Source organism: Fringilla coelebs (assembly GCF_963513975.1).
Source record: "Fringilla coelebs genome assembly, chromosome: 5".
Lineage (NCBI taxonomy): Eukaryota > Metazoa > Chordata > Aves > Passeriformes > Fringillidae > Fringilla > Fringilla coelebs.
The window spans coordinates 65,330,171-65,452,066 of NC_140033.1; the positions used below are offsets into that span (position 1 = coordinate 65,330,171).

At 43.7% G+C, this 121,896-nt stretch overlaps 4 protein-coding genes across 10 annotated transcripts in view; 2 read left to right on the plus strand and 2 right to left on the minus strand.

The window, feature by feature from the left end:
• ETV6 (ETS variant transcription factor 6) overlaps window positions 1-35,077 on the minus strand; it is a 122,927-nt gene extending 87,850 nt beyond the window's left edge. The window contains exon 1 of one of the 3 annotated variants that reach the window (XM_084206361.1): window positions 34,773-35,077. In XM_084206361.1, the coding sequence (XP_084062487.1) occupies window positions 34,773-34,805 (33 nt within the window). In that variant the 5' untranslated portion in view covers window positions 34,806-35,077. Of the gene's footprint in view, window positions 1-34,336; window positions 34,363-34,772 lie in introns of those variants that run through there. The other 2 variants (XM_084206360.1, XM_084206362.1) reach the window with 2 other exon arrangements.
• A 33,277-nt stretch (window positions 35,078-68,354) lies between these two features.
• On the plus strand, window positions 68,355-94,033 carry LOC311154180 (protein mono-ADP-ribosyltransferase PARP12-like). Of its 3 annotated transcripts, none has more exons than XM_084206433.1 (18): window positions 68,355-68,819; window positions 70,817-70,949; window positions 73,546-73,798; window positions 73,909-74,019; window positions 74,398-74,466; window positions 75,025-75,087; window positions 75,634-75,702; window positions 76,270-76,332; window positions 76,904-76,972; window positions 78,677-78,778; window positions 80,357-80,480; window positions 81,693-81,858; window positions 83,721-83,841; window positions 84,341-84,437; window positions 84,840-84,921; window positions 89,580-89,710; window positions 91,571-91,722; window positions 92,298-94,033. In XM_084206433.1, the coding sequence occupies exons 1-18, from the start codon at window positions 68,539-68,541 to the stop codon at window positions 92,648-92,650; spliced, it is 2,439 nt and encodes an 812-aa protein (XP_084062559.1). In that variant the 5' UTR covers window positions 68,355-68,538; the 3' UTR covers window positions 92,651-94,033. The 3 variants fall into 3 exon arrangements, with proteins under 3 accessions (XP_084062559.1, XP_084062557.1, XP_084062558.1); XM_084206431.1 differs by having other exon boundaries at window positions 68,421-68,819; window positions 84,843-84,921; XM_084206432.1 differs by lacking the exon at window positions 75,025-75,087 and having other exon boundaries at window positions 68,421-68,819.
• Window positions 85,228-113,274, minus strand: TTC38 (tetratricopeptide repeat domain 38). Of its 3 annotated transcripts, none has more exons than XR_014616180.1 (17): window positions 112,989-113,274; window positions 109,477-109,554; window positions 108,931-109,012; window positions 108,409-108,580; window positions 107,254-107,427; window positions 106,331-106,406; window positions 105,111-105,230; window positions 102,862-102,921; window positions 101,777-101,815; window positions 100,939-101,020; window positions 99,910-100,075; window positions 97,774-97,933; window positions 97,414-97,487; window positions 96,766-96,951; window positions 94,829-94,952; window positions 88,734-88,792; window positions 85,228-85,329 (listed from the first exon to the last, which is right to left on the minus strand). XR_014616180.1 is itself a non-coding variant. In XM_084206439.1 (14 exons), exons 1-14 carry the CDS (start codon window positions 113,010-113,012, stop codon window positions 96,858-96,860), a joined length of 1,401 nt encoding a protein of 466 aa, XP_084062565.1. In that variant the 5' UTR covers window positions 113,013-113,273; the 3' UTR covers window positions 95,056-96,857. The 3 variants fall into 3 exon arrangements, 1 of the variants encoding a protein (XP_084062565.1); XR_014616181.1 differs by having other exon boundaries at window positions 96,592-96,951; window positions 112,989-113,273; XM_084206439.1 differs by lacking the exons at window positions 85,228-85,329; window positions 88,734-88,792; window positions 94,829-94,952 and having other exon boundaries at window positions 95,056-96,951; window positions 112,989-113,273.
• Window positions 113,275-113,343: 69 nt separating this feature from the next.
• On the plus strand, window positions 113,344-119,649 carry PKDREJ (polycystin family receptor for egg jelly; the record flags this gene model as incomplete). The annotated part of the gene is made up of 1 exon (XM_084205471.1): window positions 113,344-119,649. The coding sequence occupies one exon, from the start codon at window positions 113,344-113,346 to the stop codon at window positions 119,647-119,649; it is 6,306 nt and encodes a 2,101-aa protein (XP_084061597.1).
• Window positions 119,650-121,896: the final 2,247 nt, after the last annotated feature.

Genomic DNA, 121,896 nt, shown 5'->3' on the forward strand with positions numbered 1-121,896 from the left:
AACACCTCTAAGCAGGTAAAAACAATTTTCCAGAGAGAATCTAGGCCAGTCTGGGAATAGGACAGCTATAATAAGGGCTGCTGGTGAAAAAAAATGGGCAGATCTACTTGACTAAAACTAAAGAGAATCTTCAACAAGAGAAGCCAGCCAAATAAAATACCCATTCTCAAAGACTGTCTTAGTAAGCTAGTCCAGAAACAAGGGATCATGGATGATTACCACTATGAAATATCACAAAGATTCAGATTATTTAACTCCCAACACATTAAATGCAGAGGGAGTTCCTAGAAAGGGCCATACTTGCACTGACCTTGACTACTGTACAGAAACTGGATATGAAACAAACATCAAATTACAATCTTCCTCTCCCCCTATTCTTTCACCTACTCCAACTACTTACTTCAATGTGAGCAACATTAAGATCAGTGTGACTAGAAAAGGAAGCTCTAGCTGACAAAGGAGAGTATATAAAAAACAGCTGGTAGGATTTCACTTAGAATATTGCATCCTGCACTTTTGCAGGCTCTTCATTCTGCATCATACACACACACACACACTCCTATGTATGCAAGACAGGCAAGTTCTACAAGAGTCAAACAATCCAGCTTGTATGGAAGGAATAAAGGAACTACTGAGATGGACAGAAGAAAGGACAGATATAACCCAATATCCAAAAGGAAATACAAACAGAGAGAAGAGAAGGTAATCTGGAAGACATATTGCAGAAGGACAAGCTAGTAAGAAGCTGTGATCACAACAAAGATGCATTGGGAGACCACTGAAAGAAGCCAAGTTACATAAAAAAGAAACAAAATCTGCAGCAGGTCAGCCTGTAAAAATAATAGATTTTTTTTTTTTAAACAAGCTATTTAGCAGCTTTTGTAAGGTCTCTCCAGTCAGCAGTCTAATAGTATGAGAATGCAAAGTAGAAGAAACTGAACTTTTTGCTGATCATCAGACACCAAAATACTACTTAGAAAAAGAAAACAAACCACCTGGGGGATAGCATGAGACACAGTAAAATCTTTTATTTCCTATAAGACACGGTCCTTCCAGCACAGGACCATCAGGATTGGCAGAACTTTAAGGGGAGTTTTTAAACATATTTGTACAGAAACAGCTGGTCATGGTACTGCATGTCTGATCCAAAAGAATAGATGTGCTTTCATATGGGTTCGAAGAGAAGCTGAAACTCCTGAACAAGACATACTTTCAAGAAGTGGTAGATGACAGGAAAAGAGCAGAGCCTGAATTCAACAATATGGTCTATATTCCATGGACAATGACAGGGTGAAGTGCTAGCTCTTTATTAAATGCTTTCTCCTCCATTAATGCTGCACACTCTAATGATTTGACCATTGCTATTAACAAATCTGCCATCCCTGCCTGGAGCTAATAAGTAATTAACTAAGCAGGTGAATATTCTGTTGCGTAAGGAGAGCTATTAGCAATCCTTTCCCAACTGCTCTGAAAACAAGAGATGCCTTCCAGGTATGACCTGTCCATGTGACAGGGTACACCCCACACAGACCTTATTCCTTCACTCTGGAAATTCCAGGGGCACTCCCAGCACTCAGAAGAGGAACAAGAAGTGGATCACCTCCTGCATAGGGGTGCTGCACAGGGCTGGGTGGCACATACCAGACAGCAAAGAACAGGATAAAAAAGCTCCATAGAAGAGGTTTGAAGAGAAAAGGTGAGGACACAAGTTTGCCTGTTTCCAGACTTGCTGTGACTCTCCAAAACAACTTGTGGCACTAGCACAACCCTCACTGCTTTGGTTGTGCCAACAGGACAATGGGATAAATGCTGAGGCCCACAGGTGTGTCAAGTCCTGTGACAAATCTCAGTTTAGCTGCTTTCCTTCTGCCATAGCTTTTCCTGTTCATTAAGTTCCCCAATTGTTTTAATTGCTCCTTTCAACCTCTGCATCACTTTTGTTCTCCCTCAAATTATTATTTTGTTTTAGCTCATAAACCTGAAACATTGGTTATGATGTTGTTCCTGGCAGAAGAGAAGCGCTGAAGTTTCACTCTGGTTATCTTTGGCTTGTTTTCACAACTAAGCTTTGCTGGTTCACCTCTGAATGGACACTGTAGTGAGAGCCACTCCACCCTTACCATAAGACTGCCTCTGACCTGCAAATATTGCCTCACTACAGAAGTGAGAAGCTTGGGAACTAAGCCAGCTGAAATAGAGTAAACTTCAGACTTATTTAAAAAAGAGAGTAAAGTATTAGTCTTAAGCCTGTTTTAACTTAATCTGAAGGCTTCTTCATGGTCCTTATTACTACACTATTTAAATATGTCCTGTAATACCTTTAGCACTTTCTTGCAGTGAAGGGAAGTGTTATTAACTCACCTTTACAAGTGGAGGGAACAAAACATAAGCAGATTAGGTATCCATTCAGGGTACAGAGGCTGAGGAAAAACCTACTTTGACACCTTAGAAAACAGTATGTTCTCCCAAGAACTCAATTTGGCTGTGAACTCCACTGTTAGGACTTGACATTTATACAGTGACAGCACTCAGAAGCAAACAAACACTGCACCATTGCCCAAAGTGTTCCAGAAATAGTGAGCAGAGGACAGCCCTGATGAGCTCAAAGCCAAAATACTCAAGATAGTGAAGCACCACAGGAAGGGCCTGTTTGAATCCTAGTTTACAGTCAGGAACAGAGGTGCAGGAAGAAGCAGCAAGTTACCTAAATCCCATTTCAACACTCTACCCACACGACCATGTTTCTGGGGTTATCCTGCTGCTCTAAAACAGAAAGATGAACTACAAGAGAAGTAAAATGACATGGACAACCTGCAAAAGCTCTCAGAATGCATTTCAGCATTGATTTTAAACATGCTCCTCATGGGAGAGAACTTCTGATTTCTAACGCTCCTCCTTGTCAACGCATTGACTGAAATCTCCCAGCTCACAAGCAGCAGCAGAGATGGCCTAAATCAGAAGGGAGCTTCAAAGCTGTTCCAGAAACACATCCCTCCTTTGCCACAAGAATCAGGACAGAGGCACTCCAACCCTTCCCACGGTTATGCAACGGCACAGATCCATTTGGGAAGGCAGGTTTCCTCACCCATCCCAACTCACAGCTACACAACCTCAAATACCAGCACAGTTTTCTCCTCTACAAGCAAAGCAAAACAGGGGGACATCAATCACCCCCAGTTAATCAAGCACGGTGTGTTTAACACCAGAGCTGAGCTGTGAGACTGTCAGAGGAAATGGGGGAAGGAAAAAAAACAAAACAAATCTGCTTACAATAACCATGATAAAATGCTTCTTCTGTTCCTACAGCCAAAAAGGTGACTGAGACAATATACCCAGCATCTGAGGGAATGTTCATTCCAGCAAGCACTCCAAGCCCCTTCCACCACGTGTCCATCCCCACAGTCCACCTCAGTCACAGCAACAGCTGAAGTTTTCATTAGGAGAAAATTAACCCCTTTTTTTTTTAAGCTGGCAACAAAGACACAAGACTTTTCCTGGCATTTCTCCTGTTTATACAGGACCTGCCAAACCGGTTGTGTGATTTTTATACTGCTTTCTTTTCCACAAAGTCCTTCGAAAGGCAGAATAACAGAAAGCAACTAAGGAAAAAGTTTGGTTATATCAGTCCAAAGATCAACCCTTGGTAACACAGCTGAAAAATCAAAAATTAACCAGAATCCTCCTAAATTTATTTTGACTATCTGAAGACCATAGTTGTTTACATTTATTATTAAGACTGTATTGACATAGAACAGCTGTTTTGAATAGTGGAAGGCAGTCCCATTTAAAATTGTTTAACAGCTTAAGAGATAAGTTACATGTCAGATAAAATGGGAAATTGAGGCACAGAGTAGTCAAATGAACTACTCAAGGTAAGCTGAAGCAGAGGTCAGGTCTTCTGAGCAACCAGCTGGTTTCCTGAATATTCAGTCTGTCAATTCTACATTGCACATGTCTAATTCCCAACCAGTGCTGGGATATGGATGCCTGAACTCCAACAGCAAACAGTTCTGAACCCCAGAAACTGATGCCACTTTATCCTCCTATAAGGCAGTAAACAAAAAATTATTCATCATTTCCTGGCTCTAAGTATGCTGCCAGGGGTCTGAAGACCAGAAGTGGTAACAAATGTTAGTAAACATTTCCCTCAATACATGCAATCTGGCTAAAATCAAAGTGTTACACCAAAAGTAGCCTTTTCGATTACTACATACGGTTTTTTTTAAATGTTGAGGATTGTTGTTTTGGTTTGGTTTTTTTCAGAATAACAATCTTGAGCGCAGCAGCACACCGCGCTGCTACACTTTCCACTTGGCCTTTGATTCAGAAGAACTATCTGTTTTGATATATATTTTGCTGTCCACTTGCACAATCCTGAAGCAAAATTAAAAGTAAAATGCAAGTTTAGCTTTCTGTTTGGAATGCCCTTGCCTTCTACTAATGTCAAAATCTACCCCCAGAACAATAACAAAAAAGCTATAGACATTAAAAAAAAGAAAGAAGAAAAAAATCAGTGGAGTGTACCAAAGCAGTCAGCCTAGCCCAGAGTGCCCAGTGTTTGCTCAGGTGTCCCTATCTCCTGAGATGGCACATGAAGCACAGCCTGCCCCAAGAGCAGCGAGGGCTCCGCTGGCTGAGCCGCGCGCACGGAGCTGCCGCTCCACGGCCCCGCCGGAACTGCCACGGCAAACACTCATTTTCACTGGGCTGCACAATAAAGGAGGAGATAAAACCTTGAGCAAATAAACGGGCAAAGTTCGAGCCTACAGCTGCTCCTCACGGGTAGCTCTGAGCTGACACACCTGCTGCTCTGGCAGGCAGTTTAGCTCCCTAAGGCTTGGGCTTTGCAGGGCTGGGTGATGTGCTTACACAGGATCTGCCTGTCAGCCAGAAAGATCCCCAAGTGATTTACGAAGAATTTATGAGGGATATACAATCTCACTGCACAGCAAGTGACTGGGCACCACTCCTTACACACCTGCAACCAAAAAAAAAAATTTAAAAAAAAATCAGAAAGCTGTTGAGAGTCCTTAAAATCACTTTAAATGAGAATAACCTCCTAACACTGGCAAGCCCCACAGAAACACCACCCGCAATGTCTGCAAACTGCCTGAGTCTAAAGCTCCCTCAGTGGCCACCACGGAGGAATTCAATGGTAATATCTGCATTCATGGTGCAAGAAAGGATCCCTCAAAACAGACTGGATGCTTATAAATCATGTGCATCAGACTCCATAGGCATAGTGAGGCCATACCACAGACTCCTCCTCTACAGCCTGCATCCTCGAGCTGCTCTCAGGCTGAGACAGATGGACATCCCACTGATGGCAAGTGTGATTCTTCACACCAGGAGAATCCAATCAGAATTAGACACTGGGCACATGATGGGATGATATCCATGCAGCAAACTGCAGTTGTCATGCAGTCAACTACAGACCACTCTATTTGCCTCCTGCCTTCAATCCAGTGCTAAAATTACATAACTTTGTGAGCCACAACAACAACAACAAAAAAAACCACCCAATTTTTAAATTTATTTAGCTTCTCCTCTTCCTATTCCCATCCAAACTGGAATCATAGGACAATGATCCAAGGTCCCAGAGTGGAAATATTAAAGCTACTAATATATTTAAAATCAGAGTAAGCCTGGTTTGGATGGAAACCTAAAACTTTTTACTGTGTTAACTGATGTAAACACTGGACAGTCTCTCAAGCAATGCTTTTCTATCTTTCAACAGGTGTATGCACATACAGTTATGCTATAGATGCATATTACTATATATCTCTATTACAACTTTAATCCTAATGCCAAAAATTATAGTATTAATCAGAAACCTGTGCTGAAACTCACCTCAACCTGCATGTATGCAAAAATAAAAGCAAGATCTTAATATTTGACATTGCATGAACTAAGCTGAAAAAAACCTCTGAGCAAGCATGTACATTCCTACAGACAAGAACTAGAGGTTTTGCTGAACACTGGAAATTGTAAACATGGAAAATAGAGATATAAGAAGTTTTAGGGAGCAGAACTACCTGCTCCTATTACTTACAATACCTGGCTGGTGACATAGTCCATGATACCTTGCAGCATGGTAATATCCCTGGCCATAGCTAAGCTTCTAATTACAGAACAGATGGGAGGGGGGGAACCCAACCAAAAAAACCACCCCAAAAAAAAAGGCAACCCACCACCAAAAAACCCCAAAACATCAATCCTGTCAGGGGATGCACACACCACCCTTGGCACATCAGAAATTATTATCAGATGTACCCAGAGCTCCTAGTTTGGAGACAGAATGAGGAATCCTGTTACTAAGGGACAGGTGGAAGTTTAGGGGCACAAATTCTCCAGTGCATGGGAGAAAAGAAAAATGGGAAACAATGCTATCCCACAGATATAGCAGAGAACAAGAAAAAGAATCAGATTTCACTGTTGAGGAAAGGAAACACACGACACCCATGAAAACAAATGAGAGGAAACACCACAAGCCCCCTTGACTATAGAAGCAGCAAAGACTCTTGCCTTCAAGAGATGTGAATGTCAGAAGAAGCATAAACATCTTGTTTTTGTTGAAGGTGGTGGGGCTTCTTCCACACTCCCTCAGCCCTTCCCCATGGGAATACAAATTCTAAGGGTACTAGCTATGCAGACTTCAGAAAAAACTGCAAATACAAATACCTCAGCAAGCCCTAAAGAACAGTCCTAGAGATGACAGGGAGAGATGGAGTTTTCACTATTCAGAATATAGGTGCTATTAATACAATTAAGGCAGGTTTTTTCTTTTTCCTAAAAGAAAATAATTTTATTCCACCCTCATACCCCAGCAACTTTAATCCTTTGGTTAAACCAAAATTGCAAGATTTCTTTTGGTCAGCCAACACCAGCTGCATCAGAAAAATTACTTAGATAAAGCCACCTCCATTCCTTACAGAGATGCAACTCAACACTAACCTTGTTATAAAACTCATTGCTATGCAAGGGGTCATGTAGAAGCTCCTTTGTCCTGTATTAATTTCAACCAATTTATCTCAATACTCATGAGAACAGACATTGCACCAAACATACAGCATGGCATTGATCTCAGAAGTGGTGTATCAGCCCAGGACAACCAGCCAAAAAGGTCATCCTGAAGCCAGTGTTGGCTAGTAAACATTACACCTGTGTTAGTAAATGGGAGTCAGTTGTAATGGCATCCTTTGAATTCACACTGGACCACAAATTCCCATCTAGCCAAAGCCCTGGGTTTAATGAACAACTGCAGGGATTTAACTCCTGTTTCCTTACTGCCCTGTCACCAGGAGCTACAATCCAAAAGCATTTTAGGCAAAAGGGAATGCATGAGTGCTCTTTACCTGCCCCAGAGCAAAGTCCAGGAGCCACCTGAAGCCATTGGGGCTCAAACCTAGGCAAAAGTGACCCTCAGGTTAAGCAAAGGCATTTGATTAGCTACACACAGCTGCTGAGTTAATGGAAATGGGATGGCTTACACTCTACTGTTTTCCTAACTGGAAACTTTGGCAACAAGGAGTTTCAACCACTTCAGCTCAAGAAGAAAGCAGCACTCTAGTGGAGGTAAGAATGGGTATGCAAACAGGAAAGGGAGTAGTGGGGAAACTGGAGTTATCAGGTATGTTTACAGAGTAGTGAGGACAGAGCAGTGGTCAGTCTCTCAAGGTGTTTGGTTTTTTTCTCACTTCCTACTAAATGATATTTTTAAGGTATGCAATCTAGACCACTGTTCAAAAACAACCAAAAAACCCCACACCACACTTCCCTACTCCAAAAAATCTAGCACAGGTGATACAATCTGTGTTTTCATATATTATGTGCACATTTGACATATCTGTGCTCCCCATACCCACCCATTATTCAACTTCTGCCAGCCAATTTGTACAGCAATGAGGGTAATCCCAAGTGCAAGTTCCCTGACACAGATTTACAGGGCAATTGTATCATTAAATAACATTGTTGTCCACACGACTTTTTCTTTACCTACAAATTTCAGACATTTATTTCAGAGAACAAGGGAAGAACAAACAAAAAAAGCTTTGCTCACTTACACAAACACTAAATCTAGGCCAAGAGTAAACCTCTGCATCCAGAAAGACAGGATTAATTTCTAAACATAAGACACTACTTGCCCATGCTAACTATCACTGAGCCATCCCAGTATAGATAGCAAAAGCCTAAACAAGCTTTGATGGCTGAGAAGCAGGACCTGACTGAACCTTCAGAGCAGACTGGGAAAGGCCACATGGATCCTCTCTGCACTAGAGGTTATGTTTCTCTGGTGCATCTATATAATCTTTGGTCAAAATGCCAACTCTGTCTTCAGAAAACTTCAGGTCTATATATAAAAAAATCCATACCTGACTACTTCATGTGATATATGAGCACATTAAGGCTGATTGTACAAACTGTAGATATCACATGCTGTTTTCACTGCTTTTGTTCAGCTAGACTGCAGCAATATAATTCTTTATTCAAAGACCTTTGAAGCCAAGAGGGCAAATCTTACAGGAAAAAAACCCAACCAAACAAACCAGAAGTTATTTCTTCAGTTAAATTTTAATTGCACTGAGGCAAGATTTCCTTCACTCCTGTAAATCCCCGAAGTCTACCTGAACCTTGTCCTCATTTTCTTCAAGTTTCATGCAAAAAACAGGCTTTCAGACAACTTGGACTCTTCTTAATATCCTTACCATGGGAATGGCTGTTCACACTTCTCTTCATGGCTGCTGAAGTGTGTCTCATGTCAAAATTTCAGGTGGGGAATTAGCAGCAAGGACAGACAGATTCTCAAGAAGCAAAAGATGCTGCTCTCATCATGACATTATAATGAAAAGTCACAGGAGAAATTTCCTGCCTCTCTCAACTATGTCAAAACAGAATTTTACCAAGTACAAATCCTGTCCAAAGTTTCTCCTCCATGGCTCTCTGGAGGTAATATTACAACATATTTCCTTTTAAACCAGTGTCAGCTGCTTCTGTCAAACCGCAAACATTTGATCATGGAGTCCTTAATAAATGTTCAGCATCAGGCAATTTGGGAGGCAGCTAAACCATGGCACAAGAGAATGATTCCAGCACTGAAGGAAAAGCCTGTTGTTACATGACAGGTCACAGCTACCTGCCTTTGGACAGAGTTGAGAGAGAACCAGCCTGTCTCTCCCTAGGGTCATTCCACTAACGCCCGTGCTCCTTGCTCAATCCTGCCTCACGTCCTGCACCACATCCTTCCTAGGAAAACATGAAATCAGCAGGAAACAGAGATGGTTTAGGGACTACACAGTGCTGCTGCCGAGCACAAGCCTGCTCACGGCCACAACAGCTAAATTTAGTACAAAAGAGAAGGCCTGGAAGAAGGGCTGCTCTGCACCAGCCCATTTGCTCTTTTCCTCCCTCCCTTCCCCTGCCCTTTCAGGAAGCAGTGTCACTGCCACGCCAGGCAGAGAGGGGTTGAACACGGAGCTGAGCAGATGTTGCAAGCACCTGACAGAGGGAAATGAACATGAACACACAGGGAAGGTGCTGGAGCAGCACAGGGGCCATGGTTCGAAGGGAGCCACCCGGTGACTCTGCCCAACTGAGCTGGGATCACAAAATGCACCATGGCAATGAAATCACAGATGATTCAAACTGCTGGGGGCTAATTTCAATTACCTAAAGCTGGAACCCAGTCTGTAGGCAGATGGGAATGGCCCCTCAGCCCTACAGCACCCAGCCCAAGCCCCATGCCCGGGGTGTGTAAATCACAGCACAATTTAGGCTATGAAGGAGATGAGTCTCTTTGTCCTCACCTACTTACAGAACAAAGGACCCTCCAAAACAAGCCCTCTTCCACCAACAAATAAAGTAAGTCCCACTGTTGAAAATTCCCACCATCTGCTTTCCATTTTTTTCCTAGAATGGAAAAATACATTCTCTGCTATTTTTAAACAGAATTTGTTTGCAGTCCTAACATCTTTGCTTTCTAATAAAGATTTTTACCTCAACAGATAGATGCCACTAAGAAAGTAAGCTTCAGAGACAGGGAAAATCTGGCTCAGGAAACCACAACAGACCCCAAGTTCACTGAGAGCTAAATCTCACTGAGATGGGAATCTCGGCTTCCCAGCTTCACCATTTAATGAAAATGACAGTGTTCTAACTTCAAATATATCTGCTATCCAGAATACATTAAGGGAAAAAAAAAACCCAAACTGATAATTTTGATTGAACTGGATTAGGAAGCAACTACAGAGGCAAAGCTGAGCAAATAAGCCTTTTGTAGGCAGGTGGAGTGGAGGTGGAAGGGACAAATAATATGGTGATACATACTTGAGGCAGCACCTCTTCAGTTTGGATTAACTGCAGGCAGAACATCATGTCTGACCAGGTCTTCAACCAGATTTCTCCAAGTTCAATAATGATAAACTTCTATATCTGCTTTAACTGATATGAGCTTTTAGGACAGAATGACAGCAGAGATCTAAAGACAGGAAGTAATACAGAGAAGCGGCAGATTTTCTGTTTGTGGGTAACAGAATATGTCCTTATATTTATGGGAAAAAAAATTGTTTCTCCTGAAATCAGATATAAAACCAGCTTTTTTTCCATCATGAAGGAAAGATCTATTAAAAAAAATCCCCTTTTTTTCATGGGAAATGCCATGTTCTATTTCTATGTAACAAACATGCTACAGAGAGGTAACAGCACATGTGGTTATAAAAAATGGCACGGAAACACACTAACTCATCCTGCTATTTCCGTATCTGTACATGAATTTATGTATTGCAAAGAAAGAGACTGAGTAAATCCCATTTTAACATTTAATTTTTTTTTTTTTATTTTTTTTTTTTTTGCTTAACTCCTTCTTTATTTCTGAAGTACATCCTTTAAAGTTAACACATCATCATGTGGCTGAATGTCTAAAAACTGTCTTGTGAAATGTCTGGAATTAATATCGTATCTGTGCAGTGAATTTGCCAGTACTCACATTAAGAGAAAAGTTAGGATGTTAAAGGAACAGCTAAAAAGACAAGAGGAATATGGCAGTTTGGAAAATGAGCTCAAAATGCTTAGACCTACAGGTCTTGTTAGACGCATTAAAAAAATAGAAACTGTAAAATCTCAGCCTTAAAGTCTGCTCCAAGTCCACTCATAGGATCTATACACAATATAAAAAGAGTTCATTTATTGAGTGCTTTGAAAAAGGCAATGACACACAGCTTTTCCTCCAGATTACTCCAGCATCTCTATGTGAGGCTCCCATTAAAATGTGAGAGTGGATAGGTTTGATCCCTAAACAAAAGGCAACACTTGTGCTCCCTTACTCCTGTGGGGCCACAATCAGATCTGTACATACAGAATGTCCCACTGGAGTCACAGGCACAGAACTCACCTGCACAGACATGAATGTGGGCTCAGGAGTGTAGCCAGGGCACACCTGGGTCTGGGGAGGATGGACATTTTAGTTCCATTTTATGAATCACAACAACTACAATTCAGGGAAGATTTTTATTCCAGAGTTGCTCCCCACATGGAGACAATTCTGGAACTGAAGTATTTTTGATCCAGAATAATTATGTTGCTAGTAATGTGGGCAATCTATTCCATGGTAACTGAAGTACAGCAGGACAGCCCTTCCAGAAGAACTGAGATGGTTACACACCCCCACAGACACTCACAGTAGCCTAGGCCGTGAGGAACACGAGATAGATCTGAATGCCAGCTAAAAACAGTGGGAGTCTTCCCAGTGACTTCAGTGGGCTTTGGCAGAGGCACCATGTAAAGGAAATTGCTTAATTCCTGTGTATTTTTAAAGAGGATTCTAAAAAAAGCCCCCCAATCATATAAAACTGAGCTGCAAGCCTGCAGGCGTTCCGACACCAGCGCGTTTGTACAACTGCTCCCGGTGTGTGAGCACCACATCTCTGCACCAAGAGCTGACACAACAAACCATTAACCCTTGGCTTTCCCACTGACAGCCAGTCCAAAACTCCCAAAGCTTGTTTAACCATGAGCTACGCCTTGCTTTAAGCTACCATCCTCTTTTATAACTTGAATAAAACATGAATAAATATGAATATTCATAATCAATATGAATTAACAGTGTGAACTGAGAACATCAAGGTGAGAACCACAGCAATCAATTCCTTAAAACAAAAAAAAACGAAAAAAACCCCTCCATACCAAGTTTTGTATTTCCTGAGCAATGTATTTTGCAATTGTTTAAGTTTCAGCATCAGTGATGTATTTTTTTTTTAAGGATAAAATCTTTCCATCCAAAAATTCTAACCAGATGTGAATTTCAAACTTCCAAATTTGGGAATGTTCAGATCAAGAGCTGTCGTTCTAGTCTTTTAGCTATAATCATCACTGTAAACGCTGAAGTTTTCTATTATTTCACTCTCAAGTTATGAAGACGCTTAACTTATATTTGGCCAAAATAAAGTTCAGGTCCAGAAAATCTCAGCAGACATTTACAGGACCCACAGCACTTTAGATCACAGAAGTTTTATACAATTCTGGTAATCTGTTTATGAAAGTTTAACAAAATTTTTGATGCAAATCTCATGTATGGCAATTACCTGGGTGAGCTAAGAGTAAGTTTCGAAATTGGTACATGTGCCTCCCTTTGATTTGCATCAGAAATTGTAGGTTTCTAAGGGGGAGAGGTATCTTCCTTTCTTTCTTTAGCTGGGCTCTATTACTCTGCCTTCTGAGATGTTGCAGAGATGAGCACCACCAGTTCTGAACCACCAGTTCTGTTTGCCCTGTGCATCTCCCAAAACAAAAGAGAAAAAATGAGAAAATATTCCTTGTGTTGTGACTCTAGCTTTCTACTAACCATTTAATAAATTTAATTCAACCTTTTATTAAATCATTTAGCCATTTAAAAAATCATTATGCAGATGTTATTTACGTAAATCTTAACCCTTCTGGCTAAGGGATTAGATGTTAACTCAATGCCTACTAATTTGGTAGCACCTTTATGGCAGCGACCAGTTTTTGTTCTCATTCCATACAGTTGCTCTTTTTACACATCTTTAGACATCAATTCACTCCCTTCAATCCTTTACAGAATTTGCTTCTCTGTGAAAACAAAGTTATCTGCATGTTCCAAACATTAAAGACAGCATCAGTCTGTTGTTGCTACTGGCTTGTGCCTAAGATCTGTGGTGTAAGATGTCTGAGGATTGCTGAATGCTGTACAAGACAAGAGAGAAGTATTTTTTTACATTATATTTTTTTCTTAAATGCAGGGATTACTGAGGCACAGACAAGGAGCATGCAGAGAGCTAAAGGAGTCACCCATAAAAAAATCTAGCTGGACAAAAAAAAAGAAAATCTACTTCAGACTAACTCTTCAGACAGCCTACAGTAGTCTCTAATTTTAGAAAGTAACATTACTTGAAAGTAAATGTAGCAAGCAACAACACACATTTCACATAAAATTATTATATATATATATATATATAATCTATATTGCACTTAATGCAGCATATTACAATAGCATAATACATTTTGATCCCTAATTTATGAGCTGGAATTTACGTCAGTGGCAATTAGTAATGGAAACTCCCATTGGTTCTAATCAGAGTGGATTAAGTCCTGATGGTAAGATTGCAACACTCACAAAAATCCTGGATCTATAGATGGAAAGAAACAAAAGTATATAAAATCCTGGGATATGATCCTGAAATTTTTTCTCTCATAAACAATCTCACTGAGAAAATCCAACCCAGATGAAAGTTCTGAATCATATCCTTCCAAAATCAGTGCTAAAGGCCCCAGAATGATCAACATGCCCAGAGGGATACAGTGAACTGAGGCTGAAAAGGAGAAAAATGAATGGTGTCTCATGTGATACAGGAGGAGAACGCAGCAGCAAATGGAGTTGTAATGCTTTCTAGGCACTGTAATCCCACAGCCTTGCAAACAACTCCTCAGTTGAGATCCTGAAAAAGGTAATTTTCTTGAGATCAACAAATTGCTTAAAAGAGGGAAGTTGGCTGTCAGACCTTGGGGTTCACTAAAGCAGCTTCCAGGGCTGACACAAGTCTGCCTGTTAGCACAATCATGAAGCATTTTATGCCAGGATAATTGCAAAGACTGAAAATCTCTTTGAAGACAGACAAGCAGATGCATTGGAACAGTCATTGCTCGCTTGGTTTGGGGTTTGGTGCTGGTTTAGGCTGGTGTTTGTTTTTAAACAGAGGTGCTACACTGCTTAAACACTCAATGCATGATTAACATGGGTCATTACACTGCTGCATTAAAGTGTTTGCTTGGTGACCCTGTGCTGTCTCTGTGTGATTGTTTTGAGCTCACCTGGAGGTTCAGGAGTTTCTTTTCAAGTCAACTGCATCCAAGAGCCACCTGTCAAACAAGCTTGTTTCCATCTCCTGCAACCCAACTACTACCACTTCCTCACTGCTCAGATGACTCTTCTTTGCTCCACCTTCTGCATCCTTAATGATAAGACAGGTTCTACAGGCCAGATGTTGACACCAGCTGTGTCCTGGCTGACAGCTTGGGTGATTCCAACGGGTTGGCATGAATGGGCACAGCCCTGCAGTCCGGCTTCAGAGAGAAGCACTGTTTATGATGCTCTGAAAAGAGGAAATGGTAAGGAAGCTATTGCCATGCATATCATTAAGCATATGCCTAAATGTTTTGTTGAACAGGAGCCCAAAGCATCAGGCTAAAGCAAAACAGGTTGCTATTCCCATATTAGGATTGTAGGTGCAACATAAGCTGCTCTCTTCTCATCCCTGCTCCTCTCTGCCTCAGTTTCCCCATTAGAAAACCAGGAAATTACACTGATCTACTTTGTAAAGCCTTAGGAAACAGCAGCTAAAATACAAAACAAAATGTTTCATTGCTCCACCAAAGACCCAAGGCCTGGTTACCACTCACTACAATCTTTCAGGTAAAGAGTTGAATTGTTTTCAGGAAGGATATTCTACAAGCTGCACCAGTAATGAACCACACGTTACAGACCTGCAACAGAACACCCAGCCATCTCCTCCCAGGGGCAGAGCATGTCACAAGGCATGATCTGAGCTGTTCCTCACATCACCTCCATAATTTTTCTAAGGGTTGCACGTACACCACCGACACATGCAGACTTACCAGGTCTGACTGACATTAACACAGCTGTGTGAGCAGAATGTGCTGTGACTCAACCATACCAGTAAAACTGCACTCACACTGGAAGAATTTGTTTCATGAGTGGACAGCAGTGATTTTTACAGCAGTAACACTTTGCTACACAGCAACACTTATCCTCAGACCACTCTGTCAATACTCTCTGCCTGCTATTCTTGTCCATGTAAAGCACTGATACAGCTTCAAAAAGATTTCTCTTCCTTTCTCTGGCCTGCACTCCCACACTTTCAGGAAGCTCTTTGAGCCTACCAACCTCTCATTTTCTAATCTGCTATTCCTACACACACAGAGTCCTCAGCAACTCTGCTTCAAACCACACGAGGCAAAAAATCCACAACCACTGCAGGACCACAGGAGTCAGGAGTACACAAAAACACACAGCACCACAACTAGAGATGTAAGTGGTGAGCAAGACACAGTTCCAAGAAATGCAGAGCAAGGTGCATTTGTTCTCACCGCTAAGTGGATATAAAGTACAAGCAAAATTCCTCCAGGGTCCCCCAGGGAAAGAAAACTCTTCCAGGAACTGATCCCCTTGCCCTTTCTCAAAGCATTTAAGAACCTGCAGCTCTTCACAGGGATACCCCAAAGGCAGGCAAGATGCTCAAAGGGAGCTTGTGCTCTCTCTCAGCACTTCAACAACCTTTTTGTAAAGCTTCTAAGTGAAGCTCAAATTGGCACCTAACTTCCAAAGGAAACCTTGTATCACCAGTAAAACATGCAGGAACACTCTTTGGGAGTAATGGGAGAGGAAAGAAGTGACCAGTGAAGAGTTGGAGATCATTATTATTATTATTGTTATTACCAAAAACCTCCCACACACATAAACACACACACCTTTCTTGTCTGCTGCACTGGTCCTGAGCAAAAATTGCACAACATTGCTTGAGCTGATCTAATTCAAGGATGGATACAACAAAAACAACTCTCAGAAACTCTAAGCCCAGCAAAGGCAGCTCCAAAATCTTCTGTGCATCAGCTCAAATAACCTAAGAGGAATATAGGAACAGCTGCTGCAGTTTGGAAAACTGCCTGATCTCAGACAAGGTGGCAAACATGGATTGTTTCAGCCTAGGAGATGAAATGGAAAGGAATAATGCCTGGGAGCTGCCTATCAGGTCAGAGCTGCTGTCCCTTGACAGAGCTGAGAGCCCACACTAGCAGTGACACTAGCAGAGTGGCAGGACTCAGAGAAGCAGGGAGGGCAATGCACAGACATTCAGCAGGGCTGGGGAAGATACATTCCTAAATCAAGGATTTCTGATCTTACATCATTTGTTTTCACCACTTCTCCTGCCTTTCTCCCCACAAAAAATTAAAATCTCACTTTTGTATATTTAGGTCTATGTACAAATTACAGTGTCCCAGGAACTAATGGCTATCTATTACAGGGAAGGGTGAAGCTATGGGTTCTTTCCTCTACAAAATTAAACTCAACAAAAACATTCAGCATCCAACCTTTTCATTGTCTGATATCCACTGAGTCCATGCTGAACAAGCCTACAGCACTACTTGTCTGCATTCCTACACCTCAGTACCTCTTTGTACTGTGTCAAGTGTTCAGCAAGGAGTAGTAGAATAAAGAAGAAATCACACCTCTGAGATGGGACAAGACACAAAACCAAGAGAGTCAACCACTCTAAACAAACCTGAAAGGGATTTAAAAACTGGAGATTTCTTCCAGTTGTTACAGTATCCACAAGGAGATGATAATGAAATAATAGCCAGACGAACAGAAGACAGATGCCTTCTACAGCAATCAACTGATGAGCTAGATCCTACACCAATTTCTTATTTGTCAGAGACCTGAATGTATTTTACTATGAGGGATGGATACAAACCTTCCCTTAGTACATGACATTATTTAAGTTTTCCAACTTTGCAGGCAGTGCAGAGGCTCAGGAGAAAAAAAAAAAGAAAAATTAAAAAGTACCACCAGTTCCTATTTCTGCTGCTGCTCTCATCATCTGCTATTCAGAAATTATCATTATTAGACAACATACTGTCTGTCTATATTTGGAGGGAAAGGTGTTCTTTCAGTCAGCTTCTTCAAGCTGAGTCAGGAAAAAACAAATTATCTGTGTTCTGAAATGCTGAATCATTCTGCTTTCTATGAGAATACCTCAAAATAAAAGCAATAGTAATTAAACAGACAAGTGGACTTTGCTGTTAATAAATCCCTAGGAATCTACACAACTTCCAAGGGTTTGTTTTCTTGAAACCAAAGGCATTCTTTTTTCCTCGTATTCGAGCTTTCAGAAAATGAATTAGAACTACTGATGTTACTGGTGTGACAACATCTGTCTCTTGTCCTAGCTTTCTTTACTACCAGTGCCACTGACTAATAAGGAGTTTCTCTTTATCAGTCATCCCTTGCTCAGCTATCACTACAGGCTTCAGCCAAATCCTCTTGAATTCAGTGAAGACTTAGAGATCAGGTCCAGTAAAACACGATTGTCTTACAATCTCTGTGTCACAAAGAATGACATCATTTCTCCTTTAGCTGCAGAATCTTCTTTAGCTTTTCAAGTAACTTTGGAGGGAGGAGAACTTCTCAAGTCTTCACCACAACATCATCTAAACTGCTATCAGCTGGAAGAAACTATTTCATTAAAATTTATACAAATCAAAAACCTTGGTGTAATACCAAATTGATAACTTAGTCAGTCCCACACTGAGCAGATTTCAATACTGATTTTCATTAAATTTTTAGTTCATTATCCTAGTCATGATTCAGGCCTTCTTTTGTGCATTAACCAACAGAGCAGCACAGTGGTATCTACAGAGCTTTTCAGGTAAGAGTTCACAACAAAAGTTTTATTATGGGGGACAAAAAAAAAAGGGGGGGAACTATCCAAAATCATACCCCAGTGCTATTAAACCCTGAGTCCTACTACCAATAACTCTGCAGCATTAATCTTTTAGCAGGAGATTAAGGCAAGATCTTATTAATTATCTGTATAACAGAAGCATAAGCAGTTTCTACCACTCACCTGACTTCATTTTGCTAGGTGTTAACACTTTATGAAGTGGCAATCACATTAAATGACTTCAAGGTCACATACAATTCAGTGACAGAGCAGGGGCTGGACTAAAACTTCCTGTACCTCCATAGAGTGACCTCAACCTGAGCCTACCCTCCCTGTCCAGGATAAGGAGTATACACCAGGCTGGTACATTTTATAACCATGTTGCAAGGCCAGCATAGAAGATACAAGAAATGTAAAACAAGATCTGTGAGCTGGCCTAGTTTTCTATCCAAATGCTGTCACAGATACCTTGCACGCCAAACTGGGCACATACACCAAGTTCCCAGGAAAGCTGTGGTAAGCACAGCTCAAGGACTGAACATATCAGTGCCATGTTTGCATGCTTTGAGGACATCATTTCAAGAGGTAATTGAAACTCTCAAATGCCCTCCAGATTAGGCACCTGGGACAAGCTTCCTTCCCTGACCCAGAGAGGCTTCACGCTTTGCTGCATGGTTAAACAGGTCCAGACTGTCAGCACCAGTGGTACAGAACAGACAAATCTGCAATGAATACAGGGAGGTTTGGCTTTCAGTGTTCTCAGTCTATCTCAGAAAGCTCAATATGTGCCAGTGCCTCTTTTTATTAAAGCAATTAAACTGAAACAGCTCAGCCATGGTGTGCTCAAACGCAGAGCAAGCCCCAATATGTTTGGGAGGCTGCAGGTGACAGTGGCAGAGCCTCACACTGATACCACGAGGCTCATTCAGACCTCCAGGAAAGAGCTGTACCCTTCACTCTCCAACAGCAAACCATGCTGCTTCAGATGCCCGGTGTATTTTTTTTTAAAGCAGAGATGGTATCTCAGCAAATGAACCATCAAGTTTTCCTGAGCCCCTGACCACTTTTCCTATATTTAATCTACTTAGCCTGAAGGGACAGCTTTTGTAAAGAAAGTAGGTGTGAATCCTTAAAAGCTTCAGTTCTGATGTCATGTAACAGATCCAGCCAAAGTTTTATTCAGAGTTTCATCAATGCTTTAATCACAGATCTGTTGGCACCACCACCAAAAAAAGCCAAGCCCTGCCCTCCCCATGTTCCCAGCTGCTTTTCCCACCAGCTTGTGCCTTGCACTAGCACAAGCTGTCCATTTTCACCCAGACCTGCTGCCCTGTCATCCACACATCCACCACAACATTTGTGCCAACCCACGGGAGAAGAAAGGGGAAGGGTGGAATGAGATCCTCCAGGGTGCTACCACCTTACCTTAAGAGTTTCATCAAACTTTCACCTCAGTGAAGTAACAGTGGTGCACTTTTGTAGTGCCTTTAAAGAATGGTTAAAAACTTGTGGAGAAGTGATCATCTCAAAGCTGGACATGGGCAAATACTCCTTCAGAGACACTGTCAGGGCAGGTGAGGATGGTGTGACAGTGCTGCACAGCCACGCTGTATAATTCAGGAACTGGCAGAGTCAACCTAGAACAAAGACCCAGAACTCCTGCTGAAGTTACAATTTTCACATACCTCACCATATTTTGAGCAGGACTCTTTTCATCATCGTCAAAGATCCTCACCTCTTATGAGTAAAAGGAAAAACAAGAGAAGGCCAGTCACCAGCTAAACAAACATACCAGCACAAATGACTTGTGCCTGGAAAAATGCTTGGGTTTCAGGGTTTCTTAACAAGACCAGAGCCAGAATAATTAACAATGAACACCAGTGAGACCTGAGACTGAGAAATGGAGGGAAGGCAGGCAACGGACCGGCCATGTGAGCCTGCTACGTTTGCACACTGGTATCTGCACACTGCCTTTTCATTTTAGACAGACGCTGTGCAACCCAGCAGCAATGGGAAATCAGACAGTCTAAGATTATCCTTTCATCTGACACACAGTTAAAAAGTCAAAGTTAAAGTACTTTCCATTAGCAGTCTAAATCAGTCCAAGTTTAGGACCTTATTGCCATACAAATTATCAAATCCTCACCTTTTTTTTCCCCACTGGAAGGACAAGATCAGATAGATTCTTCTGCTTTCTTAAACAAGGCTTATCACTTAGCTCCCATTTAAGTGACTGGAAGAACAAACACTTCAGTCTCCTAGGGTGGTGCTTTCCCAGTATCCTCACCACTACCACTTTTAAGGACTGTGGCTTCAAAAGTATGAAGGGTGAGGTAAAACTTGAGGTACAAACCTGAAGAAAAATTCAGCATGACTGTGCAGGGCTATCCATTTGTAATGGTGAGAAAGGGGTAGGCTGAGCACTAGAAAAGGCAGGTATGGTAAAATTTAACTCTGCTTCACCAACCTAAAGTGAGTTCTGCATTAAAGAGTGCACCACTAACTGCTCATCTGTCCACCACTCCAGCCCCATTCCTGCAGCACCATGAACCACAACAATGCCCAAAGCCTGAGTGGGAAATTCAGGAGCTAAGTAGTTGGACACCAGTGAGCTAGAAATGAAAGATTTATCTATGAAACCTGGCAAATAATACAGCCTTTGGTCACGTTACTGTTGTGCTTGCACAGTGGATTAGGAAAATGCATGTCCAGACTTTGCATGGCATACACAGACATACTTCCATTTGCTTTTGCATGGAATGATAAAATTAACTTCCTTGTGTTTAACACTAGAAAAACAGAATTTCTTCAGCTATCAGCATCTTTTGGGACTTTCTGCTTCTGTTTTAATTTGTTGGTAGAAGGTGCAATGTCTTTAGACATCGAGGAGGCTCTGTAGCCAACACCTAGAGCAGCAAAGGAAGGTCCCCAGAGGTGACTCCAGGCTGCTGCAGTGCGACAGGACCTCAGGAGATGATTAGAGGTGAGCAAGTTGTGCTTCACAGGCATCCCAACTCAGTCCTACCTGGAGCCAGGCAATGATGCACCATGTGAGAGCAGGCAGTTATAGTGAGTATGTCTGCCTGCTGTAGGACATCATTCCAGATGGGGGTCTTTGTAAAGGACACACAAGCATCTGCAGGTTGAGCTTTTTCCTTTTTAGCCAGCTCCCTTCTCTAGTTCTAACTGCCCACTAACTGCACTAGCACAGGACCAGCACCACTTGAGAAACAGCTCAACCTGCACTGAAGGACAACATTTGGTGTACACACAGTCCCACAAGAAGGTCCTGTCTGCTGGTTTGCTCATTTTTTAACAGTTATGCGTAAAAAAAATGAAGTCCAGGCACTTAGCAAACAACACTTCCTTCTCAATTTTCCCAGCTTTTAGGAATTTGAAAAGAAGAGTTCAGGGATTGAAAGGTAAAAAGATTGAACTATCAAATCAAGATAGTCACTCCATGCAGGTTTCAGGCATGCCAATTGAATAAATTAATGGAAGTGCTGGAATTGTCCCTGTATTGTATAACACCTGTTCATCAGCCACAGTCATGTGGTTACATGTTTGTGCCATGTAAAGCAAGTTCCTTGTAAGGAACTGTGCTCACTTATCAGACATGAGAAGAGGTGTGCCTGACACAGCACACAGCATTTGAATTATCTAACAATCTAATTATTTTTTCCACCCTCTGTCAGCCAAATCTTGAGAAAAACCTTGAGAAATAAAATAGGTCAAGACACTTTATGCCAATAAATAGCATTACAGCCCAAGAGGAGTGTCAAGGATAGGAAAATCCCTAGGAATTTTCCCAAACAAAATTCATTTCATAGTCTGAAGAACATTCCTCTCATGAATTTAGATGGTCAGGTTACCTCTGCTAAGGAAATAGCACAACAAGATCAAGAAACAGAGCAGAAGGTCTGATTCACATGAGAGGTTTTCCTGTTATTTTTCCACTTGTCAGAGGCATCTGTACAGAGTCAAGCACCAAATATGAAAGTCCTAAATTAAAATGGAAAAACACAGTAGTCCTGGTCAGCTCAAAGGTCTGTCTAAGCTAATACCACATTTCCAGCAACACCCAACAGGAAATGCTCAGGGTAAGAGCACAAGGAATAAACTATCTGTTGCACACACCCACAGAAATCCACAGGTTAGGGGCTTTCTGAGCCAAGGACCACAGCTGTTCTCTTTGCAGTGAATGCTCCTGGATAAATCTGTGTGGTAGGAACTGTCTTCTGAAAACAATTGCCTGCTTGGCCCTACATTACACCTGCTGGCAGCAAGTTTTGGAACCTCACTGCATGTTGTATGAAAACAGACTTCCCACTCTCCTAAATTGCCAGGTGCTTCCATCTGATCCTCCCATACAATGAGAAATAACCCTTTCCAATTCAGCTTCTCCCTGCCTCTGCCTCTCATGACTAAAGCAAATGATTTTTATGATTTTTTTATGATTTCCATAGGAGTCTGCAATGGATCATCATAGCAAACTCTTCATCCTCACTTCAAACTTCTTCAGTTTCAAGCCCACCCCACTTCTTTGGCTCTTGTTTTCCTTCCTACAACTACCTCCACTCCCACAGTTTAGAGGAGGTGTACAGGAATACAGATCTTTGTTTGGTTCAAACAGCTCCCTCTCTACACATGTGTGCAGGGCCTCCCCATGTTTCACCTTGCAGCAGGGCTATAGAATACCTTTACATTTCTGTGTGTCTGGCTGTGAGGGTGGGTGGGCTGAGAGCAGCACAGCCTGGGAACTTCACTGGAAATCAAGACAGAAGCTCCAGCCCTGAAGTGCAGGACAGCCCACCTGGGCTCTTACCATCAGTATGTGGCTACAAAAACGTGCAGGTGAGCAGTGTGTCGGAACTTTGAAGACAGTGGTAAGTTTTCTCAGAAAATCCACAGGGACAAATTCTGAACAAAAATGTCTATTTTTTAAGTATATGTATTTATTTCCAGAATAAGATAGACACCATAGATACTAACTAAACCACATTTTTTTTCTTTTGAGCAAGTTATTTGATAAAAAGTATTTTGAGGACCAGTCAGTGAAAAGTGGCTCTGTTTCTCAGGTGTTATATAAAGAACAACCCAAAAATAGTACTTTCTCCATCCCCAAAAGCTATTACTCTAACCAACTCTACTAATTAAATCCCTTAATTTATTTTGGGGTTTCCTGGCTTTTTCCTCTTTAGAAGATGAAGATTTAAATATGTATAGAAACTCACTGTAATGTTTAAATGTAAATATGCTCTAAACCTCACTCCAGGCCAGCATTCAGTGCCCTTTCTAGGCAAATCATGGAAGGGGCTACCTCCATGTCTGAAATCCAAGGCTTTTACACCTTCCTCACTGCTGTGCCAACCATCTGCCAACAACCTGGATCTACCTATGCTCATCTTTTAATTGAGGCTAAGAAAATTACAATCTCAGCTGTTGTTTCTCTTCTTCTTCAACAAAAAGGAGGCTGAGGCCTATAGAGCTGAACAAGTATTTTTCATATGACAGGGTGCTCTATGGACCAGGGATGGGATCAGGGAATTATGAAACCCCAGTCTAGACTGAAGGAAAACAGATCTCTCTTTCATCAGTATTTAGGTTCACCTTATAACTCGACTTGTTGAAGCGATGGTGACATCAGCCTTCACCTCCTGGGGACATGCAGCAGGGCCAAGAGGTTCTCACCCCAAGCAGGAAGAGCCAGCAGGAGTGATGGAGGAGCACAGCATCACCTGCCCAGCCAGCAGCAAGGGGGGACCTGGCAGGCTGCAGGCAAAGGGCCTGAGGACACCCCTTTGGTGAAGCACAGGGCCATTGTGCTGCAGCCCAGGGGCACCAAGGGACTCCAGGAAACCACACTGCTCCCCATCTGTGCAGCAGGGCAGTCCTGGCTCCCTCCCTCATGGGGAGTGACAACACAAACGTGGAGCTAACAGAGACTTTTGGGATCTTAGAAAGCACACACACCTCTATTACAAGACACGAGCCAAAACCAGTTTCTTCTGAGCCTTTTCTTTCCAAGAACACTACTGCCATAAGGGGTTTGGGTAATTTGGAACCAACAGCCTGTTCTGCAGCTACCATGGCTCCCCTTCTTGCTTGCAAAGCCAAACCTTGATGCCAAACTGGAGGAATCTCTCTCATAGCAGCTGATTTCCATTGCTGCAGCACTCTGTGGCTGAAGAAGATGGAGCTCACCACTGAAGCACTAAATGAAAACACAGTATAGAGGGTAACATGCAGAGGAGAGAAAAAGATTCTGACAAGCACTGCATTAAAGGCATTATATCCCAACACGTACAATTTTTCCAGGCCCCTTCTTTCAAAAACTGAAACTTTAAGGGGTTTGGGGTTTTTTTTTCACATTTAATACAAATTAAGAAACATGAAACTAGAGTGTATTGATATCCAGGTATAACAACAACAGCAGAAAATAATTTTCAAGATAAATCCCAAGCACAATACTTAGTGCCAAAGCACATTCAAACGAGTGGGACCCACTATTCTACCTCTAGAGCCTGAGCCTGTCAAAGAGCAAAGCCAGCTTCTGGTAACCGGTATGGAGAGAAGATTTTCTTCTTTCAGTTCAGCCAATTAGTTCATTACAATGACTAGATAACCCAAAGCTGGGAAATGCTTTAGGGCTGCAAAACTAGAAAGCTTGTTTCCTTCCTCCAGTCAACAAAAATTCAAGATGAGGGTACAAAATCTACTAATACTAAATCAACATGGCAGAAAACAATCCGTACAATTAAAAAAATGAAAATTCATGTGCTTAAGAAAAAAGCTCGTTATTTATTGCATAATATCACCTGAAAATGTACCAGATACTTCCATTTCATGTACAATTTTAAACCTTTCTTTCTTCTTAAGAACTACTTTTAATGCTCAAGTTTTGATGCTGGACACTGCACTTGCAATTACATTTCAATGCTAAGCCAATCATAACAACATGCAAAATTATTAGGAAAAAAAATCAATCATTCAGCAAATAAAGTAATTTGTTATTTGCCAAAATAAAAACCTAACTAAATCTTTATGAGACTATCCAATTACTTAAATAGATATTTGTGGACATTGTATAGATTAGCAGAGAGGAAAACTAAATTTAGGTTAAAAGCCATTTTTAGCTGCACATCAATACATTTTAATGGCCATCCAACACTGTGAATCACTCTCTCTTTAGGAAAATACCTAAAAACTACACATGCAAAATAATACCAGAATTGATTTTGTACAGCCATTCTTCTGTTTGCCATTTAAAAACAAAACAAAACAAAAAAACACGAAAAAGAAACACAGTCAAAGCATGATGCAAAGTCTGTAGAAATGACAGCATTCCTTAGCAAGTGACACAGCTGAGTGAATGCTTGCAACATTTGGCCAGGCAGTGACAGCAGCAACTCTGATGCCCATTGCTACAAGCTCCAGTTGGGACCCCATTTGTCACACGTGTGAAAAGGAGTTAATGCTTCAGCATTGCACATGGGTGATAATGGTAATTAGGAGACCTCTGGAAAAGCATGGGTAACCCACATTTGGCTCTTAGAAGCAATCAATTGTCTCTTCCCCAAAACCAGAAAACTTTTTCAAACCTGACCTGTAATTCCAATTTTGTGTATTCCCCCAAAGTTTTCCCTTCTGTCATCTGAATCTGGGTAAATAAAGAAGCAAAGCCAATCTCTTGCTAGTCCGAGCAACCTTGGCTTCACAAGTCTCTGAGTCACAGACACCAACTCTTCCTTTGCTCTCTTCTCATTAACAATTAACTAGTCTTCTTGAAATCAAGACTGCTGGGGCTGAGACTTAGAAAAGAGTCTGTGGGAGAAGTGTACTTAAGACCATCCTTCCAGGGTACAAAATTTTATATGAAAGCATCTGAATGCCTACACAGCATCAGAGGAAACCTACGACCTTATCCCCAAAAGAAGTCTCTGTTTTGGGAAAGGCTTAGCACACAGAAAAAACTGATTTTCCCCAGGGTAAATAGAAAGAAGTTCCCCCCCACACACAGGCTGTTAACCTTAGTATCTTCCTCATGTTCATCTACCCTCTTTTTTAAACCTATTTGCACTTTTAGCCTCCACACCACTCTGCAGCAGTGAGCTCCAAAGCTCCACAGATGGAAGAAGTACTTGTTTTAATCTTCTTGGCTAGTAAGGTCATTGCCTGCTCTTAACTATGAACTATCAGGAGTTGCTCTCCTTACTATACTGCTGTGCAATTTTACATTTTTCTATTATATCTCCCTCAGCAGTCTCCTTTCCAAGCCAAAAAGTCATAGGCACTGCAGCCTGTCTTCCTAGAGAAGTTTCCCCAGGCAACTCCACTGTACATTTCTGTATATTCTTCAGTAGTCAGAAAGGCACCTTGTAATCAGAACTGATAAACACAGCAGATTCCAACTGCAATATACAGATAATTTCTATTTTACTCCCTGTTGCTTTCCCACTATAGTTTTATTTGCCTATTTCACCACCCCAAAACGAAAACTGAGCTCAGCTTTCTCTTTCATTCACTAACCAAACTATTTCCTAAAATATGATCCCAGGTGCCAGACCAGTTCTGGGAGGTCCATCAGCAAAAAGAACATCTCAAAGAGACCTTGCTGTTTCTATTAAGCAGAAAAGTTTTGAAAGTTTCCCACTCAAAACTACCAAGAAAAAAAACCCTAGCCCTGCACTTTCTGCCCACTTCTCCAAGCCTGCAGCCACTGCCTGTCAACGTGGTTCACTTGGCTGTGCTAATTGGCTCTGCATACACTATTAATTCACTCTCTTCTTACTTTGAGGTTGTAATTTGTCCCCTTTGGGAGGTAATAGAAGCCAGCACATGGTCAGTCATGGATGGCTCTGATGACTCAGCTGCTGTGAGGCAATTTGCTAGGACACAATCTCCAGTGTATTTGAGCCCAGTGTTTACTGTGCAATGGGTGATACGTATCTCAAGCCACAAGCCATGAAACATTTTACATCCCATTCCCTCTCCTGGAAGCTGCTCCCACAGTCTTCCCCAGGTCCTCTTCCAGAGGGCACATTTGTTTAAGTCATAAGACAGTGATACAACCACTCAGTCTGCCAACTGAGAAGGGAATTCATACCCATCAACAATCCTGTTCCTGCAACTTGGTGCCCTTCCTGGAATCCCTGGCAGCACTGAGTGCATCCTCATCCCTCTGTGAAAGCAACCCAGCCCTTCATGTCCTTGCCTCCAAGGAGATGGTGGGTCTGCACTCAGCTGTGCATCCAGCATGGCATGGGCATCCATGCCAGTGGGACATCCAGCACCTACACACGTCTCCACCAGGCTGCCCAACCCAGCAGTGGTGCTCTGAACTGCAGGGAGCTGTTCCCATGGAGCTGGAGTGATACTCTGGGACCAGAGCCACTACAGAAGGGCAGTGGCACAGGTGACAATGGCCTATCAGCACAACCTCCTTTGCTCTGCAGGCTTTAAGTTGCAGCCAGTCTTTTACAGTGGTGCCCATTAGAAATATCCAAGCAGCTTCTCACAGATGGGGCAGGGAAGATCCCTCTACTGAGGAATGTTTTTCTCAGTAGCCTCCAGTGACAAGTGGATCCAAAAGCCTCAGCCCAGAGTCTGAAGTTCCTCACGCTCTACCAAAGCTCAGCTTTGGCCAGGTCAGAAAATGCTTGGCTTTGCCTCTGTTTTAAAGCACAAGGCAAGTAGGAACATGAGAACAAGCCATTCAAGAGGGAATGTGGTAAAACAACTATCTCCAGTCCTAACCCACCAGGAGAAAAAAAGGATTAGTTCTGTCATAGAGAGGGGAAATCACAATATAGACCTTTGAGAAGGCCAGGAAAGGGCTCCCCAGTATTGCTGTCAATGCTGGGATCACTGCATTGGACCTCCAAGAGTATCAGCAAAGCTTCATGGAGCTCCACCAATGACGGAAACTACCTTGATATGAAATCCTTTGTAAGAAAAAAGGAGGAACATAAATGGGAAATGTGCTTTGTAGCTACAGAATGCCTTGTTATGGCCCTACTATCTGGATAAATCCATCTCTGAATTTTAGTACTGCTACCTCTGGCACTGTTATTAGAAATTTTATTTACCTAGTAGAGCTCCAAGTTCATAGATTTCCACAGAATCCCAGACCAGGTAGAAAACATTCCTAGTTTCTGTTAAGAGATATTTTGGAGGATCCCACTGAAGACATAATGAAAAAAACTCACTTCAGCTACATCCAGTTGAAATTCAAACCACATAAAGAACCTCACTCTCTGCTTCATTTCATCAATTTTAAGGATAGTCCTTAGTGGTTGCCAGTTGGTTTTCTCCAGAATAAACTCCTAAAACAAGTAATTTACAATTTTTTGATCGGACCCTACTTGAGCTGGCTAGAAAAAGCCCAAAACAAAACCTGCAACAAAAGCAAACACAACAAACAAAAAAAACCCAAGAAATCATTCATTGTCCCTATTCATAATCATATTTAATTTTAGTTTAAAATTAAACATCCGAACTCTGGATTTAATATTGGGCAGCTGTTAATAGTTAAATATGTGAAATCCAGCTGCCACATCCAAAGTACTTTTTTGGAGTTGTATTAACACATCTCTTGCAGTTACACCCAATGCTACTCTTGGCAATATACACATTTTTAAAATTATTTACAATGCTATATATTTCTATGTACACACATTCCATAGAACACCAACATACACTGCAGTGACAACTTCCTTCATACCCTTTTTCTCTCCAGACTGTCTTAATCAAGACAGTCTTTGCAAACTACACAAGAACAACACGGAAGTGAAGACACTGTATGTGGTTTAACAAGGAATAACCTTTGGAAATTCATTTAGATGAAGAATCATTTATAGCCTTCCTCAACTGCTGTACCCAGTTCACTTTAGAGCTTCATAGCATTACAGCAGATGATACCATCTATCAGTGAAAAGCTTAACCCTTTCCAAAATCCTTTATTTACCAGTGCTCCAGGACATTCCAAAACCAAGTTTAACTTTGGCTGGAGTTTTCTGAATTTATTTATTTATTTTCCTGACAGCAGTGGCATTTATGAAAAAAAAAAAAAAAACGAAAAAAGAAAAAAAAAAGAAGAAAACAAAAGCAGTCACTATAATCAAGGTTTGAGTCCCACATGTTACTAAAGAAGTAGATGAAGAGTGTAGTTCTCCTCTATGCTTCAACAAAACACTGCCTGAAGACAACTCAGCAACATCAAAACCAGTATGGTCTAAATTTGGCACGGGTTGTAGACCTAAAAAATAACCACACTAGCAGGAATCAATAGCCACAACTCCACTGCTAAAAGCACAGAAGCTTTGGTGTCTGGTCTCATTGCTCAGGCTGAACATATCTAGGTTTGGTTTGGCTGCTTCACAACTGCCTAGAGGAACATCCCACCCATGGGCTGCTCCAGGCAGCCTCCTTCCTTTGGGAGGCACAGGGACATACTGCAACTTAAAAATTAATTGTTGTGGCAATGCTAGCAGTTCATCATCATCCACTGTCCTCACAGGGAGTCCTCCCTTGCCAGGGAAAGAGTTAATGCCTGGAAGAACTGCGTATGCAGCCTGCTCTTCGTGCAGCTCCAGGGAGCCCTGGGAAGGGTGGTGGTCAGGGGCAGGTGGTGGGGATTGCTCTGGCAGCCACATCTGGCTGCCATCCCTCCAGGTGCTCCTGCCCTGCGCCAGGAACAGGATTGAGGCAGCAACACCTCTTCCAAAGCCGCGTTCCATGTAGGTTGTGGGCACAGAAACACCACCCTGCCCACGTGTGGCTGATCCAGACCTCAGGACACACTGAAGCTCCAAGATCTTGCTCTGACTGCTCAGCAGAGGTAGGGAGCCCACACCAAAAAGGCAACAGCCAAACAACCACCACCACACCCCTGCCCCCAAAGCACTGTGTGAACTAAAAAGCCAGGTACAAATCAAATCATTGTCCCTGATTTCTGTAATAAACATAGTTTGTTTCCATGCTGCAGGACAAGTACTTAGCCCTGCTATTGCCCTGCATAGGTACATTTATTATTATTTTATGCTTGTTTCACAGATAGGGGAAGCAAAAGACAAGGTGATCACATTCAGAAGCACTGGCTTTTGAGCTGTTGGTTCTCTGGGGATGCCCAGCTGAAGGCAATTAACTACAAAATACTCCAAAATAAACATATGCAAAAAGAACCCAAAAACAAGTTAGCCAATTTTTGGACCATAGGTCAAAACAATATTACTGGCCAAAAACACCAGTTACCTTAGCTCTCTCCCTTTCCTGCAATAAGCAGGTTATTAGGAGAACTTTTGTCAGCAGAACTCAGAACACCAGCACTCAAGGACTCAGATAACTTTTCTAAAAGGCAGAAAGATTGCTTCTGTGTCACTGTACAAGACTTCACGTCCCTCTTATCATTTCTATCGGCACAGCACCGTTCAGACACCTCCCTCCAAAAGGCATTTTGGGATGCACGCTGCAATATACATATAAATTATCATTAAAGTATACTCTGTTTCACTGGGGCATTTCAGATTCAAGATGCTCTTTTAATGGGTTGCCTCCCAGGAAACTGACTTCACCTGTAATGACACAGTGAATGCTAATGACCACTGTTTAATTGGGGCAGTGCTAGTAAAATTTTGCTTCAGAGGGATTCAATTTACTTGGTGCCAAGGAGTTAAGTGATTAATCAGGTGTTAAATAGTATGTACTTCCAAACACTGGTCTTCTACCATTCAATCCTCCACCACTGAATTTAATGACAGCTTTGTCACCGACACTAACAGGAGGATCCTCCTCCTAATACACAAGTAAACACTAAGGAACATGCTCTGCACTGACAGATACTCAGCCTTGGCTGAGGGCAACAGGATTCTGGCTATGTGGAGGCTGAGCAGTCTCTCAGCATGGGAAGACTTCAGTGAGAGAGCTCGCATAATCAGCATCAACGAGGTATCAGGAGACATAACCCACCATCCAAAAAGTAAGTCAGTCAGGGGAAGCAAATTAAGATTGAAAACTACAACACTACACTGATTCCTTGCCCTTTAGCTTTTTCTTTCCTATTCCTTTTTTTCAACTATTACAAAGCACATCCTCCAATCCAAAATGAGCACTCTGTGAAGCCCTTCAGCTACAGGATCCCGTGCTGAAGGACTCCTGCAGCCACCCCACTGAGCTCAGCACAAGAGAGAGCACCTATATCTACCAAGCTTGCACCTACATAAAACCTGTAGTGAAAGAGTTGTGAAACCTGACTGCAGTGAGGCTCTGTGCCTCCAGTGCTGCCCACAGAGAGCACTCTCAGCTCAACCATCAGCCAGGAGCACAAAGGGACCCTGGGCTCAGAGAGGTCCTGGTCTGCAAGACCTGAAGCAGCTGATCTGTCCCCATACCCCCAGTTGTAGTTCCCACACAACTCCACACTTGTGCCAGCACAATTGTATGGTCGCATGGTAAGACTAAGCAACTGAAAAATAAAAAATAAAATAAACGGATTAAACTGTGCCCTTTGGGAGCCTTCCATTTGCCTGCTGTATTTTGAATCTATGTATGAGACCACAGTGATATTCTCAATGTATATTCATTTCAGGCAAAAAATTAAAGAGATCCTGGCAATCAGAAAGATCCAGGTAAGGTTTTAAACAGAACTTATCACCACATAGACCTTAATTAATCACAAAAATCATCATCTGTGCTTAAACTGCTAGTCCTGTCTCCATTTGAGCTTTTGCTCCCATATATGTCTTTGCCAAGATGTTTACACTCCCCTGGTGCCTCAATTCTCCCATCTGTGGGAGGAGAGGTGAGGCCTTAAGGATCACTTGCCAATACTGTAATGAGTGCCAACGTCGTGGCACTATTTACAACAATATAATCAGCTAACTACTGTGGCTCAGGATCAGAGGAACAGGTTTACTACCAACACAGATATTCCATCTATGAAGAAAGAGTCTGACTATCACAACCACACCAGATGCCCCTTCCCAGCTGGCCTCAGAGTCAAAAGCCTTCAAGCCCTCTCAGATTGGAGCTCACCACAACCCCAAAGCCTCCCAGTCAACGCAGAGTATGCTGACACCCTAAGCTGCAGCAAAACTGAGGGCCCAACACCCAACATTCATGCTCATCTTTCACCCCTGAGATTTCACCTTCTAAACCCCAGGATGAGTCCTCTCCACAGCTTTAGACCCTACACACACGCTTAACCTCCCTGCCACAAGTGCACAGTGTGTCTGCTTGCCATGAACCAGGCAAGCACACACCCAAGTGCTGGCAAGGTCTGGCTATCAGCAGGGTATTTTTCATCTCCCAGAGGAGTCAGCCAGCACACACTTGCTGCAAAGCAAGCACATATCAATACACAATCACACACATACACTGATAACTACTTAACACAATCCAAGATATTACTGCAAGCTTATACTGATTACCAGTAATAAAATATAAACCAAAACTTCACCTCCTCAAAGTTTTCCCAAATCTGATTAGAGCACTTCTCTGACACGATGAGATAGGAAGACTGAGCAGCTCGGACACAAAAAAAGCACCAGCCTTCACCTTCTCTGCTAAAGCTTTCCGTGCTCATCGCCCCAGGTGCTGTGGCATTTACTGCCTGCACCCTTGTCCCACATTGGAGGAGGAAGGGGAAGAAAGAACACCAACAACAAACCAAGGAAAGAACAAGAAAACACACCCACAGCACCCCTGCTTCCCGTTCACAGGTTCCTAGTGAAACTTTGTGACTCCCATGTAGCACAACACTCGCCTACGGTTCGGAACAAGGCAGTGAAGTTGGGGTACTCTGTGTAGCTTTTTCCTCTGCCTCAGTATCACATTCCGTGCCACGAGCCAGACTGGAATACTGAAAAAATTATCAGTTGCCCTCACATAAATGATTTAAACAGCTCCTCTTAAATCCAGCTGCTGAACGCAATCCCCTTTATCACCTGGTTTTAAAAAGTGTTCAAAAAGCAATGATAGAAAAGCCGAAGGGAAAGCTACCCAGAACAGTAAGACTGGTGAAGAAATGCTTTCATTTGAAGTTCACATTTCTGTCTGCAAAGTTGCAATTTTAAAATTTGAACCAACTAATATAGCCAGTAACAGCAGTTTCTACATGTAGACAAAAGATACATTAAAAAATAAGTTCAGATCACGATGTTTAGAATCGGTCACTTCTGGAAAAAAAAATCAGTTTTCCATTTACTGTTGAAATGTAATGGAAATGTGGCATTTAATAATTTCAAGACTGAAGCAGAAGTTTGTATCTCTCCAGTTAGGAAACTGATTACTTACAGTACGAGTCTATGACATACCTTAGTGACACTGGGTAAGGACCAGTTTTACAGTTCCCGAAATCAACAGGATGGTTGTTGATTTCAGTAAGAGCAGAAGTAAGCCTCCTATTTTCAAAATGACACGATGAAAACAAGGAAATACAGCTCATAAGACACTACTTCTTCATGACGTTTGTGCTCTTTGGTCCAGAGAACATACCCTACCTTTCCATGGGGTTTACCAGAAAAAAACAGCAGCTGTATCTCATTTTATATATCTTTAGGGACCCAATGAGTTAATAGAACACGTTTTGCCTGCATTAGCATTTCACCATACAGCAACACGCATACAATACCCCGTTATCCAGTTTGCCTGCCTGTGTTACGGAAAGTCAAACTAGACTCTAAGCCACGAGACTTCACGGGACACAGGCCTGATTGCATTTAACTCAGCAAGAGAAAATACACCCAGAAGTTTTCAAATTGTGTTCCCACCATACAGAATGCAAGACTCCCCCGTACGCACACGGGACAAGCAAACAAAAGAGCATCATGCTGAATAAGTGTTTATTCCAGGCTCTTCCCCTTAGAGAGAGTCTGGAAGTCACCTCTTTCTTCCGGGCAGGGAGAGACAACCACTAAAGATCTCTTTCTTACTCGGGTACAGTTAGTCAGGAGCAGAAGGGAGATTCCTGGCTTGCAACAAGACAAAGCGACTCCTAAATAAAACGCAAAACCGGGGAGTGAGGGAAGGCGAGAGGAAAGCAGCGGGCTGCTAGATAGGAAGGGTCTGGACAAAAAAGGAAACTCAATTTTGTTTCCATTGTCTCAGCTTCATGCAGCCTCCAATTAAAACGATAAACTTCCCGGGATAAGCCCTTCTTCAGCAGGCCAAGGCACGGGGAAACACATCCCCCAGCCCCTGCCGGAGCGGGGCCGGGCTGGCAGCCCTGGCTCTCCTACCTGCCACCGGCAAGCGATGCCAGGAATCGCAACCACTAAAATAAACAGCAGTAATACGGATAATAAGGGGAAAAATATTAAAATTCAATAACGAAAGACAAAGAAAGACAAAAAGAAAGACCCACGACCCACTGTAGGCGGAAGCAGGAGCGGCTGCATCTCCCCGACGGCAGGAAACTTTCTACGAAGTTGCTGGCGGGGACGGCGGGCAGCCAACCCTGCGGGAGGCCGGGCCGGGTTCCGGGGCCCCCTTAAAGCTCCGTACCGTGGAGAGCCACGCCAGCAGAGCCGGGCCCGCCGCCGTGTCCCCGGGCAGCGCAGGGCGCTGACAGCCCGCGGCACCGCGTCCCCGCCCGCGGCCGGAGCGGCGCGGGGAGCACCCGCCAACGGGGGCACCGACCCCCGCGGCCGCCCTTCGCCCGCCCGGGTGAAAAACAGAAGAGGGAAAACCAGTTATTTCCACCAAAATAACCCTGGGCAAATCCACGCCGAAGCCCACCGCCCCGAGGCGCCGGCGGGCACGACCCGCGCTGACAGGGGCCGGGCGGGCGGAGGGACGGGGCTTTACCTTGATGCAACACTGAGCAGGAGTCTCGGACATCTCTCTGGAGGGACTCGGCGGAGCCCGACGGGGCAGGCGCGGGCGGGCAGACGGGAAGTTCTCGGGCTTTCCCCACTTTCCGCTCCTCTCCCGGCGCGGCGGCGCGGCCCGACCCGGCCCGTCCCCTCAAGGGGAAGTGGCGGCCGGGGGCGGGCGCGGCGCGGCCGTGGTGGCGCGGGGGGGTCCGGCCGCGGGGACGCGGGGCCGGGGCCGCTTCTCGCTGCTGCCGCCGCTCCCCGCGGGCGCGCGCGGCCGCCTGCGCCCCCCCACCCCGCGCGTGTGCCTTGCGCGTGCTCGCGGCTCCGCGTGAGAAGCGATGCGCGCGCGCGCGCGGGAAGAGGGAAGAGGGCGCGGGAAGGGAAGTGGGGGGTGGGGGGCGCGGCCCCGGTCCCCGCCGGTGTTTTCCTTCCTGGAAAAGAGAGAAACCGAAAGGCGGCAGCGGGGGCCGGGCCGGGCCGGGCGCTGCGCCCCGCCCCGCGCCGCCGCTCATTGATCCGGAGTTTCGGGGCCGAAACTGACGTGGGTTCCCGGCACCCGCCCCGCCCCTTAAAGGGGCCGCGCCGGCAGCGACGGCCAGCGCCGGCAGCGACGGCCACCGCCGGCCCAGCGCCTCCGGCCGGCGGGCGGAGCGGGCGTGCGGCTGGTCCCGGCCGGCGCCCTGGGTACCGCTGCGGGCCGGCCAGGGCTGGGGGGAGGCTGGAAGGGCGCGGCCGGGCCGCGTCGCCGTAGCCAAGCCGGTGCCGTTTGACACCGCGCGGGCCCTTTAAGCGCCGAGCGGCGGTCCCGGGGCGGGCAGCGGGACGGGCGGGCCCCGGCAGCATAGCGAGCTTTGTTCCGCCGCCGCTCGGGCAGCCCCGGCCGGGGAGGGCAGTGCGGCCGCTGCGGGCACGGGGCGTGCGCGGAGGCGCCCCCGGCACGGCCGGGTCCGGTCCGGTCCGGTCCAGTCCAGTCCAGTCCTGTTCCCGTTCCCGTTGAGAGCCCGGCCTGGCCCGGCCCGGTCCGGCCCCTGTGTTCAGAGCCCTGCCTGGCCCTCCGTTCGGAGCCCGTTCGGTTTCAGGGCTGTGTTTGTATCACCCGCAGCGGGTGGACACAAACCCCCGCCGAGTGTGCGATTTCCATCCGCGATGGTGTCAGCGCCCGTTTCTGTCTGCCTCCCGACGGTACAGCCCCAGCCCTCATGATGGGAGGGAAGAGAGCAAGGGGAAAGTGAGAAACACCTCGGCCATCCCTTCGTCTAAATCTCTTTGTGATTTTACGGGCAGTTTCTGGGGTCCTGACTGGTTTTTAGATGCACCCACTTTATTGTAAGGCCTGAAGTTGCCTGGGAGCGGAGCACTGCTCTGTACCCGCAGGACTGCAAGGCAGAGCTGCCTCTGGAGTCTGCTGGAAGGATGCTGTGCATGCAGGGGAGGCTCCTGTAAGCGATTTGGTGCTACCAAAAATGGCAAATGAGAGGGAATCCAACCGCGGTGCTTTCAGAGCAAGGCTTAGCTCATGTTTCCTTGTGCCTGCCTTAAGCATGGTGTGCTGGCATCGAGTGCAGAGCTGGTTCACTTGCCTGGCCAATAGGCCAGACTGCTGTAGGCACCCCTTGGTCCATTTTGCAAACCAGGACCCACTCTTTGCAGCCTCTTACAGCTTCATTTTGGCCTTAAACTAAATGAGGGACAGTACTATCCCCTCCCAGCCTAGCAACCAATGAGCCTTTTTAAATATGGGACCAACTCAACAGTGAAGGATTCATATTTACTGTCTTCCTTCAGTGCAGCTGAATTGCTGAAGTAGAGCTGTTGCTCTTCAGTGTCATGGTATCCTCAAGGCTGGAAGAGTCTTTCGAGAGCATCCAGTCCAACTGTCAACCCAGCAGTGCTGTATCCCCTAAATCACTAAACTGTATCACTTGCTGTCAGATCCAGATGCCTTTTAAGCACATCCAGGGATGGGGACTCCACCACCTCCCTGGGCAGCCCCTTCCCCAATGCCTGACGCCCCCATACAGTGACATTTGTTTTTTCTCATATTCAATTTAAAAATCCTGTGTCTCAGCTTAAGGCCGTTTCCTGTCGTTTTCTCACTGAGGGCATGGCGGAAGAGACTGGCTCCCTCCAGCCTCCTGTCAGGGAGTTGTAGAGAGCAATGAGGTCTCCCCAGAGCCTCCTCAAGACTAAAACCCAGCTCCCTCAGGCATTCCCCATAAGACATGTTTTCTAGACCCTTCACAAGCCTTGTTGCCCTTCTCTGGACATGCCACAACACCTCAATGTCCTTTTTAAAGTGAGGAGTCCAAAATTGAATGCCAAATACAGGGCATTGCCTCTCTCTCCCCTCTCATCCTCTCCATTTCATCACCATGACATTTTGCCTTTTTACCTACATGAGATTACCACTGGCTTTCCCCAAGAGCTGGGCTATTATTCTCTGTCTCATGGCAAGTTGGAGGTTTTTGAGATTCTTTATATCAAATATAGAAATTTGAGGTGGAAAACATTTGTTAGGTCATCTACTCTGCTCCCTTGATGGTAGAGGATTTACAGCACTTGTATGATTTTTCTTTTAAATGCCTCAGGAACTGGGGCTTGCACCTCTTTATTTTCAAGTCTGTTTCACAGTCCCATGGTCAGAAAGATATTTGGTCTATATTTTCATTTGTTCAGTTTCATCCAATTACTTCTAGTTACACCCACATTGTGTACTCCCCTAAACAGTTTTTCTCCTCAATGGCTGTTTGTGTTTTACACACAGGTATCACATATTTTCCAAGTTATTACCATCCTTTCTTTTTATCTCCTTTCATTAATCAGTTCATGCAGTCACTTTATCACTTATGTCATTGGTCTTCTTTGATACCCATTCAGTTGGTCATTTTCTCAGCCCATGGATACCCACATGGTGTCCCATCACAGTTCCATTTGTCTCCAAGCTGCCTCAAAGGCTTGTACAGAATCTGTCCCCTGACATGGCTCTGATGTGTTCCATCTTGCAGTGCCACTGCAATCTGGTTTTCCCCACAGACATTCTGGTGAAGATGTGCGTCCCAAGTTTCAGTTTTCTGCCTGGAGTTTCAACATCTCTTCCTTCTGGGATCACTGATAGCTGCTTTTCCTCACACTTTGATTAATGGCCCTTACAAATACAGGCCGTGATCCATCCCCTCAAACCTCTCAACCTGTGTGGATGGTTGCAAGTGTCTGTCCAAGACCACAACCTGATTCAGAGCTTGTAGGATGTGGGGTTATAATTATTAAAGTTTCTATGGCTTATGCTCATGAGAAGGTCCCATGGGAAAGGCAGAGCTGCAGGCAGGATGGTGGAGAGGTGAGAAGCCATTATGAGTGAGGAGAGAGTCAGCTGGAAGTGAGATTGTGATGGCTGAAGGATTGTGTGGACAGGGGGCTGACTGGATGGGAGAACATGTGGAGAGCAGCATGGCAGCTGAGCCAGCCAATGGGTGCCTTCTTCCTGTTGAGTTCTGCTAAGTCTTGCTTTGGTTTCAGTTATCTCAAGTTAAAATTAAAGGTATAAAAAGGGGCCAATTTTTACAATAGAGAGATCTCCTTCAGATGCATCAGGGAGTCCGTGTCGCTTTGTTCCCCACTGCTACAAGAGCTCTCTCAGCTCATTCTGTTTGTTTTTTTCCAATACTCCAATAAATGTGAGTTCAATGGATGGAAACTAGCAAAGGTAAGGATAGAAATGGTGAACATGTAGAGAAGGCCACAGCCATGATTGGAGCATCTCTTCAGCTCCAATCCCACTGAAGTTGCTGTAAGAAAGCTGGGGAGGAAATGTGGCTGCACAAAACACACCCCACGCTGTGGTGTGTCCTTCCCCACAGAGGCAGGTTTGCCTCAGCCATGTTGGCTAGGTGCTACACACCATGACTGGAGAACACCTTTGAACCCTTTGAACAAGGATGGCCAAACCCTGTGTCATGTGTTAGCTTTTTTGCTTGATTCTGCCCTTGTTTCTCTGCCCTGATTTCTTGCAGTTCCTCTCATTAGTTATGTCTCTTGAAACCTCAGACTTTAAGGTCCTGCCTGCTCTGGGCAGGAGAAGAAAACTGCTACCAAATCTGGTGTGCAGGGTGGTCCATGGTTGCAGGACAGTTGTTCTGGTTTAAAAGTAAGAGGAAGCTGCTCCAGCTGTCAGCTCCTCTTTAGATCTGTGCTGCATGGAGATTGCACAGAGCAGAAAGAAAGTCCATTAGCTCGTATTTAACCTTGAACAGGCTCCCAGTGAGTTTCTTTCCCTCTCACCTAGAGGCCACTGCTTAGCTTATCTCCAGGGAGGACCCATTAGTTTGGATTTATGATCTGGCAGAGCCACCTGTCATCAACACTCCAGCCAGAATTCCCCTAACTTTTTGTTTGGATGGATGTCAGCAACACTAATACAGGCAAAAGGTACCAGGGCCTGTGAGGTGAGGCCAAGCTCCCACCTTGCTGAGGGCTCTCCCAGAAAGGGAAGGTGGGTGGTGTGTTGGGGGACAGCAGCAGGATGAGAAAATCAACAGACTGAAGTATTTCTCATAGTGGTCTGAAAAATCTGGCTTTAGATTGTATTGGTATTGTATTTTCTGGCCTAAAGATTGTCCCTGAAAACAGATCAAACCCTGAAGTAAAGAGACAAACCACCCTTTCATTGGGACTTATAATTTTCTCTCCACAGCAGTGCATCTGCCCAGCAGCTTCCACTGATTCTCTGCCCCCTCTTTCACAGCCATAGGACTCCCAGGGTCTTCCTACTTGCACTTGCTCAGCAGCTAAACCAGGGGCTTTTTCATATGTCCCAGAAGGATGTTGAAGCCTTTTTCCCAAAGGAGTTAGACACTTGACTACCTACATTGAGCTGAAAGCCAAGATTTTCATTCCTTCTTTTGTGTGTACTGTTTTTCTGGTTTCAGCAGTGTACAGCAACGCCTCAGATGTTTGCAATAATCATTGACTTTTATTAAGGAGACTTTGTTCATAGTAGTATTTTTCCTTTCCTCTTTTTATTTTCAAACCAGTCATTACTTCCCAGTGCCCAGTTATCATTAACTCATTCTACTGCTTCTCCTCTGTTATCTTTTCCTTCTCTTTATCTTTCCCCAGCACAACCTAACTGACTCATTTAGTGCTCACTTGTTTACCTCACTTGTATTACTAGTTTTATTTTTGTCTTCCAGTGTTTGAGCAGATTTAAATGTGACTTGATGGGTCTGCTGACATTACTGGGCCTCAACAGAGATGACTCTTCCAAACTGAGGGACAGAATAACAACAAAGCACAGGAGGAGACAGTAAATTCAGAGAATATGCAAGGACATGTTCATGTTAGAATGCAACTGATTTTTTAGTCTTGAGGGCTAAAGGGAAATCCATGAGGGCTGGTACACAGAGGTGCTGTGGAAGTGATTCCCATTGCACATTTAGCACTGTGATTCCTTTTCCTCTTACCAAATCGGTTTCTGAAAGTAAATTGTGTTTTATGACCTTAATATGCATCAGTCATGCTGCTTCTCATCATTGACAGTAAGAATAGCCTACACTTCATGTTATCAGGCAAGTGCTTTTTCCAAGATTCAGACAGGTTTCTTGAGGTATAAGTCCCAAATCCTTGACTTTTTAGGAATAGTTATGAAATCCAGTCCGTACTGTTACTGTATCCATTTAATTTGTGTTCTTGCAAATTGGTTCATCTAAGATGCTAGAGATTCCATAGTCTGGCTCTGTGAATAGGATTTGCACCAATATAATGATTTTGGGAATAATTTTTTTTTAAATTTGATTTGGTTTTAAGTCAAAATAGCTATATTTGTGCATTCCCCAAAGCTGCAAGCACTTTGATATAAAGATACTTGAGTTTTGTTAGGCACTCCCATACCTTTCCCATTACAGAAACTCACAACAGCCAAACTAGAAATGCAAAAATACTGGTATGGCACCTATTCATCCAGCAGCAAATATATGTAAAAGAAAATAATGCTGAACATCATTCTTGATGGCCTAAGCCACATCATCCTCACACATTGTCACATATTATATTATTTTGAATCATCTAGTGTGTTGCTTCTGTAAACAGGAGAAAAACTTTTCTATTGCTGCAAGTGTGACTCTTTTGCTCAAGAAAGGGAAATTGAGAATTGTACTGCTGTTCAAAGCAGTGCAGCATTTTCTGAGAGACAAGTTGGTAGTTGTGTTTGAGAAGTGGACTCCCTTGCAAAAGTCCCTGCTCAGACACGTGCTGACAATGCTACTCCTGGGACACATGCTCAAGTTGTAGCACATAAAAACGAGGCAGTGAGTGGCCCTGACAGAGCTCCTGGGAGCACTGACTGCAGTGACACCAACCTGGCAAAAGCTAAACCTGACTATCAGGTTAGTCCAAACTGCTTGGGACCATGGGCCCCTCTCATGCTGCTGTCCCATGGCACCATGTGGCAGTTACAGCCAAGTCCTTTTCTACCCCTCCCAGTATTTGGTTGCTGTGTGGTGCCACAAAGAAAAACTTCCAGGGCTAAGAGTGTAAAAAATATGTCATCGATATTTCTTTTATATAAAAATAAAATATATATTAAAAAGATAGATATAACTATAGCTATATAGATATAGATATAGATATATAAGATATAGAAAAGATGTAAAGGTACCCCATCCCACATTGCTGTGCTGTGCAGGTCATGGCACATCCTCCTTTGACTGCCAGCACTGTGAAAAGGCACAGGAACACATCATCTGTATGTTTGTGCATGTGGGTCCCTGTGTTTAAAGCCAGCTCAGTTCTCCTGACTGTGGTCTCCCTCAGAAGGAGACTGACAGGGATACCTTAAACTGGAATCTTTTGGTTCCTCAAGGGCACAGATGCAGCTTGTGTTCTCAGCTCATGCTGGCAGTGTCTCTTCCTCACCTCCAAAGAGTCAAAAGGCTTGGCCAGGTGCTGCTCCTTGCCCTGCCACTACAGAATCTTGTCCCAGCAAAAAGTGTGGAAGGGCCAGCAGGCATGCAAGGGTAAAAGCAAGGTACCCCTGCCTTTGGCTGGAGATGGGCAAGGCTGGGCAGGCTGTATCAAAGGAGGGAGAGCAGCCCCTGGGTGGAGCAGGGAGGGGAAGGTCAGCAGGAGGGAGCTATAGAGAAGCTGGGGTAAGAGGCTGGGCTGCACCAGGCAAAATCTCCCCACTCAACCTACTTTAGCAGGGCTGGTTGTTTAAATGGAATTTAAATCTCTGCAGATATGTGAGGAACTTCCTGGCATCACAGAAAGACGTGCAGTGACAGGGGCAGGGCTGTGCTGGCCAGGGTCAGGCATGGGCACAGTCAGAGCAGGGACCACAGAGAAATTGCTGTGGGCATGGGCTCATCATTTCTGAAAAGCACTGGTAAGTAAGGGAAAGCAGAAAAGGTTATCAAAAATAGGATTTTTGGAGGACAATTCTGCAAAGCACTAGATGCCCAGCTCCCAGTTTCAGGCATAAGAAGCTATTACTTTTGTGTTTGGTTTATTCACAGTCCAAACAGTGAAGTGTGTGTCAGTATTTACAGCCTCTTGTATTCAAAATAAGTCAGTTGCATCTCACCTCAAAAATCACAAAATTTTGAGGAGAAAAATTACTTTGGAAAATTCCTTAAATTGCATGTGTGTGTATTTCGTTACCTGCCTCTAGAGTTTGTCTTGTAAAGTACATGTTTTCAAACTTCCCCCACAAATTCTGAATACTAAAAAATTTCTTTCTTCTCTTTTATTTCTTCTTCTTTCTTCTCTGTTATTTTTCTCTACTCCTTTTTGCCTTTCCACCTGACTTTTGATTTCATATGTAATTAAATTATATGGACCAGGAAAATTAAGAAGCATTAAGTTATATGATGTAACTCAAGGTAAAACTAGCTATATTTTGTTACTGTAAAACATTTTCAACAAAAATAAATAAAAATAAAATAGAAACTGAAGGGACAGGATACAAATTCTGTGTCAGGTAAGTCCAAATTGATTTACGTTTTGCAGGTACTATGGTTGATTTTTACTTCTCCAGTTCAGTCACCTCAGCTGCAGAGGTGAAGCAAACTTTTCTAAAAACCCAATCCTCTCTATTAGTAATATTTTCCCAGTCTCACCACTCCCTCCCTCCTTTTTCAGCACCATTTTCTCCACAGGGTGACAGGATTACAGCTGTCATGCCATTTCCAAGTTGTGGTGTGCACTCTGTCATCGATGTCATTGTAACTCTGTATCTTGCTGGCAGTAGAAGAGTGACACAAATTGTTTTCCTGCTGGATAAAAATTGTCTAGTAGATTTAATGCTTATAACCTAATGTGAGGAATAATACTGTATGAGCAACAGCAGTCAATCTGCTCATAATGGTATTGTCTCCCCCAGTACTGAGGGGAAAAACTGAGCCTGTGGAAGCTCAGCACCTTTCTGAGCAGTTCTGCAGACTCTGGAGCCAGGGCTTACAGCAGTGTGACCACACCGCTGCAAAGCCAGTGGGCTGATGTGAAAACTCAAGCTTGGAAATAGAGAAGGAAATGGAAACTCAGGGCTGAGAGTTGTGTATGCTCAGCAAATGGTACAGTGAGACCCTGGTAGATGAAAAAAATAGCAACACAAGTACAGCTTGTTGCACAGGACTGTGATTTATCTGCTTTTATTTTCAATAGTTCAGTGGCATCATGATGTAGGATTTTATAGCCTATTAAATCATGCCTGACATTTATGGATGTAGTTTAGAGTGCATGCATTATGGAGAGTTAGTAGCCTCTCCCTGGCTGAGAAGCAGTTTCCACTTACAGGTCTTACTCCATCCTCACGTCCTAGTGTACCTTGAGCTCAGATACAGACAAAAAAACTCCAAAGAAAAATATTTTGGTGAAGAATACAAAAGATAAACAACTTTTCTGTTTCTATTGGGTTTGGACTGTCCTTATCTGAGGTGGCCTTTATTTCTGTTGTGGTGTCCCATTCCCAAAGGCACGTCTTGCACCCAGAAGGGTTGACTGCAGCTTCTGCAGGCACTGCACATTCTGCCACCTCCATCACAGCAAACAATTGCCCTCTCCCAGGAAAGAGGTAGCAATCAGCCCAGGTTGCTGATGGTTTTCTTTGGGAGTGGCGTAATTAGGACTGGAAATTTGAGCTGACCCCAATATCAGCTTGGCAGGAGGTGCTGAGGTGGGTGGATCTGCATGCCTGACCTGGGTGGTTACTTAGACAGTGGTGGGATAACCAGCATGTGGTTCACTGCCCCTTCCCACCAGAGCTGTCCCTGCAGCCACTGCCTGGGAAGGCAAAGGCTCTGTCCTGGTTTGTACCCATCAAGGTAGGCTGAGAGGGCACCCAGGAAGGAGGAGCAGGGAGGGCAGCTTGAACTCCAGTCCTGTCAGCTGTAGAAAAGGGAAGAGCAAAGCAACTGGTCAGGTTGGAAAAGGCAGTTGTGATGAGGACCAGGATTTTTGTTGAGAAGAGCAATTTCAGGGGGGCAGAGAGAGGGAGAGAGTGATCAGATAGTGGCTGGATAGGCTGGACCTTGACTGGATGGAAATTTAGCCTCCTTGCCAGTTATCCTCACAGCCAGGGAGACTCCTCTGTGTCAGAGGATTATGGCACAGAGACCTTTGTGACCAGGAGAAAGGAAGGCTTTAGCTGCCTGTGGAAGATACTTCCAGATGCCAGAGGCTGAGCTAAGTGCAGATTGCAGTGGTCACAACTACCACAGCAAGAGATAAAGTCACGTTTCACTCTTAGATACCATCTTACAAGTGGTAATTAAGTTTTTACAACATCCATGTGAGGTAAGCACACAAGTGCTGCTCCTATTTTAAAGCTAGGAGAGGAGAGAGGGTGAGTGCCATGCCCAAGGCCGGGTGCTGGCTCAGTGGCACTGCCACCATCACCAGCCAGGAGCTCCTGGTTCCCAGCCTGGCCCACGCACCACGGCAGCCTCCCTGCCAAGAGAAGGAAGTGAGCTGATTTTTCAAGCACTTTGATGAGAGAAGGAAGGTTAGAAATAGCCTGAGGCTGTTTCTAGAGAAAGTGGCAGGGCTGAAGGAGAATTGTGTAGGAGGGGAGCAGGAAAGGGGATGGTGGTGAAGGAACTGTTAATACAAATGGTTCTGAAGGGAAAGGCAGTGACAAATCAGAACCCAACAATAGGAGGAAAATGGGTCCATAGGTGAAGTAGATTTTCTTGAGAGAGGCCTTTGTGACAGAGGAGAGGTAGCAGCAAGAGCAGAAAGAGCAGCAGTGGGGAGGGAGAAAAAAACACAGCAAGAGTGTGCATGGCAGCATTTGGAAGTGTCAGGAGACAAAAAAAAATGCCACCAAACATGGGGTCTTACAGTGCCTGGGCAATTATAATCACACTATTGTCTCTTCCATAGCAGCTGGAGATCTCAGAGCCCTCCACAGAGAATCATTACCTTTGTTTCACCTATGGGAGAACTGAGGCTCAGAGCAGTGAAGCCACCTGCCTATGGTTACACAGCAAGGCCAGCACATTATTCTGGTTTAAACTATTGCAGTAAATGCAACTGGAAATGGGAGTAAGCAGACAGGGGCACACAGTTCTCACTGGCATAGGAGAGAAAAAGAAGAGATGACTGATGTCAGCAGCCCAAGTTTATTTTGATAGCTCTAAAATACATAGTGTCACACAAAATTACATTTGGAAACTGTCAGCTTTGGACCCTCTATGCTTTAAACTACAGGCTAAGCAGTACTAAGAGTCAGACACACCACTATATGCACAAACACATGTGCACACAACAGTTCTGATGCTAGCCTTAGTGTGATTTGTGCCCTTTAACAATTAATTTTCTCAGTTTTCCAACTTTCAGAAAAATTAAGGTAAACTACAACTACAAAAATGGAGAGATGTGTATACCAGAAGACTTCCATGGCACCAAATATTGTTACATTCCCAAAGTCCTTATAGATAGAAGAGAATAGAATGGAATTGAATAAAATATCTCAGCTGGAAAGGACCTGCAATTGCCTGGAAGCTGCATATGACCACTCTCGTGGTGGGGTCATTGTTTATGACAGTTGTGTTCCATGGCAGAGAAACTATATATCTGACAGCCTGTGGCTGTCATATCAAAAGGAGCATTCTCTGAAAAAGTAGAAGCTCAGAAAATTGCCACCAGCCCCAGTTTGAGCTAGCATCATGTTTTTAGGGCCTAGGAAAGTGACATGTTTTTGTAAAAGCTCCTCTTCATTTAAAAATCTCCACCTTTCCTCACCTCTTCTTTCTTTTCCTCACAAGAAATGAAGAAATGCAGCTATGTTTTACCGTAGTTTGAGGAGGATAGAGTAGTAGGAGCTGTGCAGTGCTACCACCCTCTGGCCATTGCCAACAGCACCATCCTCCATCTGCAGGACTGCTCCGAGCTCCATCACCTGCCTCGCACACCTAGGGGAGATAAACGCTGCTTTTCAGTGCACCCAGTAAAGAGAAACAGTGATTTACACCTTCTGATGCAGCTCTACTCAATGCCTGTTTGGGCTGCTTGCTTTTGTAAGGAGATCTCATCTGGGTGAAGGATGCAAAGGTCAAACACTCCCAGATGTGTTGGTGCTCTCAGCTCATGTGGCCAGTGGGTTCATCTCCTACCTGGTCATATGCAGAGTACAGGCAACTGCAGGTCCCTTCCAACTGCAGTATTCTATTCTATTCTATTCTATTCTATTCTATTCTATTCTATTCTATTCTATTCTATTCTATTCTATTCTATTCTATTCATTTCTAAGAACTTTGGGAACAGAAGTTTCCAAAGCTACCCTTTGGAAAGGAAGTCCAGTAGCATTTCTAAAACTTCTCAAAAACAAGCTGGCCGTTCTTTTCCTCTCATCAACCCTCCTGTCCATAACTAAGTGCTCATTTATTTGAAGAACAAAAAGCTAACAGGAAAAAACACATCTACTATGCCCACCACTTTGCTACTAAAAATATGCTTCCCAAAATTAAAACCAGCAGCTCTTGACACATAAAAACTCATTTTTCTTACTTCCATCTACAAAAGAGATCCTGGCTATCTGCCCAGATGAAGAGGAAGCCACAGCAAACTGTGGCATCTTGCATCACACTCCGCAATGGCCAAAACTGGCATGTCACAGTGTTTGAAAGGGAACGAATTTCAACGTCAAAGGAACTTTCTACCAAGGCTGTAGTGTACCTGTGGTTCCTCCCTGGCCGGTAAATGTGTGTCTTCAGGTGACAATATTTGTGCAAGTAAATCTACTGCCTCTCAATGCCAAGGTTGGACTTTGGGGGTACTGCTGTTTAAGCCATTTTCTGATGCTGATGACATGATGCATTCAATAATAATAATTAATAATAACAAACAAAACACCCCCAAATCAAACACAATAAAAACCCACCCACAGTTTCCCCCCAACCTGATCATCCAATATTGAAAAAGAAGTTCATCAGTAAAAGATTTCCCATGCTCAGCTAATTTGGTCAGATGATGTGTGTTCCTTTTGGGAGATGAATGCATCACATTCTCTGAACCTGAGAGAAGCAGTGAGAGAAGCAGAGAAAAGAATGATCAAAACAATTCTTATCTCATTTGCTGCTCCTGTGTTGTGCCAAAGTAGAATGCAATATGGAGATTGTTTAACCAAAGTGATGGTGCTTTGTTTCCTTGGCCTACCAGGGCCAAGTGCATGTCCAGACTGTCAGTCAGCAGACAGTCACGAGATTTTGTTCAGTTGAGTGCTTTGCTTTAGTTTAGATGTAGGGTAACATAGTATAGAATAATAAAGTATAATAAAGTCATTAATTAGCCTTCTGATACCATGGAATCCTCCTCATCATTCCTCCCACCAATTGGGCGAAATTTCACTGATACCATTTCATTTATTATATTTGATGAAAACTCTACCACCTCTTTGTAACCAAGATAAGGGATGGGATTCTCTCACTTTGTGATTCCAAATCTCTCACTAGCAGAATGGGTAAAAACATGCACAAGGCTGAATCTTTGTGCTTCACAGGTAGAAGTGTCCACCATCAAAACCTGCAGGGAAAGCAGAGATGAAGAGAGCATGTTCTAGATGTCCCTTCTTGGTCACCTTCCCACAGAGAGTCCTTTCTGAACATTCTTAAAAGTTGGAAAACCTCAAAATATCTTTGCAACATAAATAGCACACTTGTGGGGTTTTTTCCCCCCCTGTCTAGTCCCTACAATACTTCTGTATCCAGAGATCCCATTTGAATAGTCTAGCCTTTATATTGTTTATTAAGCCCCAAACCCTTCTAGCTGACCACCAGACAGCAAGTCCAACCAACACAAGACACAGGAAAGCATGGAGGAAAAAAATCAAAAAGTGTTATGGTTGAAAGATACCAAATCTGTAATGAGGGAAAGTGAGGAAAATCACAAGTTCAGGCTTTCTCCCTGAAAACACTTGCCACCAGCTGTCTCTGTTTAGAATGCCTTGCTTGATGCCAAATGCCACATTATTTTACAAAGAAAAAAGATAAGCTGATTGAAAAGTTGCTTCCTAGTTTGTGTAAGAGAACTCAAATCACTTGAAACTCTAGAGGTCAGTGCCATGAATGCTTGATGAGTGACAGGACTTTCTTCAGTTTGCTTAAGAAAATGTATTTTTCTGGATATGTATGAGTGCTGTGCAAGAAAGAAAAGCTTCACTCCAAATAAAAATCAGAAACTGTTTTTTATGAGATTTTTCACCTCTTTTCCCAATCAGAATCAATCACAGAAGTTGCTGATGTGGCATGATGAAGACAGACAGATCACGTGTCTGACAATTGTATAAAAATACCACTATTCCTTGGGTGCAGTGAGCCACTGTGGGTGAAGTGCCCAGCTGGGCAATTGTCCTTCAAATGGCAATGGGCAGCTGATAAAAGAGACAGGAACAGCTCCTCAGTCCTTTTAAACAGGCTCATGATTTTAAATCAAAGCTGCCACTTTGCTGATCATAAATTTGCCCAGTGTGCCTGGAGGTGTTGGCCAACCCCAGAGTGCCAGACCTACAGCTGTCCCAGCGGCATCAGCAGTGATACAACAGAGCCATCCCCACCTCCAGAGACCAGAGAACACAAAAACCTGGGGTTTAGTGCCTTCATGGGGGGATTTGCACCTGAGTTCCCCTCTCTGTTACAGCTTTCTCACCAAACAAAATTAGAGTAGTAGTAAAGCAGCTGAGCATGGGCAGATGAAAAGTACAGCATGGAAGTAAATATTATCATAAAGAGGGAGAAAAGGTTTCTTTTTTCACTCAATTTAGCACCCTCAGAGACAAAAATTCGGAATGCACATTAGCCATAATAAAACCAGGTCACATGATTCAGAAGGTGAACGTTTTTAAATGGATCTGACAGGTGTTAATGGTGATTTTCAACTGAAAAAGGAATCCTGGAAGACAAATTGCTTGTTAAACCAGTCTAACAGCATTAATGTTTTCTAACAGCATTGCTTTCTGGAGCCAAGTGTTGCAATATATAAAGTGTCATGCTACCCCTATTTAGGAGAAGATCCTTATGAATGTGATAATCTTTTAAGGTCCAATTTTATCCTTTAATGTGCTTCAGCCCATGTTGCCTATGTATGGGTCATAATGAGATTAGTACAGTATAAATCTTCGTGCAACTTAAATAAATAGTCTCTTAAGTGTCTCCCATTAGAAATGTTCTGTATTTGCCTACAGGCACTGATGTTGCATCCCATAATTGTTAAGTATTTATCTGTGTCATATTACAAGGCATTTGATTTAATTTTAAATGGGAGAAATTAATCTTTTGTTTTGACCATGATATAATTTGGTTAATTACCATTTGTTGGATTCTTTTTCCATTTGCCATAAAGCCTTTCAGTTACTATTTCAAAAGTAGCCCATACAGAGTTGCCTTTGGCATAGTACATGGAGCAGTCACTGACTCAGTACAGAGACCATTGTTGTAATGTCAAATTTATACTGTTACTCTTGTCTTTCCAAAGTTCAATTTATATAATTTTCCACTCACACAATCTGAATTATTAACTTCCAGATTAATATTTTTACTTTTTGTTCTGATACCTGGATACTTCCTAAGTTTTCTAACTTTATCTATTCATGCTGTAGTGGACCATACTTAATATGGCCAAGGAGAATTCCAGGTAAAAAAATACAATACCAAATTCAGATACCCCTTCCTTCCTCAAACAGGGTTTAATTCTGCTCTCACTTTTGCTGATGGACACCAAGAAAAAAACATTTATTGTAATCAATAGAGGTGGGGGTCCAAATCAGTTGTTCCCCTGTCACTCTGAAACATGGAGAGGAGCCCCAGCTGAGAGGGGCCCTCAGCCCTGGGTGTCCCTGTGTGCAGGGAGGGTCAGAGCAGGGCCCGGGCTCTGCTCTGGGGGCCCAGCAATGGCACCAGAGCCACGGGCAGGGACTGATGCCAGGAGGTTCCACCTGGACATGAGGCAGAACTTCTTCCTGGGCAGTGCCCAGGCACTGAACTGATTGTCCAGAGAGGGTGTGGAGTGTCTTCACTGGAGATATTCCAGACCCCTCTGGACACAATCCTGTGCCCTGTGCTCTGGGATGGCCCTGCTGGAGCAGGGAGGGGGCACCAGATGACCACTGTGGTGCTTCCAGCCTGACCCATCCTGGGATTCTGTGAAGACCTTAGGGTTTTTTTTTAAACCAATTACAAGTTCTCTGAAGCAACACTTCTTGAGCACAGCCAGTTCATTTTGCCCTAGAGAGAAAAGGCAAGGCCAGCTGGGGACACCACAGTGCCAGAATGGGACAGTTTACGTGGTGAACTTTGAGGGATCTGTGCCCAAATAAGATCACATAGGCAGGGCTGAGGAGCTCCTCTGCATGTGACTCCTCCTCAGCTGGAAAAGGCAGATGCTAAAGAGACTTTGCTAATTTCCCCTGCCTGGAAACCTGTAATGAACTCAGACAGAACATCTGTTAGCTTCTCCTAACTGGAAAGGGCTGAAAGCCAAGAGACATGTCTCGGGGCCAATTTGCTGGCCTGTCTACAGTGTAGGGGAAAGTCTAAGCCCTGGAGAAAGGCTGGTGCACTATCTGTGAGCAGACAAAGCTGGCAAGTGTCACTGGGAGCCCAGAGGTGACACAGCTTATGGGACAGGAGAAAAGTTTCCTTCATTCGTGCAAATGTTTGTGAAGAATTCCAGTTAATCATGTCACACACGCATTCCATACTGCAAAAGTCTACATTTGCCCATGGATGAGATGCTAAAAAATATGCTACCTTGGCATGTGGCACAAGACTGCTGGATGCAAAGCCTTCCTGCCACTGACAGGCAGAAACAACCTGCATCTGGCCAGTGCCTGTCATGATGGGACATTTAGATATGCCCAGGGCACTGCAGGTAATGGAGATGCTGCAGCCTTGTTGCTGTAGTAATTTAACTGGGATTAAATCTTCCCTTTCCCAGCAAGGTTAATCATCCAGTGCTGCAGAGCCCCAGAAGGTAAGGGGCTAATGGGTGTATCTCAAAGACTGACAACCAGATGGCTGTGGAGCCAACCAAGGACTGTTGAAAATAGCAAACAATAACATGCTGTGGGAAAGAACAAAGTGTGGCTGGCAAAGGGGGCCATGTGGAGGTAGGGCAGCACTTCTCTGGGACAAGCATCCTTGTTCTAGTTCCTGGAGATAAGCACAAAACAGCACAGAGCAAGCACAGGGATGAGGCTGAGAAGAGGGCATGGAGTGTAGGGAGGAATCAACACCACCCAAGACCCCCTTAGCCCTCCTACCCATTTCAAGAAAGCTCTGAAAGAAGGGACTGTGCCTAAGAAGTAATTTGCACAGAAAATAAAACCCTGTCTTCAGGGAAGGGAAAACTAATCTATAAAAAGGTATTCCCACCAATCCCAGGCAGCATGCCCCAGGACCCTGCACATCCTGTGGGCAGGATCAACACCAGAACTGGTGTTCTCTTTTTCTCTCTTTCCTCTTTTTCCTCTTACCCCTTTATCCAACCCCCACTGACATGTGCTAATATAGCAGCTCAGGGATTAACCTACCAATTTCCATGCCAAGGGTGTAATTTATTAATGTGAGTTTTTGTCTTTTGACCACAAGCATCTACAAATCTTGGGTGCTCTCTTCCCCTGAAGGGTGGGATGCCACAGGTTCATGCCAACTGTGTCTCTTACTCCCAAGTAAAATCAGGTGAGTGTGGTGTCCCCAAGACACTGCTGGCATGGGATAGCCAACAACATCATTGTTAAGGTCACCCCTCCAAGCCAGTCTGATGGCACCCAAACCTCATTTGAGCTTTAATGCCCCACACCAACTCCCCAACCATGCTCAGACTCTCTTCAGGTCCATGCTGGTTGGCACAAGGGAAAGGTGCTGCCAAGGACCTCTCCAGTCAGTGGCTGAATGGGCAGGTAGCAGTGCTCCTGTAGCTGGGGGTGTTCCCTGACACTGTTTAAATTGCCAGCCATGGTGGCTGGCTCTTGGACTACCAAGAGGTGTTGGACTGACTTTACTGCACTACAAAGGACAAACAACAGGCCAGGACATCTTTCCACTTAGTCATGGGATGTTCACAGCTGCAGGAAAGTGCCTAAAAAATCTACAAGTTCTTGAGATATTTAGCTATATAAACATACCCATAAAAACCTTTCCAAGTGATGATAAAATCTAAAGGAAAATTGTTGGAAAAGTAAAAACTTCAGATGTTGATTCCAATTTTGTGCTGCAGGTTTAACCTGGCCTACATTACACTGGCTTGGTGATTGTGTATGTGCCTGAAAAACATCACTGCCTAGTCCAGACTTAAATGCTGGCAGCATGTTCACTATCACTTCAGCTTTCCAAGAAGAGAACGCTGGTAACACTTTTCAAGTAAAATGCTGATTACTGCTACATCATCCTCAGATTGAATTTCTGCATCTTGGAACAGTCAAGATGTTTCCAGGAAAGGCTTGCAAACAATTATCACACTCTTGTTCTCAATCAGTCACCACAGAATAGCAAAACTTGTGGACCACCTTTTATTGTGATTTCCAGTTCAGACCAAAGCTTCCAGTTTTACCTTTGTTAGTCAACTATACTTCATATTTCATATTTGCCCTTTCCTGGAGGCTGAATTATTCCAAAATAGATGGAATAGGATCAAACTAAATGTAAAACCTTTATCACTTCTGAATGTTGCACATCAGTAACTTGCACCATCCAATAAACAAATGCCTGCATATCACAGAAGATTATCAAGCCCAAAGTCTAGGAAAACTGTCTCCAGCCAAGACCATGGGGATTTTATAATAAAGCATAAATTGTGAATGCATGTTAGTAGTATCAATCTGGAAGACACTATTTCTGCATGGCCAGTGCAAACAGCTTTATGAAAGTGAAAAAGCAGCTGAATGGGCATTTATTATTTACTCTTAGGAGGATCAGCAATGAGCTGCTAAGTGTTACTGTTTTAAAGTTTTGCTATTTTATATCATGTTAATAAAATTTATCATTACAAACACAGTTTCTTATATGCCAAGAGTGTTACAACTCTGCTAATCCCCTTTTACAAATCAGTTGTTTCTTCATTTCATTTATGTCCTTATTTCCAAGAATATTGCAAAGTGTCTGAGGCAAACTGCTTCTTTCCTAGAGCAGGAGGATGGATTTGTTCAGTCCTTAGCATTTGTGAAACAGAAGAAATGCACTGACCCAAGCCAGGAAATTCAGAATTCATGTGCAAGGCAAGACTCCAATTGAAAAACTCCTCATCTACCTATTCTCAACCCAAGTACCTCATTTGACAGACCTTCTTTTATTGAGAAAAGGTTTGTATCTTGCTGAGTAACACCACACAGACAGGAAGAAATGCCAGAAGTGGGATCTGCAATGTTCTTAGCTTGGGTCAGTGAATCAGGAGGAGCTTTCCATACGGGCAGTGCTCAATCTCTTTCTTTTTCTGTACCTTTTTTGTGTGACCCCCCACCTGGGATTTCTCTGGACTTTACTCTCCCAGTTAAACCCCTCCAAAGGAAAATTCACTGGCTTCAGGTTAGGTTCTGTAAACTGCTTTTGTTAAACCTCCAAGCTGAATTGGGAAGCCTAAAAGCCTAAACATTGTACAAACCTTTAAATTACAGGTTTGGATTGTTCTGTTATCAGTTCATGTATTTCAAATAATCTACCAATTTATTGATACATTAGATTAGGAACTAACTTCCCTACCACTTTCCTTGCATGTTTTGGACAATCAGCAAAATGTACTTGTAAGAAATCTGTCTTTCTTGTCTCTTTCTCTGAAGGACTGTATATCAGAATATATCATTAATCTCCTAATACCAGAGCAGGTTTTCCTGCTCCATTTTCAATATTCTGAGGACTTTCACTAGTTTCTTGGTGTTTATACATACAAATTGATAAAGAAGAGTCTTTATCTCAGAATAGTTACCCTCATTACTGCTTCTTTAATTTTATTTGAATGGCAAAATAACTATTGAGAAATATTTCAGAGCCTCCCAAGTGTCTTGAGAAATCAAATATCTCTGCATTTCTCTGAAGTATATTGCTATTAATATTACTATGACTATTAATATAGTCACAGTATCACCTCAATGCAGGTAAGAAAAAATAATCTCTATTGACTTGGAAGGTGGCTAATGCATTTGGAACAATATATTCAATTAACACACAACCTACTTATCTGATAACAGCTAATGATACTGTGTTTGGTGAGAAAACACAATACTTAATCATTTAGCATCATTTAGAATATGAACTATTTTTTAAATTTGTTTGGTAATAGCAAGAATTCTACTCTCCTTCCAGCTGGTAGTCCTTTAAAACAATTAATTGCAATTTTTCAGTCTCTTCTGTTTCAGATCTGAACTAGTCTTTCTCCACATTACTCAGTGCCCATCTAAAATCCCAGCTGGATTGAATCCCACACAAGCTGTGGGCAGTGATGTTTCAGCTGAGTCCTTGAGCAGCACAATCTGAGAGAAGCAAGCCACCCTTCCAGGGGCTGGCCAGTGGGGAAGCAAGTGCATGAAAACAAAGCCTTGTGATCAGGACTTGGAAGATCTGGTTCAACTGTAGGCTAGACTTTGAATCTGACATTAAGAAAGACACTTCCCCTACCTGAGGCATAACCTCAGCTGGTATAAATTGCTGTAAACTCACAGCATCCATTGTGCTATGCCAGCTTTACACCAGCTGCTGAGCTACTCTTTTACCTCTGAATTCCCTCATGTCAAGTGGTGGCTTTTTTTGCATTTACTAGGGCACTGCTTGCTTTCTTTGTCCCCAGGTACATTTTTTCTTGTGAAGACTGTAACCTGCTTAAGGGAAGGAATTCCTTTTCCTCTGTTTGTATAAGACACAGCACAACACAAAGCTGATCTTGCCTGGGGCCTCAAGGCTTTATAATACTGGTTATTCTTTAATTATAATTAAATATGTTTAGCCTTTAAGAAATGAATGGTAGCTGCCTTTAGTTTGTTTTATTTAATGGGCTGTAAGAAAACAAGTCTGGAGTCTCAGAAAGTGGAGGACAGCAGAATGTAGGATTGGTGTTGTAGATGATTGCATTTTTGTTTGCCACTGTATACTGGCAAGATGTACCCCACCAAGGAGTATTAAAAAGCTTCAAGAATAACATACTGGATGCTCAAGCACACTCACTTCAGCAAAGGGGGAACCAAGCCATAGCCATGTTAAATGACTTACCCAAAATCATGTGCTGGTGGTCTGTCTAAGGAATGATGTATCCCAGTGCTCTCCATCAACTCACCAGAGGCTTTTGTGCCACTCTGTAGGTGACAATAATTACCTTGGTTTGGACATAAAATATTCAGTATCCTTCTCACTAGAATGAATGAATGAATGATTCACCGATATTTTAGGAGCTCTTGCTGTATTTCCATAAAAGGCCTTTGCTACTGAGGACAGGTGTTGACATTCAGCTACCAGACCCACAGCCTTCCCTAAAACCAGGATGAACTCCCTGCAGATGATCAGTGAATTAATGCAAAGTGTTTGAGTTCCATCTAGTGGTTACAAACTCACCAGCAGATTGTTCAGCCTGGAGGAGACTAAGGGGAGACCTCATCATGGTCTTCAACATCCTCCTGAGGAGCAGCAGGGGCACGGGTACTGATCTCCTTACTCCCATGACAAGACTCAAGGGAATGGCTGGAGCTGCATCAGGGAGGGTCAGACTGGATATCAGGAAAAGTTTCTTCCTCCAGAGCATGAATGGGCACTGGAAAAGGCTCCCCAGGGAATGGGCACAGCCTCAAGGGTGCCAGAGCTCCAGGAGTGTTTGGACAATGCTCTCAGGCACAGGGTGGGATTGTTGGGGTGTCAGTGCAGGGCCAGGAGTTAGAATCCATGATCCTGACAAGTCCCTTCCAACTCAGCATATTCTGTGTCTCTCAAATGGGTTGTTCCTATCCCATGCCCCTCTCCCAGGGCCCCAGAAGCAGCTGGGCTGCCAGGACATAACATTTTTTTTTTACTATGTCATCATCACCTATTTGGTCCTTTGATTTCTGACCAGTCTTTCGCCTTTGCCTTTCTGAGGCATTGACACCCACTGGTCTTCTGCCTACCAGCTCTCTTTAGTTTTGCTCCTACTCTAGGGACTCCTGGGCCCAGAAGCATCACAAGAGGAGAAGAGCTCCAGCCTGGTACCACAGCTATGTGAGACACCTGGCCCTGAGAGTGGGAAAGGAGAATGGGAAGATCCAACTGCTTTGCAATGACAGCATGAAATGTGGTGGATCTGATTTTAAGCAGAGAACAAGCCAGCCTTCCCTATTGCTCCTGACAGTTTATTTCTTCATTCAGCTTCCATCCCTTATGACTGGAAATTTTGTGGATATTTTGTTTTAATAATCTAAACATTTACTTTGTGTTGGAGTTTTGCTTCATTTTCATTACCTTAATTTCATTACCTTCTTTACACTCTTATAATTTTCCTCTATTATTAGCTTTCTCCACAGGCTCTAAGTCACAGTAATCTTTACCAAAGAGCTGCAAGCAACTCCTGCTGACTTTCAGCATCCCACTACATCACAGCAAGGAGGATTACTGGAAAGACCAAGGGGCTCAAGACACTCACCATGCTTTCTTCACTGTACTATCAATTCTTGTGAATTCAGGCTTGTGCTAACAACTGCTGCATTTTAGGTAATGCTTGTAAAGACTACCTGGGAGGATGAGCCACTGGTAAAAATGGCTGCTGCACCTCCATCCTCAGTGGGAAGAGTTTTTACCCCATATTCCACTGGAAGATCTTTTGTTTGTGTCTGTTGCCTCTTGTCCTTTCCTTGAGCAGACTCTTGAGAGTCTGGATCCTTCTTCTGGGTAAGCTTTTCTTCCTCCATGCTTTTCATAGTAGAACACACAGTAAGGTCTCACCTTCACCTTGTCTGTTCCAAGCTGGTCACACTGAGCTCTTCTGGCCTTTCCTCACATGCCAGAGCTTCAAACAGCTTGGTGGTCTCCCATCACTCTTGTGCCAGTCAGTATGTTGTTACCCTTCTTATGCTGGGGAGCCCAAAACTGGGCACAGAACTCCAAAGGTGGCCTCACCTGTGCCAAGCAGAGAGGAAGGATCACTTCCCTGGGTCTGCTAGCTACATCTCACCAAAACATCCCAGGAAGCCAATGGGCTTTTTGCCACAAGGCCACACCACTGGCTCATGGGCAACTGGTTGTTCACTAGGAACCTGAGGTAATCATATCCTCTGAACAGAGAGAGTCACAGCTGTCCAGGGATTTTCCTGGGAAGCTGTGAGAAGCTGTGGGAAACTTAGGGAAAAGATTTAAAACAATTATTTTCTGTCTTTCTGTAACTCTTGTTTATAGATATGGTTCTCCAGAGTGTGCTATTCATAGTTCACCAACAGTGTGAGAAGTTTTTACTCTGACACCAACCAAGTCTCACCTTAGCAAGTCACATTATAAAAGACACACTACCTTCATTAAATTGCCTTCTGATCCACCTTCTGAAGACTGGAGTCTCTCATTCCATCCCTGACTCAACAGCATCAGGAACCCCCTGGGTTTTTCTGCAGATCTGCTGCCTAGACAGTCAGCCCCAGCCTGGATGTTTGCAAGGGATTACTCCCTTCCAGGTGCAGGACTTACATTCACTCATTCAAACTTCACAGGGTTACTGTCAGCCCATTTACCCACCCTGTCAAGATCCCTGTCAGTGGCAAGCCTAATCCTCCGTAGCACCTGCTCCTCCCAGCTCCACACAGCTTGAGAAGGGTGTGCTCCTCATTTAACAGGGTGTTAAACATGATGGCAAATGAATTTCCAGGAGAGTTTGTTCCATAATCTTCTAAAAGACTGCAGCTAGAACTGAGGTTATATCCACATTCAGAGTGTTTCAACATTACTTCACTTGAAGTTTTGCATTAAGTTTTCCCCCAGTAACTCTGCTTAGAAGGGTTGAGAAAAACATTACCCAGAGCTGAATATTTCCCTTTTCTTTTCCTACTACCACCAATCATGAGAATGACCTGTGCTTACCTAAATGATTTGCACTCCCAACTGTGACAGTGAGGTCCTTTCTGTGTGCTTGTGTCCAGACTTGGCAAATGACCCAAAGCAGCACACCTTTTAAAACAAAAATATGAGTGCACACAGTCTGTGCACTCATATTTTATATATATATACATACACACACATATATATATTATAATTATTTTATATGTGTGTGTGTGTGTGTATATATATATATGTATGTATATATATGTATATGTGTATATATATTAAAAATGTATATGTTTGAATCAAATATATAAATTATCTGGGAGGCAGGTGCCCCCAAATTAATGATGTTAAAGAAGATTTTGACCATTACCTGTATCAAACAGATTTCAGGGAGCTTTTTTGAACAAAGCAGAGGCATGAAAAGAGCAAAAACAGAATCATGAATATTTGTAATAACTTCTTATTACAGTAGCTGTAAAAGGCTTCTGTAAAGACATGATCCCCACACCCTAATCTATAAATTTGAAAGAAATGGATTTGATGAGCAGGCAGTTAGACTGGGTAAGAAAGTGGCTGGATGGTGAGATCAGGAGGGTTGTAGCCAATGGCTCAGTGTCCCAATGGATATTAGTGGCAACTGGTGTCCTTCAGGGCAGGAAGTGTCCTTACTTCCTGTACACTATTGGTTATGTCATTTTTACCTCAAAATATCCATTCTCTATCCTGGAGATTATCTCAATTTTATCCCAAATTTTTCCCTGTCCTCTACTGATTACCTCAGTTTACCTCAATATTTTCATTCTCTCCCAAAAGATTAACTCAACTTCATTCCTAAAATATTAATTTTATTCCCCTCTGCAGATTATGTTTTTTTGCATTCTCTCCCCTACATATTACCTCAGTTTTACCCTAAAAAATGTCCCCTACTTGTCCCCTGTAGATTAAGTCAGATTCTGACCCCAAAAATAACATCAATTACATCAATTTTCCCTGCAAAATGCTCTATCCATTACAGATTACCTCAAATTTCTTCTCCAAAATATTCAGTCCCCTACTTTCTCTCAGAAAGGCTCTATTTTCTCTCTAAAGTGCCCCAGATTTTGCACCCATAAAAGGCTGGTTTTGTTTCATCTCTATTAATTCAGCACTTGTCTCAAAAATGTCACCTCTGCTCCCCCTCACAATTCACCTTTGCTTTTCCCTCAAAAATGTTCATTCTGTCCCTGAGAAAATTATCTCAGATTTTATCCCCAAAACATCCCCTGATTACCTCAGGTTTTTCTCCCAAGATGTTCCCTACTGATTACTCCAATTTTACCTCCATCCCTTACCGACTACCTCACATATTAAACCCGAGGAGTTCATTCCGTCCCTTACAGGTTACCTCACTTTTACAAAAAAACCAGTTCATTCTGTGCCTCACAGATTTCCTCAAGTTTTACCCCCAGGTTCTCCCCATATATATAAATTTTATATAAATTATTATTACCTGTCCATATACACATATAAAAGAGAAACTGAACAGGATTTAGCATTTTACACACACACACACCCTCCCAAAGAATTTTCAGGGATTTTTTGGGCGGTAACCACCCGGATCACTACGCTGCCGTAAAGCGCGCTACCACCTCACGGCGCCACACTGCCGTAAAGCCCAGCCACAGCCCCGCCGTGCCGTAAAGCACGGCCGCCGTGTCGCCGCTCCCGTCTCGATCCCGGCGCTCTCCCTCCTCCCGTTACTGCAAAGCGCCTGGAGCGGGCTCGGTGCCCCTGGAGAGACTCCTCAGGAAAAGCCTCAAGCCGAGGGAACCCTTCAAAATGACGCGCATCAGCCCGGAAGTTATGAGAACCCCCCAAAATAACGGAGAGCTCACCGAACTATACGACCCCCCTCCCCCGAAAATGATGAAGGACTCCTCAAAAATGATCGGAAATCCCCCCAAAATGACAGGGGAACTGCCCAAAATTACGGGAACCCTCCCCGCAAATGACCGTGACGCCCCAAAAATTATTTAAAACCCGCCAAAAATTATGAGGGAGCCTCCAAAATTTATGGAAACGCCCGCCCGAAATGCCGGGTTACCCCCAAGGCCCAGCTGACGGACCGGCCCGTTGTGGTTTCCCATCGATCGCCCGCACGTCCTGGATTCTGTCGGGCGGATTTTAGGGGTGAAATTGGGGAGGCTTTGGGGTGCCCCCCAATCTGCAATGATTAAGGGGGTGGGGGATCCCTAAAGGAACCCACCGGAGCGGCGGGGGCAGTGGCAGCAGTGAGGTCCGGCAGCAGGGACACAGAGCCCGTCCATATCCCAGACTCGTCCCCAAGAGTGAGCGGATGGAAAAACCGGGATTGTCAGAGGGAGGAATCAGTGACACAGGGATTAGGGACACACAAAGCTGGCTCAGAGGCACTGGGGACAGAGAGGGATGGCGATGGCAGGGCATCGTGGTGTGTGCAGGAATGTTACCATCCAGTTTAAACCCAGAAGAGCAAAGAAAACAGTCTCTATGTATAAACCGGGAAGAACTTTGAAGGTTTCAAATATACCCAAAAACGACATTAAAACCAAACGAGGCTAGATGATGGTGCCAAAAAAATCGATATGTTTTATTTAATAGTAAAAGAGGCACAGAGAAAAAAAGACAAAAGAAGGAAAGAAACAGAGAAAGAAGTGGGGGGACAGGAGAGAGTGACAGGGGTTAGGTGGAAGTGTATCACCCGTCCGAGGGTCCCAGCCATGTCTCATTGCTCCTGTGATCCCCCATTTTATAATTGCCTTTTCACAAATATTGAAATGAATATTATATGTGTTATGTTAGAAAGTTATGCTGTATTATTTTATTAAGTAGTGCGTTAAATATAGTTTTAGGTTATAACATAATGTTAAAATAGAAACTATGTTATGTAAGATACTTTTTTTAAAAGAGAGGAATAAGGTACTCGCACTGAGATAGCAGCCACAGGACACCTAAATCTTTCAGAAAAAAATAATTTATTGCTCTCTTATGAGAAGAAACAGACTTCTTCCCGCCTCGCTCAGTCCTGAAGACGCCATCAGGATTAAGAGGAAGAAGTTGACGCTGACCAGACAGAATCCTTTGTTTGAATGGAATTTATGCATCATGTATGAGATGTGTGAATATGCAAAAGGCCATTGTTTTTAAGGGTTAATCCTCTGTTAATGGGGATCCTTTTTTGGGCTTTCTTTTGCCCAGAAAGAGGTACCCGAAAACTCTTTGTTTCTATTGTCCTAATAGTCCAAATTTTTATTACTCTGATTATATTACTATTTTATAACCATTTTATTACTATTATACTTTTAAAATTTTAAAAACAAGCGATTGGCGTTTTTCACACTGGGTGAAGGGCCCTCAGCCGGGGCCCTCTGCACACCAGAGGATGGGCGGCGGTCTGGATGGGCAGTCTGAGCACCTCTGAGGCCCTTCCATCACACACCCAAAGCCTTTTCCCCCACCCTTTGGTGCAAGGGTCTGTTCCAGCCTGGCAGCTGATAGCCCTGGGGCTGTGGTGTCCACCCTGAAGGTGTTAGGCTTGTGCTTCCTGAATGTCCCCAGGCCTGAGCTGTAAATTACCTTAATCAGCAAGCCTGTAGGGCCTCTCAGAGCCCTGTTCAGGGTGTGGTGGGCATCTCTGCACCTTTTGTAATACAGCTTTGCTATAACAGACAAAACGTTTATGTCATAAACTATAATATTTCAGTCTCTGACAATGAGGAAGAGGGCACAATGAACCAATAGGGACAGGCAGCTGGACAAACAGATGGAAAAGGCCAAAAAATAGCAGCAGGGTACAGAGCAGAGAGGAAGGAATAAAAAGTGGGCACAGCAAGATGGATGGAGAGAGATGAAAAAAGGAAAAAGCAACAGACTATGCAGCAGGAAGGGAAGAATTGAAACACAGGGATGGGAAGCAATAAGATGCAGGAGGTGCATGAGATTCAAAGCAACTGTTATGAATGAGATCCTACATATCTAATTTAATAAACCACAAAATTAAAATTTAGCAGCAATTTTAACTGAGCATCAAATTTGTATAAAATGAATACAATAAAGTAAGCATGTACAAAATAAAATTGGTAGTGGTTAATTAAGTCTGATTAAGGTTCTGATAAGGCATAAGCAAAACCAATTGGGATTGAGGTATGGGGAGGGCTTTTTCCCTGCCTCACATACAAAAACAAAAGAATCCCAGCTAAACTTATATACTGTATGCTAACACATATTCATTGATATTTTCTGTAAATCTCCTATTTTTGAGTTTTGAAATATACATCACTATACTGCATAGTGCATGCTCTGCTTGTTGCTAAAGCGTCTTCTGGCTCTTTGGTGGTCGCCCCTGACGAAGGCTTTTCATCATCATCACTGTCCTTTGAACAACCCCACAGGTTGTACATGTGCCCCAAGTCTTGTGTTACAGAAGCCAGCATTGTATTCCAAAAAGAAGCCTTATTATTTCATAGATACCTGGAATAATCCCAATTTTGTCCATTTCAAGGCTGATTCCTTAATTATCCCGAGGCCTATTCTGTTACTTATATTACTTAGAAGTTACTTAGGATGTCACTTATCTCAAAGGATGTTACTTATCTCAAACTACATCCTGTATCCTATTTTCTCATGAACATCTGAAAACATCTGTTTTGTAACACTAATTACATATCCTTTTCCTCTATTACCTTTTAACAAATATTTTCTAAAATATCAATCTAATTACAATTGTTAGCACAAATCATATTCATCTATCACACAAGAGACAGAGAAATAGAAAAGGAGAGGCAGAAAATGAAACAGAATCATACCATCCACAGGGTTGAAAAGGAAGAAACTGAATCACAGGGAGCAGGACAAAGAGAGTTAGAGAAATTAAAAATACTGATGGGCTACAAACAGAGAGGAAGGAATGAAAAAACAAGGAGCTGGAGCTGGTGCTGGAGCAGAGAGAGATGGAGAAATTAAAAATAGCCAGGGGCAACAGGGCACAGAGAGAGGAGAAGGAAAAAGCAAGGGATATGGAGCCATACATAAAGATGGCAAAATAATATGATAGCAATGGGCTAACAGAGGGAGAATAAGGAATGAAAAGATAAAGATCTGACACAGCACCACCTGCACAGGAAGAACAGCACCATCTAGGGAATGAGGAATTAAAATAGGGACAGGAAGCCCAAGGTGGGCAGGAGATAGAAAGATGGGCCTCAGGGAAGGAAAGGAGGAATTAAAAGATTGTGATCCAGCACCAGACTGAGAGATGAAGAAAGAAGTAATTTATAAATAGGGAGCCAGAAATAAAAAAATACAGAGAGAGAACACATCCCAGTATGTGTAATCCTTGCAAAGAGCAAGGATTTCAACATGAGGGGCAAAGGAGCAGAGCAAAGAGAGATGGAGAAAAAACTCACTCCATGCTACAGAGCCAAGCAGGAAAACCTTGAACAGGGACAAGTCTCCGAACAGAGAGATATGGAGATTGGGAGAAACACCAACAGGCTCCAGGACAGAGAGGGAAAAATTCCAAAATACTGTCTGGGAGCCAGAGACAGACAGCAAAGAAGGAAGAAACCAGGGACTATATGGCAAATACAGGGACAGGGAACTGCTCAGAGCAAGATGAAAAAAGGAGATACAAGGGAGCCAAAATAAAAAAAATTGCAGCGCTGAGGGAAAGGGGCAGGAGGGTGGCAGTGGAGGGGCAGGGAGCGTCCTGGGACACACAAGAGGGGAGACAGAGCCCAGAGGACTCACCACAGCTCTCCTTCTTGGCACTGCTGGGAAAATTTGCCATTCCAGGTGCATCTTTCTCCTCTTCTCCTCCCTTCCTCTCCTGTAATTCCAGCTGCTGGGCTGTCCTCCACCTAAGAGAATTAAGAGCATCTCAGATCTCTTATAAGACGAAGCTTGCCAGGCACATGGCCCCACTCCACAATGCAGCCGTCCCATGCTCTGGTCACACAGAGGGACCCTCAAGGCACAGCCATACTCCAGTTGCCAGGACAGACTGTCACACAGAGCTAGCCAGGACATTCCAGGTCCCATAACTGATCTCCCTGTGGTTTAGCCCCTAGAGACAAAACAGGTCCCCTCACATCCTGAGCTGGTCCCTAGAGATGCACTTGCCCCCAGATTCCAGACCTTCACCTTTACACCAGCTGCTCCATCACATACTCACACATCTGCACTCACTCCAGTTGCTATCCCCTTATTTTCCCACACTTGTTTCTCCCCCAAATTTCTCATAATAATTTCATCCTTTCTCGTACAATTCAAATTGCCTTTTTCCCATTTTGGCTCATGCTCCTTTTCCTCCTTTTTGGACAGGTGCTTGGGAGGCATGTCCCTGCCCAGCCAGCCCCACAGCCCAACCCAGTCCAGCAAGTGAGCTGAGCAAAGTCACAGTTACAATTTACAGTGAAGATTGTGTCTTCTTCCAGAGCCTGTGCTGGGGATGAGACAGTCTGAACTGATTGCAGTTATTGGGAGTGTGTGGGGCAGGCATATCAGGTGAGAAGAGAGCCCCTACCTCCCACTAGATGAACTTTTATCACATAGCTTAACAGTTTCCTCAGAACAAAGAAGCCTCAAAATTACCTGGAAAGCCTCGGGCAAATTGTATACCATTAGCTAAGTAAGCAAACGGTACTGAGCTGGTGGAGAGCTGTGTAAGAAATGGGGTGGGGACGACAAGAAGACAGTGGTGCCAGGATGGTCTGCAAAATGCTATTTGAAACGGCCTGGGGAATCCAAGGCAAGAAAAAGAGTTGGACGTGGGACAGAGAATAACTTGTAAGGTGAGCCAAAGCTGAGACCTGAGAGAGGTGTTTCAAGACATAGAATGGAGGATAAGAGAAACTGAAAGGTCACGTGCCAGAAAAAAAGAGGGAAAGCCGGTTTGACAGCATCATTCCAGGGTGTTTCTGCATACTTTATTTATCCCCCGCAGGGAAGAACTGCTGATGCCATCAGAGCCACCAGGGTAGCTGGGCTGCACCAACTTTAGAGCAGGAGCAGCCTCTACTTCACCTAGAGCTCCACAGAATCCAGTGTGTAACCACATCCTGTGCTTCGACTGCAGATACATTAGACAAGACACATATTTTTCAAAATCCATCTGCACCCTGCAGAAGTTGCATTTAGGAATGCATCCATTTCACTCAGTTCCCCAGCTTTCATTCACATTTATTCAATTTATCCAACTCTCTTCACACTGTCAAATCCCCATGCTCACAGCCCCGGAGGGGTGCTGGTTTCACCAGGATCCATGTTGCATGTAACAAAAGGGAAGATGGGCACCAACCATCACACCCTTTTGTTACTGCTTGTGTTATTTTCACTGGCAGGGGAAAACTGCCTGTGAGAACTTGTGGGACCCAGCACTGACTGTGGTGGCATCCTTGTGCTTCACAGTCTGGCTACTGCCACCTCCAGGCACATCATGGAATTTCTTTGGTTATTTTCGGTGTTGCCATGTTCTATGATCTACCAACAGGACATAAATGTTATTTGTGATGTGCTGTATCTTCTGTCTAGCATATCAGATGGTAGGATTTTCTGGTGACAAGTTGTCTATGCTACAGAATGCAAAACTTCCGCTTTGAGAAAAACAATTCATTTCTCGATTTTACTGCCTGAAGCTGTGGTTTTGGTTATTTAGCACATGTCATTCTTTTAACCTTTGCTCTGCTGTTTCTTCTGGTGCTTGCACACAGCCACTTCTATTCATACTTTGCTCATACCAATCAATATTGCAGTTTCAAGTCTCTGAAAGCTGATTTTGTTTACTACAAAGTCAGCTGAATACCAGAGTCAGGGCAAATAAGGAAATACTACAGCTGCAAGTGGAGGACACCAGAGAGAAAGATTTACAGGGTAGCAAGAGGTTACAGCAATCCAGACACACTGGTTTCTAACTTTAAGCAAAGGGCTTGATGCTTGAGGTTGGAATCACCATGAAAATAACACCATTTTGGGTCTCCTTTATACAGTGATCCCTTTTGCCTTACCCAGTTCTGTTGTTTCACATAAATTGATTCTCTTTAAAGTTGCTACGGAAGCATTTGGGCATTTGTATTTGCAAAACATAGTAACAAACAGGATAAATCCAGCAATGTTTCTTTGTTTGCTTTTACTCAGGGCTGATCCAAGCTTTCACAGGCATTTTTCCCCTGCCAGTGAAAATAACACAAGCAATAACAAAAACACTTCTTGAATGTATTTAAGTGGAGAATAGAACCTGCTTGCCAAGACTGCATTTGTGGTTTCTTTCTGTTTGCAGTGCTTCACTTTACTGCTCCATACTGTTAATACTGTTCCAATAAATTATGCAGCAAAACTCCTCAGGTCAGTAGTTCAGATTTCTGAATGGATTAATGCAGAAATGTATGTTTTCACTGGAACTGGATGGAAAAAAACAAAAGACAAATAAATATAAGCAAATTACTGTACAATTTGCCTGACTCATTATCTACTATTTAAAGCTGGCAATATATTGCTGACTCAATGTTTAGATTATTTTTGTCCTTATCAGTCAGTCCTGAAACTCCCTCAAGTATGGATCTGAGTTTATTATCCTCCTGATCTGTTGACAACCTGAGAATCTCAATATCCACACCTAAAGCATAAACCAACCCAGAACTGTCAATTTACTTCTCTAAAGCTGTGACGTGGCAAACTCCTCCTACCTCTTTTTTTCTATTGCTTTTAAAAAATCATTTCATTGGTTCGATTATCAGAGGAAAGGGACAGATATGGGGAAATATGCCCAAAGAAAAGGTTCTTACATAGCCTTCAACAACAAAGAAACAGCATATCACAGGCAGTACCACCTTGGCCTTATTCCTGGATGTGGTTCTCTCTTCATGACCTAAACAGTGTGACTGTTGTTTCACATGCCTTTCAAATCAGGCATCAGCAATAGGCAGCACAGGCCACTCGCTTTATTTTCAAAGTTAACTTCCTGATCGAGAGGGAGCAGTTGATGCTGTCCCTGAAACTTACATTTCCAAAGGGTTTCAGTGTAAAACTTAATCTCAAATGGATTTAATCCTCAACCCTCTTTTGAGGCAGTATTTGCTGTGCTTCTTCCCCATCTCACAGACCCTCCCCAGCCCTACTTCAACACTGAGAGGAACTTGGCACTTCTGTCGTGGTTTAACCACAGCCAGCAGCTCGACTCAGGCAGCCACTCACTCACTCCCCACCAGTGGGACTGGGAAGAGAATCACAAGGGTAAAAGCTGGAAAACTCCTGGATTGAGATAAACACAGTGTAATAGGGAAAGCAAAGGCTGCACACACAAGCAAAGCAAATCAAGGAATTAACTGCCTGCTTTCCAAGGGCAGGTAGGTGTTCAGCCATCACCAGGAGACCAGGGCTCCATCACATGTCACCATGGGCTGGGGAGACAAATGCTGTAACTCCAAATATCCCAGCCTTCCTCCTCCTGCCCCTCCACCCCCTCCCGGCTTCCCACACACCGCAGCCCCTCCCCAGCGTGGCAGTACAAGCAGGAGAAAAGACCTTGGCTCTGTGCAAGCACTGCTCAGCAATAACGAAAACATCTCTGTTATCATTCCTGTGTTCAGGACAAATCCAAAACACATCCCCACAGCAGCCACTTGAAAAAAATGAACCCTACCCCAGCCAAAACCAGCACAGCTTCACAGCCCCGCCACGACACTGCTGCAACCAGTGCTAGTCAGCAGCTCAGTGCCAGCTGGGAAGAAAGAAAAGTAATGGCATTGCCACATAAATACCAGAGTGTGTTTTATCCTGCATTATATCCTTAATGCTCTGCACTAGATTCGTGTTAATGGAGAGAGAGAGAGCAAAAGTTAGCAAGGTGAGGAAATGTGGCTGCCTCATGTTGGAAGCGTTCCGGGCCAGGTTGGATGGGTGTGGAGCAAAGTGGTCTAGTGGAAGGAGACTCTGCCCAACGTAGGGGACGGAACGAGATGATCTTTAAGACCTTTCCAACTCAAACCACTCCGTGATTCCGTGGTAATAACAAGGAACCTCGCAGACCTTTCAATAACTTCTGGCAGTATTTGTTTCCTGTGTGACGCTCAGCCAAGAAGGCCTCCATGCTGGGCAGATCCCTGCCCCCAGCGCGACCCGAGCCGCTGGCCCCGCCCGTGCCTTCGGTTTCGATTCCCGTCGAGCGCGGCCGAGAGGCAGTGACGAGACCCCGCCTCGCTCCTGCCCTGCTCCCGCTCCCGCTCCCGCCCCGTTCCTGCCGCAGTCCGCTCGCGGTCCCGTCCCGGGTGGAGGAGCAGCATGTGCGATCCGGCCGTGTCCAGTTTCCTCACCCAGACGCTGTGCGCCCATGGCGGGCGGCTGGGGCTGGGGGAGCTGCAGGAGAGCATCGGGCTGTCGGCGCTGCAGCTGAAGAACACGCTGTCGGCGGCGGGCCCCCGGCGGTTCCTGGTGGTGGAGGGCGGCCAGGTGGTCCTGGCCGTGACGGACGTGCGGGTCTGTGTCCGCAAGGAGTGCGACGGCTGCGAGCGGCTGCACCTCTGCAAGCTGCACCTCATGGGCAGGTGCCACCAGGGGCCCAGGTGAGCGCGGGGAGCCTCTAATGCCCTCACCCCCAAACCTCTCCCACCCCCCCTAAACGCCTACACATCCCCCCCAAACTCTCTTACACCTCCAACCCCCCATGCCCCCCAAACTGGCTCACAACCCTGCTCATGCCCCCCAAACTCCCCCACAGCCCCCTCACACCTCACGCCCGCCGGAGGCGCCGCTCCCGCCCTGGTGCCCCGGGAGGAGCGGGCAGGGATGCCCTCGTATCAGCCGCGGGGGATCCTTGCTCCGGAAGGCCTCGTGTCCTACCCCCGCTGTGTCGGTGGAAGCCGAAGATTTGGGTTTGTTGTTTCTTTCCTTTTTGTTTGTTTGTTTAAATCTATTAGTCCCCGCACGCGTCGCTCAGCCCCCCTGGCATCCGGGTAGAACAGTTTACACCTATTTCTCAGAAGGAAAAAGCAAAGTGCTGACATGCCCTCTGGTTTCGCTCGAGAGAGTTACAGAAGTTGAGTTTTGCTGTAAGTCATTGCTTGGCTTATGGCCCTTTCTTTGAGAGGCACTGTTTGATCACCCAGGTGCATCAGTCCCAGTTTCTGGAATAGGGAGGACTCATGGGATGGGCAGGCCTCGCAGCCTCTTCTAGCCACAGGTGGCCAAAGGTGGTGCCTATTTTAAAAAACATAAAGGAAACCAAAGCAAATGCAGAAGAGCAATCTGGTTTTGCCACTACAATTACTGATGGAAGAACTTTATAGTTTCAGCTCCTAAGCCCCAGGTAAGGTGCTGATGCAGTGTTAGGAACGTGCATGATCCCACTGGATCCTTCCTCTTCTGCCCCAACAAAATGGATCACTGTGCACTAATATCTGGATAGCATGGAGGGGAAAAGCCATGTCTGTCTCTCTCATCATTAGATAAGATTTTCTTATTTTTTGTTACATTACAGACAATAGAGTAAGCTCCCTTGGGGTTCACTGTTGGAAATGCCTTGATGTGTGCAGACACTCATGATGGATGACTTTGTGTGAATTAAAGCTTGCAATGAGGCCATTCTCTTCATAATGATAAGCCATTCTGCCCTCTCAATATGACAAAGTATTTAAAGTCACTTTGGTATGCGTTAAAAATCAGTAAACACAGACACACCTTGGACCAGACACACCTTGAGGTAAAACTGTCATGAGGAGAGCTTCAGGAGTTTATAAATAGAGGCTGAAAGAGTAAAGGGATAGACTTGAATCTGGTAAATTAACAGGTACTTTTACTGGTTGAGTATGTCTAATCTTAAAGCTGTATCAGATCATGTGTTGAAGAGCAGGACATGAGGAAGTTGCATTTTACTGCATTAAATTAATGCACAGGCTGACTATTGTGTCTCCTCTCTGTTACTGATTTGCAGTATCATTTCAAATAGAAAATGCAGTCTCCCTCTCTAATTCATCCTCATCAGACTTTTGGCTTTGTAAGTGGCAGCACTGACTTCATTATTGTAGCTTAATTGCTTCCTTTATCAAAACTCATAAGTTAAACTTTCTTACCTGTTCTTGATTTTTTTTTTAAATAAAATTTCACAGCCACTGAAGATAACAAAATGTGTTGTTTTCAGCATCACTGTTTTGTTTCGTGCAGACTCTTGCATGTTTCTTTACTTGCTATCCTTTTATGTTCACAAAATGAAGGCTGTTGCAACTTCTGGCATTGTGTTGGTGTACTCCTTTAAAATAAACTTCTCCTCCGGCTGTTTAGGTCATGTGACTTGACTTGGATCTTCCTGGTGGCAAAGAATACCTAGGGTTGGGCTGCATTGAAATTTAAAATCAGGAGGATAGGGTCACCACACTTCACAGAGGAGTTCTGCTGTTTGTCCATTCTCTGGATCTAATTACAGACACCATCTAAATGTTCAGAGACTCTCACCAAACCACCTTTCTCTCATGGCTTTTCCCAAGCTGTACATTATCTGAGGTTCTTCTTTAAATCAACTTGACTAAAGGAGTAAACATTGCTATTTCTGTGTATTTTCTTGCAGCTCTTGTAAGTACTCGCATGACATCATGAATGCGGAGAACAAGAAAGTTCTAAAAAAACATGATTTGTCTGGCCTCAGTGAGAATGAGCTGCAAGTCCTGCTTCTCCAAAATGATGCATTCTTCCTCCCTGATGTGAGTTGTACTGATTTCTTAAGAGAAAGTTTTCATTCATTAGGAATGGGAGAGAGCAAGAGAGAATGTTGAGTTCTTATCTTAATGTCCAGCTGTTAAGATATGAAACGAGATTAATGGTTGGCAACAAGACATGGGAATGGAAATGTAAAACAACATAAAGCCAGATCTGTGAAAGGGCTGTGTACTTAAAATAATTAAGAAACCACCCCCACAGCAGTAAAACTGTTCAATAAGTACCCAGAGTACACAACTGGAGAAGGCCCTGTCATCTGTGATGTGTCAGGAGCAGACCTCCCCTCTGACAGCAGGAGGTGGGCAGCAAGGCTACAGCCTGTCTTGTGTGCCAGTTCTGTTATCCCAGCAGGGTGGCCATAAAGCTGCTCAAAACAAGCAAATAGAAATGTCAGCAACTTCGCCAGAGGTTTACAGAGGGTGAGATAAGCAAGAGAGAGTTGAAAGATCACAATAATTGCACATGCTTGCTGGGTGAAAGGCATGACCAAAACCCAGTTTGTTGCTTCTTCTCTATGAGATGAAGACTAGGAAATGAGTGCCCCTTTCCTTTTCCAGTCCATGTAGGCCTGCACACATTTTGGTGCTTGAGGGTGTAAGAGATGAGAAGAACCTGTGAGAAAATGACCAAATGACTGCAGTCAGTTTCATGTCAAATCTGGCTCTTCCAAAGTGCATGGAGTTTTTGTACACTGGCTTTCTACAAAGGAATCTTTGACCAGTTTGTATGCCACTCATTGATTTTGTTAAATTTGGTTGAACATTCCATTCTGGTTCAACATGTGTGTATAAGGGCAATGCTGTCTTCAAGGTATGGCCGTCTGAAAGTCAGTCATACTCTGTTCTGGCTACAGCTGCTCCTAGTAAAGAAATTACCAAAGTACTGCCCTTGTCTTTTGCAGGTTATAATCTCCACAGATTTGTTGACACAACAGTTCTATTGTTTCTTTGTTCCCTGCTTTGAAAGTGCTAGACTTTGACAAAGCAGATTTCTTTTTTTAATTATGTAGTATTTTAAAGTATGTTTTACTGGCAGACTGAAGGAGCATGGTGGTAAGCAAGGAAAATACTAATTGTTCTCAGTAGTGAGAAAATAGCAGAAACTGTTCTTGGTTGGTAGTGCTCTTAAGTGGTTACTAGAAATCTGTTCAGCCCTCACTCCTGGCAGGCATCATTAATTACCTGTAATTGAGCACTTTAACTCCTATCATGCAGTAAAATACCGAAACCAAGAGAAAACTGGGATCAGTGCAGGCCATTCATAAACTTGAGCGTTTGGAGGTTGGATGTAAAAGCCAGTTTGGCTGTTTCCTGCTTAGAAATGCTGACTGGTTGTGTGTGTGAAGACATGGCATGTAGGAAGCTCTCAAGAAAGAGGACACTTGGGAATTCTCTGACTGGAACTGGGGTTCAGAGAAAGAAAAACACAACAGCACCACAACATCAGGGGTTTTCACACTTTCCCTCACCTCTCTGGCTCTCCTGTTTTGTTTGTTTAGTTGGTTTTTGTTTTTGTTTCTTGGCAGGTGCAAGGGTACAGTGTGCTTTCTTGATGTAGCTAAGTAGTGGATTCCCTATTGTCATGGTTTAAGCCCAGATAAGTACCATGCAGCCACTTGCTCTCTCCCACCCTGGTGGGATGGGGAGGAGAATTGGAGAAGAGGTAAAACTTGGGGGTTGAGATAAGGATACTAAAATAATTGAAATAGACTAAAATATAATAACTGTAATGAGAAGGAGAGAGAGAAATTAATAAAACCCAAGAGATACAAGTAATTCCCAGTACAGTTGCTCCCCACCCACTGGCTGATGCCCAACCCATCATCCCTCAGCAGTGGCTGGTGGCTCCTGGATAGGGATTTGGAGGGGACCTGTGAGAATCCCAGTGTGATAATTGGGCTCTCTGCCACAGCTGTGTGTCCTGCTCAAGGAAACTTTCTTATTAGAGGCTGCTCTGGGAGCAAAACTGTTACTGTGGTGCTTAGTGGTCCATATGAAGGAGGTTTCGGTCTGTGATTTGTTCCCTCATCTGATTCTCTGTGTACCTCTTTTAGTGAATAGAGGAATAAAGAAGTGCATTGCTTTTTCCATAGGTACTCTAATCTCAAAGCACTCTTCTTACCATTTTATAAGCTCAAATCTTCACTGCATGATAAGCTTTACAAATAAGAAGTGCAAATTCAGTTTCAGCTCCATGAAATGATAACTCATTTGACACAGTGTACATGTTTTTATGGAGATATTTGTTCTTTGTTGTTCATTATGCTGTAGGGGATTTTAAAATAAAATAACTGTAAACCAGTCTGGTTTTATGCAAATGTTTGCATCCATTTTTGGCACTCCTAAGCTTGTTGGGTTGGCTTTTCTTGGAAACAAAACATCTACAATTTCAAAACTGAAAATGCATGACTCAGCTTAAAATACCTGCTCCTCTATGCAAGAAATCTGTCATGATTAAAGAAGTCACAGTAAACACATGACTTTTAATCACCATTTTTTGCTGTTAAAGCTGCATTCCTGTAGGAAAAATAAAAATTCTGACATGCTTTTCTATTTGTTATTGTATCCTCTCCACTTTTAGACCTGCCAGTTATACAACAAAAAAGGTTCTCACTGTATGCAGCAAAACAACTGCAACAAGCTTCATGTTTGTCAACACTTTCTCAAGGGGAAGTGTAAATTTCCTCGATGCATAAATTCCCATAACCTCTTGGATGACCATGCATTGAGGCTGTTGGAAACTGTAGGCATTGATGGGAAGATAGCTTCAAACTTCCAGACTATATATGATTACAAGCATATGGAATTCAACAGGGAACAGAAGAAGGTGTATGGTAAGTTGCAAGAAACAGTGGTCTTAATCATGATTTTGAGTATGATAGAGGTAGAAACTGTTCTTGCCTTACCTCCCAGCTAAACCCCACCATCCTTTTGATGCTTTCAGTACCCAACTACAGAAATGATAAATGGAGAAAGCCAGCAGTCAGAAGGATTAAAGAACTGAAGACAACTTTGGAAACAGTGCAATGCATGCTGGATGGGCCACCTTCAGAAGGTAAATACCTAGATAATAGTACCCCAACTGGTTCCTCAGGGAATCAACTTTTGTATTTCTCTTCTTGCAATATATACGCATTTTTTCCTCTCTGTTATTATGCACTTGCAAGAATGGAGTAAGTCATGGCACAGTCATGTGGGAGGGAGAACTGCACTTTTATTGCCTGAAGTACGGCATTCAAAACAGCAGCTGAGTGGCTGACAAATAAGGGTGACTAGCTGGGGTTTGTAACTGTAATTGCACCTCTGTTGTATCAGCAGTGGACTGCTAGTAGAGAATCACATGTGTGATGGCCATAATTCTCCACAGAGATTGGGATATCAGCTAGCTGAGCTTGTGGCCCAGCAGTGCTGCTCATTCAGTCTTCTCACACAGGTCCCAGTAGCACCGTGCCTGCTCAGAGCCGAGACCAGTTGCCAGCAGGAGTGGCAGGTAAAGATAAAGGTATGGATTATTAACAACTCTCCAGTCTTGAAACCAATGGTTTTCATTGGGCCTTGATTTCACACAGCCTGACAGCTCCCAGTGGTAGTTGAGTGCAGCAGCTTATGTGTGTGCTGAAATCCAATGTACCAGATGGCCAGCAGAGCAGTGTTGGAATTTCTGCCCAAGCATTGTGCAGCACACTGTACTATCCTGGACACATCTTTTCCTTCCTAGTAAGGTGATAGAATTGTATCAGTGCATGCAGGATCTTTCCTTGCCTACTGTTTCTAGGCAATGAATAAGGCTTTGTCAGTAGAGCTGTTGCCTCGATATACCTTCCAGTGAGTGAAGAGCAACTTGCAAATCTCTTGTTCTTCTGGGCAGAAGGACTTTGGCTTTAAAGCTTGTCAGAGTCCACTACTTTCTGGACAGGTTCTTTTAGCTATTCCACACATGGACAGTGTAATGTTTCCCATCAAATCACATGTGTGATGGACATAACTCTCCACAGAGATTGGGATATCAGCTAGCTGAACTTGTGGCCAGCAGTGCTGCTCACTCAGTCTTCTCACACAGGTCCCAGTAGCACCGTGCCTGCTCAGAGCCGAGACCAGTTGCCAGCAGGAGCGGGAGATAAAGGTATGGATTGTTTCTCACCCTCCAGTCTTGAGACCAGTGGTTGTCATTGGGCCCTGATTTCACACAGCCTAACAACTCCCAGTGGTAGTTGAGTGCAGCAGCTTATGTGTGTGCCTTGCTGTGTGCTGAAATCCATGGTACCAGATGGCCAGCAGAGCAGTGTTGGAATTTCTGCCCAAGCATTGTGCAGCACACTGTACTGTCCTGGACATGTTTTTTCCTTCCTAGGAATGTGACAGAATTGTATCAGTGCATGCAGGATCTTTCCTTGCCTACTGTTTCTAGGCAATGAATATGGCTTTGTCAGTAGAGCTGTTGCCTCGATATACCTTCCAGTGAGTGAAGAGCAACTTGTAAATCTCTTGTTCTTCTGGGCAGAAGGACTTTGGCTTTAAAGCTTGTCAGAGTCCACTACTTTCTGGACAGGTTCTTTTAGCTATTCCACACATGGACAGTGTAATGTTTCATATCAAATTACACATGTGAGGACATAATCCTCCACAGAGATTGAGATATCAGTGCTGCTCATTCAGTCTTCTCACACAGGTCCCAGTAGCACCGTACCTGCCCAGAGCCAAGACCAGTTGTCAACAGGAGCGGGAGGCAAAGATAAAGGTATGGATTATTAACAACTCTCCAGTCTTGAGACCAGTGGTTTTCACTGGGCCTTGATTTCACACAGCCTAACAACTTCCAGTGGTAGTTGAGTGCAGCAGCTTATGTGTGTGCCTTGCTGTGTGCTGAAATCCATGGTACCAGATGGCCAGCAGAGCAGTGTTGGAATTTCTGCCCAAGCATTGTGCAGCACACTGTACTATCCTGAACACATCTTTTCCTTCCTAGGAATGTGATAGAATTGTATCAGTGCATGCAGGATCTTTCCTTGCCTACTGTTTCTAGGCAATGAATAAGGCTTTGTCAGTAGAGCTGTTGCCTCGATATACCTTCCAGTGAGTGAAGAACAACTTGTAAATCTCTTGTTCTTGGCAGAAGGACTTTGGCTTTAAAGCTTGTCAGAGTCCAGTACTCTTTGGACAGGTTCTTTTAGCTATTCCACACATGGACAGTGTAATGTTTCCCATCAAATCACATGTGTGATGGACATAATTCTCCACAGAGATTGGGATATCAGCTAGCTGAACGTGTGGCCAGCAGTGCTGCTCACTCAGTCTTCTCACACAGGTCCCAGTAGCACCGTGCCTGCTCAGAGCCGAGACCAGTTGCCAGCAGGAGCGGGAGATAAAGGTATGGATTGTTTCTCACCCTCCAGTCTTGAGACCAGTGGTTGTCATTGGGCCCTGATTTCACACAGCCTGACAGCTCCCAGTGGTAGTTGAGTGCAGCAGCTTATGTGTGTGCCTTGCTGTGTGCTGAAATCCATGGTACCAGATGGCCAGCAGAGCAGTGTTGGAATTTCTGCCCAAGCATTGTGCAGCACACTGTACTGTCCTGGACATGTTTTTTCCTTCCTAGGAATGTGACAGAATTGTATCAGTGCATGCAGGATCTTTCCTTGCCTTTTGTCCATAGGGAATTAATACAGCTTTGTCAGTAGAGCTGTTGTCTCAATATACCTTCCAGTGAGTGAAGAGCAACTTGTAAATCTCTTGTTCTTCTGGGCAGAAGGACTTTGGCTTTAAAGCTTGTCAGAGTCCACTACTTTCTGGACAGGTTCTTTTAGATATTCCCCACATGGACAGTGTAATGTTTCCCATCAAATCACATGTGTGATGGACATAACTCTCCACAGAGATTGGGATATCAGCTAGCTGAGCTTGTGGCCCAGCAGTGCTGCTCATTCAGTCTTCTCACACAGGTCCCAGTAGCACCGTGCCTGCTCAGAGCCGAGACCAGTTGCCAGCAGGAGTGGCAGGTAAAGATAAAGGTATGGATTATTAACAACTCTCCAGTCTTGAGACCAGTGGTTTTCATTAGGCCTTGATTTCACACAGCCTGACAGCTCCCAGTGGTAGTTGAGTGCAGCAGCTTATGTGTGTGCCTTGCTGTGTGCTGAAATCCAATGTACCAGATGGCCAGCAGAGCAGTGTTGGAATTTCTGCCCAAGCATTGTGCAGCACACTGTACTGTCCTGGACACGTCTTTTCCTTCCTAGTAAGGTGACAGAATTGTATCAGTGCATGCAGGATCTTTCCTTGCCTGCTGTTTCTAGGCAATGAATATGGCTTTGCCAGTAGAGCTGTTGTCTCCATATGCCTTCCCAGTAGCCCTGTACCTGCTCACAGCCAAGGCCACTTGCCAACAGGAGTGGGAAATAAAGATGAAGGTGTGGATTGTTTCCAACCCTCCAGTCTTGAGATGAGCTCATCTAAAGAGAGTTGATGTCACACAGGTGCTATGGCTTAGTGAGCATCACACAGCCACTTGCTCACTTCCCCCTGATCACCAGAGGGAAAGGAAAGAATAAAGGCAAAAAAACTTGAGGGTCAAGATGGGGGAGGGAAAAATCCCCCAAATAATAAGTGGAAGAGGAAAACAAGCAAAAGAAGTGATACAGAGGCAGTCATTCACCACCTCCTACACACAGGCTGATGCCTAGCCTGTTTCCTAGCAAAAGGTAGTTAACCCTCCTAAAACTTCCTGTTCTTCCTTTTATTACTGAGCTTTATGTCATATGGTATGACATGTTTGGTAAGTTTGTATCCTCTGCCCACTTGTATCCCCTCCCAAGCTATTGTGCAGACCCAGTTCTAGTCACTCTGGGGGCAGGGTGAAAAACTGAGGCCTCGATGTATATCACTGTTCAGCAGAAGCTGGGGCATGAGTGTGTTAACAGCATTGTTTTGGTCAAAAATTAAAACAGCATTATGTGGGTTGCTATAAAGAAAATGACATCTTATTCTACCCATGTCCAGTACAGTGACATTTCTGATGTAGCAGAGTGATGCAAAGTCCACTAGAAACAAAATACAAATGTTGACTTACAAAACATAGCAATGATATGATATATGATGATGATATATTGAACTGTGCAAAGATAGTGCACAGTTGAATCATAATAAAAATGGGATTCCCATTGCAGATCTGTATAATATACTCACTGGCCCAATATATACTCACTGGGTGTCCTCAGTCCCTGGGGAAATTGAAGCCAGCTCAAGCCAGTTGCTGTTATCAAAATTCTTTGGTTGGTTGTTTTGGTTTAATACCTCTGTGTGTGGCTGAGCTCTGTGTTCACTACCCCCATGCTGGTCTGACTGAATCAGAGAGAATAATTTCTACTCCCAGTCAGTGTGCTCAGCTGCCATTGCCTTTTATGCACCCTCTGGTCTCCTTGGTGTGGACACAAAGCTTCTTTGCAAGAGCCATGGTCAGTCACACCCTGTGTTGCTCTGAGCTTCCTGTCATTGCTCTTGGCCTTCCTCACTGAGACTCCTTCCAGTGTCAGGGTTTATTGTTCAGTCACAAAGCCCTGACTTCTGTGTTGGGCTGCATGGGAGATAATCAGTTCCTTAAAGTGCTTGACTTTGCTACTGCAAGGATTTGACATCTTTGTTATTTCTGGGATGAAGTACCAAATGCAGGATCTTTCTCTTAAAGCAAATATGGATTGTGATGTTCTTTGCTGCAGGTAAAAAGGACAGTTCCTCTGATGAAGCTTCAAAGGACAACAAAAAAGATAACTGTGATGAGATCTGTTTGTTCTATGTCTGGAAGTACTGCAAAAACAAGGGTAAGCTTTTTGAAAAGTAATGTTGTGGAAGACTTGTCTGCAGAGGCACTCCAGCTCAGTGGCTTGGGCTATTGGTGACAATTGTGCCTCCTCAGTAGTTTCTTTTCTTTCCAAGTCATTAATAAACACTGTCAGAATTACAAACATAATCAGAAGAAAGCCAAATGGTATACATCCCCAGAGTCCCAACACAGCCGGACTGTGATTGGTCATTACGTAAAAGCAATTCACATGAAACCAATCAAACAATGACCAGTTGGTAAACAATGTCCAAACCACATTCCAAAGCAGCAAAACACAGGGGAAGCAAATCAGATAATTATTGTTTTCATTTTTCTCTGAGGCTTCTCAGCTTCCCGGGAGAAGAAATCCTAGTGAAGGGATTTTTCAGAAAATAAGACTGTGACAGAGAACAAGATGGAAATACAAACACATAATGAAACAACATAAAAACACCAAAGTCGATGAAGAAGAAGTCCCAAATAAGAAAGATGAAGAAATGCCTTTAATTTTAGGCTAAAATTCTCTTGTAAAACTATAGAGGAGGACTCTTTTTTTCCCCTATAACACATAAAAGTATGAGGAAATAAAAGTGTGCAAATTGTAGATATCAAGCAAAACCTTCATACTAAAGTAAACAGGTGTTAAAGTAGCTATAATCCTATAAGAAGTTTGAACAGAAAAAGAGAGATGAGTGATAAAGATCTTATACCCCAAAGAAAAAAAAAATTTGTATTCCTAGAGATAGATAATTTCAGAGATAGATATTAAGAACTTTTGCTTTTAAACAACTCATCTTTAAACCAATACCCCATAAGTTGACATGACCCATAAACACAACTATGAGAAAAACTTATAGAAAATGAGAAAGATTTCATGATTACAAATTTCCCCAAACAGATGCTATTCGTAGAAATTAAGGGCCACAAGAGAACTATTTTCTTGTAGAGAAGTCTCCATAATATTAACAAGAAGGACTTCTCTCCGTAAGTAAACTGAAGAAAGACTATTCTAGAAGTAGTAAACTGGACAAAAAAAATTAGGTTTTGTCTCTTTACGTTATCAATGAGGAAAAAAAAAGTTGTGAAGGGAAGAGGTGTCCTAAAAATTGTGTTCTGATTCTTACTGCTCTTTCTTTCAGTTACTATTAATACATTTCTATTTATACCCTTTTAAAATTTTGATCCTATTTTACTTTTCTTTTGTCTCATAACAAAAAATAAATCCATGCATTCTAGTAAGTGCATTAGTAATTGACCAACACTAAACCCACCACACTAATTAGTACATTAACCAAAAAAATCTCAAATTAGCAAACCAAAACCACTACATATGTCTTTCAAATAAATTTGGCAGTGTGTGTATATATATAAATATATATATATGTTGCTTTTCTTGATAAGACTGCAGAAACACACTCCCCTTCTGTTTTCAGCACTCTGTCTTCATTGCTTATACCAAAGCACAGGAGAGAAAGCCTCAAAGTATAAAAGATGCTGGTTCTATTTTGGTTTTTTCTTGTCTTGCTCTCTATGTTAATGACTGCAGAATTCTTTACTATGTCTCATTTCGTTACAGATAAATGCAAATCTGTTCATTACCATTTGCCATATAAATGGGAGGTACATGATGGGTTGAACTGGAAAGAACTTTCCATGATGGAAGAAATTGAAAAGGCCTATTGTGACCCAAAAAACAGCAGGTGTAGTAATGCTGCTTGGAAACTCCTTGCTTGAAGTATTGTGATTGAGCCTGTGTAGGAATACTTGTGTTTTCTTCCTAAAGATGTCTAACTTCTCAGCTTCTGGTTACTGAGCGTATCAGAAGCTGGAAGGATGTAAAAATAAGAATTTTTCCTTTTAAAAAAGCAAAGAAAGAAGGATTGCATGAAAATCCAACTCCAGTTTTGTCTTCTAAAAATAACAAAACTGTATCTTGCATGTGAAACTCTGTACAAGATAAAAAGGCAGTGTTTAAAGTACTAGTATTTCAGATCATTAATCAGTTTATTTACAGTAATGAAGTTGGGCCTTTTGACAACATCTCAGAGCTGGTCTTTCTCTATAGCTATTTCTTTCCTACTACAGCTAGTATCTGTAATAACAATAATAGTAATCTATTGTGTACCTAGAGACATTTTATGAAATGTCCTTTGTGTAAGCAGCCAATTTATTTTTTCTTCTTTTTAATTTCTATTTTTAGAGTGTGTTTTCCTTTAAGCTCCTTTCTGGAAAGTCCCACTCAAAGCGACCTGGATTCATGGGGCACCCCAAGTTTGGCTTCACAAAATAGTATTCTAGTTTTGGCCCATGCCTCTTAAAGCACCAGATGATTTTGATTGGCAGTTTTCTGGAGATCACAAGCAATATTCTGAAAAGAAGGCTGCCAACAAAGTCTTCCTGACTGGGAATTAACTTTTCAAGCCTTGCAGGAGTAAGAGCCCAGGTGGCTCCAGTGATGAATGCAGTTTGCAGAACTCACAGCTGTGGTTGCTGTGATTGCATCCTTTGTAACCACAGAAAAAGAACAAAGTTGATAGGCTGCAGGTGTTTGCTGGCAAATGCAGTCACACACTTTGCACATTCTGCTTTTCTACTGAGAAGGACTGTAACCATGCTTAGTAATTACAGAAGTTCCTTTTGCCACACTGTACTTGGAGCCTGACATTATCTGTAAAGGTGGCAGTGCCACATGTGGTTGAGGTGGCATTTGGTGTCTCACAGGCCAGAGTTCACTTCTGACGCTTGGAAATGGCTTTCAGAGCTGCCATGTGCTGTGGGAAATAAATTCTCCTATTTCAGATCTAATTAAGTTCGGTTACTTTATATTTAAGAAAATGGCACCAGCTTAAACTGGGGATGAGAGGATAAAATATACACTGCTAACTGTAATAAACCTGAATTTGTCTTTACAGCTTGCCAAGTAAGAACATTAATTTCCAGACAATGACCTGCTCTTCTTCTTTGGTTCGACGCCTTTCTACACCATCATCAGTCACAAAACCCACATTCCTGCTGACCACACAGTGGATTTGGTACTGGAAGAATAACCAGGACAAGTGGATTGAATATGGAGAACAGGTGAGTTCACATCCTGTGCTTTGAGTCACTTCTGCAGGAATATGTGAAGCCTCTCTGCATCCTTTCCCCTTTTCTCAACAGGATTAATTAAGTCAGTCCTTGTGCTTGAATTTTACAGCGTTGGGTAAGGCAGTCAAGCTACATCTGTTCATAACAGATGTGATAAAATGCTGACAGGCTGGAGGAAAGAGAGCTCTCTTTTGGAGTTGTCCATGGCTCCTACAGAGATTTAACATGTTGACACTGCTCTTAAAATACATGGGAAGAAGTTGCCTCTTTTCTAAGCAATGCCCTGCTTCCTTGAACATGCAAGGATTGCTCTGCTCTCTTGGATCAAATGCAGTCTTTTTCCATGTATGTCTAAGTCCTCTGATGAGAAAGTAATCTATCTGAAAAAATGCAGGAAAAGAAATATATAGAATCTTACCTTGCCCCAAGGCAGATGAGTTTATCCCATATGGTTTACAGTATAGCAGCACAAATGGTAGAACACAAAGGTGATCAAGAGACTTGGAAAAGTACACAGAAAAAGGTGCTGGTTAGAGCACAGTTTAAAAGACTCAGAGTAACCTCACAGAGTGCTCAACCTCAAGGAGTCACCCAGGTCCAGGAGAGATTACAGCTGTCCAGCTGCTCTTTAGCAGGGAGAGCTTGGAAGGAGCTCACTCAGCCTTTCCTATCTGTGGAATGAAGTGGTTGGTTCATAGTTAAATCACAAGCAAAGTAAAAGGTAAGAGTGGGACTCCTTACACTTGCAACTTTTTTTTCCCTTGGCAAATTAGTCTTGGAAGAACTAGCTGCTATTCATGCATTAATCACATCATCAGTGTTTATTTCCAAGTTCATATGCATCATTGCTCACCGTGTCACCCTGTTCCTTTGTGGGTTTTTAGATAGATGGAACTAGAAAAGTTCTTGGCCTAGGCCTTTGCTTCCTTTGGAGCCTGAACCAAACTAATTCTGGTTTGATAAGGAGTCAAGTGTACCCATCACAGCCAGCTGCAGCTCAGCCTCGCCCTGTCCCCTGCTGAGGAACCGGGCAGGGAGTGAGAAAACTCATGGCATGAGATAAAGACTGGGAATTGCTGCCAGAGCAGTGATTCCTTCTCTGCCTTGGGAACTCTGCTCCCTGATAACGGGGTAGCAAATGCTCACACTCAGTGGGATTTCCTTTTCAGGCCCGAAGGTGAAAAATGCTAAAGCAAAAATGTGTGCACAAGCAAGGCAAAAGAAGGCATTCATTCCCCTCTTCCCTTGGACAGGCAGGTGCTCAGCCATCCCAGGAAAGCTGGGCTCCATCACAGGTCACAGTCTCTTGGGAAAACAAACACCATTGCTCCAATGTCTCTCCCTCCCTCCTTTCCCCAGCTTTGTCTACTGGAGTGATGCTGTTTGTTCTGGGATGTCCCTGTGGCCAGCTGGGGTCAGCTCTCCTGGCTGTGTATCCTCCCAAGGCCTTGTGCCCCCCCCAGTCCCATCACTGGTGGGGTGGGACAGGAGCAGGAAAGGCCTTGGCTCTGTGCATGCCTAAACTAAATAATAACTGAAACATCCCTGTGTTATCAGCACTGTTCCAGCACAAATCCAAAACACAGCCACTACCAGCTACTGGGGAGAAATTTAACCCTACCCCAGCCAGAACCAGCACAACTTGTTACAGGAATTTAAAATTACTAATTTTGTATTTGTGTTTATGTTACAAATATTCAGTACTCAACCTCAGGCCGCCATAATTCTGGGTAGATTCCTTGTCATCCTACACTTGGCCTCTTCTTTCCGTCTACCCCAGCTAGTTATCCAGGGTCTAGTCCTGACTGTGATACTTCTTATTCTCTTTATTTTTTTCTCTTCTCCCCACAAAGGAAGAAGGGGACAGCACGACCTCACCATCTTCTGCTATTATTGAGAATTTGTATCAAGCAGATCCATGTGCCATTGTACCATTCCAGGCTGGCCAACATCAGTATGAACTCAATTTTAAAGGTAGTAATTTTAAAGGTTCTCATCTACAGCTATGCAATGCTTTATAGACCCTTGCAAAGTCTCCCATTTTCTAGAAGGTATGACTCCTTTCCTGACACCACCAGTTTCACTTTCTGGAAGTGAGGTACTGGTGGCCCAGAGCAAATTCCTCACAAAAGTAACCTTCCCCCCTTACTCCTTGACACTCTCCAGACTCACCACTCTCATATATCTGACCAGAAATATAAAAGTTCATGGTCTTCACATAAAGTCATAATAAATTTTAAGGAAAGTAAGCTAACACTGTGGATGAGGGAGCAAGCAGGAGAGGCACAGGTTCAATCACAGAGTTAGAGGAAAGAAAGACAGGAAGCTTATACAGCCTTTGTGCAACTATTCCTCAGCAGGTAGAATTGACAGTGAATATTCAGTTTTCATCAAAGGATGACTGATGAGGACAAGATGACCCTGTCTTGTAGACTTATAACTTTTTTTTTTCCTTCTCTTTTTTCTCCTCAAGAAATGATTCAGACAAATATTCATTTTAAAACTCGAAGACAGGTTTGCAGGCGACCAAAATTCGTGTCTTCTGAAGACGTGCAGAAGATAAAGACAGGGTAAGTGATCTTTAGGTTGTTTTTTCATGTTTTAGAAGTAATAAGGCAAAATGGGTCCCAGTGCTCCAGTAGTTGTTCAAAGATCACAGGTGCTGCTGGAGAAAGCTATCAATGGCACTGAAGAAGAGAAGCTGTATCACATACTGCAGTCTTGGTGTATTACCTGCTGTCTGGGTACACGTTACTCCAGGTACTCCAACCACAGCTGTTACTTTAAAAAAGTGCAAGAGGCCTGTGATGGTTGAGTGGCAGCATTCAGAGCCCAGCCTACAGACTGAGGCTATTTCCCAGTTTCTTTGTGGTTTATTTTGTTAATTATTAAGTACAGGAATTGGCCAAAGGGGATGTTCCAATTGGAGCAGTACTAGAATTACTAACACTTCATTTCTGTCTGTTTGCAAGCAGCCAGAGGGATTCTTCTATTCCAAATCAGACCTGTCCTAGTCACTGGGATGCATCTGCGCTGCCTGACTTTGGATACAAGGTATCTTTTTTTTCTCCCCCCCCTTCTTGCAATTCTGATGGAAAGGCACAGATTCAGAGCTCAACTGAATCAAGTGTAACTGTGTGGATGCTAAAAAGGGATGGGAGTAAGTTCTTGGGTGGGTGTGCTAAAGATCTAAGTGATCTGCCAGGGGCTGATGAAACAGGTGCCAAATTGCCTTGAACTTCAGCTGCATTTTAGGCATTTATCTACATACCAAAAATTCACCAAACCAAAAACTCAAAACTCCAAACAACAACAAACCCAAAACTCACCAAGTTCGAGACAGGAGGAGTAAATTTGGATTGGAGATTCAGGAAAGGAAATCTCTGTATTCTCCAGTACTGTCAACATACATCATGGATCTGAGCACAGACCTTGGCCTCAGGAAATGGCAGAAATAAAGATCTGCAACCGTAAAATAAAAAACAAATTGCAGTGATGTCTTCCAGAAAACAAACCTAACCCCTGTCAGCCCAAAGTCTACCTTCTTATTTATTCTACCAAGACCACAATGTGTGGGTGTTATTTAGATTTCTAGGTCCTGCAGTGCTTCTGGAAGAGCAGCACAGTTTGTGGAAGTACTGCAGGACTCTAGAAAAAAAGGCTTTTTCATGTTACACGGGCCCTTTGTGTAGTGGTTTTGACCCTGCTTGAGGAGCAGCGTAAGAGGTTTTCCTTGTTGACTGTGTCACAGGATCCTGTGTGATGCTGACCAGGTTGTGTTGGCACAGATACCCTGGGGGCTGAGGAGCATCAGTGTGTGCCTGTGTGTCAGTGTCATGGGTGGAGTAAAGCACTTCACTTACAAGAGAGAAGGAGTGCTATGTTGATATAAAATCACCATTTAACAAAATTCAATAGTGAAGGAGACAGTGGTTTAACAAGATTTGATGGCAAAGTACACTTGATTATTTACTGCATAGACAGGGTCAGACCAAACTGCTTGAGAGACCCTCCTGTTGAGTCATGACTTTCATAAAAAAAAGATGAAATAATAATGAGAGTGTGTGGGAATCTGGCAGGGAGCCCATTTGAAGATCTGCCTGTGATATTTGGAGCCCAGTGGAAGTAACAAAGGAATATGCTCTTCCCTTGGCTTATTAGTATCTTAACTTACCAGCATAAATTTTTCCAAAGAGTGCCAGAAAGGCAGGTACCTCTGTTCTGTTCAGGTCTCTTGACCTGTGTGTACTTAATTGCATCCCATACTTGCTCTGAAAACTTGTATGAATTTCAGTGGAGTACATTTGTTGGGGTGTTTCTGGAGTCACTGGGGTGAATGTGGGAAGATTTGGAATGCACTGCACAGATCCATAGTATTTTTTGGCTGTACCTGTGGGGATGTGTGAGTAGAAGGAGCTCAGTTTGCTTGCTCAGTTAGCACCTAAGAAAATACCTCTTTAATTTGTGAGTGCCTTGCACAGGAAAGGAAAAGTGACAGTGCCCATGATACCTCTTGGCACTAAAAGTGAAAGCCTGGGCTAGATTAAATCTTTCTGTGGGACCCTAAGCTTATTTTTTTGCAGTAGGTAATATTGGGAGTGGCTGGGATTCTGCATGCTTGTGGTGACCAGTGTAAGAGCTGACAGCTACAACTCGATGAACTGACTTCTCTTCAGACATTGACAAATAATCCTGGCAAAATCTGCTGCGCTGGAAGTGATCCATTTTAAAAAGGAACCTGTGAGATAGGCAGAAAGTCATCTTGGCTTAAAATGGGAAGCTGTGCTTTGGTAACATTGCTTATTTTTCGAGTATTGCCATGTCTTAATCTGTAAGTCATTGAGAACAGCTCTGTAGAAAGAAGTGTATAAAATGCACAATGGAAATTGTGAACATTGATTGGAAAGGTGTGAATTTATCCTGTCTTTGTTTTCACAAAGTGGAATTAGTAGTTTTTAAATGTTTTAAAGGGAAAAAAAAAGAATTTATTATATCCTGAAACTTCTTGCTGGGTTTAAAGTTCTCTCTTTAATGTACAACTGAGAAAAGTGTGCACTGGATGTGTGGTTTCCTGTCAGTCTTTGTGTGGCTGATGTGCTGCTGAATCCTGGCCACAGGCAGGCTAAGGATTGCTGCACTGTACTGGGCACAGGATGCAATGTGAAGAGTGTCTGGGCATTTTACAGATGTCAGTTCTGGTGGGCTCATGCCACCAGTACCAACCCTGCTCCTTCCAACACCCCAGTGAAGCAGAGCTCAGGGTGTGAGTCACAGAGTACTGCTCTTGTTCAGTCATACAGTGTGGGAATTGCTGCCAGAGCAGTGATTCCTTCTCTGCCTTGGGAACTCTGCTCCCTGATAACAGTGTAGCAAATGCTCACACTCAGTGGGATTTCCTTTTCAGGTCTGAAGGTGAAAAATGCTGAAGAAGTTGTGTAGTTATGCCATATCATCCTTCAACAGCAATGTGATGCTGTGATCCTTTATTAGCACTAGAAGCATCCTTGTGGAAATAAGGACAAGCTCACAAAGATTTCATGGAAAGGAGAACAGCTTTGTTGTCAGGAGGCCGTCATACGATTAAATAATGGATCAGGCTTTGTGTAACATGGCTGACCCTCTGTTTTACCTAGAAAGGTTTCAGTTCCTCAGGAAGAGGTCATAGAATCATGGAACCAGCTGAGTTGGAAGGGACCCATTGGGATCATTGAGTCCAACACCTGGCCCTGCACAGGACACCCCAAGAATTACACCATGAGCCTGAAGAATGCAGCAGATCAAAAGTACTTTTGTAGTTGAAGTGGGAATTGTTCATGTATAAATAAATTTGCAGATGACACCAAGCTGAACCTGAAGGACAGGGCCATCCAAAGGGAGGTGGACAAACTCAGGAAGTGGTCCATGGGAATCGCGTGACGTTCAACAAGTACCAGTGCTGCACCTGGGCCAGGACAACCCCTGGGGGTCAGTCCAGGCTGGGGATAAGCAGATGAAGCAGCCCTGGGAGAAGGACTTGGGGGTGCTGGTGGTGAGAGCTGGACATGCCCTGCCCCTGAACCCTGCCTTGTGCTGAGCTGCTAATTTACAAGGGCCTGGAGTGACAAGACAAGGGGGAAGGGCTTCAAACTGACAGAGAGTAGGTTTAGACTGAGTATTAGGAAGAAATTCTTCCCTGTGAGGCTGATGAGGCCCTGGCACAGGGTGCCCAGAGCAGCTGTGGCTGTGCCATCCCTGGCAGTGTCCAAGGCCAGGCTGAACGGGGTTTGGAGCAACCTGGCATAGTGGAAGGTGTCCCTGCCTGTGGCACAGGGTGGCACTGGATGGACTCTAAGATCCCTTCCAACCCAAACCATTCTGTGATTCTAAATAAAAGGTGTAGTCCTGAAATACAAGACATGATCTTCATCCTGTAGTTGATGGTGAGCAACTTGGGCTGTGGTGCCACAGACTGTGCAGACAGTCACTCCTTGCACATCCTGACTGTTTTATGTGCTGTGCTGTAAAGCTTTGGAAAATGCTCCTGTATTGAGACATGGCAAATTTCACTCAATTTTTTAAAGGCTTTTAAATAAATTCATAGTTCTTTCTTTCGCAGCTGTCTTTATTCTTAATCTTTAGAACACTTCCCTGTGGGTGATGTCCTTATTAGTAAATACTTAAATGTATCTGTGAAACGCAAATTTTATCCTACTTTATTTTCTCTCTAAGCTCAGCCTTCTAAAATGGGGAATTTTTGCTTGGCAGAGTAAGATGTTAGTTTCCTTGTTACCTTTTAGGATGGCCACAGCTTTCCTGCTTAAAATATTTTGGAATGTGGGATGTTGGATCTCACTTGGCTTAAGTTGTAGTAAAGTAGAAAGTATTACCTGGTGACATCAGCCTGCCAGCATCACACTTCTGCAGTTTATGGAGATAAATGTTGATTCTAGAAGATAAAAGACATGAGTTACTTCAGAGAAAAAATGGAAAATTCATGCATGACATAAACAAGCAGAAGAGCTCGAGTAATGTTTTAATTATGTTTTTGCATTAAATTCTCTTTGTGAAAATGAGCATTTCTTAATGGAATTTTAAACAAAATGTATGCATAAATAAATAAAAGGATAATGGCTAAATAGACTTTGTTTCCTTTGGGAAAGGAGATGTATTTGTTTAAGCAGGTATTTGGTGTAACATTTGTTTAGAAATGTAGGGTTTTTTTCTGAAGTCCATATTTAAGTGAAGCTTTCTAAGTTCTCACTTTGAAAAGGTAAGACAGGAGGGTATTTTATGTTTTGTTTGTTTAACATTTAATAGCTGAAGCTCCCACAAATGTCTAGTTACAAATGATGCTGGTAAAAAAGATATAAGATCTTTTGTTCTTAATCAGCTTTAGCTGTAAAACTGATACTCTCTGGAATAATCTGTCAAATTTTCTCTTTGCAATTTCTGTTCCATTGAGATTTAAAATTACAGGTGTCAACTCTTGGAGATGATAAACCTTTCAGCGTCCTTCCTGAAGAGAGGTGAGGTGTCCTTGCAAAGCAGGAGTGAAGGACTGATTTTCTTGGTATTTGGTTATTCACGTAGTCATGATCTAAAGCATTTAATTACCCTTCATAAGCAGAGTTTGGAGACCCCTCTGAAAGTGTATCTGCTGGAATTAGGCTTCTGCATGTTCCAGACTCACTGCAGCCTCATGCCTTTTTTTTGCTTTGGTTTGTATTTTATAGGCAGTGGTGATCCCCAACACAGCCTCTGAATACAGTGAAATAAAGCAGCTGTTTCATCAGACTATGAAAAATTACAGCATCCTTAACATACAGAGGATTCAGAATCCATCCCTCTGGAAGGTGTTTCAGTGGTTAGTACTTGTTTCCCTATCCTTATGAGGAGGCAGTCTCCAAGAACAGGTTGTCCTGTGTGTGCTTTCTAGGAAAGAAAGGATGTTGCCACCTGTGCCTTGACATGACTGGTATTTTGTTACTAGAATTTCAGGAGTGAGGTTGGTGTCTGAGGACATTCCACAGAATGCCATGCTCTGTGGGAGGTTCCCTTTGCATGGCTCCTTGGAAGAAGGGGAGAGGAGCATGGAGAGAAAGACATGCATGATGCAGAACAGGGATGAGATACCTGCAGGGATGTGGAACAGTGATTGTGCTGGGGATGGAGCAATAACTGCCTGCTGCACACCTGTTCTGTCTGTTACAAATCTTTATCCATTAGAGTACATGAAATGCTAAAAAGAGTAAAGGCTCCTTGGGCCTTTTTGTTCCAGTCAGATTTATTTCAGTGCTTTTGCTGAACAAAGTCAGTATTCACTGAGAAAGGATCCTTGTGTTTTAACTTGATGATCTCTGAGTTCCAGAGCTCCTTTCTGGTTTTCAATACCTGCATCAGTGATACTGACACTAGATACTTAGGCTAAGCTGGATACCAGCAGATTAGAGCTGGGGTTCAACCATGTTCAAGTTAGTTTGATGTAGGATTAAGCTGTTGCTTAGTCTAGTTTAAAACAAGAGTAAGTATTCAAGGACTCTATGGAATGGTAATGGAGTAGAAAAATACTGCTCAAATAAATGCTTTCACCTGCAAAATGATGGAACCCAGAAAGTTACCAGCTACTGATTCATAAAACCTTTTCATTTAGCAAAACATAAGAGACTTCAAAACATGTAATAGTGCATATTTTTTATCCTTTTCCAATGAGATAATTAAGCTAAGCAGGCAGAGTTTAACATTGCAAAGTCCAGAGGATGATGGAGTAATTTGGGTTGGAAGAGACCTTTAAGCTCATCCAATCTGCACAGGACAGGGACATCTTCCACTATCCCAGGTTGCTCCAAGCTCCATCCAACCTGGCCTGGAACACTTTAAAGGAATGGGGCAGCCACAGCTTCTCTGGGCACCCTGTGCCAGGGCCTCACCACTCTCACAGTACATTCTCAAAGAACAAGTTTCAGTCTGTTGCTCTTTACTTTTTGTTTACTAATTTACAAGTTGAAAGGATTCTCCCCTCCCCCTGTCTCTGCCTAATTTGTGGCTAATGACTCTCTGCAGAATATTACTGTCTGGTCCACTTTAGCAGCTTCTGAAAACCTGAGAGGTGTCTGGATGCTGTGGAATAATGATGGGAAATATGAGTTGAGCCTTTTGTTGTGATTTCTCTTTTGACCCTGTTCATAGCTCAGTCTGACTCTGGCCTCAGCGAAGCGAGCAGTGGGCAAAGCAGGCTGGGTTTGTGTCCTGGCCCCATCTCCTCAGCAGCACTGACCTCTCAAGGGCAGGAGCTGGAGCTGTGGCATGGAGCACAAGCTGCCTCCAGCTTTGAGCCACGGTGGAAGCACAGAGCCTCTGAGGTTAATGGTGCCTCCACTCCATTGAGAGCTTGAGTGGGAAGTGGCTTTACAGCACAACCAGGAGGGCCCTACAGAGGAGCAGCAGGTTGGCACAGTAGCAACTGGAATAGTGTCAAATGCCTAAATTCCCTGAGTAAAGTCAGAATTATCTAGAATTGCTGAGCAGTGGTGTCAGTACTGTGCTCATCTCATACTTGTTCATCATGCTGCTAGTGTGTCTCATCTTCTGAGAGGTGAGAGCAGGCTTTAAACCTCATCCAGCTGACATTTGTGTGGATGTTACATAGTTGTTCAAATTGTTTAAAAAACCACTTTCTTCCCTTTTCTTCCATGGCTCACGTTCTCCTCCTCTTCATTTTTATCAGGCAAAAAGAGAAGATGAAAAGGGAAAATGGAGGAAAGGAAGTCCAGGAAAAACGCCTCTTCCACGGAGCTGACGTCACCTCCGTGGAAATGATCTGCAGCCAGAACTTTGACTGGAGAATTTGTGGAAGCAATGGAACTAACTATGGGAAGGGTATGTAGAAAGTGAGATATCTGTTGAGACTCCCCTGCTAGTGGAGCAATCAAAGGTTCTGAAGTCTTTAACTTCAGAAGGAGAAAAAAAAAGACAAGAATTGGTATTATGATCCTTCTGAAGAGGGCCAGGATTTGCTTTGGGTTGGGGCTAAGTCTTCTCACAAGGTGTTAAGAGCATTAGTGATTTGGGATTTCCTGTAGGTGGCATTTTCTGATGTCTGAGGTCATAATTTGAACTTAAAAATCAGTTTGTATGGCAGGGAGCAGAGGGGCATGTATGTCCTCAGTGTGATCATGGAAGGTCCTCATGTTTTCTTGTCTGTCCTTCTCATCACAACACACAGACCTGTATTGTGCTTATTTGTACAGCTTTTAAAAAATTACTCCTAAAATAGCAAATGGTGAATGGAGATGACATAGTGCAGTCCCCTCTCTTGAAAAATTTTGGTGGTATTCTGTAAACTGAGTAAGAAAAAGTGGGGTCAGATACCTCCTAAAAACCCAGAGCTTGCTCAGATTTTGCTGTCACTGTATAGATTCTCCTCACAACCACGTTTTCATCTCGTTTTCTAGGAAGTTACTTTGCTAGAGATGCTTGCTATTCCCACACCTACTGTCCGGCTGCGCTGCAGGGACACTTCATGTTTGTGGCTCGTGTTCTGGTAGGAGACTACGTGAAAGGCAACGCCGCCTTCGTCCGTCCCCCGATGAAGTGTGCTGACAAGCTGTGGTTATATGACAGCTGTGTGGATGATGAGTTCAATCCTGCTGTTTTTGTTGTCTTTGAAAAACACCAGATTTACCCAGAGTACATAATAGCGTATAAAGAGGAGAGAATAAGAGAGCAGAAAGAGACAGGAACAAGACAGCAGGAGACAGGAAGAAGAGGGTCTAGGGAGGAGGGAAGAAAATGTGTCATATCTTAGAGGAACGTAGCAGTTTGTGTCCCTCATCTTGTTTTTTGTATTGCAGGTGTTCTCCTACTTGGTGACTTTTTTCTTTTTAATACAGTTCTTTGGAATATTAATCCAATTTTTGCATTGAGGAGGGCTGGCAAAGCAGATGTTACGTTTATTGTGACTGCCTTATCATTTTCTCTTCCTCTCCTAAATCAAGCACAGACATTTTGATAACCACAGCAGAAAAATCAGAATTGTGGGATGGGAAATTGAATGTTATGACTGCTGTGGGCAAATAATTGTAAATGCATCGTCTAAGAAAAATAGAGGACTTCACAAACAGTTAAAAGAAAAATTAATAGTACAGTAGTTTTAAAGGAAGCTGTCAGGTTTTTAGTAGCCAGAAATTCTTTTCAGTGCAGAATTCATCTGTTCTTGATCCTCTCATCTGTCATTATTATAAACAACTCAGTGTAGGCAATAATGACTTGAGTTTGTTTTCAAAGCACTGCTTCTAATGCTGGTACATGTTTTGAGTTAAAATGATAAACAAAAAAAGAAAAAGCATATTTTAAATCCATGTCGTTAGTTCTCGAGAATTTTCATCTGTACAATGGCAGATGGATCAGAAAGCTGTTGGATCAGATTCTTTGAGATTCTTTGTGGAAATGAGCAGTAACTTGTTGTAACCTATACAAAAGCAGAGCTCAACTGAAACTGCGAAAGCCACTACATGTGAGTAAGCAGATACCAAAATTTGGTGGTTTGGCTACAACTAATGGCTGTAAGGACACAGCAAGCCACCTTTCCAGTGGGTGTGGCCACGTAGCGCAGTAGGACAGGAGAAACTTCTTAAGGATCATGGAGACGTTCTGTCCTGTTCGTGCAATAATTTTCGTTTTTCCAGATTAGAATGGTTTTCCAGACCAGAAGAGACCAGTTAGGTTCTCCTTAGGCCAGTGGTAGAACTGCTGTCCTAAGGCACTGTCTGCATGTTCTGGTGCTCACAAGTGAGGATCCTCTTCTTGTTTTGGGGCTGATCCGGGGTCAGAAACCTCTGCGGTTTCTACTGGATGTTAGCAGGGAGTCTGTAAGTGGATCAGACTGAAGGCCCTCTGTACAAAATGCCATATTCAGGCAGTTTAGCTGTTCAGAGGGAAACTGGGAGTGAGGACAGAGGAGCAGTAATTTTTACCTTTAGATAGATAAGTTTTACAGAAAAACCAAGTCTCTAAGGTTTTTGCATCTGTGATAGAAATCTGTCAACCACTCAAAGATAGCAAGTTCTTCCCAACGGAAAAGATAAATCCAGAAAATCTTACTAAAATGATTTAGAACTAAATGAAAACATGCAGAGAAGATTTTAACACTTCTTAAGATCTCTCTTCTTCTTCTTCTTTGCCTGTAGAATTCCTGAATTACTGAGCTTGCTGTATTTGCAAATAAAGTCTGTGTTCAGGCACTGTCAGTGTGCAATTTGTCTTTACTTAAACATGGCAGGCTAAATATGCTGAGTGAACCAGCCCCTGCCTGAATTCCCTGTCTTCCTTCGGTGTTTCTAAACCAGGGAACTGCACACATGGACCTCCATTGTAGGGTAGGTATTCAGCTAATTACTAAGGAGAGAATATTCCTGTAAATTAACTTCCTAAGTAGGAGATGCTTAATATTAAAGTGGTGGGTTAGTTTGGTTAGATTTCATTAATTAAGCAGCTGCTCTGAGCAGTTAATGAAGTCCTAAGAAAAGGTGAAAGAATTAAGTGAGGTAGTGGCAGAACTGTTGGTTTTAAACCTTGAAGTAGTGAGATACTGAGAGGTTCTAAGGATGTCCTTCTTTAATATGCAGATGCGTAACTTTGAAAGACTAAATCAGGCACCTGTAGAAAGGCCCACGCCTGTGAGGCACAAGGCAGGCCTGGATGGGGAGGGTGCCAGTGAGATGCTGACAGCTTAGGATCAGTCCAGATGAGCACACACAGAGTGAGGACACAGCAATACAGAAACTGCAGAGTTGTTCCATGGTCCAACCCACCCTGCAGCAGGGATGGATGCAGCTCTCTGGTGCACAAGGCTTTGGCTTTTCCATCAGAGGGCTGGACTGGGGGTGAGAGCTGCAGTCTGGATAACTGAGCTGAAGGGGAAGGACAGCTGGAAAATGCATACTCTGAATGCAGGAGGATGAGAAAGAAACAACGGTTCACCCACCTCATAGCACCTCAGCCTCTTCCTAATGCACCAAGGAAAACCCCTGAGAGATTGTGCCACGCTTGGGCTGTGACCTGTGTGAGCACAGATACTGCTGCTCTCCACTGCTGGACGCTTCTGGCCACTGTGATGGAAACAAAGTGGGTGCACACTGCTACACATCTATGAAATTAGGCTGAATAACATATCTAAAAGCTTCACACATGCAAAGAAGTTATGTACTTGCTTGCTTAGCAAAGATAATCTTTGAATTTATTAAGGCAAAGCAGACAAAATTCTCAATCGTGTTCTATCAAAAGTAGAGCTGTCATTGATTACATTGATCATACCCTGCATAGCCAGCCAGAGCTTTCTCAGGCTTTTGTTCCCTTATACAGTTTGTTACATTCCTTGAGTAAAAAGTTACCTGTCTAAAGTCATTGCTTGAAGTGCACTTATTAAAAATAAGAGTAAAAATCCAGTGTAAAGTGTCCCAAGTGAGTCACCCCCCACCATGGCTGAACAGACAAGCTGTCTGCTGAAGAACAGCATGCTCATCAATCAGAAAACCTGAAGGCAAGGAATGCAATCCCTTACGTGGTTTTATTATTCTCCTTTTAAAATAAGCTATTTCTGCATCAGGGGAGGATTGGGTAAAGCAGAATGTCAGCAAAGCACTTCCACCTCTTGTTCCACGATGCAGGAACTCCAGGGGCTGTGCAGGGCCAGCTATGGAAGTGCTTTCTTAGGTCAAAAGGAAACTGTAGGACAAGGCTGCTGTGGGACATGGGGAAGAGCCTGAGCTTGACAGGACGGAGGGGCAGGCCTATGAGGCCAGGAGAGTTTGCAGATGTGGAAACAAAGCCAGAGCTTGAGCAGTTACAGAATGTGGGACTTCGATTCCAGAAGAGGAGGCATGAGTTCAATTTTGGTCTGAAATACAATTTTACCTGTCATTAGGGATTTCTGGAATACTTTTGCAAGACCATGTGTTAGCTCTGGGATGTTGCAGGAATCCAGAGGCACCAAAGCTCTCTCAAGGCCCATGGCTCACATCGTGCCTGACTTGCAGCACTGAAGTTTATCCCATCACATGTGTTGGGACTGAGCTGTGTCTGTCCCCCTGAGCCCTCCTTCCCATGGCAGAAGCTCCCTCCTGGTCTTCACCTCTCCAAAGTCTGTGCTTTAATCCTGGTTTAAACCCCACTTTGCCAACCTGCAGGGCCTCTCTGGAGTGAGATGGTAGTAGGGCCTGACTATCCAAAAGCTCAGGGAAGCACGAAGACCCAGTCCAACAACCCTTCAGAAATGGTACTGGTTCAGCTGAAATCCAGGCTCTTCCCTTTTTCTGAAAGATTTTAAAGTGCTGAGGGAGCACCCATGTCAGAATAGTCATTATTCTTGTCTGGTTCTTGTCTGGTTTCATTTACCCAGTAATGCCAGAAAGCTCTGATGTACTATATTGGGAGGAAAAATTTAACATTTTATGAGAGGGAGTTATAAATGTACACCTGGAAAGAGATCCTAAATGCAGACAGATCTGTGACTTCTGCCTGAATGAGCCAGAAGCTCAATATGGAATTCAGTTCATGCCTGTAGTGGCTCTGGCCCTACCTCTTCCTATTAGTACTAGCTTTATTTCAAAGCTCCCTTTGAATTACCTGAGCAGTTTAACTTCACATGTAGGCCAAGCTAACAAACAGGGCCAAAGAAGGACTGAAGTCCAGGCACTGTTACTACACTGTGTATAATCAGAGTCAGAGGGAATGTTCAGGAAAACATACCAGAGCAGCTGTGCCTTTGGGATGCTCCAGAAAGCTTTGTCAGCAAGTTTTGCTTGCATTATCAGCAAGTTTTCTTCTTTCCTTGTGGAATCATCTAAGACACAACCTCCAGAAATGTAACAGCTCTGTCTTTTTTGTAAGGAAATAATTCTCAGATCTTTTAAGCTTGAGTACCTCCCTGAATTCCTTCACAGCACCCCTGCACTCCCTGCACTCAGGCTTTGTGGAAAGCTCCTGGCTCTTCCAGCTGAAGCTGTAGGAAAGCCCTATGCCATGGAATGCACAGCTGCTGCCTTCCTGATCAGTCGCTCAGTCATTGGTGACTTGGGTCTCATCAGATCACGTTCATGCAGGAGACACCTGTGAAAGGAGAGGTAGGAGGCTGAGGAGTGGGTGATAAACTGGACTGTTCTGCCAAACAGGCTGTGCTGCGCCCACGTGGCAGAACACACCTCTGACTCCCCAGCAAAGCAGATGTCAGCAGTGGCACTGACTGGAGTTGCAGTTCACAGCTTAGCAGTCTGTAACACACATGGTCAACAGGCTATAGTAGAAGACAGAACCATTTGAAAATCAACTACTCTTGAACATACACAGATCATCCATCCAGGCTGAAAGAATGGACCTTTGGAACTGGAAGATACTATACTTTTTATCCTGGTTAAATGTTGCTACATTTAAAACAAATGCTTGCATATAATTTTAGCCTAAATTTATTGGTTTGAATATATTCATTACTTCTTACTTTTAGAGTATATTCATTACTCCTTACTTTTAGCAACAGCGCTACTTCCACAAATATTTATCAGGGGAAATACTCACCTTGCAAGATTTCGTTTGGCCTTTGATTTGGAATTTAAAGCAGCATGAATCAATAACAGGCTGAAAACATCTCTCTGGAAAAAAAGTCAGCAGAATACAAACGAATAAATAATTTATAATGTATGGCTGGTTACAATGCCTTGGTTACCAAACTATTAAATTCACAGGAAGGAAACAAATCAACATTAAAAATAAATAGCTAACCCTTGCAAATAAGCACTTGCTAACAGGATTCAGTCACCAGCACAGTTCAACTTTTCATGTCTGACCCTGAAGTGCTGTTGATGAGCTAAGTGCTTCATGGTGGCTACTGAAAGGGAATTGAGTCACATCAAAAAGTCTTTTCTGGATCTCCTTTACCTGAGCATCACTGCCTCCCACTTGGACTAATTCATAACGGATTGGGTACAGCAGGTCTACAGCTTTGTCACAATTCCCATTTTCAAACTCTGCAAAAGCCTGGCACAGTGGCAGCCCCAAATGAGGAGCCAGGGAAAGCTGGTGGTCTTCATGAGGTGCTCTGTAGAATGAAAAAGTGGTTAGCTTCCAAAGCCAAAGCATAAATAGCCATATTTCAATGTTAGTCTGCCCCTGCCTGCAGACAGGTTTTTATTTTTTTTTTACTGTACAAAGCCTGATGTTTCAGGTACTTGACTTAGGTCATATCTTTCGATGTGGTTATGCTACTTTTACCTTTTGTTACTCATCCAGCAATCAGTTTTTATCCTCCTGAATATACCCACAAAAGGCACAAGCCCAACCCCTCCTAGCTCTGCAATAACCAGTTTGGGCTAGGACAGTAAGAAAACTGCAGTTTCTCTTCTGCTGACCCCACCAGAACATCCTACTGCTAAGTCCTTTGCCTGGCCACATGTGGCCACCAGTCCTTGCACAAAGCTCCCAGTCATGACCTTGCAAGCCAGCTCCTTCTCAAGTCAGCGTTACAAAACTTCCTGTTTCTCTCACTGGGCCAGCCTTCATTTTCCAGGAGGCAACACTGCCCTATGTGTTTATCATTCCTTAAACAAACTGTGGCATCCTAGAAAGATAAAAGTGCACAACAGATGTTCATTTGAAGCAGCTCGAGACAGCTAGTGATGAATATGATGGAACAATTAATTTCCACGTTTTGTCCAGCATTTCCATGGAAAGAGCCTGTGACACCAACCACCAGAGAGCGCCATGGGACACCCGACAAATTCCCAGCAACTTTCCATGGCTAAGGCCTGGGAAAGATACCGGTGCAATGCCAGATGTTTGTGCCCCGGTTGTAACACTGCTTTCTTAACGCATACAAAACGCCTCTGGGGTATCATTTATGCATTACATATTTGTGATAGACGTAAATTAATCCAATCATTAATACAGTCCCTTCAGCTCACAGCCTGCTTTCTCAAATAAGGATTCTAAGCTTTATAATATTTCAAACTACAGCTAAAAATGTACACATGTATTATTAAGGCCAAAAGTAGGTGAAAGGAAGCACTGGGTGAAAGAATAAATAGCACATATGAACACATGTTCATTAAAGCCTCTGTGGTGGATAGTTTTCTATACTTTATATATCCTGACATACAAATAATAGAATAAATAACAAAAAATATTTGCTGTTTTTTACTTTAGTTAAATGAGACATACTTAGGCTTGCTTTGAAAATTATTTGTTTAGATAAGTATTCTTAAAAATTACAGTGTTCCTCAAAACTACATATAGTCAGGAACAAATAGTGACAATTTCAGGTTCTCCTTCCTTCCTTCTCTTTAAAGGCAAAGGAAGCAACAGATGCTTAAATAGAGGGAAAAAAGGGTGTAGTAGGGGGAAGAAATTGAATTTAAAGCATCTATAGATCAACCCCTTAAAAAAAAAAACAACAAGGCAATTCACAGTCATTTAATACCTAAGGGATCCCAAAACCTTCCTTGTTTGGATGTAGTACTTAAATATTCAATTTTTTTCAAACAACTTAATTTGAAAGTGAAATATTCTACATTTTTACTTTAGTAGTACTTGAAACCTAATTTCCTGCAGATGGACTTAACAACACATCAAAGAGTAGCCATTAGAATATCATTACCAATTAATGTTCTGTTATTAACCTTTTAAACTAGAGCAGAAAAGATCCTCCACAGACAGCTAACATATCTTGTAGAATATTCTAATTTATATACTAATTTACTCCTTGTCTGTAACACAGCTTAGTGTGACCTCACTAAAAGGAAACAGACAGCAACTGCTCAGGTGGTGTCCATGACCTCAAACACAAAAAATTTCTGCTCAACAACATGAGGAACCCCTCTAGACATTAACTCAATAAACAGGCAATAATATGGATCTCCTAACAGGATGTTGTCCTGCTTAAACCAGATGTGTCCCAGTGACATGCTAAAGCAGGGAGGAGCGTGTTGGAGCTTCAGCAAGCCAGAGACATCAGTGCATCACTGCCCTGAAGTTCAGAGGGCTATTCACAGAACCCAGTGCAGGAATTCCATTGCTTACCTGGCAAGTTCCTGCAGAGTTGTTAAAAGCTCCTCAGTACTTTTGTGGTCTTTGGCTCCAAGGAAAGACATCAAGTAGTGCACATCATTGAACAGAAGAATGTGATCCTTGGTGTGCTTCTTCGTAACCCCAAGCAGATCATTCCACCTGTTCCCAAGCTTTACACCTAAGAGTAAAAAATACTTCTCTCAATAACATTGTCACATGCAAAAGCACAACTTTGCAATTACTGTCAGCCACTCAGCATAAAATGCATTCCTACTGAACTCAGCATTTCCTGATGTAGCAGAACGTATGCAGCAATAATGCTCAGCTGCAGCCTGCCTTATGTGGGCCAAGAGTTTCTTGACTGTCAGGAGTTTAAAGGCTGCATTTTAGCCTGCATTGTGTGAGCTTCTGGCTTTATTATGAGACTGTTCATAATGTTTTGGAGGTGCTGTTCACCATGAGCCATCTGTAGGAATCACAAGACAGAGTGGGAAGATGGATTTAATAAAAACCCCAATACATCATTAATGTTTTAGAAGAACAGTGTGAAACACTATCTGCCCATCATGTCCCCTGCCATCAACCCCAGTGTATAAACACTGACTTAAAAGGGGAAATGCCACTGAGTTAGGGGAGTACAAAAAGCCAGAGGCTGATAGGCCCATACTAACTATTTCAATTAAAACAGAAAAAAAAGGATGTGACTGGAAATTTACATCCAGAAAGTGCTATGGGTTTTTACAGGTTTATGCACTTGTTTGCTTAGCCTCAGACCTCCAGGAACAATAGCAGTGAAGTGTCAGAGAAGAAGTAAGTGACCTATGTGAGCTGACTGCTATGCCACACTGGCATGGAAAATGGAAGCTCTTGGGAAGAATAAAGCTTATGGACATTAGGAACTTCACATTGATGCTTTTCTCAAGTTTCTTCTGAAACACTGATCGAGCTTGCTGTGTAATCATATTAAACACTTCCCCAACACGAATGGCAGGGGAAGGGAAAAAGAAAGTTATAAAAAAGAATGGCCAGAGGATATCCTACCTTCCAGATGAAGCCTGTACAGCATTGAACTGTTATCAACTATATCCAGGATGCTTCCACTTGCCAGGCACACAGGAGCAATCTGTAATCACAAGTACTCATAGGCTGGCCAAGTGATGCACTAGTGGAAACTTCCTCAGATTATCAAATTTTTTTTCACAGTACTAAATTAATTTTATCCTTCTATTAATTCAAAATTACTTGTTTTGTAATAGTCCTAATTGCATTTTTCTTGAATAAAAGAGTTTACAATGACAGAAACTTATATGGTTTACATGTGCTGTTTTTCTCAGTAAATATGGAGAGTCATCACAGTATTTTATTTTTTCCAAAATTCTGACATAAATATTACTTCACTGGATCAATGTTAGTAGATGGGAATCTGCCCAGCAGCTTTCTTAATGCTTGCAGTATTTTTACAATCCTTACAAAGATGTGCTATGTTATCTAAATTGATACTGCTTACTTACAAAGGTTGTTTTGAAATCCAGACAGTCGACTTTGTACCTAATATGCAAAACAAGTTCTTTGTAGAGGTGACTTGACTAATTTACATCCTTTGAAAGGTATGAATAAGAAACACGGACAGAATGGAAATCAGTACCATTGTAGCTCTTTCAAGCACTCAAACTATGTAACACTCAATCCTTGGGGCATTTTCCCCAGAGTGCTGAGAAGTTGTTTCCCCAAAAGACTGTGGTAACAGATGTAAACAATATTTATACACAGATCATGCACTGTGATAGGTTTCAATGTCACACAGAAGGAAGAAAGCACACATGATCATCATATCATGATCTTGCATAATCTCAGTAAAGATAAAAAGGCCCCTACTCACATGCTTGTCATAAATTGTCAAAGCAGCTTCATATTCCCCCTGGAAAAGCAAAGGAGGACTGTGGGGTTAACATGCAGACACAGCAACCAGAGACAAACACATTAACAGACATCATAACAGCTCTTCAGGACTGCCTGATCAAAACAAACCAAGTCAAAGAAACCTTGAGGTATTCAAAGCAGAAAAACCTGGATTTAATAGGCAAAATGATCAGTATGTTGAGGTTCCATCAAAGAATAAGTACCAATACTGGCACAAGTTAAGCAGGAAGGAGACACATGGAGGTATTGCCTCTCATTCTAATGTTCCTTTCACAGATGTTTTCAAAAATCAGTGCATCCCATGGTGTATGCAAAGAGATGGAAAAAAACCAGTTTTAAGTAGCCTTCAAAATACTTATGTAGATAGGAAGTGACAAAATAAATAAACTGTTGGACTCCTGTTGAGATTTATGTTCCTTCTGTGTTACTCTGCCTTGGGCCAAAGGATGCTGCCTTCTCAAGGATGCCACATTTATCTCCCTATTAAGCTGAACCACATGAGTGCTAAGCATTAAATCCAAGGAAATTCTGACAGGCTGGGTAAAATTTAAACCATTTTTAAAGGCTTTCCATAGTAAGAATTAGTAACAATAATTAATAGCACTGGCAACCCAATTTAGAGTTTATGGTCTCTTTTTTTATAGTCAGCAAATTTTTGGGCCACAAAATGAGTACTGAATTTGCTAAGAGTTTTGTTAATTTTTATCTCAAAATTAGAGATCTACATTCATCTTGCTATCAAATAACTGTGCTAAATATAATTAGTGAGACTATTGGATCTCCAAACATGCAATAATCTCACAGCAATATTTCAACATTCTTAGAAAGATCCTGAAAGTGCTGACCAATGCAATTAAAATTCTCAAAACAACAGTAATAAAGGACTATGTCCCTTTGTAAATACAGAATGGTGCTATTTTATAAAAACATCCCTTCAAATAGCTGACACCCCCCCCCCCCCCAAGTAAATCTTAGTTCTGCCTTTTAAAGAGCTTTACATAACCTATCTGGACCATAAAGCACATATATGAAAATATCTCATACCTTTTCAATGTGGTATAAAGCCCAGTGCCAGTAATTATGGCAAGCAAGCATATCACTGCTCTGGAGAGAAAAAAAAAAATTATTTACAAAATAAGTCCCCTTTTCAAGTTATCTCGTCAGATTTCTGTTTCCTCCTTCAACGAAACTGAGTATTTCAGGAGAAACAAAAGAGACAAGAAATTTAGATCAGCTGCCAGGACACCTTCTCATTTGGTACACTTGTCCTTGCAGCTATGCATGGCAACACCTCAAACCCAAGGTTACCCCCCACATCATTTTTCCGATAAGAGTTTCACTTGGATGCCTCAGAACTCACCTTTCTTCAGCACCCTTTTAAAGAAAGAAATTTAATCCACATCTCTAAGAAGAGTAAGATTTGTCTCATCTAAAATTTAGACATCTTGTCTGAACTAACCTGGCCAGATAGTGGAGAGAGGAGGATATGGAGGCCTTATGAGGGCCATTCATCCCAGCAATCTAGAACCTACCTCAGACAAAGAGGAATCACTTTTTAAACAAGTTTTACTAGAGGCTACAGGAGCAGCAAGAGATGCCAAACACAGTGGCAGCTCCTCAGGTGAGATGAATTTTTGCTGAACTGCACCAATTTTCACAGCTAGCACCAGAAATTCAAATCCTCTTCCCTAGCCTGCAGTTCAAGGCAATTGCAGTTCATTTTTGTGAATGCATTAAAAACAGACAATGTAGTTCCATAATCCTTTGCTGAAAATTAAAATATCAGAAAGGTTCACCACTCTCCTCCCACTCTCTCCTGGTTCTGTAGTTAAACTTAATGGTCTCACAAGTGGAAAAATCATCTTTATTGTCATACTGACAACTGTAACAACCGCTTTCAGGAAGCACAAAGGCAAAGGTTTCCAATAAATGTCAGGGCTTCTAGGATAAACATTCTGGTAATCTTTTCTTGTTTAATATTAAATCACAAACCAAACCCAAGCAACAGAAGCAGTTATGTGCTTGGCATTAACACTGATAATATCAAGTTGAATATCATACTGCCATTCCAAATGTCCTACAAACAAGATCATGGAATTACCTGACTAAATAAAGCAAAACCTTTCCTCTGCTGCTAAATTTGAGCTCTGAAAAAGATTAAACTGCTAGAGAGAAGTGGGCTTGCACTTGATTTTATTTGGATAAAGAGTATGAATCACAGAGACATGCAACTATTTCAAGAACCTATAGTTTAAAAAAAATGGATCCAAAAGTCAGTGACTGAGGTTTTTAAGGTATCACCCAAACTGTCAATCACTGTTTCATTAAAACTAACGTATTAAAGGACAAAGTGCTTCTGGGAAGTGACAGGTGTGAACTTCAAGCAAGAGTTTTCTGTCTGCACTTCCAAGCCCAGTATCTGAATGCTTAACTTAAAAAATAAAACAAGCACAAACCCAGCCTTTCTAGTCTCACTGTCCAGTTGTGCTCTTGGTGTGAGGTGGGACAGTCAGCTCAGATGACTCTAAAATAGACTCTTGTGGGTTCTAGCAAAGGCAAACCTCCCAGCTCTCAGCTCTGAATATAACAGACTTAATCACTGTGTAAATGCTATCAAACAGAAAATAAAACTTAATTTACAGCGAAGGACCACATAACAGACTAACTAACCTGTTCAATACTCTGAAAGATGGTGCCAAACATGTTGGATATATAAGGTAACTGATAAGTTAGAAAGTAATTAGTGCACTAGAAAAGATATAAGAGCATAATTTCTCTTTTCTTTGTTCTTAAAATCCCCTCCCCATCCAGAAGCAAACAAGTATTTTAGTGTTTTGAAACAGGTGATTTGACTTTTTTATTTTCCACCTCATCCTAGGTCCCATGAGGAGATTTAGCCAGGTCCTTCAAATGACTGTCTGTGCTTACCTCAGCCTAAGTAAAAAGCTTATGAAAGAATCAGTGGTCACTTTACTTTTATAACCACACAAATAGGGACAGTCATGTCCCTCATAACATGCCACTTCTTTCTGCCTGTGGTTTTATAACCACACAACAGGTCAGAAATAGGGACAGCCATGTCCCACATAACATGCCACTTCCTCCTGCCTCTTGCTTAAAAGCTGCATGGAGAAGAGCAGCACCTCAAAGGAGGATTTCCTCTAATATCCAAACTCTGCATTGATTGCAACAGGTCTGCAGATAGGAAGGAACTGCAGGACTCAAGAACTTGGCTGCAGGAATTAAAGAAAACCTAGAAATAGCTTCCTCAGAGATGCCACAAAAACCTTTACCTTCCAGTTCTTTTCCGTTTCCTTCATGAATTTTAAGCCTTTCTCCACCTCTGCTTTCATTTCGTTTACATGAGCTATAGTATGGACAGACCATGCATCTGTCTGATTTATAGCCAAAGCCTGTGAGTGAAAAACAGGAGAACACAATGAGCCTTACAAACTTGCAAATGCAGGCATTTATCACTGCTTATCTAGAAACAAGAGACTACTTTTTACTTGCTGCATGTTAAGTACATCCTTGTACCACTCCAACTAACCACAGCCCAGAAGTCTGATTTGGAACAGAAAAGGAAGAGAATGTTTCTTGGCTGACTTCACTTCCCAGCTTCTGCTGCAGGGAGATGAACATCTGCAAAACACTTTAAAACACAGGCTTTGATGATGACTGTGAAATGACATCTATTTCACAGACATGCATCAATGAAAGAACTGCAGGAACAGGCACAATATATATTCCACGATATAGTGCCTTGCAGATAACTATTTCTTTTCCAAAAAATGGCCAGCTCTGAGTATTCAGCCAATTCCTCTTCCTTGGCCCAACAACTCTCCTTAGGCTTTTGGCATGTTGCAAAGTTAGTCATAAACCTAGTAAAGGTTAAGTTTTAGGGTTTAGTCTCTGTTGTCACTTTCAGCAATTTGATGTAACAGAAGTTTTGCCAAGAACACCCATTAGAGATTAATTGTGTCTGAGACTCCTGGAGGACAGGGATAATCCTGAGGACTGGAGAAAGTCAAGTATAATTACAATCTTCATAGAAGGGAAACAGGCTGGCTAATGCTGATCCCCAGGAACATTGTTACAGTTAATTGCTCAATAATCCAGGAACAAGCATCTAGGAAAAAAAAAGGGAGCAGGAAGCCAAAAAGGACTGATTGTCAAGAGCAGACTATGTCAAAACAATCCAACATTCTTCGATAGGAGTAAACAGCCAATTATACATGTGGGAAGCAGCAGATGGGCTGATATATGGATTTTATAGGGGTGTTCTGACCCCATCCTTCAGGGCATGCTCAGAAGCAAGTGAGGGGAATGCAGTCCAGTGAAACTGCCTTGGTGGGGCAGAGATGTGAGAAGAGTCATCAACAAGTCTCACAAAGATCTGTGAGCATTTCCATGCTGAGCTGTATCTCTTTACTGCTTTGACTAACAACTGGCAGGAACCAACACCCTGTCTGAGAATTCTCAAGCCTTTCAGCACCAACAGCAGGCAGTTTACCTCACGGGCAACCTTCTCAGCACGGTCAAAAAGGTTTGTTTCCACGAGTCCAAAAGAGTAGTAGCCTTTCACGTAGCTAACAGAAGGGGGAAAAAGAACACATTATCCATTTATAAAAAGGTTTAGTCCAGGACTGAAAAAACACACCAGAAAGAGCATTTAACTCAAAAAAGTCCTTGCAGAGCAATTTACAAAAAGGTTCAAGCTCACAGGATACAGAACTACTAAGCTAATTCTCAGAGGAAATGAGTGACCCTGAGACACCAGTATGGCAAAGAGTGAGAAGATGCACATCAGAATGGACATTTCCATCTCTGGATGAGATGGAATCACCAGCTACACAGAACCAGCTGCTGATCTCCATAACAGCTGCAAGATGCAGAACTAAAAGGCTAGAAGTGAGACACTGCCGTCACCAAAGCTATCTAAGCATCTCAAAGGCAATCTTCTACATTTTCCCCAGTGCCCACAAAACCACAGGAGGGTACTTTTGCATGAAGTGGCCCTTTAAAACTGGTTGTAAATCATCCCCATTAAGCCATAAAAATAAAAAAAAATAGGGATGTTATGTGTACTTGATTTATTTAATGGATCTAGATGAATAGTATTTTTTTGGATGAAATGAAGAAATTTTGCCACTACCCTGGGTAAGGACATGATTTTATCCTGTGTGTTACACACCATGTGCTATATTTGATAGTAGTGAGACACAACTCACTTAAGAAAAATCCCTCATCAACAGTGTCAGGAGGGATACTGGATACATGTTCTATCCATGGTCAAGTTTGATTAACTTCTAGACTCTTGATTTTTGTCTACATGTCTTGTTTCCAAAAGATCCTGAACTTTTAAGTCTGAACTTAAAAACCACATAGTCTGTGCACACCAGGGAAAGAGCAATTCCCAAATGAAGCATGACTCACCTGCTCAGTGGAACATCACGTGTCCAGAAAGGATAAACACGGGCAACGGAATCTCGCATCTGACGCTGGTATCCCAGGTAGAAATAAGTGTCATGGGAAAATTTGAGGGCTAGCAGGTCAGTGGGGTGGCTCTGCAGAATCTGCTCCCATAGATCACAAGCTTTTGGAAGTTGGCTAGAAATAAAAAAATTATTTCCATCACCGAAAGAAGGCACACACTGCCTTCTTTCTGTTAGTCCTGCCCCTACTGTTAGTCCTGAACTCAAACTATGCTGAGAAATAGAAAATTCAGCACCAAATGACTTATTCTCTTCCTCAAAGGAATTCTTTAGTCTTTTCTAAGATAATAATAGGATTATATTCATTTGGCACCTTCTCAGAAATCTTATGAAAGAAATCGTGTTGGGTTACACCAAATCACTGTAACACACAAGGAAAATGAAACAAGCTTAAACCATAAATCTAAAAATTTTCCTCCAGGGCTGAATAGTTCCTAGAGGGACCCACCATAATTAATGGAACTTTGTATGTAAAAAGACACCTTCCCTCTCCTTTTGTACGAATCAAACCCAGTGGCAGGGCCTCAGTAGCTTACTCATTTCCTTTGCTGAGATGTGGAGCAAATCCATGCTTGCCCAATTGTTTGGCAAACAAATAATGAAAGTGAATCATTAGCCCATATGTTCTGCAGTTCCTACAGATTTATCATATGGAATGAAGCAGTGTGCTACAGCCCACAGTGTAACACTCTTACCTCCCTGTTTTACAGGGGAAATAGGTTTTGACATAGGGAGACAAGAGAGAGAAGTCTGTAATTTTCTGTCTGTGCATCTGAGTCTGGACCCTACTGTAGCCAAATACTTCATTTCCTAGTTCTAAACCGCACTGAGGGATCCGTTGCACATTCTAAACTTGGAGTGCTTAATGCTAGGAAGTGGTGGCAATAGAGAACTTTACTTCCTACAGCGCTGCTCACCAGCTAGACATGGCACTTATGGTGGAGGCAGAAATTCAGGGACAATCTGTGACATCTCACCCCGATCCTTTGCTAGATGTCAGCTACCATGACACATCACTACTGCCAACCTTCACTTCTGCCTGCAGTAGACAAAGGAACTCTTCCCAGTCCCTGGGGCAGGGTGACAGAGGACTCACCCCCGGGCAAACACGTCCAACGCTGACACATGAAGTCTCTCCCGCTCTGTCAGTGGCTGTGACTTGGAAAGTGCCACCATGGCTCTCACAGCACTGTCCAGCTCCTTGTCGAGCCTCACGGTCCTTCCAGTGCCAATCAGCTCTAAGCCATTGGCAATGACATGTCCCATTGCTGCAGGAAACAGCACAGCACCAGCTGAGCTCACAGCAGAGCCTTCAGCTCCATAAAACACCAGAGGAGCTGAGCATTTTCAATAAAACTGACTTGTGGACACAGGGGTCCAGGAAGTCTCCCAAGCCTAAAGTTCTCAGAAGGTTTTCATGACAGCCACTCAAACATTATGTGAAATGAAAAGAAAAAAAAACCACACCAAAGCATTCTGCCTGCTCTACATTTCGAGGAAGTTTTACAGAATTCTATAAATTATCACCTTCCCCTTGCATAAACCAAGTCAGTTAAATACCAAGACAACAGGCAATAACCCAGCACTTTCCATGCTCAGAATGAAAGGTTATACTCACTAAAGTTTGGATCTGCTGCTTTTAGCTTGGAGAGACATCCATCAATACCTCCAAGGCTCTCATTATTGGTCCAGGTTGCATACTGTAAGAGAGACAGAGCAAAGAGGGTGGAGCAATCCTCTGTGATAAGGAGGATTTTTTTCTTTTTGTTCTCACAGACACTGAAAATTCAAAAACAAGGCAAATGATTAAAAGACAAATGTTGCATTCGGGAAGGTTTAGTATAGTAGAAAAACAGAAAAACTGGGGTTTAATATAATTCAGTCACCAGCAGAACCAACTACCCTGGGTTTCTACAGGGTTTTTGGCTGATTTGTTGGTATCAAGTGGAATGAGCACACTGGCTGAGGTTTTCACCATGGCTGCAGCATCTGGTACAGCCCTCTGCTAAAAGGGTTTCCTGCAGCCAGCTAAAGGCTGAACTCCTGTGGTAGCCTGATTGTGAGGCTCTCCTAGCTGATAAGAAATTTAAATATCAGCTACAGTAAAGAGTGTTCCATGCACGAGTCCCTTCAAATCCCATTTTCTTGTGCCTTTCAGTCTTACCTGTGTCAGCACGGCATCAAAGAGCTTACAGGCTTCATTGCTGGTCGTGGACAGGACAAGTCCAGCATCCTGCCAGGCCTGCACAACAAACAAACACAAACGTGCTCCTTTTACACCCTCATCTTCCTGACACTGACAGATGTTTAAATTGATGCTGTTTTGCTATTTTCATCAGCTGTGCACTTTTAAAAAGAAAAGTTGGAAGTACAGTGTGAGGCAGAAACAAACCTTTTGTTCAGTTGCAGTTACATTAAGACTCAATTAGTTGGAGCTAGTAGTAAGACTAAAGAAGCCAACAAATACCAAGTGTACCAGAAGATCTTGATGGGTTGCCCAGCTCATAATGACAGCACCATTCTGAACTCATTAGATCAGTTGGTGAATTCCTCTGCTACAGGCACACCTTGTGTCAAGAATAGACATGGTAAAATAAAACCCTGTTCTCCTATAATCTATAAATCTGTAATCTTCTTCAAACAATAATGCTTTTCTGAACCAACTTGCAGACCAAACAGCCTGGCAGAGCAAATCCACTAAGTCTCTGCAGTTAACCAACTGAAAATTTGGATCACATTTATACACAAGCCTAACAACAGTAAGAACATGGGAAATGCTAAAAACCAAACAGAATTGGGCTGCCACAGTTTCTAGCAACATAATATGACTGAGGCACAACATCTCCTGGCTGACTGTTGGCAAATGAGCAGAGTTCATCTGAGAAGCTGGCCCAATCACTTCAGCATTACTTTAATGCAGTACACAGAGTATGGAGGATAGACAACTATTATAAAAACAGACCTCGGGCAAGCTAATTCAGACTTCTTCTAATGGGGGCTTAATCCTTCCTGATGCTGCAAGAATTCAGCTCTTCTCATTTTACACTTTAAAGCATTTCCTAGCTATAATAATCTGTCAAAATTTTTAAGCAACCAGGCAAAGAAAACTTTGTTAATATATCGATACTAGAGCTTTCCTACTGTGATTGGATTAAAGGCTCACATTCCAACAGCTAAAGCAATTGAGTCTTCAAATTACATGCCTGAAAGACTAGACCTGAATCTAAATTACACATTTTCTTTACAATTCATATTATACCCATGATACTGAAATTGGCTGGAATGAACTTCCTGACACAATTTGAAGCACTAGGAAGCAGGCATTTGTTATCTGCACAGGACACACTCTCCTTGTTCCGTGGGTGTGGTGAGACTTTGCAACAAGGTCTTTCTTTATCCATCATAATCATACATATTTATTAATACATGCTTCTTATCTAATACACAGAACTAATTCCTAGAATGAATTTGCATGCATCTTCCTCCTATTGGAAGATCTTTTCTGGTCCTGGAGAGTAATAAAAAGGGGTCTCTGGTGGTCATATTCACTGATATTAAATTCAACCTTTCCTTGGGCATGAGCTGTTGTTTCTGTGTTATATAACTTCCCAAAAAACCACTGTAGTCTCCCTCTTATCTGTTTCTCCACTGGTTCCAGCCGTGTTTATATGTTTATAATCCTGTGTGCATACCTTTAAACCTTTGTATTTTATATACACATATACACACATTTATTTTTATATATACCTTTATAGGTTTATATACACCTATATAAACCTTTATCATTTATATATATATATATATATATACACACACCTTTATCTTATTTTGCCAGTTAGTCTTTAATCTCTATTCAGCAACCTCAGGGGAGCTGAAAATTTTTATTCTCTATAGATTTTACCATCCAGAAAAAGAATAAAGAGAACAGCCAAGCAGGTAGCAAGGTTAGGCTTGCTACTTACTTTGCCCTGCAAAGTAGGCCAGGAGCCACCCTCAGCATCAGTCATCAAACACAAGCTTCCTTTGGAGCAGGTCTCTGCATCACTGCCTGTTTTACTGTTTTACACAACAGCTTGAGGTGCTTGCCAAGCAGAAAATGATGTCCCATTCTGAGGGGACTTGATGCTGGTTCACAGGAATGGAAAAGTCTGCATGTGAGCACCAGAACAAACCAGCAGAACAAGGGTTAGTGGAAAGTGTGTTTGCATCTATCTCTAAGAACAGTGCTGATCTAGCTAGGTATGTGCTATTTCCAGCCACTCTGGAAAGCCTCTGTCCTGCTATGGCTACAGCCCACCTGACTCATTCCTCACTGGAAAACTCCCACTCTGAGAACAGGAAAATGGCAGCAAGACTGCGTCACATCAGGGATGCCACTACTCTGGCACCACTCAGTGCCACTACTAGCACATCAGGACAATGGGCTACAGGGAATAACCGCCCCACAGCAGCTTCTGGCTCCTACGAGATGTAAAAGATGTGCTCCAAACCTAATCTGTCATTGCCAACTGAGAACTAAACAACTACTGGGACCACAGAAATGCAGCATGCCTTGTCCTCTAGGACGTACATAAGGGGTCCTGCCCAGGCTACTCGGGACACTCAGGTCTTGGGGCTTCTCTCTAGTGAGGTTTCAAACCGTGACTGAAGAAATCCAGGAGGGAGTGTGAGCGGGCAAAAATCAGCCTCAAGAGTCTAAGGCTCATCAGTTCCCCTTCCCACAGAGGCTGCCTTTGGGTTCTCTTACACTGATCTCCCACAATCCCCTCTCTAACTCCAGGAAAGAGTCTTTCCTCTTGTATAAGAGAGTCATGGCCTTTGCTCTTCTCACTGCTTCATGGTGAGACCAAAGCCTTGCCCTTTCCCCTGCTCTAAGATTAGAGTTCAGTCATGAGATCTGGTGACTGTTTATTTGTATTTTCTCCTCTGCTACAATCTTAGCTGGCTCTGAGAATTGTGCTCTCTGTGGGCTGCAGTTGGGACCTCTTGAATTCCTTGCGTGACAGATCCCCAAAGCTCTGTCAATCATGCACCTGTCTCACGCAATCTTCAAGACTTTGTTTTAACCTGCCACTGTCCTAATTAACCAAAACACAACCATAAAAGGAGTTTATCAGAAAGAGAGCATTCAAATTACTTAATCAGTAAGCAGCTCCCGCAGGTTGCACCCTTTGACCCGAGGCTGATTTAGAGTTAATCGAAGGCCTGACCCACTTCTGGGGCCCACGGAGGGGGCAGGTGGGTGCCGTGGGACCCCTCCCCTGGGAACAAGACCCAGACATGCTCAGACATGGGTCTGCTTTCCCAGTAGAAGCGACGGGTGCAGCGACCCTTCCCCTTTTCCAGATCCCAACAAAAGCTTCCCTCGTCCGAAAGCCACCCGAGAGTATGAGGCTGAGCTCCAGCCATAGCGAGCCCGGCTTAGCTCCCGCCCGCCACAGCCCAAGGCCCGTCGGCAGCCCCCGGGCCCCCACGGAGGCCGCCCGCCGCCCCTGGGCGCAGGGCACGGGCAGGACCGAGCCGCGCTGGCTCAGCGCCTCAGCGGTGCCGTGCCCCCGCAGCCCCTCGGCCCTGCCCTCACTTTGCAGCCCCTCATCCTGCCGTCCCCCCGCGGCCCCCCAGCCCCGTCCGCCCGTCAGCCGCCAGCCGCTCGCAGCCCCTCAGCCCGGCCCTCACCTTGCAGTCCCTCAGCGCAGCCATGGTCCCACCGCAGTCTCGCCGCTCCACGGCTCCAACGCGAACGGGGGCGGGGCCGCCACCGGCGCGAGCGGCGGGCGGTGCGCGCCGGGTACGCGCGGAGCCCCCGCGCCGTCGCTGAGGGACGCCGGCAGCAGCTCGGTGGCGATTATTGGCCCCCAAATCTTTGTTCCTTCTTCCGGCCCGACCCGGTGTCCGAGGTTAAATAGTGTTCTCACCACCTGCCCTGCGAAGGAGGCTCTGGTGCCCTCGGGCTGCTGCCCCAGCCGTTGGGCCACCCCAACGAGCAGCCCCGGCAGGCCGCGGGTCCTCAGCCTTGTCCCCTCTGGCCGTGATGGCCGCGCTCCTCCTTCTCTTCCTTATGCAGCTGCTCGCCTGCTGCCGCCGGGGCTCGTCGGCGTCCCCTGTCCGTCTCCGGCCGTCACCCCTGCGGGTCAGCTGCCCAGGGCCTCACGGCCAAGTCTTCCAGCGGCAGGACAACGAGCACAGGGTGTCGTGCTTGTGGAACAGCACCGTGACCTTGCATTACCAGCCCGCCCCAGGAGCAGGGCTGGAGGTAGAGGGGAAGGAGGGACAGCCACCATCGCCACCTTGCTGCCTCTGGTACCTGAACGCGGCATCTCTGAGGAACATCTCACGCTGGTCAGGCCAGGTGGTACTGCAGACAGAAGCTCCCTTACCCGGGGCCTCCAGCCTTCTTACAGTGCAGTGCTCGTCTGCCTCCTGCGCTGCACCCGAGTGCTTTCACCGCAACGTGAGCGTCGAGATCGCGGAGCAGGATATGCGGCTGTTCGTGCTTTGGCCGCAGACACGCATTATCCAAGCGTGGCAGCCTGTGGAGCTGGGCTGGTGTGCACGCCTCAAGAGTGCTGGCTGGTTGTACCGCTTCAGCAGCAGGGGAGGTGTCCCCTCGACCCTCCTCCTTCCCAGCAGTGAACACCAGGACACATCACCACCTGCTGTCTATCCAACAGTTAAGTTGCAACAGACCTGTGCCACCTACTACAGCTACCGCTTGACTGTGCGCTACAGGCACCCCGGGATCCACGTTGCTTTGGTCAGTATTGAGCAGATGCCTCACATAAGCCTCAACCTCTCTCTCAAGGTGGAGCCTGACTTGGTACATGTCCTTAGTATCAGCTCCAAGCTCCTTAGTGTTCCTCAGCAGCCCCTCAGCTTGTCCTGGTGGCTTCAGCCCCTTACCCTGAGTACACTTGCCTACAGACTGGTGGACACACAGGCTATTGGAGGTTGGCTCTGCTCCTATAGTTCATTTACACTGCCAAGCAACTTCTGTGCCATTTCTACACCTCAGAGCCTGGATGAGATAGTGGTGGCCAGTGTTTACTTCCATGTTGATGGAAAGAGGTTTGAGGAATTGATGGGGGAACTGCACCTACTCAATGGTACCCTGAGCTTAACTGCTGGCAAAGAAACTCCTATACGTGTCAACCTTTGTCCAGGGAAGACCAACAGCAGCACTTACATTTTCAGGTACAACCAGGGAACATTTTACACATCTAAAGACAACAACAGCACTTTTTCCACAGATCATCCTAACACACACACTGTGTTCTACCAATACAAGGAGCTCTCCTACTTACTCACCATAGAATTTCTGGCCTTACAGTGGTACAAGTTCAAAATGTACCTTTATATGAATCAGAAGAGGGCTTTGATTAGGTCACTGGCAGAAAGAGACCTTGACGTCCACATTTTCAGCAGTGGCCGTCCTTCTTTTCTGCAGAACTTTAGTTATTTAGTGTGGTTTATCCCTGCACAACATCCGATGCTACAGTGTGAGTGGACCTTCTATCTGCAGCTTTTTGGCACAAAAAAAGGCAATATTGTCCAGAGCAGGACGTACACATACAATGACCATGTAAAAGATGCCACGCGTTTTGTCCGTCGCTCTGCTTTACCCTTTGATGCAGAGAAATACACAGGGTTTGTAGCAAAAGTGAACTGCACCAGCGGTGCACCAACTCCAGCTCTTTTAAGTGTCAGGGTCAACAACCGTACTGCAAAAACCATAGAAACACCAGTGGTTTGTGAGAAAAAAGAATGTAAGATAATCAGGTGTTGGATTGTGAGACCTAGTCTCGAATCCACTATCTTGTACAGGAAAAGGGCATCAGATTTTTTCCTCTTTGTCAGGTTGGACGTAGACTGCCACGCTTCTATATCTATCAAGCCTTTTTGGCAAATCTATCCTGCTAAGGACACAAAAACTGGGCCGGACTGGTCAAAGCCAGTAAACACTTCTAGCATGTTTGGCATAAGAATGATACATTTAACTGTTCCCGCTAATAGTTTAGATTATGGGTTGTATGTGTTTCATTTCAGTGCTGAGGTACTCCTACTTATGACCACAACAGTCCTTAAGGCCAGTGATATGATTTATGTTCAGATTGAGAGAGCTGATCTAGTGGTAAATATCTCAGGAGGCTCGGTCCGCACAGTGAAATTTTCTGAGAGTTGGACTCTTGATGGTTCTGGATCCTCTGATCCTGATTCAGAGGAAGGACCACTGATATTTACTTGGTACTGCACTAAAGACTTGGCAGACTATCGAACCATGAAATTCAAATGGAAAAACAGATGCCATCCATCCCAGAAGGATTTGAGATGGATAACACCCTCAGGTCCCGTTCAAACAGTACCACCAGAATCCCTCCCAGGAAGCACCTTATACTACTTTCGCCTGATGATTCAAAAGGGCAGAAGGAAAGCTCATGCTGATCAAGTTATAGAGGTAGATCCTGGCCCTCCACTCATCCTGGATGTGAAATGCCTTGAAAACTGTGGTGCCAGTTTAATTCCAACAGAGAGATTTGCCCTATCTGGAAAATGCTCAAACTGTAAACCGAGCCACAAGCCACTATATTACTGGTCCCTTTTTTCAGACACCTCTACAGAAATTAATTTTGATTGGGCTTCCAAAACATCAACAGGGAGGTCTGGGGCTTACCTGTCTATACATGCTATGACTTTCCTAAAGCCTGAATATCCAACCTATGTACTTCACTTAAGCGTAACTACCTGGGATGGTAGGTCCACATCCTTCAGAAAACCCTTTTCGGTAAATACTCCACCTAAGCCTGGCAGGTGTAACATCAGACCCCGCTACGGGTTTGCCTTTGAGACAAAATTTGTTGTTCAATGTAGAGGATTTTCTGACAGCCATTTACCTCTTACATATAAAGTGATAGTAGCTTCTTCCAAGGTACCCCAAACTACCACAGTAAGTTCTGTGGTGGAAAACACATTTGGCACAATTCTGTACTTTGGTTCTGAGCCTAAAACCCCTCCATCTTTTCTCCCACTTGGAGAGCCCTCTCGTTGGTACCGTTTGATACTTTATGTTCAAGTCCGTGATGCATTCAGGGCATTTACCCAGGTGAGGTTGCGTGCCTATGTGAGGAGCCCACTTAGAACTCAATCCCTTGCACGTGTGTTTCATGACCTGCTGGATTCAGCAAGCCTTTCAAGGATGTCAAGATCTGCTCAACAGACTGGTGATCATCTTAGATCTGGTTATTTGACTTATATTGCAGCCTCACTCTTAAACTATATTAAAAACACACCAACTGTCCAGCTCCCTCAGGCTCAGCTTCGGGAAACTCTAGTTAAAACAGCCTTGAATATTTCAGTAAATAACATCATGGAAATCAACCAAATAGTGGCTGTTATTTCTGAAATCACAGAGTCAGTTGAGAAAATGAATGTTAGGTCGCAAGACCTTGCCATTGGGCAACTGACAGCAGTAACAGGAATTCTGAAGAGACAGAGAAGTCAGATCCGTTGGTCTGAGGGAGCAGAAATTCAGACCAGTGGAATACTAAGATGCTTGTCCAATGTCCTAAGAGGTGATCTTCTGCATTTCAAGAATGTCAGTGCAGATGGAATTCAACATGTTTTCTCCATCATGGAAGGTGTAACAGAGGTAGTTTTCTGGGGAAAAGTCCCTGAAGAAACAGAAACTCTAATAGAAACAGGACACTGGAATATCACTCTGAAGAAAAAAGAAGCCTGGAACATTACAAATCATTTGCCTGAAAAAGACACCTGCCACAATTGTTTTTATCCAATACTGGGAAAAGGAAGTAGTCCCGGAGTAGCGCCGGACACTGTGTTTTCCACTGCCATTTTTGAATTTGATGAGAGCCCCTTCCCATGGTTAGATTACACATCAGAGATTATATCAATGGTCATGGGGTTTAAAATGGCAGAGACTAAGACTGATGGGGATCTAGTTCCATTCATGCCTGAAAGAGCTGAGATTTTTCTTGCCAGGAGAGGTGGAGTTGCAACTTTTAATTTAGTAATGGGACCCGATAAAACAGAAACTTACACAACTGGAGGATTTCATTTTGAGATCAATGAAACTACCACGAGCATGTACTTCCAGATCATGACAAAATTAAAAGTTACTTTCAAGGTGCTGGTATTTACAGGTACCAATCTTACTGACGCTAAGCCCGTGGCCTCATTTGTTGCTTTTCACAACATGAAAACAATTGCAAGTAAAAATGAGACAATCACTGATGACTGTAGTGTTAAAGGTCCCTATATAGTCTGTCTCCCAAAGTCCCTGCTGACAACCATAGCGCAGGAAAGTGGTGCAGACACTCAGAACATCACTATTATCTTGAAGACAGACTATATCTTAAGGTACCCAAACCAGAAAATGGTGAGCATATACATTTTTAATGACCAGTGCCTATTTCTGAGTGGGATTGGAAGTCAGTGGAGCAAAGAGACATGTGTGATTGGTCCCTTGACCAACTGGGAGAAGGTACACTGTATCTGTGTCTCCATGCGGTATCGAAGGAGTCTGACAGCCCTTCCAGCACCCAGCATCAGGTTCCTGGCAGCCAAAGTAGTAGTTCTTCCCAACACAATAGATCTGGAGAGAAACCTGATAGCAGACATACCTAAAAACCCACTGACCCTCATAACAGTGCTCTGTATTTTTGTCATCTTCTTGCTTTTGTGCTGCTGGGCTATAAGAAGAGACAGGGCTGAGAGGGAGATCAAGTACATTATCGTTCTGCCAGACAATGAGGCCTCTGATGAAGGGAGCTTTTTGGTCACTTTGTACACAGGCAGTCGCTGGAATGCTGGGACCAAAGAAGAGGTCTCTCTGCAGCTCATCGGCCAGTATGGCAGGAGTAAATTCCGTTGTTTATGGCACCAGCCTTCTCCAGCTTTCAGACGGGGAAACATTGATTGCTTTCTGATAACTACTAAGAAAAAATTGGGAGATATTAGTTCTTTCAAGATCAGGCTCAATAGCGATGGCAAATCTTCAACCTGGTTCTTAAGCAGAGCTGAAGTTGAGGACATGTCCACCAGGAAAGTCTGGTTCTTTCTGTGCAGAAAATGGCTTTTCCTTGACAAGAACAATCCCTCACAAGCTCAGAAATTTTATGTCACAGACCCCCAGACACCTCTACCCAAAAGTGACTATTTTCTTATTCATTTTAACAGGAGACTGACAGAGTACCATCCATGGCTCTCAATTTTTGCTCCTGTTTTTGTTGGGGCTTTCACCAGGTTCCAAAGGTTGTCTACATTTTTAGCAGTACTATTATTCACCTTGCTTGTTAACATTATGTTCTTTAATGCTGGAAAGGATGATGAAGCTCCAATATACCTGAGGTATATGAGATCAATAGTAGTAGGAATTGAATGTGCTTTGCTTACCCTCCCTGTGGAAATGTTAATAATCATCTTATTTAAGTATTCCCAGAAGGATCCTCCTCCTGTTATGACTAAGATGTACCCAAAGGTAGATTCTAGGTACTGGAATAATTGCATAATATCTGAAAAAGATGCAAATGTAATTGACACAGAGGAGGAGACGACCCCTGTGAATTCCCCTCAGATGGATACAAGGTCCCAGAATTCAAGTTCCAATGTCCCACAAAGGGGCATCCTTTGCAAAGTAAGGAGACTAAGCACTACCATCAGGCGGCTTCGCAAGATCCCGGACACTGAGCCCATGCTGTGGTGGTGGTGTGTCCCTTTGGCCTGGGGCCTGGTTCTGGTCATAACTGTGCTCTCGTCCTTCTTCATTGTGCTTTATGGTTTGTCCTATGGCTACCAGACTTCCCGAGAGTGGCTCATAGCGTCTGGGACTTCCTTTCTTCAGAACGTGCTTTTCAATTCAGTTCTGAAATCCGTACTTTTCTCAGCTATAAGCACAATTCGTCCAAGATACTGTGAAGATATCAGATGGGTAACTCAGGAAAAGCATGTGGAGATTAACTCAGGTGAAGAAACTCAGAGCACAATTCGTCCAAGAAACTCTGAAGATACCAGATGGGTAACTCAGGAAAAGCCTGTGGGGACTAACTCAGCTGAAGAAACTCAGAGCACAATTCGTCCAAGATACTCTGAAGATACCAGATGGGTAACTCAGGAAAAGCCTGTGGGGACTAACTCAGCTGAAGAAACTCAGAGCACAATTCGTCCAAGATACTCTGAAGATACCAGATGGGTAACTCAGGAAGAGCCTTCAGCTGAAGAAACTCAGAGCACAATTCGTCCAAGGCAGTCTGAAGATACCACACGGAAAACTCAGGAAAAGTCTGCAGAGTTTATGTCATTTGAAGATACTCTGGGATTCTTCTGAAATTTGCTGATGTCAGAGGCACCAAGCAATATCAGCATTTGGAAGCTGATGAAAGAAAACATGCTGAGAAGGGCAAAAATTAAAATAAATGCACTTATTTTCATGAAAGGTTTTATCCATCACCTTGTCTTTTTATCACTGCTATTAAATTCTCCACTGCATATTCCACTGAGAATGCCAACAGTTTCTACTACAGCCAGTCCCTGAATAGAAGCTGCTTTCAAAATACTTCTCCCAACCAAGTTTTGTGGCTAAGCATGGCTTACATCTCACGGCAGTATCAACTCCTCTGCCCAGCTCGCAAAGGTTATGCCCGAGGAGCCAGAGCCGTGCTGAGCATGGCACTCACCTCTGGCTGAGCACATGCTGATGTAAGAGCAAAACATACCCTGAGGGCTGGAAACACCGGCGTGTCCGTCCCGGGAGCGGGAACGTCGGGGTGTCCATCCTGAGGGCCGGGGACACGCTGGGGACGCCTGAGTGTCCATCCTGAGGACTGACGACACGAGGAGAACGCCGGGGTGTCCATCCCGAGGGCTGGGGACGCGAGGAGAACGCCGGGGTGTCCATCCCGAGGGCGGGGGACGCGAGGAGAACGCCGGGGTGTCCATCCCGAGGGCTGGGGACGCGAGGAGAACGCCGGGGTGTCCATCCCGAGGGCTGGGGACGCGAGGAGAACGCCGGGGTGTCCATCCCGAGGGCTGGGGACGCGAGGAGAACGCCGGGGTGTCCCCCAGACCCGGAGCAGGGGCTGAGGGAAGGCGGGAGGCGCTCGCGGGCGCACAGCCCCCCCTGCCGGCCGCCCGGCGCCCCTGCCCTTTTCGGGGAGGCCCCGGAGCCGCGGCGTCCGCGCGCACTCCCGGAAGTGGCTGGGTGGGCACCGCGTGAGGGGGAACGGGAACGGGGAACGGGAACGGGGAAAGGGGTAGCTCCGGGAACTGGGTGGAAAGTGGGCGCTGGAGGGAACTGGAGCCGGCGGGAAGCCGGAATCGGGAGTCAAACAGGAGCTCGGGACGGAAGGGGAAATGGGGGCTGGGCGTTTGGGGAGCGCAGAGACACAGGAACCGGGAATGGGGAGCAAATGGGAGCTGGAGAGGGGACAGAGGAACGGGAGACAGGGGCGAAAGGAACTGGGAGCTCCGCGTGAGGGTGGAAACGGGGACCTAGGGAAAGCCTGAGGGAGCTGGGAACCGGGATGACGGCGGCGGGAACCGGGGATTGTGAGGCAAAGGGGAGCCGGGCAAAGAACCGCGATCCGGGCGGGGGAACCGGGAGTGGGGGAGGCCGGAGCTGCTGGCCGGTCACTGCCGATAGGGAGACACTCACGGTTCCCGAGCTGGGGCCACTGTCTCCCAGCTCCAGGCACCTTTGAGCCAAAGAAGTGGATCTGTGCACTTGTAGTTAGTAGGGATATGTAACTATATTCTTACAACTGAAATGGCATGCTTTATGTAAACAAAATTTAAGACCTTCATGCTTCTGGGTCCCATACCAGAAATATTTTCCTCATGACTTAATTTCCCGTGTAAATTACTGTCAAAGAAGCTGTTACAATGAAAGCATTAGTGATACCTTGTCTCACTTTGTGTCTTGCCTCAAACAGAGTCTGTGATTTCTACAAATATGAGAGGGTTATGTCAAGAGCTGGATGAAGGCTCCCCTGAAAGTTTTACTCTGCCCAGATGCAGCAGTCTGAGGTTGTTCAGACCAAAGATGGTTTTTGTTTGATGAGAGTTGTAGGAAAATACTTGGATTCTGCTGGTAAAGTGACTTGTAATGGAGATGTGTTCCCCAGGCTGGTTGAGATACCAAGCTCTCTAGCCTGTGCATCAGCTTTGCACTGATCTGTTGGCTAAATCAGTGTTTTTACTACTACAAAAATCATTGCACCAAAAAAGGTGTAAAAAGCCCCAAAATTCCCAATAGCTAGGCAAAACCTGAGATTTGGATTAAGAAAGGAATGGGTCATCTATGTGGTTGCAATGGTTTGGGCTTCTTTATTCTTTAGTCCAGGCCTGGAAAAAGCAAGGATTGGCAAGTGTTTTTTGCTCCTTTTGCCAGAGCCTGGTGAAGACATTTTCACCTGTTCTTTCTGTTTTCTTTTTTGCTGCCCATCTAACACCTGAACGATGCTGCCTCCTTTGAAGTCTGCTTTTAACTACAGGCCATAATAACTTTGCACTACGTCTTCTCCCCCAGCTGTTTGTTCATTTTGACATAATTTTCCCAACATGAGTGAAGTAATTA

Coding starts and splice junctions, on each gene's coding strand:
- LOC311154180 (XM_084206433.1), top strand. CDS start 68,539: ATGTGCGATCCGGCCGTGTCCAGTTTCCTCACCCAGACGCTGTGCGCC. Junction 76,973..78,676: donor AGTGGCAGGTAAAGATAAAG/GTATGGATTATT, acceptor TCTTTGCTGCAG/GTAAAAAGGACAGTTCCTCT. Junction 80,481..81,692: donor TGTGACCCAAAAAACAGCAG/GTGTAGTAATGC, acceptor TTGTCTTTACAG/CTTGCCAAGTAAGAACATTA.
- TTC38 (XM_084206439.1), bottom strand. CDS start 113,012: ATGGCTGCGCTGAGGGACTGCAAG. Junction 106,407..107,253: donor CGTGATGTTCCACTGAGCAG/GTGAGTCATGCT, acceptor CCCTTCTGTTAG/CTACGTGAAAGGCTACTACT. Junction 100,076..100,938: donor GTACAGGCTTCATCTGGAAG/GTAGGATATCCT, acceptor TTTTACTCTTAG/GTGTAAAGCTTGGGAACAGG.